This window comes from Lissotriton helveticus, chromosome 5_1, assembly GCF_964261635.1.
Source record: "Lissotriton helveticus chromosome 5_1, aLisHel1.1, whole genome shotgun sequence".
Lineage (NCBI taxonomy): Eukaryota > Metazoa > Chordata > Amphibia > Caudata > Salamandridae > Lissotriton > Lissotriton helveticus.
Genome location: NC_136065.1, coordinates 845904493 through 846048671, shown reverse-complemented (window position 1 = coordinate 846048671; position 144179 = coordinate 845904493). Strand labels below are relative to the sequence as shown.

The 144179-nt window shown below is 42.5% G+C and overlaps 1 long non-coding RNA gene across 1 annotated transcript; it reads left to right on the top strand.

Moving 5' to 3' along the window:
- Window positions 1-61887: 61887 nt before the first annotated feature.
- On the top strand, window positions 61888-118643 carry LOC144753412 (uncharacterized). Its single transcript, XR_013594347.1, has 2 exons — window positions 61888-62706; window positions 115311-118643. It is a non-coding gene; the product is annotated as an uncharacterized LOC144753412 (long non-coding RNA).
- The last annotated feature ends 25536 nt before the right edge of the window (window positions 118644-144179 follow it).

Below are 144179 nucleotides of genomic sequence, written 5' to 3'. Positions count from 1 at the left end.
TCCGGATTTATCCCGCACCGGAACACAGCCCTTAACCTGCGGCGCCTTCATGGAGTCCTAGCGAGAGCGGGGTCACTGACGGAACCGGCCATTTTGGCTTCATTGGACGCCTCGATGGCCTTCGACACGATAGAGTGGCCCTACCTTTGGGCTGCCCTCCTGAAGTTTGGTTTCGGCCCGGAGTTTATCGGATGGGTGAAACTGTTGTATACCAACCCCCTGGCGCAGGTCGTTGTTAACGGTCGAGTGTCTGTACCCTTCTCCCTTGGTAGGGGGACCAGGCAGGGATGTCCCTTGTCTCCGCTGCTTTTCGCTCTCGCATTGGAGCCGCTAGCTGCGTGGCTCCGATGGGAGCCGTCTATCAAAGGTATACGGTGGTCCCCCGACTTTGAGGATCGTGTTTCACTTTACGCCGATGACATTCTTCTCTATCTCACCTCCCCGCGTAAATCTCTAAATGTCCTCTTTGACGTCCTTACCTCGTTCGTCAAGAACTCTGGCTTGATTATAAACTGGGCTAAATCCTGTGTGTATGTTATTTCTGGCGGCTTGCCTCCGCTACCGCGTAGATTTCCCATCCAGGTTACTCAATCGGGCTTTACATATTTGGGGATTTTTATTACACTGGACTCGTCGCTCCGCTTCGAACGCAATCTCCTTCCCCCACTTCGTAGATTGAGGGTGGACGTGGCCCGGTGGCGTAAATTACCTTTGTCGCCGCTGGGCAGGGCCGCCCTCTTCAAGATGATGTCCCTACCGCGATTTCTTTATGCACTCCAGAATTCTTTTGATGACATCCCTACTAGTTATTTCTGGGAGGTGGAGGGTTTACAGCGACAGCTGATTTGGGACGGGCGTCCATGCATTGCCCTTGCGAAGCTCGCCATCCCTTGGTATGATGGGGGTATGGCACTTCCTGACATCAGAAGATATTATTGGGCCTCCCAGTTGTCCGCCATCAACCATTCGGTATACTCACCCGGCCCGAATCCGGCTTTTGAGATGGACAAATTTCAGTTGCCGGGTGGAGACTTCAATAGAGTGCTTTATTCCAGGGCGGCTGGGCTTCACCTTACGGGACCGACTAGGATTGCAGTTAGTCTGTGGTGAGCTGCGAATGTGAGCATGGGCTGGGTTGATCGAGTCACGCTGGCGACTCCACTTTATGCGTCTGAACGTTTGGGATGTCTCTGGACTACGAAGGGGTTTGAACGCTGGGACATGATTGGTATCTGTAGAGTGGGTGACCTTTGGGTGAACGGAGCAGTGAAGTTCTTCGAGGCCCTTCGGAATGAATATGAATTGAGTGACAGAGAGTTTTTTAGATACTTGCAGGTCCGTCATGCTCTGACTTCGGTTCTAGTTTCCGGTGCCGCCATCCCTGAATCCTCCCCCCTTGAAGATCGTATACTTGACGGTCATCTCCCTGATAGCACTATCTCTTTGATCTACAAGAAGTTGATCAACAATCGAGCGGATCTGCTCGCCCGGCTTAGAGAAGTGTGGACTGGAGACGGGCTGGAATTGGACGACGAAGATTGGCAATCGGCTCTGTCTTCCCCGAAAGAGGTCGCCATTCCCGCCCGTCTCCGTCTCGTCCAGCTTAAGATATTACACCGGGTGTACGTTACTGGTCCTCGTTTGGTTGCAATGGGTTTCTCCCCGGATGGGCTGTGCAAGCGTGGGTGCGGGATGAGTGCTACGTTTCTCCATATCCTTTGGGAGTGTTCGGAGGTGGCTGATTATTGGACTAAAGTGCTTGCGGTGATGGCTGATGTTACTGGGATTACCCTGTTGCCTGAGGCCCGGAGGTGTTTGCTGAACGTGTGGGAACCCAACGATTACACAGTGGCCCAGACGAGATGGGCGACCCTGGGGTACATGGTTGCAAAACGAGATATAGCGCAGCTTTGGGGCTCGCACAGACCCCCTACCGTGTCTGTGTGGGGAGAAAATATGGACTGGTCTATGTTCAGGGAAAAGACGGTATACACAGCTAGGGGCAGACCAAGGGCATGGACGAAGATCTGGTGTCAGTGGAACGCCTATCGTGGGAACATTTGTACTCCTCCCCTGGTGGATACCCCTGCTGTCCCCTTGTCCCCCTGAATTGGCATTCCCATAAGTTCGTTCATTATTCATATGGCTTGCTTGACCTCCCCTCTGTCCCCCCACCCTGACTCGTTCCATTGATTGCAATTTTGTATCTCCCATTAGTGAGCTTCCCCCCTCATGGGCTGACTCTGTCCGTTACGCTATTCGCCTTTGTTTTGTGTTTGTTTCCTTTTAGTTTTTTCTAAAATAAGAAAAGTTTTTCTATCCTGCTTTACACTCTGTGCGGCATTTTGTATCCTGTTCTCGCCTGACCGCTGGGGTTTCGACCACTGATTTTCTTATACTGCACCATGCCTTGCTGTTAGCGGCCGGCCCGTGTGGTTGTAGGCCCGTGTTTGTAAATATGATTTCTGCTGCTCAATAAAAGTTTTTAATCAAAAAAATTTAAAAAAAATCATAGCCCTCCCTGCTGCATTGCTGGAGTTACATCACACTTCCGACACAACTCCAGCAAATGCATCAGTTTTGCGCCGACAGATACGTCAGTAATACTGACGTATCTGTCATTCCTTACGACATGATGCATCATACAGTAAATATGACGCATCCATGGCATCGCAAAGAGGGCACACTGAGAAGTGTTGCATCGCTGCTTTGTCGCAGTGATGCGACACTTCTCATAAATGAGACCCTCAGTCATTATCAAGCCGTATTCTAGTCCACTGTTTTTAATCCACTATGACTCTTCTGACAGTGACCAGCCATGTGCAATTAAGCCTTTATCCTGCTCCAATAGAAACAGTTCAGCACAAACTGATAGATCAGGTCCCCTGTGAACACGAAACACAAGCGATTCCAGACCAGTTTCAGATCTGCTGTGCCCAATCAATGAGGTACAGCCTGAAACATGTGACAAAGCGAGCCCATTGGGCCTCATTACTGAGGTACAGCTTGCATCCTGTGGAACAGCATCCATGAAATCTGAAGTCTGGGCATGCCAGTAGAATTAGGAAACACTCAGTGGTGATGGGTGGAATTCTCTTATGAGCATCAGCAATTCTACTGTCTAACAGGGATGAAATCAGATTTGGACCTGCTCCACTGGAAGCAACCCAGTCCGAACTGCCAGGCCAGGTCACTTCTGAATGGGAAGACAAGCAACTCCAGAAGGATTTCAGTCTTATTGTGCCTCATCAGTATTGTCCAGTTAGGGTCCTGTGGCACAGCAAGAATTTTCGGCTTCATTACTGAGGTAGAGCATATTTCTTGTGGCACAGCAAAAATAGGAAAAATAGTTTGAGTATAATTGTCACAGCTTTTGCACCGTGCTGAGGAAAACAAGAAGGTGATGCGTAAAATGCTAGTAAAAGTTTTGTGTTTCACCCACTATTCTTCTTCAGAAAGTGACCAATCTGATGCAAATCAATCATGGTTGTGCTTCAATATGAACAGTTCATACCATTTGTCAGATCATAGACCTATTGAACGGAAATAGAAGCAACTGCACAAGTCTCCTCTACACTGAAATACAAGTAATGCCAGGTCAATTTCTGCTTTATTGGGCCTCATCAGTGAGATGCAACATGAGCCGAGCAACACATCAAGCACTTTGGGCTCCGGCGTCATCAGGGGGGTGAAGCTTGTGTTCTCTGGCACAATGTGCATGGGAATCATGCCTGGGTATCAGATTTGTTGCGCCAGATCAGTTAGGGTGCAGCTTGAGTCCTGTGGCACACCGACCACTGGACTCACACCTTGGCATGCCTGTGGCACATAGGATGTCGTCCTAAGGAAACCAGAGTGGTGATAGGTAGAAGGCTAAACAAATTCTCTGCCGGAGGCGATCACTCAGGGCTGCATTTCAATTTATTGTGTTTCATTCACCTAGTCACTTCAGAGAGGGTGGAATCATATTCAAATCAAAATTAGTCAGGATACAATGAGAGGAGTCAGCAGTTTGGATTAGGCTGTTCCTAATCAAGCAAGACCAAGACTGATTTATATATGGTTGGTATCAGTCTAAAATGGTGCAGGGGGCAAAGACTATGTATTAGAATGCAACATGAGTGATTGGTAATGGCTAAAACAATCAATCAGTAGATTTGTAGAGTGCTACTTGTCACCTGTGAGGGTATCCAGGTGCTGGCAGAGGCCAGTTGATTAGCCAAATAGCCAGGTCTTCAGGGACTTTCGGAACGCTGAAGGAAATGGGGAGGTCTGCAGATGAAAGGGTAGCTCATTCCATGTCTTCTTTGCTAGGTAGGAAAAGGAGTGACCTCTGCTTGTGCTATGTCAGATGCAGGGGTGAGAGAGAAAGGGTGCAGAGCAGAAGTGTCTGGTGGGCTGATGGACTTTCAGGCAGAGGTTTAATTAGGTGGCTCCGTAGTTGTGTAGGGCCTTGTATGCATGCATCAGGAGCTTGAAGTGGCATCTTTTCTGTACAGGGAGCCAGTGGAGTTCCCTGAGGTAGGGGTGATGTGGGTATGTCTAGGGAGATCCAGGAAAAATCTGGCCGTGGCTTTCTGTATGGTCTGTAGTCATCGAAGGAGGTGAGCTTCGATCCCTGTGTAGGGAGCTAACAATGGCCAAGACTTTTGTTAACTTGCCACCCATTACTTTTTTTTGTTCTCATGTCACAAGGGAGCCCAGGCATGGGTACTGTGCTCACTGTGCCAATTGGGTCCAAGCTACACCTCACTGATGTTGCACAACAGGACTGAAACATGTCTGAGGTTGCTTGTATTTCCATCAAGACACTGAGCAGTCGTAGGCTGGACCTTTCCATTGGAGTGGGACCAAGACTGATTAGCATGTGGTTGCTCCCTGCCTGGAGTGGCTCAGTGGGTAGAAAATGGTTCACTGTTTGCTCCAGAGAATCACTACATAAACTTGCTGCACCTCAACAGGGCATGAAAATAAGTGAGGGTAGGAGGATGCAGACTCTGGTCAGGGCTGGTTGCAGACTCTGCAGAGCTTTTGCAAAGAAGCAATACAGGCAGGTAGCAGTCCAGAGTTTCACTGCAGAAAATGTCTACTAGTTAGCCAGGGAGCTGGTGCAGTAGGCATGCTCGATGTCCAAGTGGGCCAAAGTGAATCTGAAGTACTCGTCACATGCAGTTCGCGAGAGCCGGGGGTGGGTGGGGTAAGGAATCCGCACATATTCAGACGCATTCATCAAGATGAAGCATATATCTTCTAAACCTCCCAGGAATGAGATAATGCATAATGATAAAAGAGGGAGCAGAGGGCACTAATGAAGCAAGGCACATATGACATGATTCCTCGAAAATTGGTGTGTACAAGAGAACGTAGATGCAACAAAGAGCTGGACACATGAAGCAGGTGATTTGATTGATTTAGTAGATGGTGGCCCAGCAAAATAAAAAGCAATTATGGGGCACTGCAGGGGTGACCTTTCTCAAAAGGCTCTCTTCGCAACAGAAGCAACTGTTCACAAATTTCCTGGCTTACAATGTGATTTTGGCTCTAAATATTAAAGGGGCCTCAATTAATTGCAGCCGTCTTGTTACAGTATAGAAGACATGACACTAAAAGCATGCACATTAGTAAGATAAACAAACAAAGCCTGTTGGTAAAACCAGTTTAGCACTTCCTTCTTCGCAGCCTGCATTAAGTCCACATTGCCTCAGTTAAGGATAAATCTGCTAGAAATATGCAATTCTGCAGCCGCAGCGTTTTTTGAAGAAATACCTATTTTCTGCATCTTCTACATAGTCCACGTGCTGCTTCCTCTTTCAGATTTCAACAGGAAAAAAGTTGGTAGTTGAAACTCACTGAAAGTTATGAGAAAAAAGCACCAAACGCGGTGCAATGCAGTTGTGGGCCCTTTGCACCGGTTGACTTGACACTGTTAAGTGGCTGATTGCTGCATCCAGTTGTTAAAAGTGGGAAAACATTTGCCCACACACAATTACTGTGTATTGAATTAAAAAAAAATAGTGTATTAGAACTGCCACAGAATTGACCACCTTATGTCACACAATTAATATTCTCTTGCTGCATAATTTAGTCAACCCTGTGGAATAATTAGGAGTCACGTGTACTATTTACTAGGTACAAAATGTTGGTTGCAATTTGTGACCAGGATTTTTGCTAACAGTAAAGACTTTAAAGAACCACCCTTAGTACTAATAAGCCTTATTTTAAAAATCTAAATCGTAGTGGGTCAGAATCCAGCCCATCTCATGAGTATTAATGAGGTAGGTCGCCAAGTGCGACCCACTATGATTTCTTGCCATCACAGAGATGATGGCCTGTTGGAGTCAGCAGGTCATCATGCCTGTGATTGTTTTTAAATAAAGCAATATTTGTTTCTCAATGTACCTTGTTTTCTTTAAAGGAAATGGGCTCTGTTTAAAAAAAAAAATTACAAGTTTTGAAGACATTTTTTAAAAGCAGTGGCCTATTGATAAAAAATGTTTTTTTGACCATTCAAAAAGCGGAAGGAATCCCTTGGGGACCCCTTCCTGTTAGAGAATGGGTTACCACTACCTTTCAGTAATCTGTAAAATATTAATATTTTGGGGCTGGATTTTGGTTGCAAAACATTAACACACACCATTAGAAATCGGTGTGTGGAAGGGACACCATAAACAGCCCCCCACCCCAAATACCGATTTGGTAAGGTTTCTAAAACTTATTTAGCAATTTGGTAATCTGTTACCAAATCACTAAACGGGTTTAGTACATTCCAAAAACACGTTTACTCATCACAAACCCTGCAATTTACTGATTCACAGGGTTTGCAACAAGTAAATGAATTTATACATCTTCCCCAGTGTTTTGCCACCATAATAAGGTGACAGAATATCGAACAGTTCAAGACTCCTGAGTTAGGGTGGTAACATATTTGCTAAAGGGAAAGGGTCCTCGGAGCCCTTCCGCTTTGTACATGTAACTTCCAACTCATAAACAAACTTTTAAATTATAATAACTTTTATTTTAAATTGTTTCCCTGTTTCTTTTAAGGAAAATGAGCTATATTAAAAAAAAGTATTCGGTAACAAAATGTGATCACAGGCATGGTGGTCGGTGACCTCAGCAGGTCAACATTTCTGTGATGGCCTCCAATCATAGTGAGTCACAATTAATCAATTATCTCATGAATATTGTTGAGGTAAATTGTAATGCGACCCTACTACTATTGGTATCATGTGAACTGACCGATTTGAGCATTGGTCGGTTTGTTCTGTGCACAATTTGTTTCCGCATTTTGGGGATAGGTATTTTATAGGTCTGGTTCTTCAATGCATCCTTTAACAAACAGCTATTTGGAAGGGACGCCCCAAACATGCTCCTCTCAAATAGCCATTCGTTATCGTTTTCCAAGCCATTCTGTGATTCAGTAACATGTTACCAGCTCTCAAGGCTAAACGGCAAATAGCTATTTTGAAGTCGCAAATCCGATGATTTTGAGAATCGTTGGCTTTGTGACCGCAAAATTACTTTGAACTTCATGCCCGAAGTTCCTCGTACTAGGGGAGATATTCTACGGAAGCAGGGAGTCGGACGACTCTGGGGTGTCAGGGGGATAAGCTTCTTCTTGTAGTGACTTGCTTTCACGTTTGCTTGTGTATTGCTTTGTTCACTCACGTTTTCTGTTTACGTCTCTTTTTTGTACACTCTTCAGTGAGGTCTTGGGGTTTATGAGCTCCTCCGTGACAGCCCTTCTCCCAGGGATGCGGGGTTACCTGCGGTTTCAGGGGTCACGTTCTGTTTTCTAATGATTGTGCGCGAAAAGGAGCCTGTCGCTTCTGACGAAGCAGCTTGGTGTGGAGCACCGGGTACACACCACGGCCGCTTCCTCCACAGTGGTCTTTACATCTTTTTTTATGTGCCCATACCGCTTGCTTCTTTACTTCTGCTTTTTTGTCACACCGTAGTTTATCCCGCGTTTCTTACACTCTTCCATTCACTGTTTTTCTCGGCCATTCCTTTCTTCACTCGTCCTTTTATCTTTTTCTCGCTCTGTCACCGATTTTCCATCATTTTCTATTCTCTCAGGAATGATTAGTTTTCATTTTTTAACCTGTGCTTACTTTAGCCCATCTCTGCATTGTTCTCATTCTATCCTATCTGTTTTCTTATTTTAATTCATTTTGCTTCTTTTTCTCTCCTTCTTCATCTGTCCCTTTATTTTTAGGGAGTGCTTTATGTCATCTTCTCGTTCACGTTCCTTTTTTGCGCTGCTTTGTTTTTAATTTTTCTTCTTTCCTTTCCCCGTTTCCTTTCCCACATACTTTCTTTCTCATTCCTTTATTAATTGTATTTCTATTTTCTTTACAACTCTAAATTTAATTATATGTCATTCGCTATCAAATTCCCTATTTGTAATTCTCTGCTATTTTCCATTCTTGTTTTCTTTCTCTCCAGTTTATCCCTTTGTTGGGTCGACTTTATTTTCCCTCTTTTTACTTTTCATTTATGTATACATTTTCTTTATTTTCTTCCTGTCGTCCTTACTTCCTTACTCAGTTTTCTTTCTTCTCTTTTTCGCATTATTTCACTGTCTTTATTTCAGACATCTTCTATCCTGCTTGCACTTGTATGTGTTTTACATTATTTTCTTCGCTTTCCTTCTTTCTGTATTTCTTTCCTCTCTCACCTCATTTCTTTTGATGTTTTCTTCCACATTATTAAAAAGAATTGCTATTCCATTCCACGCAAATATCTACTGTACTTTGAGCACGATGTTCTTTTATTTGGAAAGAACGTGTTTCCTTGTAGGTATACAATACTTGTTAGTGTCAGGGGTACAGGGTACTAGTTATCTATCAGACGTAATAAACGCCCCATTGAAATCATTTTACTGTTTCAGGTATTTAGGATTCTCTGTGCACCAGCGCCTACCAACCATTTAAAGACGTTCCGCACTCACATTTTATTTTATTTTGTAAATCGCGTGATTTGAAAAATCACGTATAGCGCCAAAGCGTCGTCTTTCAACCACTTTGCAGATAGACCACGACTCAGGGTGGCTGTAATATGCTCTCATATTACTTAGATGTTTTGCCTCCATCAACAACGTCCCATTTCATCAAAGAATGAAGTGCCTTCAATTGTGTAATTTCCTGATGTGTTTAATTAATTGTATTTACATTATTCTGTGGGCGGTCTGTATTGGACCACAGGAGCCATGGTTCCATATCAGTAAGAGAAAGACAGAGCTCGTCCGCGGTTTATATCTGTATAAAAAATAAGAGTAAAATAAAAATAAAAACTATCGCCAAGGACTTGTTGTTTCCATTTCTGCGTGACACTCAATTGTCCTTCACTTTTCATGGGTTCGGCATCTACACGTTTTTAGTGGCCACAGCAACAGTCTTCACTGCTTCTTCACGGCTTTACTCGGACTGAGCGCCCAGGAATAAATGAAATTCACGATGGGAACATAAAAAAAAAAAAAAAAAATCACTGATGCAAACAGAACTTGGACCGTATCGTCGTGACTTCATAAACTGGTTCCACCAAACCTTATGCAAAGCGCCCAGCGGCGATAGACAGGATGGGGCGCAGAGAAAAGCGATCGATATTTGAGTTAAAAAAAATCTGGTGTGAGTTGCAAATCTCTAGTTCGACCCCAGGCACGGCTAACGGGCACCACGTAAAGATCGAATATTAAATGTCGTTCAACTGTGTACCTGCATTTTGAAGCACCAGCTGTTTGCAGCGCGGAGAAATGGCAAAACTGCGAAAGGAAGCACTCTTTATAAGACAAATGAAATGTTTTATTTTTTGTTGTTGCAGTTTCTATGTAGCGCGAACTCGTCCCGAAGGTATTGGAGCGCTTTACGTGACACTAGTTACATTACACAAGGACACATTTAATTGCGGTAAGTACGGGAGATATACAGCCTTATTCATCAACTGGCCGTTTTGCGAGCCCCTAATAGCGATTCATAGCGAATCGCTATTAAGGACTCGCAAAACGGTATTCATGTAGGAATTGCTAAATAAATAGCGATTCCTACACATTCCTTATTTGCGAGTAGCAAATTGCTACTCGCAAATAAGGAATAACTCCCCATTCATTCCTATGGGCCAAAAGGCCCATAGGAATGAATGGGGAGTATTCCTTATTTGCGAGTAGCAAATTGCTACTCGCAAATAAGATAGCAATTTAAAGGGTGCCAGGGGTGTCCAAAGGACACCCTGTAGCACCCCTTAAATGCAAATTGAAACTGGTGTTGCGCACACACATGTCCAAAGGACATGTGTGTGTGCAACATGCAACTTAGAAAAATGCTTTTAAAAGCATTTTTCTAAGTTTTTGCTATTTACCGAGAGGTCTGACCTCTCGGTAAATAGCGGCCCGAAATTGCGAATTAGCAATTTAAAAATGGTTGATGAATTGCATTTAAGGAATCTCAAATAGAGATTCCTTAAATGTAATTCCTCGCAATTTAGCGAATTAGCAATTACCGATTTTTGCATTTGGGATGATGAATCCCAAATGCAAAAATTGCGCTCGCAATGGGCCAGATTCTCAGAATCTGGCCCTTTGCGAGCGCAATTCGGCTTGATGAATCAGACTGTAAGTGATTTGCCCAGAATCACAGGATATTGATCTGGTTTCTCCAAAGTCGGCCGCTCTGGCCGTTAGGTCATATCCTCTTTTAAAGTAACCTCTGCTGGGACTATGGAGGAAACATCCCTGTATTGTGCTTAAAGATGGTTCGCCCCAGTGTATCGCAAGAGTGATTACCAGGGGTGTTCCCTCCAGTTATTTGATTTATTTTCTTTTGTTGAAAGCAAGCTTTCTCTTTCGGCCGTGTGAGTCACAGGTCTCCTCATAAGCACAAGGAACCAAAGAATGCACTTTAAATATCAGCGATGTGCAGACATGTCATTCAGGGGGATATTCTCAAGGACCGGCGATACCTACCGCAAACGCCAGTTAGCAGCAGTTTTTTTATTACCGCCTAACCCTGAAAACTATCGCCATGTTAGTGATGTATTACCAAGCCGTCGCCATATGGCGATAATACCAGGGAACAGCGGTGAAATCTGCTGTTAACATCAGCGCGATAGGAAATCCGGCGTTAGCGGGTGAAAACTACCGATAGAGCCATTAGCAGCAAAATAACTCACGTTAGTCAACCCAACGTGAGTTTTTTTTGTCTCTAATGCAAAAAATAGCCTGTCAACCTCCATTATAAAATAGGCATAAAAAACAATAAAATGCTGAATGGAGCAGCCAGGGCCAAGTACAGCACACATCAATAACCCCTGCAAGCCAGCCGACATCCAGTATGACCAGGATGAGAGCCTGGATGCCTCGCTGGACCTGCGTCTGGAGCCTGGAGGCCGCGCTGGACCTGCGCCTGGAGCCTGGATGCGTCGCTGGACCTGCGTCTGGAGCCTGGATGCCTCGCTGGACCTGTGTTTGGAGCCTGGATGCTTCGCTGGACCTGCTTCTGGAGCCTGGATGCCTCGCTGGACATGCGTCTGGAGCCTGGATGCCTCACTGGACCTGTGTCTGGAGCCTGGAGTGGGATGCGGAGGAGCTGTGAGGTCAATGAGCTGTGGCGGGAGACATGGAGGCGCGACGATCGCCCGTACCTGGTGGCGAAGTCTGGCAGGTCGCATGGAGACACGTTGCTGACCTGTGTGAGAAGACCGCCTTGCGCACCTTGGAGCTGTTAATAGTAGAGGCGCTCCTGCGCCCCAACATAGGGAGGTCCGTATCACATACTATGATCCACCTCTACACCGGGGTGCATGGAGGGGATTACCAACGGTGGGTGCCGCCTCTCTGCATCACAGGCCAGATGATGTTGGGCTGGCAGGATGCTGTGGAGGGTGAGGCCCCTGAGCTGCGCCTAACTTGTGTGGCTGGAGCGCTGCAACTTCACGCTTAATGGGGTCCTGCTGCATCAACTGCATCAGGAGGTTCACCAGCGGACATGGCAGCAACTGCTGTACCCATGCTTGTGAAATCCCTCCTGGCTGAGGCTCCTGCTGGCAGAGCCACAGATTTGGAGAGAGTGCAGCGGATTGCGCCACAGTGTCAATGTCCAGGTAAGGAGAAGTAGGGGCGCGTAGCGCAGGACACCTGGGGGTCGAGTCCCCAGGCCTAGCACACTTAGATGACGCACCCCCAGTGGCGGCTCTTCCGCTATGGTGGAAGAGTGTCACCCCACTGCTTCCAAGAAGTGCAGAGGAGGAACAATCATCACATGATGATAACTTACTGATGTAACCGTGCTATGTTTCCCTTGCGGGTGGGAGGGTGGGTAGGACTGCTCCAAGCATGGGGCAAGGCATGGGCGGATTGGAATGCTAACTCAAGTGCGCAATGACTGTTTGGTCAGCCCACTCAGGCCACCCAAAGCAGTCATGCGCACTTCCCCGTTCGTAATGCAGGCTGCATTACAGCCTGCATGGAGAACATGCTCACCCTTCCAGCCCCTGGTTGCATGCCTTGTCCCGTTGTCCAATATCAATCCCACCGCTGCATCGCAGCATTGTGATTGGCTCAGGGGAGGGAGACTGGCTGCCTACTTCATGTTCCTGGAAGCAGACGCAGGAGAGCAGGAGCAACATAGACAAGGGACCCGGCTTCGAGGTAAGGCTTCCCTTATATAAATATTGCCAACAGAAGTGGCGATCATTTAAACTGACGTTTTTGTCTGAAAACTGTCGCCAATGGCTGTTAGCGACAGCTTGAGAATACGGTGATAAAATGATCGCGGCTATAGTGGCAGAAAAGTGCCGCTAACGCTGCGATATCGCCTTGAGAATATGACCCTCAGTGTTCTCTATTTTTTGTTTAAAGTGGCATGTGTCACTTTTATGTAGGAGAGGTGACACCTGAACCAACCTGGATTCCATGCCTGAAAGGTACACAGAGGTGACAGAAGATTGCCTTCAAGTCTGCAGAAATATGAAACTGCATCTTCTCTGGATTTACTTGCTTTTGACTCTATCTGCTTTTACAAACTTCCTCCCTGGCTTGATATCTTCCCTGATCGGATAGGACTAGGACACACATGCTGAAAGGCTGCTCGAAAGGAGCCCAGACTTTTAAACGGGGAATGAATGAAACAGAAGAATTTTGAGAAAAAGGATAAATCGAATTGAGCCCAGAAATTTAAATGGGGAATGAATGGAAAAGAAGAATTTTGAGAAGAAGGATAAATCAAATTGCCCTGATGAAGTCCCTATCAGAGAAGAAACGCATTGGCTGGGTCTATTGTGTGATGCAATTGGATACTTAATAAAAAAGAACTTAATGGAAAAAGACTACAAGGTCAGGAAATTAATTGAAAAACAAGACGGAAAGTAATTGAAAACAAAAGAGTGATTACAGATGCATGTAATTCGAATTGGAATGTTCAATGTAAACAAGTAGATTAGGCTTCCCTCCTAATATTGTGGAAGCATCTTCCCTCGCCTGTTCACAGCACTTTGCCATGACCTGTATAACGCCTTGAGATGGGTTATTTTGGACTGTGGGTTAGACATCGGCAAATCAAACAAAACCAAGGAGCTTATTTACAAACCCCTTGAGCTACCGGTGCGTCACTTTTAATACAGCAAATAGTGACTTACCGGCGGTGCAAGGGGTATGTAAATAAGCCCTCCAGAGTCACTCACCTGGTCACAATGAAAATCACGTTAGAGGTACAGCTCAGTGGAATATTGCATCTGTGACAGGGATATACGAGTAGGCCAAAAGGTTGCTTAGTAGAATCCTAGCGAGTCATCCCTGTCTGTTTTTTTCAAATAAACCAATACGATTGAGCTTGACAAATCTTCACAAAATGTTCAAAACTATTCTGCATCTTACTTCAGCTGCTGTCTACAATGTTAATGTTTAAAATACTTTATTAAAACATTCAAGTCAATTAAAGTGAAAGTAGAAGAATAGAAGCAGTGTACAAGGATAAGCAGTTTTAACATAAAATTTGCTCAAATAATTAACAATACGGTCAACAGAGCAAGCAATGCATATAAAGCGTAAGATAGAGTAAGCTTGTATCATAATATCATTAAGATTCAGCAAGCTTAAACCATAAAGTTTTAGCATTTAAATTGCGACAAACCCATTAACAGGCTATTTATACCCTTTAATTGCATGTATATATAAATGCATCAGCGATTTTATCCGACTCATGAATTTTGTATGTTCTAAAAAATGGTCTGAATTTATATATTTATCCAGGAAGCAGTTAACAAAAATTCAGAGCTTCTTGAGTAAAAACAAATGGCCCAACAGTGCCATTATGCATCTACATGGTTGAAAATATACCCGAAGGCGCAAGCTAAAGTGCTAAGTAAAGATTAAAAAGCCAAATGCAATAAATATTTGAACACCAATTGATCACTAAAAATACTGCGAAAATTACAGCTTAAACTGAATAACAACAATTGGGAGGATAGGTAGTGGTTCTTATGGGTCAAAATCATTGTCACATGTCAACCCAGATTAAAATAACTGTGATTCCCTAGCAGCCTACCTTTTATTCCTTTCCATTATTGAAGCTTTTACTATAAAGTGAATAAGGAACTGCTGTCTGGAAAGTTTCGGGGTGATTCGTCAAGTGGGGGCCGTGAAAAATGGGAAGTACCAAAACATGTTTTCTCCATGCAATTTCCCATTGGGGTTTTAGACACGACTGCAGCCTGTACCCCTGAACGGAATTACACCAAATTTGGTAGAAAGCTAGCTCAGAAGGAGTGCTTTTTGTAATTTATGGTAAATCTGTTCAGTAGTTTTGGAGGCATTATAGAAGAAATTATGTATATCTAGAGATACCGATCCACCGAGGTGGATCCCTGGATCCACGCACCACCAGCAATGGCTGCCACAACTTCAATCCAGGAAGTGGTGGCAGCCATCTTGTGATTCAGACTGAGCCTAGTCCCAAGAAAAAGTAAAAACAAAACACAAGAGGGCAGGGTAGGAATAAAAAAAGAATTAGCCCAATTTAGGTCTCCAGGACCCCATCCCCTAGGACCTGGTCATTTTTGCAATGGGAAGGAAAGCTGCGTTCCCACCCCCCTTCCTGGGTCTATTTTACCACCAGGGACCCCATCCCCCGGGGTTCGGTCACATCTACAAAGGGTAAGGGTGCCGCTCAACCCCCTTCCTGAACCATTAATGACCCTTGGTTCCCCATTCCAGGCAGGGAAACTTGTGTTTGTTCTCACTTGGCACAAGCAATTTCAAAACTCCTGCCAAGCAGGAGCAAACACCAAGTCTCCTCTTAGAAGGCGGGAGCATGAAAAATGCTCCCACCCACTGGGAGCGCACTTTTACTCTGTTTCCCTCCCCGCACGGAGGCGGGCAGGGAAACAGATGAAAAGATTTCTCCCATCCTGCCGGCAGCTGCATTTTTAGCAGCTCTCTGCGGGTGAGAGCAATGCTGGCTCCGTGGGTGCAGGGTAGGAACCAGTGTACCCACCCTCTGTTATAGTTAGGCTCAGATTTCACACACACAAAACCACAGAAATTTAGATGTCACTGACCATGTCATGAGTGATGTAATATCTGAGGTCATAAGCAGTGCACTGCCGGGGCATAATTTATAGCTAATTCAAGTAACTATAACTGCTGAATTTGTATGGTTTCGTGTGTGTGAAATCTGATCCTAACTATAACGCCCCTGTAACCTTTGTTTTTCTCAGTGAATGTATATGTATATGTATACACACACACCCACCCACATATATATATATATATACATATATATGTATATATATATATATATATTACCTACTGGCGGTCGCCAGTAGGTATATATAGTTAGGATCGATTTCCATAGGGAAATCGCAACATTCTATTTGGAATAACTGTGGCGCCGGTTGAGCAATCAGGCTGAATTTTTTAGCAACTTTGCCTCGCGGCTCTCCACTCCTTCCCTGAAAGTTTGGGGGGGATTCGTCAAGCAGGGGCTGAGATAAAAGGGGGGTCCCAAAACGTGTTTTCCCCATGTTAATTTCCATAGGGCGGTCTGTCGCAGTTTTAGCTCGAACGGCTGAATGGATTTGCACCAAACTTGGCAAAATTGTAGGGACTGGTAGCCCGATGTGCCTTTGCTATGTCTCAAGATATGTGCTCCAGTGGATTTTGAGTAATTTAGGTTTAAAAAAATGTATATATCTGTAAGCGCGCCCCGGTACGCGTACCGGGGAGCGCTCCGGGCGCGCCACGCGACTTGCGCACGGCAAGCTGATTGGTTCTCGGGTGTCTGTAAACATTCGAAACAGTCAGCAGCGGCCGCCATCTTGTGTCTCGGTAGGATTGAGATACAAGAGGTTGCAAAAATCAAAGGCGGAAATGAGCAAAAGGGGGCAGGGTACACCCCCCCTGACCCCCTAGGTTTGATGTGGGGGCCATAAAAGGGTCCCGTGGGACAAAAAAAAAATAATCAGATTTTCGCGGGGGGAGCGCCCGGAACGCGCACCGGGGAGCGTACCAGGGAGCCTACTTAGGTGAAAAATAGTGAAAATAATAGTGTAAAATAATCATTTTGAGTGATTACAGGTAGGGTAGCTCTGAAAAGAGCTTTTGGGTTCTGTGGCTGTTTTAGGTACCTACAAGTGTGTCCCACACACACCCACATGCACACAACCCCACACCCACACACTCCCCACACACACTTCACACATGCACACTTCCACCCACAGTCAAACACCCCACACCCCCACATCGACACCTTACACATCCACAGCCACATCCCACACACCCACACTCAAACACACACCTCACCCCCCTTCCACCACACACACACACACATGCACATACACACAAATATCTCTCAGACACACCCCACACATCCCACACACACATCTCCCCGCCCCACACACACAGAGACAACTCACAGGCACATCCACACATCTCATACATACATACACATCCTAAACACATACCACCCACACCCACACACACCCCACACACACCTCACACACCCACACTCCCACCTACACTCAAACACCCCACACACTCACAACCACACACATACCTTACATACCAATATCCCCACCCACATCCATATACCCCACACACCTATACACCTCATCCCTCCTAGACACAAACACACACACACACATACACATCTCACAGACACCCCCCGCACATCCCCCACACACACCTCCCCCACGTCTACACATGGGGAAAACTATGTGAAATACTAAAATAATAATTTCTCCCCACACACAGTTCACACACGCACACTTCCACCCACACTGAAACACCCTACACCCCCACATCGACACCTTACATATCCACACCCACACCCACATCCCACACACCCACACTCAAACACACACCTCACCCCCCTTCCACTACACACACACACACACACATGCACATACACACAAATATCTCACAGACACATCCCACACACACATCCCCCCCACACACACAAGGACAACTCACAGACACATCTACACATCTCACACATACATACACATCCTACACATATACCTCCCACACCCACACACACCCCACACACACCTCACACACCCACACTCCCACCTACACTCAAACACCCCACACATTCACACCCACACACACACCTTACATACCCATATCCCCACCCACATCCATATACCCCACACACCTATACACCTCATCCCCCCTAGACACACAGACACACACATACACACCTCACAGACACCCCCCGCACATCCCCCACACACACCTCCCCCATGTCTATACATGGGGAAAACTAAGTGAAACACTAAAATAATAATTTAAAGTGCTTAGAGGTAGGGTATCTCTGAATAGAGTTGTTGTGTTGTTTGGGTGTTTTAAGTACCAACATGTAGGTACCAATGCTGAGTCTTAAAGTCAATGTACACCGTCTCCTCTGTAGATAATTTGCATGTTGTTACAGAAGTTATTGTGGTATATGGAATCTATACCATAGTCTGTCAGGGAAGCAGAAACAACATGGAGGCAGGAGATGAAAAAGAGATGTCAAATACACATTGGAGATAATATAGTGGGAGAAAGGAAGTAACTATGAGCAAAATTATTATGTAACAGAAATACATTGCACAGTATACTATAAGTCTGAGTTTATATTATAATCAATTTGGTACTAGTTTATGAATTACATATAATAATGAATAATGTCCCGAACAGTTTTTGATTATTAAATATAAATTTATTTTTCTGATTCTTTTTCAAAATTTAATAGAACGTCTAACATTTGACTGTCCGAAATGTCTTCTTTTTGACTGAACATAACTTCCAACATTTGACTGTCAGAAACATCCACATATTGAATTAACAAATCCACAGATTCTACACATTGTAGTAGTTCATGGTCCCATGATTCATCCATGAATTCCAAGTCAATGGGTTCAATGATTTCCTCATTGTTCATCTCTAGGACAATTTCAAAGGAAACGTTCTGTTCTCCTTCCATTTTTGTGCTGAAATTTGCATTAAAAAAATCAGTAGAAATATGGCACTGTTGGGTTTAAGTTCAGACAGGTAGTTTTGATTTTTTAATAGTGAACCTAACTTTGGGCAATGTATGGTAACAGGCAGGAAGTAGAAATATTAAAAAGTGCATGTGAAGAAGCGTAAGTAAATTCATAATTATAGCAGAGAAGCCTAAGTCAATCTCTAAATATAACAGAGGAGCCTATCTCTATCTATACCTATAGCAGAGGGACAGTAAATAACTATCAGAAAATGTTTTTAAAAAATAACTTAGAGTGCCCCTTAGAAATTATCAACTTACTTTACAGAGAGGTGAAGAAGACAAAATGCGAAAATCCTTTCAAGATGTACCTCAGGTAGTTGTAGTCAAAATGGCAGTGTTTCCCTCTCATTTTTCATTTATATTCATGTACATAACCAATCAAATGTCAGGAAAAAAAAATAGAAAATGAAAGTAACATTTTAATTGGTTGTCAATTCTAACACTTCAGATGTGTTTTTGTTATGTAATTTACCTCAGGATATTTAGACAGGGCTATAGGCCAAATGGCTGAATGGAATTCCACCAAATTTGGGAAAATGGTAGGGACTGGTATGTAGTATTGCCTATTCTATATTTGGTGAACTTTTCTACAGAGGTTTTTATGTAAATTAACTTTTAAAAAATGTTGGGAGCGCTCACCGGTGCGCGCCCCGGTACGCGTACCGGCAGGGCTACGGGAGTCCTCCATTTTGTGTTTCGGTAGATTTCAGACAGAAAATGGAGGACAAACAACGTTGGGAATGGGTACAAGGGGGCATCGTAGGCACTGCTTGACCCTCTAGGTTTTCTGAGGGGGTCTTAGGAGGCCGAAATAGGCAAACAAGAAAAAAAAAGTTTTTATTTTTCGCGGGGGGAGCGCCCGGTATGCGCACCGGGAAGCGTACCGGGGAGCGTACTATAGTGAAAAATAGTGTAAAAAGTTAGAAAAAGATAATCATTTGGAGTGATCAGAGATAGGGTAGCCCTGAAAATGGCTTTTGGGTTCTGTGGCTGATTTAGGTACCTACAAGTAGGTACCAATGCACAGTCTTAAATTCAGGAGGAATATTCTATTCCCTTCATCTGAGAAGTGCACACCATCTTCTCTGCAAATATCTTGCATGTTGTAACGCAAGTTGTTGTTGTATATTGAACCCATTCCATAGTCTCTCCTGTAAGCAGAAACAGATTTATTCACATGTTTCCGTGCTTTTTCAAATTGTGGACAAAATTGGTTGGACCACTTCCATTTCTGCCTTTGACATATATTGGAATATACCAAGGCAGTTTGTGGAAAAAGTGCCATCAATTGCTCAAAGGTGTCCTTTAAAAGCATTTCCAGACCTACCCCAGTCAAAGTGCCCAAGTCATTTCCTCCACAGTGCACAATTAACAGGTCAGGGTGTGGCAAATGCAAAAAGGTTTTCACCAATGGAATCAATTGGTGACATTTTAATCCTCTGTGGCCAATCCATTTTATGTTCACGTTTGATAAATCAAGGTTGTGTAAATTTCTGGTACTAGCATACCTTTGAGCCCAGTGGATATAGCTATGTCCAATAATCCAGACAGAATACATGGTCAGAGGAGATTCTGGTGCAGTTAGATGAAGTGTGGAAAAGAAATGGCAGTTGGAATAATAGGAGTTTGCAAAAAAAACCTGTGGAGTTTCACTGCTCTTGAATCACAAGCAATGATTTGTAGAATGAGATAGGTGAAAACTGAAAGTTAGGGTGCATGGTTGTGTTCTGTGTAAGAAGTAATTTGAATGGTTAAAAAAAAGTTATTTAAAGAAACCTTACACCAGATAAGCTGGTGTATTTGCAGGTCAAACATCCTTGCAGAGGTGATTTGCAACATTGTAGAATAAACTTTTAACCCTGGGAGCTCAGTGAGGAGGGAGTTGCTATGGTAACAGGTAGAAAGGGCTGAGGGGGGGAAGGGTGTTGGTTTGAAAATAGAGAGGGAAGAGTTTTAATTGGTTAACAAAAAGGGATATCTGTGTAGAATTAGAGGTTTTCTGTGCCTTTATGGTTTGCAGTGCCTGGACAACATACCTTTTGCTCTGCTAAAAGAAATATTGGTGTGTGTATCTGACACTGTTGTGAATCTCCTAAAGCATTTGTAAAGGTGAGTTATGATTTATTTAATATACATAGAGACTTGTATACTCTATGGAGAAGATTTGGAAGAAAATTGTGGTCTTTACATGTTGCTTTGTGTCATGCTTTTTGATAATGCTTGGTAAAAAGTTTTTACTGCATAGAGTAATTGTATTTTGTAAAATTGTGAATTTTTAGCCGTGACATGGAATGCTTCTACGTAGGACTTGTGCTGTGTTTTGTAAATGTGATGTAAAAAACGATTTTTGGGGGGAAAAAATAGTTTTTACATTTTTTAAAAGGAATAAAGAATGTGTGCATGTTTAATAGAAATACATTTGACTCTTTACAATTATGTTACCTGTGTTAACTCAGTGTAGGAAACATATTGAGTTTGTTTGCATAGAGGAATTGTAATTTGTAAAATTGTGAAGCTTCATGTGAAAGCTTTTGCCTTAGTCTTATCCCTTCTGTGAGGCAGATGGTTGTACATAGGATCTGTGCTGTGTTTCCTAAATGTGATGTTAAAAACGATTTTGGGGAAACAAATGTTTTTTACATATTTGAGTATATTGTGGCACAGAGGTTTAAAAAGTGACGCATCTAATTACATGTGTCTCTTTTTAAATATGGTGCAAAAAGGTACATGTTTGGGCTTTCTTGGGGAGCGTAGGTGGTGAGGCTTGTGTCTAAGAGTGCAGTGGACTAGGCTTCATGAAGCCTATCCCTGACTGCACTGTTAGACACAGGTGTGAATTTGACTCTTTACAATGATGTTACATGTGTTAACTCAGTATAGGAAGCATATTGAGTTTGTTTGCATAGAGGAATTATATTTTGTAAAATTGTGAAGCTTCATGTGAAAGCTTTTGCCTTAGTCTTATCCCTGCTGTGAGGCAGATGGTTGTACATAGGATCTGTGCTGTGTTTCCTAAATGTGATTTCAAAATCGATTTTGAGGAAATGAATGTTTTTTACATATTTGAGTATATTGTGACGCAGAGGTTTAAAACGTGACACATCTAATTACATGTGTCTCTTTTTAAATATGGTGCAAAAAAGTACATGTTTGGGCTTTCCTGGGGAGAGTAGGTGGTGAGGCTTGTGTCTAAGAGTGCAGTGGACTAGACTTCATAAAGCCTATCCCTGACTGCACTGTTAGACACAGGTGTGAATTTGACTCTTTACAATGATGTTACACGTGTTAACTCAGTGTAGGAAGCGTTTTGAGTTTGTTTGCATAGAGGAATTGTAATTTGTAAAATTGTGAAGCTTCATGTGAAAGCTTTTGCCTTAGTCTTATCCCTGCTGTGAGGCAGATGGTTGTACATAGGATCTGTGCTGTGTTTCCTAAATGTGATGTCAAAAACGATTTTGGGGAAATGAATGTTTTTTACATATTTGAGTATATTGTGGCGCAGAGGTTTAAGACGTGACACATCTAATTACATGTCTCACTTTTTAAATATGGTGCAAAAAGGTACATGTTTGGGCTTTCCTGGGGAGCGTAGGTAGTGAGGCTTGTGTCTAAAAGTGCAGTGGACTAGGCTTCATGAAGCATAAAAATAGTTTTTACATTTTTTTAAAGGAATAAAGAATGTGTGCATGTTTAATAGAAATACATTTGACTCTTTACAATGATGTTAGCTGTGTTAACTCAGTGTAGGAAGCATATTGAGTTTGTTTGCATAGAGGAATTGTATTTTGTAAAATTGTGAAGCTTCATGTGCAAGATTTTGCCTCAGTCTTATCCCTGCTGTGAGGCAGATGGTTGTAAATATGATCTGTGCTGTGTTTCCTAAATGTGATGTCAAAAACGATTTTGGGGAAAATAAATGGATTTTACATTTTTGAGTATAATGTGGCGCAAAGGTTTAAAAAATGACGCATACATGCGTCACTTTTTAAATATGGGGAAAAAGGTACATGTTTGGGCTTTCCTGGGGAGCCTAGGTGGTGAGGATTGTATCTAAGTGTGCAGTGGACTAGGCTTCATGAAGCATATCCCTGTCTGCATTCTTAGACACAGGTGTCAATTTGACTCTTTACAATGATGTTAGCTGTGTTTTAAAACAGTGTAGGAAGCTTATTGAGTTTGTTTGCATAGAGGAATTGTATTTTGTAAAATTGTGAAGCTCCATGAGAAAGCGTTTGCCTCACTCTTATTCCTGTTGTGAGGCAGGTGCAAGATTTTGCCTCAGTCTTATCCCTGCTGTGAGGCAGATGATTGTAAATAGGGTCTGTGTTGTGTTTCCTAAATGTAATGTCAAAAACGATTTTGGGGAAAATAAATGTTTTTTAAATTTTTGAGTATAATGTGGCACAGAGGTTTAAAAAGTGACGCATCTACCTACATGCATCATTTTTTAAATATGGGGCAAAAAAAGGTACTTGTTTGGGCTTTCCTGGGGAGCATAGGTGTTGAGGCTTGTGTCTAAGAGTGCAGTGGATTAGGCTTTATGAAGCCTATCTCTGCAGCATTCTTAGACACAGGTGTTTTTAGGCAAAATCTTGCACTTGTCTCACAACAGGAATAAGACTGAGGCAAACGCTTTCTCATGGAGCTTCACAATTTTACAAAATACAATTCCTCTATGTAAACAAACTCAATATGCTTCCTACACTGATTTAAAACACAGGTAACATCATTGTAAAGAGTCAAATTGACACCTGTCTCTAAGAATGCAGACAGGGATATGCTTCATGAAGCCTAGTCCACTGCACACTTAGATACAATCCTCACCATCTAGGCTCCCCAGGAAAACCCAAACATGTACCTTTTTTCCCCATATTTAAAAAGTGACGCATGTATGCGTCATTTTTTAAACCTTTGTGCCACATTATACTCAAAAATGTAAAATACATTTATTTCCCCCAAAATCGTTTTTGATATCAAATTTAGGAAACACAGCACAGATCATATTTACAATCATCTGCCTCACAACAGGGATAAGACTGAGGCAAAATCTTGCACCTGCCTCACAACAGGAATAAGACTGAGGCAAACGCTTTCACATGGAGCTTCACAATTTTACAAAATACAATTCCTCTATGCAAACAAACTCAATATGATTCCTACACTGATTTAAAACACAGCTAACATCACTGTAAAGAGTCAAATTGACACCTGCGTCTAAGAATGCAGACAGGTATATACTTCATGAAGCCTAGTCCACTGCACTCTTAGACACAAGCTTCACCAACTACGCTCCCCAGGAAAACCCAAACAAGTACCTTTTTGCTCCATATTTAAAAATTGATGCATGTAGGTAGATGCGTCACGTTTTAAACCTCTGCGCCACATTATAATCAAAAATGTAAAAAACAATCATTTTCTCCAAAATCGTTTTTGACATCACATTTAGGAAACACAGCACAGATCCTATTTACAATCATCTGCCTCACAGCAGGGATAAGACTGAGGCAAAATCTTACACGTGCCTCACAACAGGAATAAGACTGAGGCAAACGCTTTCTCATGGAGCTTCACAATTTTATAAAATACAATTTTATATAACTATTGATGGAGCAGATTTCATCTGCAGTCATGCATTGTTTTATTTTTTGTGCTTTAGACAGGCTGCATTTAAATTGCCACGCACATTTTGGTGCAGGTTAAAAACATGGCACATGAAAAACATGAAAAGTGAGGCCTATTCACTTCAGACTGAAAATGCTTTTGCTGAATTAAATTAACATGTGTTTTTTTTGCAATGTAGAGAAAAAGTGGCCTTTTTACCTTTGAAGATTTTTAATAGAATGTGTTTCTCTCTTCCCAGCACATCCATGTAAACTAAATGTATTATTCCTGTCTTAATAGACTTTGACTTGTTGCACATTTTGATAAACATTTTCAGTTAATAACACCTCTTTTTATAATGTGTGTGAATTAATAATGCACTTGGGACACATAATGGACTGATTTACATGAAATTAATATTATCTTTGTGTTTGTTTTATTTTTGGGGCCTACACAAAACATGGCTGCCTGTGAATCCATCAAGACTATGGCTTGAAATTTAATGAGAAGGGAGCATGCGCAGACTGTGGCAGCTTTCCTCATGACAAAAAGTCAAGGACAACCTGAATTCTTGTCATTCTGCCAATGTACCAGTTAGTTAAAAGTGTCCATCTACTGCGCTGAGAAGGAAGGAAAAGATGAATTAGATTGAAACATTTTTCCTAGTAAATGTTGCAATGTTTATAAATGTAGTTATTCATGTATGCTTCTTTTGTTAAGACTAGTGAAGTCAGGTTTTTAGAATGAGTCAGGGAAGTGTGACCTCATGCCTTTATGACTGACCAATCACGTAAGGTTCTCCTGAAAAATGTTACATCTTTGTGTACTCTGCCAATAATTATGGTATAAATACTGTCCTCTCTGGATGGGAGCCGGCACTTCTTTTTCTCAGCTCAGCTGGCTTCTATGGGTTAGGTACGAGAAACGTCCCGGGAGATTGCTGAAGGGCGGGCTTGCGTCCGAGGAGTGTCAGGGGGAGGTTTCTTGCTTCCACGTCATATCTTGGCACTTCATTGCCACATTCCTTTGAGGCCTGTGAAGGGCGGGCTGCTTTCCTCTTTAGACACAGACAGACAGAGAGGGCAGTGGATCAGGATAGGATTAGATGCTAATATGTTTTGACTAATTAATTAGGTCTGAAAAGATTTATTTGATTTATGCATTTATTTCTCTTAATAGCATATTTTTGCAAACTATTTAAGTACTGATTAGCTTTGCAAGACTATTTTTCTTAGAAACTCTTTAAGACTTTTGCGCCACATTTTTCATAACTACATGTAATGCTTATATGCAGACTGTAATGTGTTCTGTATTATTGATATTTTTCCTGTTTTCCAAATTCTGTAACCTAATTGATATTTTACTAATGAATAAAGGGTCAGAGAAAAATTAACTTTTTGACTAGAAAATAAAACCCTTTAAAATAATCAACAACTCTCTTTATTGGCTTACAATAATAATTGCATTTTGACTGTTCATCTTTATTTAAATTTATCCTGATGGTAATACATGGTGTGAAGGGCCCAACACCTTTTGAGCGGTAAAATAGAGGTAGCATGAGGGTTTTGCATTGAGAAACTACCAGAAGAAATTACCGCTCTCCATCAGTTTTTGGTAAGCAGAGGATGGTCATTATTGATTAGTTTGGTGATTAGTAATTATTGATTTCACCATCAACTACTCAACTAATGGATCATTGACCTTAAGAGGGAAATAAAATAATTGCCCAAGTTAGATAAATGTCCAAATCCTGATTCCTGACTCCAATGCTCAGAACCTGAAGACTGGCAAAGCAGTACTGGCAGGTGATGCAAGAAGTGGTGTGAGTATCAATAGGGTTGTGAAATGGTGTTAATATGCTAGCATGTTTTTTGAAGTGTTGAAAATAGTAAGGATTTTTTACTGTTGGTGATATTTTGCTCATTTTGAATTGATGGTGTTATTGATTATATTGGTAATTTCATAGGACATCATTTTTTGGTTATTGATTACATGTTTTAACTCTTCATGTTAAGTTAGTGTCTTGTTCTATGTTGTCTGGAACACGCAGGTATGCACACCTGTGGAATCCCGGGAAGGAATAGCGGGTGGTAAATGGAAGCCACACTGCACTGAGGTTACTCGTCTGTTGGAATAACACTGAGAAGCTAAGGAGGGCTGGCAGTGTTAAATTAGGGACTATTTTCTGTGTTTGTGATTGATAGCAAAGAGTTCGCTGGTGAAACTTTGGTCTGATATCACCTAGAAAGGGTCACACTAAAGGAGTAGGAGGTTCTTCTGAGCTTGATTGATAGCAAAAGGGTTCGCTGGTGAAACTTTGGACTAAGATATATCCTGAAGGATAAGTCCAAAGGAGTAGCAGGTTCTTCTGAGCTTGATTGACAGCAAAAGGGTTCACTGGTGAAACTTTGGACTAAGATATATCCTGAAGGATAAGTCCAAAGGAGTAGCAGGTTCTTCTGAGCTTGAGTGAAAGGTAAGCGGAAGGGATTTACCTGTAGTGTTTGAAGAGTAAACGGAAGGTCTTACTTTGTGAAGGGTAAGCGTGTGTTACTCGCAGTGAATATAAATCTATCCTTTATTTAGCACAACAGACAGAGTAGCGAATGTATTTATGTTGTTACTAACAGAATTATTGATTAAGAGAAATATTGCAGTAAGATTTTGTGGAGGGTCAGTGGTAGGAGTAAAACTGACTAAAATTGAGACTGACAGCTTTGGAGAAAAGAAATTGCATTGAACTATTGCAAAAATGAAAATGTTTGAAGGTTTAAAGAAGCTGTTAGGAGGTAAAGTGAAAAATTCGTTTTTATTGGTGATGCTCCTGAAGGAACACCTGTGCATTTTATGTCTACCAATGTGGGACAAAATACATGTATGTGGGTTCACCAATGGTGCAAGATTACTGAAAAAGAGGGTGCTTTGAGGTTTCCAAAAGATGGTACTTTTGAATTGCAAATTATTGACAAATTAAGGGAAGTGTTATGTGAAATAAAGACACCATCCAAAGCTGCATAATTTGAGGCCTTAAGCCTGTGGGAAAAGACAGCAAGAGAGAAAGCAAGTGAGGATAAAAAGGTAAAGCACCATATACAGGAGAAGGGAATTAATGCTGACAAAGAGCTTCAAATAAATAATGATTCAGGGGATGAAATAATGGATGCATTGATAACTGAGTGTCCACCACTTTATGTGGTTCCCATGAAAAAGATTGAAAATAGTGCACCAGTAAATACTACAGGGGCTACTGTTTCTGTTGAACAGAGAGAAATAGAGACTGAGAGAACTGTGCAGACATTTTATATTGACCCATTACCTGTTGATTCAGTACTGACAGTGATACCTCCAGGTGTTACTGCTTCAAATGTGCCTGATTCAGTCAAAGAATTGCAAACTGCAGATGCACAGATAATGCCTAGAAAAATTATGACTGTCCCAATTAATATGGGCCCTACTGAAAAGGTGCAAAGGGCTGCAGAAGGAGTGATTTTGCCAGAGTTTATTTCAGAAACTCAGAATACACAGATTATTGAACAGAAATTACCCCAAGCACTGAAAGGTGAGGGAAAAATGGTATTTACAACATCTGCAGCCCAGGATAAAATGAATGTCATTGAAAATGGGATTTTTCAAACCTGCTTTGAGGAAGCAGCAGTGATTAAAAAGATAGAAAACATGGGAGAACATATTAACACAGGCCCTGGAAAAGAGAGACAGCCTAGTGTTTTAAATGGAACATGTGAACATGGAGACATTAACAGTCTCTGCTGTTTAAATAATGAAAATGTGAACCAGTGTCAAGAAAAAGAATTAATTTCCCTGAGTAAGGAAACAGCTACATGTTCATTAATTACTCATAATGGACTGACAGATTTGGCTCAAAAATATAAAACTGATGTTTCAGGAAGTTTTCCATTTCAGAAAAGTTTCAGGGTACACATGGATGATGAAGCAAATGAGAAAATGTATTCTTCAGAAATGCAATTGCACCTTGCAGAAATAAAATATATTTTCAAATGCAATGGGTTTGACAAATTAGGAGACAAATGGGCACGAAAACATGAGAAGAAAAAGAAACGACCAGACCTAGCAAGGAAACTGGATAAGGAAAAGAAGCCACCAGATTTAGTTGAGAAAAATAATAAACAGAATGAGGGAGAGGCTTTTGCTTACTCATTGAGAGAAAAGGTGGGAGAAATGTATGTGCATATGCCACAGAATAAAAGTGAACTTGCAGCATTTCTGAACACAATCCCACAATTGAGAGACAAATTTATGCTGTGGTACCCACAAGTTGATGGATTTGATGAATTTTTAAAAGAGTTGTGCATTCATTTGGAAATGTTCTTTTACATTGCCATGCAAACGGAATTGTGGTTTGAATCTAAAGTTGTGGAAAGGCCAAGTGAAGAGACAATGAAAAGGGTTTGCATGAATGCACCATCATTTTCTGTTGTTATGGAGGAAAATATAGCAGTGATTTATTTCCTAAAGGGCAGAGTGCTAGAAAAGGATGTTGATTGGGTACAGATTAAAAGAACACAGGATGGAAGTAAAGGTGTTTTGGTTTGTGCAAATTCAGGTATGGATGTTGTACTGCTGGAAAATGTGTCCTTTTGCCATCTTTATAACAGATTTGAGCATTGGAAGAAGAAAACTAAATTTAAACATGATGCACAAAAACATGGAGAAATGCAGGTGCAAAATATGCCAGTTAAGCAAATGCAAATGTCAGTTCAGAAACAGGTACCAATGGCAGAAATTTTTCAAGCACAGATGGTCCCACAAAATATGGAAAATGCTAAAATTAATTTAAATGAGTTGCCCAGAGTAAATGTGAATTGTTTCCAGAGACAAAAACAGAACCCAGTCCAACAGGTTGCTCTTTTTGCAAATGAGAGTTTTAACACTCACAATTCTGAATTTACCAATTCCATTGTGAGGGCAGTGGAAAGTCCAGATTTAGTTGCAGGAGTTTTAAAGAAAGAAATTACAAACCAAGTATTAGAAAATTGTGCACCAAAATTAGGCCCATTTGAGGAAGATTGCAAAACTGTTGTCTGTGACTCAGGCCTAGCAGGAAAACAATTATTTTGCAAATTAAGCAGCACAGATTACTGTACACCAGATAATGCTATTTTTCAGATTCCTGATGAGGATGTACATTTTAAAATGGCCCATCAAGAGACAGTTGTAGCATTGTTTTCAGAAAAGACAGTTGAAAAATTACCTTCTGCTTTGGAAAAAATATTAAACACAGAAATAAGAGAGTTCACAGAGAAGGATGCCAGGCTAATAAAATGTGCTGAACATGTCTTATTAAAATTTGAACCAGATGACATGTATTCAGGAACACAATCAGTTGCAGGAATTTTACCAATAAAAGGATTTTTGATGGAATTGATTGGAAGTTTATGTAACTTTCTGATCACAGGTTCACAGAAACCAAATAAAAAGAACAGAATAGTGCAGGAGATTAAAAGCATATTTTTTCCATGTTGTCCTGTGGTACCGAATCCAGCCAATATATTTTTTCACATTCCATGTGGTGAAGAATGGCTTATTTTTATTGATTTTTGCCAAGTTCATGTCACAGTGCCATTGCATGAGAATAGTCAGGAGTACTGTCAAAAAGAAGATGAATGTCTGGGACACAAAATTGGAAAGGGAGGTAGAAAGGTGTCACCAGAGAGGGTGGAAATAATTTCCAAGATGAATTCACCTCAAATTCAGAAAGAAGTCAGGAAATTTTTGGGAATGGTTAGCTGCTGTAGAGAGTGGTTACTAAACCTTTCCCTAGTGGCTAAGCCTTTACTGAGGCTGACACACTCAGGTGTGTCTGATCCGCTTCCATTGGACAACAACTGCACAAAAGCATTCCTAGAGTTGAAAGAGAAAAAATGGCGCGCCCCAGCACTAGGAATGAAAGTTTATTTGAAAGAAAATACACTAATTTGCAGTGAGAGGGAGGGCTGCGCTCTCTCATTGCTTATTCAAAAAGATGAATGTTTTCAAAGGTCTGTGATGTATTGCCCAATGGCCTTTGACCCTAACTTCACAGAAATGTCAGCAAATGGATTGGATTGTGATGAAACTGAAAATGAGTGTCTAAATATCATGAAAATATGCATAAAGCCAAATTCAGACTTGAAGGATGAACATCTGAGTCAGCCCAACAATGTCCATTTTGTAGATGGCCCATGTTTGAAAGGTGACACATTAAAAGCAGCACATGCTGTGCTCCTTATACATGATGTTGTCAAAGCTTCATGGCTTTCAGTAGTTACCCCAGCCCAAAATTCGAAATTGATTGCCCTTACCATAACATGCAGTATATCTGCTCAATTGGGAGTCACTGTTGTCATGGGAGAGAGAAATGCTAATTCAGTTGCACAAAATTGTGTTCTGTTAGCATGTACATTCTATGGAATCTTCACAGATGAATTAAAAGAGGCTCAAGAAAATGTTTTTGAAGCAGCACAACAGGGTTGTATCAGAACTGTTTTTGAGAAAAATGACAATTGCAAAGTGACAAATGTGTTATTGCAAAGACTGATGCCCAGGTATAAATTGCCAGTTTCTCTGAAATCAGATCATAATGTGGTCTCAAAGATAATGAGTGCAGAACAACAGATTGGACAAGAAATGGATTGTAGCTATCTGCCTGAAGTGTCACGCATAATAAAGCAAAACAATGGCAGCACAGAGTTACCTTTTGCAAAAGACTGTGTTTCAGCAACACTAAAGTGGCTTGAAAATGCATATGCAAATGCACTTGTGGAAAACACTGAGGAGAACACTAGCCATTGCTGTGTAGGTCTGGTTGATGTACAGTGTGCAGTTTCTCACCAGATTGCAGCTGCTACACAAGATCTGCATAATGGATGGTGCAACGGTTTTGATCTGAGAGATGTTGTGGTGAAACATCTGAATCTGATCAAAGTGAAAATAAGAGTGAAAGGCCTTGGTTGAAAAAGTGCAAAGGATTGATGGTGCTCTGTCAGAATTTCTCAGCACCTAAGTAGTCCAATTTGCATGGAAAGTATGAGCCATACTGATGACAAGCTGATGACAATGAGTAAAGAAATGCTGAAACTGTCCTGTTGAATTCCTTTTTTATTATTTTAGTTACTTATTTTAAAGAAGACTAACTGTTCCAAGAAGCTACTTACAGATCTCTGCACTAAAACATTTGAGCTTGGCTATATATGATCTGATTACAGACCAACTTGTGTTTGCCTTAGAAATAGAAGTAACATTCTTATATGCTCAGCTTTTGCAATTTAAAAAAAAAAAAAAAAAAAATTGTCACTTATGAAATGAAATATGTGTGATGAATTATAAATCATTTTATTATGATTTGAATTATCAAGAGGGTGGATTGATGGAGCAGATTTCATCTGCAGTCATGCATTGTTTTATTTTTTGTGCTTCAGACAGGCTGCATTTAAATTGCCACGCACATTTTGGTACAGGTTAAAAACATGGCACATGAAAAACATGAAAAGTGAGGCCTATTCACTTCAGACTGAAAATGCTTTTGCTGAATTAAATTAACATGTGTTTTTTTTGCAATGTAGAGAAAAAGTGGCCTTTTTACCTTTGAAGATTTTTAATAGAATGTGTTTCTCTCTTCCCAGCACATCCATGTAAACTAAATGTATTATTCCTGTCTTAATAGACTTTGACTTGTTGCACATTTTGATAAACATTTTCAGTTAATAACACCTCTTTTTATAATGTGTGTGAATTAATAATGCACTTGGGACACATAATGGACTGATTTACATGAAATTAATATTATCTTTGTGTTTGTTTTATTTTTGGGGCCTACACAAAACATGGCTGCCTGTGAATCCATCAAGACTATGGCTTGAAATTTAATGAGAAGGGAGCATGCGCAGACTGTGGCAGCTTTCCTCATGACAAAAAGTCAAGGACAACCTGAATTCTTGTCATTCTGCCAATGTACCAGTTAGTTAAAAGTGTCCATCTACTGCGCTGAGAAGGAAGGAAAAGATGAATTAGATTGAAACATTTTTCCTAGTAAATGTTGCAATGTTTATAAATGTAGTTATTCATGTATGCTTCTTTTGTTAAGACTAGTGAAGTCAGGTTTTTAGAATGAGTCAGGGAAGTGTGACCTCATGCCTTTATGACTGACCAATCACGTAAGGTTCTCCTGAAAAATGTTACATCTTTGTGTACTCTGCCAATAATTATGGTATAAATACTGTCCTCTCTGGATGGGAGCCGGCACTTCTTTTTCTCAGCTCAGCTGGCTTCTATGGGTTAGGTACGAGAAACGTCCCGGGAGATTGCTGAAGGGCGGGCTTGCGTCCGAGGAGTGTCAGGGGGAGGTTTCTTGCTTCCACGTCATATCTTGGCACTTCATTGCCACATTCCTTTGAGGCCTGTGAAGGGCGGGCTGCTTTCCTCTTTAGACACAGACAGACAGAGAGGGCAGTGGATCAGGATAGGATTAGATGCTAATATGTTTTGACTAATTAATTAGGTCTGAAAAGATTTATTTGATTTATGCATTTATTTCTCTTAATAGCATATTTTTGCAAACTATTTAAGTACTGATTAGCTTTGCAAGACTATTTTTCTTAGAAACTCTTTAAGACTTTTGCGCCACATTTTTCATAACTACATGTAATGCTTATATGCAGACTGTAATGTGTTCTGTATTATTGATATTTTTCCTGTTTTCCAAATTCTGTAACCTAATTGATATTTTACTAATGAATAAAGGGTCAGAGAAAAATTAACTTTTTGACTAGAAAATAAAACCCTTTAAAATAATCAACAACTCTCTTTATTGGCTTACAATAATAATTGCATTTTGACTGTTCATCTTTATTTAAATTTCTCCTGATGGTAATACATGGTGTGAAGGGCCCAACACCTTTTGAGCGGTAAAATAGAGGTAGCATGAGGGTTTTGCATTGAGAAACTACCAGAAGAAATTACCGCTCTCCATCACTATATAACTCAATATTTTCTTGGGAAGCATAGGTGGTGAAGCCTGTGTATAAGAGTGCAGTGGAGTTAGACATAGGTCTGATCTTCTTTGTAGTTGTGGACAGAGCTGTCTTCCACTATATTTTTCAATACAGTCCTCACCTTTTGTGCACCACTGGAGAATCCTCACCTGATCTGAAACCCTGTATTGATCGTTTGCTTTTTGTCATTGCTTTGTTGTTTGGTAATAGTGGTCTATAATGTGCTACTGTTTTTCTTTAACACAGATTGAAATCGTTATTTGAAGAAAAAGCAAAGATGCCCACAAAGGAAAGGACAAAGAAACAACGTAACCGGGAAAAATCAAAAACAGCAACGGAATTACAGCATTCTTCCACAACAGATACTTCAAAAAACAGGAACAAAACTCCTGGTAAGACAACTAAGTCTTTTTTACGCAACATATGTACATCCAGAAAAAATAATGGACACCATGTAGAAAAAGAAAATGAGAGAGTAAAATTGAAAAGGAAGGAGAGAACTTCAAAGAATCCTAAAACTGGAGCAGGAGAGAATAATATGTATAGGAATAGAAGACAGAATCAGTTTAGAGACATTCGTAGACGAATGTTTCGCAATAGGGTGGTTTTAAATTTGTTAAAAAACATTAGGAAAGGTAAACAGAGAGCTGCTTTTTATAAGAAAAAGAAAAGTGTAGAGAAGATTGTTGATCAGGCTTTTGAAGTTAAGAAAAAATTATTTATTTTAATAATCAATAGAATTAGGACACTTAACAAGACAATTGATGTTTTCAAATCAAACAGTAGATGGAAATGAGTAATTAATCGGACTTATTTTTGTAAAGTTTTTTCTGGAGAATGGATGCACAGTTCAAGTTGTGAGCCATTTTTTAATGGGGAGAGTTACTTCCAGGAGAATGATTTAGTGCATGTAGTTGACACCAGTGGTCGAGCGTATGAAGTGAAAGACGGTTGTCCGATTGAAAAAGAGAAACTTGTGCCTAGAGAACCAGAAGAGGTGTTATCTGATGGAGTTTTTGGGAGACGTACTAAGGGTCCAGTGTACACTTGGAAGTGTAGTAGTATTTGTAGTGTGCGACAGGAATCAATTGATTTGTTTTGTAATTTCTTACGTACATATAGTAAGAAAAGTCTAAAGCAGAAAATGAAGTTGTTGCAAGACTTAGATCCTTGCAGAGCGAGAGGAATCACAGGTTTGCAAGGCCATTCACTGGCTTGTCTTTCTAGAAAAGTCTGTCAGAGTGTTTTTCATCATTTTAGGATGTTAGCAGTGCATCATACCAAAATGAGGAAATTAGTGAGAATGTTGTATTATGCAAAAAGTCCAGCACTTAAGCTTAAACAATTAAACAGTGCTCTTTTGCATGGAACAGAATTAGATGTGAAGAAGATTTGTGAAGAAATTGAGATTTGTTATTTTCGTGAGCAAGAGGACAGTGTAGAAATTGAGACAGCAATTCAAGGTAATGTGGAAGACAATGTACAGATTTTAAATACAGAAAAGGTTGAGAAGGAAATTACCAGGTTTAAGGTAAAATCAAGTGAAAGGCCGAATTTTACTTGTGTGTGTTGTCGACGGACTCATTATAAGATTCAGACTAGGTTAGTTGATTTATATGCAAAAAGTGAAAAGATGGATAATTATGAGTGGAAAGATTTAGCAACTTATTTGTGGGTGGAGAATTCTTTTGATTTGAGTTCTGATCAGCGTATTTGTAAATATTGTTATGACAAATTAAATCAAAACAGAATGCCTGCTAGAGCTGTTTATAATAATCTGGAGTTGATAGACATTCCCCGTGAATTGATGGATTTAAATACATATGAGTCTATTTTGATTCAATGTGTCCATCCTTTTCAGGCAATTGTTTGCATGGAGCCTAAGATAGGGAAATTGCCTCCTACAGATTTGCAGAGAGGATTAAAGGGAAGAGTTGTTTATTTGCCCCTAGATTTGAAAAAAATATTGATACAATTGGTATAGAAAAAGTAGAAGAGGAACCTTTAGTTATTCTAGTTAATGGGGTTCCAACAAAGAGTAAAAAAATCTGGCAAGATTTAGTGGATGTTAGGAAAGTCAAAAAGGCAACGTTGTATTTAGTCAAAAACAATGAGTATTACAAAGATGTATGTGTTGCAGCAGAGGAAACAGCTACAGATGAAGACAGTGATTGTTCAGGCGGCCAAATTGAAAAAGTTAATGTGTCTAGAAGTGAAGAAATATATGAACATTATACTGTTCATCCTTTACATTCCAAAGAAGTAATGGGGAATGCAATTGACTTGTTTCAAATGAAAACAGCAAAAGGAAGTCCCATTAGTGTATGGGAAGAAAGTTTGAAAGCTTGTTGTTTTCCACAGCTATTTCCAACAGGTCGAGGTGGACGATATGACGATCGACCACTTCAAATTCCTGCATCTGAATATCGAACTGTAAGATTATATGCTGAAGATGCAAGGTTTCGTCAATGCATTCCCTATTTGTTTCATCTACTGTATGAAAGTGACTTGTCTGGGCTTTCTTATGCAGTAAACCATATTCTGAAAAGTGGAGCACATCTACAAAATGTTTCGGCGAGGGACTTTATGGAGAAAGTGAATCTGCAAGATAATATTTTAGAATCTCATCTAATCAATCTCATGGCATGTCAGCGTGGTACAAATGAGTATTGGTACCGTCGCCATGGGGAATTGAAATGTATGCTAAGAAACTTAGGAACTCCTACATGGTTCCTCACTCTTAGCTGTGCCGAGTATGCATGGGAGGACTTACTTCAATTTCTACGAGAGGCCAATGCTAATGTACAAAATATAGAATTCAAAACACCTGGAGAACTGTGCTCTTTGGATCCAGGGAATGTTTGCAGATATTTTAATCATAGATTTGAAGCTATGATGTCTTTTATTACAAACAAAAAAAATCCTCCCCTTGGAGAGGTTTTGTATTTCTTTTGGAGAAAGGAGTATCAAGCGAGAGGTGCTCCTCACATACATATGTTGTCGTGGATTAAAGATGCACCCAAATTTGGAACAGATTCGGATTAGACAGTGATGAGTTTCATTGAAGAGTATTCAACATGTGCTGTTCCGAAAACTACGGAAGAAAACAGTTTAAGGCAACAAGTTTTACGCTTTCAATCCCATCGTTGTGGAAAGTTCTGTCGTCGAAAATTCAGAAACAAGGACAAGTTCTACACAAAATGTCGTTTCAGCTTTCCACGACCAGTGATTTCTAAAGGAAGAGTAAATAATTTGATGTCTTCTCTGCGACATACTGTGACGAGGAAATCACCAAAAAATACATACAATTTAAAAAGAGACGAAGAGTCCAAGTACATCAACGACTACAACCCAGTGATTTTGTCCATGTGGAATGCTAACATGGATATTCAATTCGTTGCTGACAACTCTATTGCTGTGGCTCGATATGTGACGTCTTACATCACTAAAAAAGAAAAGACAGAACTAAAGGAAATGTGGGAGGACATTTCACATGAAAAGAGTCTAAGCAAGAAATTATACAGTTACAGTCTGAAGATGTTGTCGCATCGAGAAATTGGAGCGTATGAATGTTCTGATCGATTGTCGTCAGCAAGTCTCTATGCCAAATCTAGAACCATCATTTGGGTGAGTCTAGGTCTTGCTGCAACATGAAATCGAGTTTTAAAATCTGTACAAGAGATAGAGTATTTGGCGGAGAAAGAACCAGAAAGTACAGATATTTTGAAGACAAACATGTTGGATACATACTATCCAAATAGAAGTCATCACCTTGAGAACGCTTGTCTCTATGAAGTTCTGCAGAGATATATTTATAAGAGGAACATCAGAGAAGATATCAATAATGGAATATATGGAGTCATTGGATGTGAAGGATGTCTAGTGAAACAGAAAAAAGGTCATTTGATTAATCATCGCAAATTGAGTTGTGATAATCCAGATAAAAGAGAATTTTATTATTTGGCTCTTTTGCAACTGTTTAAACCATGGCGTGAAGAAGAGGAACTTCTTGGAGATTTTCTCTGTTATGAAGACTCCTTTAATGCAACGAAGGATACCATAGAATGTCCTGTTTTTCCAAATTATCTGCAAATGTTGAATGAAGAAATAGAGCAAGAAGCCACAATTGCTGCAGAGATTGCGAGAGACAGTTCTCAAGGCAGTCAGAGTTCTGCTGCATTGAGTCAGGATCCACTAGAAGGACCAATTATCCAAAATGAAGCTGCTACTGCCATGGATGAGGTGGAAAGAGCTATGGAACAAGGTCAAGATGATGAAGTTAACTTAGAAGATTTGGTGAGACAACTAAACCTTGAGCAGAAACAGATATATGACGAAGTCACAGAACAGATTGAACATGGATTCAGTCATGAGAAAAAAGAGTGCTCATGTACATCATTTAAGCCTGTCCAACTGTACGTGAGTGGAGAAGCGGGAACTGGAAAAAGTTTTCTGATTAAAGCCATTGCAACTTATCTGCAGAAAAGGACTGAATCACCGCTGTCTTGTGTTGTTACTGCTCCAACTGGGCTGGCAGCACATAACATTAAAGGGATTACTTTACATCGTTTACTGATGCTGCCAGTGGAGCATGATAACAAATTGGAGTATCACAAGCTATCAGGAGATGCGTGTTCCGAAGTTTCGAGAGTCCTGAAGAAAATGAAACTTCTTATCATTGATGAAGTAAGCATGGTGTCAAATATCATGCTTGCTTTTGTGCATTTGAGAATGCAAGAAATTCTTAGAACAGACTATGATGTCTTATTTGGTGGAAAACATATTATTGTTTTTGGAGATCTTCTGCAGTTGACTCCAGTGAAAGGACAACCTGTGTTCAAAATGCATCACATGAAGATACCAGGAAGTGCTTAGGGAGCATCGGAAACGTTAATATATGGTTAAACTTTAAATATGCAGAACTGCTTCAAAATATGCGGCAGGCAAATGATGAAGATTATAAAAATATTCTACAAGATGTAAGGATCGGAAAAGTAAGTCAGCAAGGGAAAGAAGCTTTACATGCACGATTAATTTCAAATTTGTACCCAAATGAAAACATTCTTCCAGAGAACATATTTAAGAAAATTAACGAGAAGAAATATGGCATATGTTTGTTGCCAACTCTGAAAGAATGTTCCATGTTCAACAACAAAATGTTACAGTTAGAAAATGAAGAGATAGTGAAACTGAAAGCTATTGATAAAATAGAGCATATGGGAGCAACAATTATTTTGTCTGAAAATTTGAAATCAAAATTGGATTCATTAGAGAAGACTATATCTAAAACTGCTGGTTTTGAAAAGACTCTGAATGTGTGTTTGAATTGTCGTGTCATTTTAAGAAGGAATTTAAATGTTGAAAGAGGTCTAGTAAATGGAGCAATGGGTTATGTTGTTGGTTTTCTGAATTACAAAAATAGAGATGGAATTGAAATTTAAAAAATTAAATTTGATGACATTGATGAAATAGAACAAATTTGTCGTTGTTCAGCTAGATTTTTGCTCGTGAAAGACTTATATGTTCTCCGAAAACAGTTTCCTATTTGTTTGGCATATGCGGTGACAATTCATAAGTCTCAAGGTTTAAGTGTAGATAGCGCTTTGGTGAACATTGGAAGTTCTGTGTTTAAAGAGGGTATGGCATATGTGGCATTATCACGAGTCAGAACTTTAGCAGGATTGTACTTGATTGAGTGTGATGAAACAAAGATTTGTGCAGATTTAGATTGTGTAAAAGAATACAATAGTTTAAGAAGAGAGTATGCTCCACATTTGCCTCAATATCCTCTGATTGAAAAACGTGTGGTAGGCCGAAAAAGAAGAAATGAGAGTAATTGCAGTGAAGTATCAGCAAAAAGGCATAAAGTAGATAAAAGTGTAATTGTAAAGAGAAACAAAAAGGATTCTGTTGAAGATGTTGTTGGATTTCAGTTTGAAAACAGTTCTGGTGTCAACTGCTATGCTAATGTAGTAGTTAATGTTTTTTTTTTCTTCAAAATTTACAAAGACAGATTGTTGAAAATCGGGAACAAACATTGTGCTGTTTATTGAATTCTGTGTTAGAGAAATGTAGTGGTGATAGAGCTAAAATAGAAAGTGTTTCAGAAATTAGAAATCTTCTAGATATATGTTCAGGTCAAAATCAATTTTCACAGAATATTCAGCAGGATTGTCAGGAATTTTTAATGTATATGTTTGATGTATTACAAGATGAAGGAGTAGATATAAAAAATCTATTTGGCCTTTCTTATCAATGGCAACATGACTGTGATAACTGTGCTTCATCAAGTACTACTAGAATAGACTCTGAAAGATTTATATATTTAACTTTACCAGACTGCAAATCAGTGTCTTTCAATAATCTAGTTAAAGCAGCGGATCACAATATGGTGTGTACCCAATGTAAGTCTGCAATGCTGTCCACATTATTTCTACAAAATGATGGTCACTATGTTATTTTAATGTTCCAACGATGTAGACCTGATGGAACTAAATTGACAACTTCTATTAAAAATTTCGTGGCTTCTCAGTTATCGATATCAGGAAGAACCTTTGCAACTGTAGCTATTATTTTTCATGACGGTCTTTCTACAACATCAGGGCATTACACATGCTATTTAAAAAGTTGTAAAGGTTGGACCCAATGTAACGACAATCATTTGACTTTCAAACAACGTTTGCCTTTTGGCTTTATAAATTCATATCTAGTGTTTTTACAGCCAAAATTTAGGTAAAGGTAATTGGCCTATGAAGTCGGGAGGAGTACTGATATATACTCATACATCTGACACTATTTGGCCAAATGGAAAGCTGCAGGAATGAGTAAAGAGTCATGACTGAAAAAAAGGAGTATATGAAAATATTGAAAATATTTCAGATGTTCTTGGAGTTTTTCTTCTAGAAAGTCGATGAAAGGGATTTTTTACTGAACAGCAAAGTACTTTGCAACGAGAAAAGGACCTCCATGATATAGTATTTGGGCTCAAGGAAAAGTAAGTCAATCAAAGATTAGCGTACATTTGTCGTTTGTCAGTATGTAAGTTTTTTTTTAAAACACAATCTTTTAGATTGTGTTTTTTTTCCCGCTGTCATATGATGAGTAATTTGAACTCACTGCTTTAAGTGAAATTCAATATATTCTGAGAACAGCAAAAATAAACTATGTAACATGTTGTAGAAATTATTCTATACTTTGGATTGTGTAAATTAAATTGTATTCCCATTCTCTGACATCCACTCTCCCTCGCTTATCTTTGTTTGCTTCTTACTTTTGACCTCTTCTCTCTATTTTTCGTTCACTACTTCTCTGTGCTCAGTGCCTCACTCTACTTGTGTTATTTTCACTTGTGTTTATCTACCTTCTATCACTTCTTTTACAACAACTTCACTGCTCCTCTCTCGTCGTTCTTCATCCCATTTCTTTTACTCTGGTTCCGTTACTATCCATCATTTCCTTTCTTTTAATGTTCTTCTCTTTACTTTCATCACCAAATTATTTTTTCTCAGTAGCACTGTTTTAGTCGTGTTCTCCTCTCTTTCCTTTTTTTGCTCATTTACTTTTTTCTTTTCTCACTCATTGTACTCCACCTCACTCTGTTTTTCTCTTAGTGTGTCTACCTTATAACTTCCTCAGTCCATTTCCTTCAATTGTTGTATATTATTCTGTCTCCCTTCATCCTTTCACTCTATGACTGTTCTTCACTTACTCTCAGTTATCTTCTATTCCTCATTCTTCTAAATGCATCATTAATTAGACTGTTTTCTGTCTCAGTCATTATCTTTTTACTTACTTGTGTTTCCTGATTTAGTTTTGCTAACTCACATTGTTTTAGTATCTTTCTTACCTTCAGTTCATTTCTCTGTACTTCTCTCACTTTTTCTTAGTGAATCTATATGCCTTACTCATTGTAATTTGCTCTCCTTCTATTTCTTTTTCCTTTTTTTGTCCTTCTACCTTAGTTTATTTCCCTTTCTGTGTTCTTCACTCTCACTTTATTTCTAAATAGAGTGTTATGATGTTTTTAGCTCTTCATTTGTATCTTTTAATTTAAAATACATATTTTACTAATTATAACTTATATTTTTTTTCTCTCTTTCACAGATACCAACTGTAGTAAAAAAAATTATAGTTACATTTATTATATGGTAAGTCTGACTAAAAAAATGTAGTTTGTTATCACCCTTTGCTTTAAGATCACAAACATTTTCTCAATCTACCTCACTCCTGTGTTTTTACTCTGCTTCTCTCACTTATTTTTATTCTCCATGTTTACTCCCCTTTCATTATTTACCCTCTCATATTCAACTTCTTTTGATCCCTATTCTTTACTTCACTTACCCTCTGTTCCCTTCCTTTGCTTATTTACTCATTCTCTTTTTCTTAATTATTTACCTTACTCCTACACATATACCTCATCCCCCTCCCAACACATACACACACCTGTAACATACACCCCACACACACATCACACCTACACATCATACACACAAAAAAACCTCCCACACACACTCCTCAAAAACACACACACATTCCATACACACACATACATCGAACACATATACACCCCACACTCATACACTTCTCACACATATTTCACACACCCTCATCTCTACCCACACCAAAACACTCCACACAACCACACCCACAGACACACCGTACACACCCACACTTTGACCTACACCCACTAACTCCCTGTAAGTCACACACACTGCATTACTTATCTTTTTTTGCTGTTGTACTCAAGCCCATTCAGGTACTGTTCCATTTACTCTCTTTGTCCTCTCTCTTTGTCACTCCATGTGTTATCCTAATTCAATATTTCTCCCTCTATCACCCCTCTTTACTTTTACTATGGGTAGCGCACCGGGGAGCGTAACAAGGGGAAAACAAAGAGAAACAGTAAAATAATATTTTAGAGTGCTTTGAGGTAGGGTAGCTGTTGTGTTGTGTGGGTGATTTACTTACTGCACTCCTTCCACTCCTTTTCTCAGTACCTCTGTTCTCACAGTTCTTCATTCCCGTTCACTCAGTCCGTCTATCTTACTGTAATTGTCCCTGTCTCTTCACTCTTTCACTACTTGTTCATTATGCTTTCTCCCTGAAGTTCAAGCACACTACGTTATTTACATTTCTTTGCTGCTTCAATTATTCCCTTTCTGTTACTTCTTCTTTTCTTCTTTTAGTTTTTTCTCTCTGTCAATCCACATGTTTTAACTTTATTCGATGTTATCCATCTTATTTCATCCCTCTTTAGTTATGCACACTACTTTTTTCTCTCTCTCCCTTACCAGTGTTATTTAAATCTGGTTCCGTTATTACCTTTTATTTGTACATCATTTTTTCTCTTTCCTTTTACTCTTTACAGCCACTCACATTCTTCATGTGCCTCTGCTTTAGTATTCTTCTTCTCTCTTTCTTTGTTTCACAGCCTTATATTTTTTTCATTTTCTCTCTTACACTTTGTTATATCTTTTACACTGTTTTACTATGTATTACACAGTACATCTGTGTTGCTCTCTCTTGCTGTCTGTCTCTTAACATTACTCTCTCTTTCTCTTTCTCTTATGCTCTCCTTCTCTTGTTTTTTTTTGTTTTTTTTTTTGTTGCGCTAACGGGGCGCTCACCGGTGCGCGTACCGGGAAGCGCACCCATGAGAAAAATGAAGTCAAGAGTGCTAAAAATTTTAGTAATTTTTTTTAAATGGGAGGTAGTTCTGAAAAGAACTTTTTTTATGTTTTTGTTGTTTTATATTTTTTTTAATTGTTCTGAAAAAATTTTTGGTTGTATTTTTTGAACAATTTTATGTTTTGGGGTTTTTTTTGGGGGGAACTACGAAAAACAGGCATTAGAAAGGGCTCAACAGGAGCAAAAAAAAAATTATTTCTTGGGGCGTTTTGAGCACTTGTGGTTTTCAAATGCTCTATTAATCAAATTGATACTCATATTCGCACATGAAAGTAGGTCACCACAATAAAGGCACACTATCTTCATGTGCACAAAATTCTGTTGGATATTTGGGACCGTCTCCCTCGTCTCTGGTCCCGATAGAGTTACCTGTGCCGATGTACTGGCCACAGGAGTTGGTGGGTTATCTTGGAGGTGACGCATCTCTGCAACGCTGTAATTGAGTGGATGCCACCTCTGCATATGGCGGTGCATAGTATAGTTACCATAACTATACTTTTTATCTGTACCTCTAGACAAAACATCTTTACAAATGAGGCATGTCACATGTCGGGCATTGACCTTTTTTTGGCCTTGAGGGTATGAATAAAATTGCCAAATAAAACTGTCTTTGTGGTGGGATTTCCGGGGCTCTTCAGGCAAGAACTGCCTCCGCTCTACTTCCTCTTCCTCTTCTTCTTCCTCTTCCTCTGGGTTTGGAAGGAACTGCGCAGGTGGTCCTTACTTCCTAGGTGGTTGTGGTGGGGGTGGGGGTCCACCAACTGCAGCTACTACAGATGCCATTATTTCAACAAGGAGAAACAGGTCTTCCTCTCACAAAGATGAAAGTCAGAGTGAGGAAAGGAGGGGTTTTCATCATTTGGGAAAAAAAAAGTTCTAAACCAATGAAAAGTGTTATTTACAGGTCACATGACCTGTTACGCTTACATTACGCGTCCCGCTCCGCGCCCGGAGCGCTTCCGGTGTGCTGCGCTTCGCGCCTCGTTCGCGCACCGGAGCACTTCCGAGTGCGCAAACGTGGCGCATCATAAGATGCATTACGCGGCAACGCGATACGTCGCGTTTACGCGACGCATCACGATGTTGTTCTCGAACGCGGCAGTTGTGCAAACGGTACGTTTCCCGGTACGCGGACCGGGTCGCGGCATAAAAATTAGCTAACGGGAAGCTACCCGGTGCGCGGACCGGTAGCGAAACTAAAAAATATATATATATATATATATACATAAAACAATTATATTAAATACATATAAAATATATTTTTCCTTTAAAAGAAGAATACATTTAACAGCTTTTAATATTTGCTATTAATAAACCATTGAAATTCACTGAAAAAACCATAGGTTATAGACCATATATAGTTAGGAATTAGCATTTACAAAACCTTGAAAATTCACTGAAAAAACCATAGGTTATACACCATATATAGTTAGGAATTAGCATTTATAAAACCTTATTTTACTCACACAAAACCATTGAAATTTGCATATATAGTTAGTTGCACTAACTATATATTTCGCGCACCCGCAATCCACTGCTGATGACGTCACATATTACATCATTCATGACATGGTCAGTGACATCACTGATGACATCACTGATGACATCACTGATGACATCACTGATGACATCTCATTTGACATGACTGATCACATCACTGATGACATAATTCATGTGATAATACGATGAACTTCTTCAGACTCTAATATAACCTTATATACACTCAGTGTAAACAGACACTCACAGACTGTCACTCATCCATGGAGTTACTCACACACCTAGTCAGTCATGCAAAGAATCAATCACACCTCCATTTCCTCAACTATACAGTTATACACACCTTACTTATTCAAACAGATACTAACACATATTTACTCTCTTATACAATCCCTGATACAATTTCATAATGATCCATACAGCCACTCACACATTTACTGGCTCTTATGCACAGTTATTTATATATGTCAACTCTCACATATACTGTGTTTTACATATGTCTTTACTTTGACATGTAGCACTGAGATATCCATTCACTCACCAATACACTCATGCACACAGTCAACTGCCCATACAGCTGTTTCCACATGCACTTTTGAACCCATACATCTAGTGAATCAACTGCTCACACATCTATGCACAGAGTCATACACCTCTCAACCACCCACACACACACTCAGTCTCCCATACAAATGCTTGGGCAACTAATCAATAACCCATATAGTTACTCATATAGCTACTGATCAACACATGCAGCAGTTTACAGAACAACAGACATAATGATGCACAAATTAAGACAGTTTAGTCACTAACCCATGCACTCAGTGAGACATATTTAATCACTCACTCATACAGTCAGTCATGCACCTACTAAATTCTTCATCCAGACACTTCTACATCCACTCATTCTTCAATATGTATGACATATTTAAACTTTACAGAAACATAAAATCACTGGATGTTGTTTTCAGTGATGTCATCAGTGATGTCATTTGAGATGTCATCAGTGATGTCATCAGTGATGTCACTGACCATGTCATGAATGATGTAATATGTGACGTCATCAGCAGTGGATTGCGGGTGCGCGAAATATATAGTTAGTGCAACTAACTATATATGCGAATTTCAATGGTTTTGTGTGAGTAAAATAAGGTTTTATAAATGCTAATTCCTAACTATAACCTATGGTTTTTTCAGTGAATTTTCAAGGTTTTGTAAATGCTAATTCCTAACTATATATGGTCTATAACCTATGGTTTTTTCAGTGAATATATATATATATATATATATATATATATATATATATATATATATATATATATATATGAGGTATGTAAAGTTCCAAACGGGTCCGTAGGCGCAGCAGTACATCCACACGAACAGACAGGAACCAGCAAGACCCAAAGTGGTGCAATATTATTTTATTAGGTTTTTAAGCCCAGCACCAGTCCGCCATGACGCGTTTCGGCTAGAGATAGCCTTGATCACATGTATATACATATATATATATATATATATATATATATATATATATATATATATATATATATATATATATATATATATATATTACCTACTGGCAATAGCCAGTAGGTATATTTAGTTAGGACCTAGCTACCATAGGAAATCCGCAACATTCTATTGGGAATAACTTTGGCGCCGGTTGAGGAATTTGCGTATAATTTTTCAAAGTTTAGGCCAGCTCCGCTCCGCTTCTTTCCTGGAAGTTTCGGGGGGATTTGTCATGCGGGGGCCGAGAAAAAAGGGGGGTCCCAAAACGTGTTTTCCCCATGTTAATTTCCATAGGACGAATAGACAAGGCTACAGCCCGAACCGCTGAATGGAATTACACCAAACTTTGCAAAATTGTAGGGACTGGTACGCAGAAGTGCCTTTTCTATATTTGGTGAAAATTGCTCCAGTGGTTTTTATGAAAATTAACTTCAAAAACACATATATATCTATATAAGCTTACTGTAAGCTTACTGTACTCTGTACCTTCCAGAGTACGAGCTGCATTCTGATTGGCTGCCAATGTCTGTCAACACTCCAAAACAGAAATTGTTGGCAGCCATCTTGTACCTCGGTAGACTGAGGCACAGGAAAGCTGAAAAACAAATGTGTAGAACTCAAAAAGGGGGCAGGGTAGAATCACCCTGACCCCCTAGGCCTGCTCAGGGGGTCCCACAACGACCCCCAAGGCAAAAAAAATAATTTGTTTTCAAAATTCAAATTCCTTTCTGTTCTACTGCAGCTTCCCAGAGTGTTCTAAAGAACAACTAGAGCGCTAACAGTCCTACTTATTACAAATGTATGGCACACCTGAAGCCATCTTGATTGGAATAAAGTGGTAACTCTTAAAACATTTAATTTAAAAAGGAACACAATGAGGGGGTATATTTTGCCATAGAAAGTATGATTAGTGCTTCAGAAAGAAAAATTAGGGCACATTTTGAGTGACTTCTCAAATCCTCTTCTATTTCATTAAAAAATTCTGACATGCAGTTTCCCAAGATGGTCACCAGAGACAAAAGAGCCCAAATGTAGCCCAAATATCACCCAGATGTACCCCAAGTATAGCCCAATGACAAAATGTCCCAGAGTGTTCTAAAGAACAACTAGAGCGCTAACAGTCTTACATATGACAAACGTATGGCACACCAGAAGCCATCTTGATTGGAATGAAGTGGTAACTCTTAAAACATTTAATTTAAAAAGGAATAAAATGAGGGGGTATATTTTGCCATAGAAAGTATGATTAGTGCTGCAGAAAGAAAAATGAGGGCACATTTTGAGTAACTTCTCAAATCCTCTTCTATTTCATTAACAAATTCTGACATGCAGTCTCCCAAGACGGCCACCAGAGACGAAGAGCCCAAATGTAGCCCAAATATCACCCAGATGTAGCCCAAGTATAGCCCAATGACAGAATGTCCCAGAGTGTTCTTAAGAACAACTAGAGCGCTAACAGTCTTACTTATGACAAAAGTATGGCACACCAGAAGCCATCTTGATTGGAATGAAGTGGTAAGTCTGAAAACATTTAATTCAAAAAGGAACAACATGAGGGGGTTCATTTTGCCATAGAAAGTCTGATTAGTGCTTCAGAAAGAAAAATTAGGCACATTTTGAGAGACTTCTCAAATCCTCTTCTATTTCATTAAACAATTCTGACATGCAGTCTCCCAAGATGGCCACCAGAGACAAAGAGCCCAAATGTAATCCAAATAGCACCCAGATGTAGCCCAAGTATAGCCCAATGACAGAATGTCCCAGAGTGTTCTAAAGAACAACTAGAGCGCTAACAGTCTTACTTATGACAAAAGTATGGCACACCAGAAGCCATCTTGATTGGAATGAAGTGGTAAGTCTGAAAACATTTAATTTAAAAAGGAACAAAATGAGGGTGTTCATTTTGCCATAGAAAGTATGATTAGTGCTTCAGAAAGAAAAATTAGTGCACATTTTGAGTGACTTTTCAAATCCTCTTCTATTTCATTAAAAAAATTCTGACATGCCGCCTGAAACATGCACTTTGAATACCAGCAGCAGAGTTCCCTGGTGAGCAGTAGCTTTACTACAGTGATATAATGAGCAACTAGAGTGCTAACATTCAGAATTTATGGCAAATGTGTGACACATCTGAATGCCTTCTTGATGGAACCAAAGTAAACAAGCATTGAAAATGCAATAGATCTAGCCCTTGTTTAAGTTAAAGCCATTCTGTTTGTAATGAGGTGGCTTTTTAGCTTTGCTTTTAATAGTGTTTTTCAAACTTTCATGTAAATAACATGCATATGTATGCATATATGTATATGTATACATGCATTTATATTTGTATTTATATAGATATGCAGATTATATATGTTTATATATGTATGTATATATATATATAGACATACATATATATAAATGCGTATATATACATATATATATGTGTGCGTGTAGATAGACCGAGGCACAAGAAAGCAGAAAAACAAACGTGAAGAAAAAAAAGGGGGGCAGGGTAGATACACCCTGACCCCATAGGCCTGCCCAGGTGGTCCCACAAGGACAAAAAAGGCCCACATTTTTTTTTTTTTTTTAAAACCTGGTCTGTTCTTTTTAAAATTAAATACCCCCCCGGGGGACCAAATCGCGGCGGCATAGTGATAAAGAAGTGTGGGGGGTCCACAATCCCGCCCACACTGCCCCGGGGACCGCCGCCCCTGGGGCAAAGCAACGCAGCCCCTTGGCGCATACTGGAGGCTCCTGGTGGGCTACTTGGCCCCCAGGGACCCCCAGTATACAAGGGGAATTAGTTCCTATTCTGCAAACACGCCAGGGGTTGCGCTGCAGAGAGGTGTAAAAAGGGTGTGGCCTCATTACACCTCTCTGCAATGCAGCCCCCTGGCGCATACTGCAGGTTCCAGGTGGGCTAGTTGGCCCCCAGGGGCCCACAGTATGCAAGGGGAATTAGTCCCCCCTCTGCAAACACGCCCTGGGGCTGCGTTGCAGAGAGGTGTAAAAAAGGGTGTGGCCTCATTACACCTCTCTGTAATCCAGCTCCCTGGCTTAAACTGGAGGCTCCTGGTGGGCTAGTTGCCCCCCAGGGACCCCCAGTATGCAAGGGGAATTAGTTCCTCCTCTGCAAACACGCCGGGGTTGTGCTGCAGAACGTTGTAAAAAGGGGGCGTGCCCTCTGAACACCTGCCTGCAAAAATGTAGTAAATCAGTATAAAAAAAAATAACAATTAATACATTTAAAAATTGACATTTAAAAAACCTTCGAAATTCAATGAAAAAACCATAGGTTTCAGGCCTCTTATTATTTGAGATGTCATCAGTGATGTCACTGACCATGTCATGAATGATCTAATATGTGACATCATCAGCAGTGGATTGCGGGTGCGCAAAATATAGTTAGTACAACTAACTATATAGGAGCAATTTCAATGGTTTTGTATGAGTGAAATGTCCAGCTAACTATAACACCCCTAAAACTTATAGTTTTTTGAGTGAATATATATATATATGTATATATATATTCATACACACACAATCCAAACCCAGTCACTCCAATAAATCCAACAAGGGCCAGGCCCAGACTCCAGCTCTGCTCCACAATTTATTTCACAACTACAAGTCCACCATAACGAGTTTCAGTCAAAGACTTACAGAGGTGGTCTTTTTCGTCTTGTTTGCAAAGTTTGTAAATAATGCACTTTATTAATATCATAATCAACAATAAAGTTGAGTATGAATTAAAATCAAACTAGATATACATGAAATGTAAATGAGGCATGCACAATGAAAATTGTATTTGGAGTCAAAAGCACAAAAGGGGCTTATGATTCGTAATGGGTAATCACCTCATACCATACTGTCGCAACGTATTATTGTAAGTTGACTATTCCCAAACCAATATGAAAACCCACAGCAATCCGGGTCCTATTACAGTTGGAATTCAACAGACCATATCTACTCACAAAGTAGCTCCTGGTTAACAAAACTGAGCCCAAGTGGGCAAACAATTCTTAGATTAATGTATTGCATTGTTAAAGCTCCCTTAAATGTATTCATATAGCATTAATATTCATTATAATCAAATTGAATACCAAATTTCACATACATTTTCAACATATGCGTTTACCACTATGTGATCAAGCCCAAATGTGCAACCCATATCACTGAATGTATTTATTATCGTGTCCCCCACAGTAATCAGCAAAACGCCAAGCAGGTCCTGCTTTCCCCAACAATTTATATATATATATCTATTATAATGATGTGTAGTATGCTGGTCACGTTTTTGGCAGCAACTAATGTTTACACTCATCTCCAAAGTACAATTCTATGTTATTTTGCAGGAGTTAGTACCTCCATGAGAATGATATTACAGAACCTTAAATAGAGAACCAAAGAACAATAAAGAAGCTGAGCACAGATCTTGTATTTTCCAGAGAGAAAGTGAATATCATTGCTGAACGTTTTGATATTTTATATCGTGTTAACATACAGCCTTGTGGCCATTTCTGGGCGCTTTAAAGTTCTGAAAACATGCAAAAGAGCCAAAGTAACGAGGAATTCAGCTTGTGCATGGAGGAACATTATCTGCGAGACAATCTGTGCTTAATTTGAGCAGGTGCTTTTAGGTGCTCAGCACCTGCACTTCTTTCACAGGGCTACAATTTCTGACCCTGCAGGTGGTGGTCTCAATATTATTTGTTCAAATTCAAAATAAAAAGAATAACATACATTGTATGGTGACTGGCTGGTAAATGTTCATAGACAGGCCAGCATACGCCTTGTCAGACAGGCATGATTGTGTATCACCATGTTAGTGATGATGTCATCTCACCGATCACAAATCCAAGAAGTCATCGCCAAACTATGTCTTGCCTTCTATACCCCGAGTCTGCTGCACCCTGCCACTGCCTGAGTCTAAGTCTCCCATTGTATAATTGTAGCTGGGGGCTGGCTCAAGACGGAGTTGAGGCAAGGAAGCTGCGAGAGAGCATTTGGAGCTTGGGAGTGAGGGCTCTTGAGGAAGAATAAATTAAAGTAAGTGTGGACTTTCCACTTGCTGTGTAGCCAGAGTAGCATATCCTGCAGCCCTGCATTGCTGCTATCCTCAACGTGCTCAATGCAGCTGCGGCCCAATACAACTTTTGGGCACCATGGCGTCTCCTGTGGAATCTGTGCGCTGCATCCCAGCATGGTAATTGTCAAGCGTGCGTTAGTCCAGTAGCCACAACAGCCATACTTACGGCATTGGCAGCATTACGGCTGGGGACAATGCCTGTGCAGTAGCAGGCAGGGTCACAGCAAGCTGAGCAGTGGATGCCAATGCCGTCGCCATTTCTGGGCCTACTAATTACAGGCAGCACTAGTAGTGACATCACCTGCTGTGCTCGAGCAGCTACCTGTTCTGCAAATAACCCAGTTATGCTGCACTGATTAATACATGCAAAAAAAGCATTTTCATTTGGTGTACATTTTGTTTTTGCACTCGGTGTAGGTAAGAAAGTAAACACATGTCATCTTCCTCTTCTTCAGGAAAGACAACAGGAAAACACAGAGTTCAAAATAGCAGGGACATGTACAGGCTGACGCCAGGGGTCACAGGCAGCAGCAATGTTAAAGATGAGAGAGAGGGCAGTAGTAAAGAGGAGAAAGAAACAAAAGAAGAGGAGAGAGATAAGACGGAACTAAGTAGAAGAAAAGGAGAGCAAATCAGATACAAAGAGAAAGCAGTCATGATATGGATAAGAGAGCATTAAGAAGAGAGGAGAAAGAATGTAAGGATGTAGAAGACAGGACAGAGGAAAAAAAGCAGACACATGATCAAACGGAAACACAGCTACTCACTGCTAGAAGAGTGATAGTAAAGAGCCAAGATCGAGGGGAGAGAGAGCAGAGCATGGATAAAAGTGAAGAGGAAAAAGGGAAGTGGTAGAATAAATAGAGGGCAAATCAGAAATGCAGGTAATAAGGTAACACACCAGGTGTGACAAAGATGATAGAAAACAATTAGAGAGGTGAGAGAATAGACTCTTAGATCAAAGACGTAGGGGACAGACAACAGATCAAGGTTAGAAGATAGAGACTGAGGCAGTGAGAGTGTTGAAAGTGGAGCTCACAGGAGGAAGAAGTGAGCTGTGGCCTCCTTGGCAACATTTTCAGCACCTGCACTTCTTTTTTTACAAATTAAGCACTGGAGACAATGGTCTCGCCCTATTTGCCCCTGAATCCCCCAAGTGGCCCCCAGAAATCCCTGAAGGGACTAGAAAGGTCAACGTCTTCTTCATCATATGTTGGCTGATGCCTGGGATTACTAGGGACACATTATAATGAGCGTGGTCTTCGGTTTGAGGATCCTATGAGCTCAAATGCCTGACCTGTGCACAGGGCCTTCAAGCAGTTGTTGATTGAAGTCGAGCCTGATTGGTGAACCTGGGTAGGGTTGACTAGGACAAAAAATAGGCTCTGGCTCTGAAATAAAAGTGGTCTCCATTAAAGAACCAGATAGCCTATAAAGTGGCCTGCATTTGCAAATCAGGCCAGTTTGAGCTTGTAAAGAAAGACATGCTGTATGGGTATTTTGCAAGGTATGGGAGACTGCTTGCATTTGTGTTTGCCACGGGCAATGCTCATGGTACTATCAGGGAAATAAGCAGTAAAAAACAGGCCCACCTTGCCATAAAACCGGACCACACACTACTAAAAACCAGGCCCACACACTGATCTGTCAGGCCAACCCATTGGGCACCGCCTGATCGCCTTATGCTCTAGTTCAACTCTGGAACGAGGCTTGTTTTAGACCTGAGCTCTGACATCATGGGAGGTTTTTTCCTACATAGACCACATCTTTCCCTCATATGCTGCAATTCCACCCGCTTTAAAAGAGGATGGTGCTTATTGTGCTATGGTGGGTGTAGATCATGGGCACTGGGGCTCATTTTTGGATCCAGGGAATTCATTTTCATCACAATTTGAGCGAGAGAAAGGAAGAGAACATAGGAAAACAGCAACAAATGGAGAAAGCAGGGATTTAAACCAAACAATTGCAAGAGTGAGATAAAAAGGAAGGAACTGTAAGGTGGCGAACAAAGAGGCAAAGGGTGGAATCAAGTCAAGGTACTCAGCGTCAGTACTGCAGAGAGCTCCTAAGAAAAATGTTAGGCATTTGCACTTAAAAAAAATACTCACTGAAATATAGTGGTGCGGGAGCCACTGAAAGCTTGAGCCAGGCGGAGAGAGATGCTTGGCTCTTGGTCAACTCGGGGTACTGTGGGAGCCTCGAGCCCAAAACAAGCTTTGTCTTCATGTTGCTTCTGCCTGCCACCCACTGTGTAACGCCCTGCACCAAGAAAGAAAAGCAAAGCATTAAACAGTGATTTAAACAGAAAAACGTTTCTAAGTTCATGTTTATGAACTATCGCTTTTAATAAACACTCCTCAATACAGTAATAATAATAATAATAAACTTTATTGCGTGATTTAAAAAAACCTTTGCAAATTACAAAATATAAAATATTTAAAAGTATACATATAAAAGAGAATGTGAGTTCCAGTCCAGTGTAGAAAAAAACGGCAGACGTACCTTACCAAGTTCTTATGCTAGTGGAGATTCACAGGTTTGGGTACCATCACAAAGTTTTTTTGCTGCTTGATCCAAGTACCCTACTAGGGCGCAGTTTAGTTTGGTGTACCGAGGATCAAAGCTTGCCAGAACTGCTGCTCTACACGATCTAACCTTGTTTATGTTCCATAGTTTCCTTAAGAGGGACCGTCTTTCATGCAGCAGGTTTGGGCAGAGGCATAAGATGTGTATGTCAATACAGTGTGATAGAAACTGATAAGAAACTGATGTACTAAGACATGCATGCCAACATTTCAGGACAGGCACGTGGGAGATTTAAAATAAAAAATCGGGAGAATGAAAATTCCCCATTGACTTCTATTGTAGAAAATGCAATTTCCGGCGGGAAACAGCTAAAATAAAGCCTTTTTTAGCTTGAAAAATCGGTAGTCTCCCGCCTGGTCTATTGGCATGTATGCTAAGAGGAAATGCTACCATGTGTTGCTTAAATTCAGTCAACATTTTGAAGCAACTTTATCATAGTTTTGTATAGCATTTGGTGCATTATTTACAAGGGAAACATTTTCAGGGCTCCACTGATGTACGGGCTCTTAGGATATTATAAGAGTTTTGGGGGCCCTGGGCCAAAGGCATTTTGTAGGGCCCCTGTTTGGAACAGCTTTGAATTTATGATCCAATTTCAGCTCTTTCATGCCCCCTTTGGCCAGGTTAGTGACACTTTTACAAATTCTAAATGTGTTTACGTCTAATATCCAGGATAATAATAGTGTTATTTTAATATTGTAACAAGGCAGCAGATCACTAATATTACTGCAAATAATCTCTGTGATACTCTCCCATCGCTCATACATGAAGTCCTGTTTTGATCTACAAGAACATTTTTATGGATGTTGCACGAAACATAAACACAAAATTTCTCTACAAAATGTCTGTAATAGACTCTCACACATCACCCACAATAAAATATATTAAAGGAAAACTGTATTTAAAACAATCTAAGAAGTATTCAATGTCACTAGGGCAAGACTCTCTGCAGAACAGAGCTGGCTCTTTCAAGGGGCCCCTGAAAGGTTGAAGTCCCCGGGCCAGATTCCACTTTGCCCATGCCTTAAAACGCCTCTGTTATTAGAGCCCAGCCGGTCCCTTGACTCAGCCCTCTCTGTCAATGTGTTGGCTCTCCCACTTTTACTGAAATAGAGCCACAATATGACCTCTAAAGTATGTAGTTGGTACTTCTGCTCACTGAGAGGCCTGGTCTTCTTGCCACACGAGTAGGCCCCATGAATGCTGATAATCAGGTAGGTTAGGGCCAAGCAAGGATGAGTGAGTGAGTGAAATTGTTCCGAACGTGCTTATATACGTGATGTTTGTACTTAAGCCCAAATAGCATACATTCATGTCATGAGCTGAGAATTTCTAGGGGGTATTTGGGGTGTTACACCCCGCCCTAAAAAGGTATTCTGTAGTAAATAATTGGGTACAACTGTTTCCAGTCGGGAATGTGAAGTGACTGTCAGATTTCACCTGGGATTTTCCATGCCCAGCTTGACAAAAAACACACTCTCTCTCTCATTTGTTTTGAAGCCTTTAAAAATATGGATACGTTTGAAAAATATTGCATCTTAATTACCTTTAACAATCCACAATCCTCTCTCTCTCTCTACTGCCCCTTAAGCCCCCCTCTCTACTGCCCCTTAAGCCCCCCCCACCCCCTCCTCATGTCCTGCTTCTCTATTATGTTTATGACAAGATGTCCCAGCGTGATTGTCGGGAAGATCTGAAGCTCGCACCCCCCAATCATACTGACCAAGCTAATTTTATATGTCATCGCACTATTTTGAGATTGGTGGTTGCGAAGGACAACTTTAAATATCAAATCATTTTTTAAATTAGTGTTTGCAGACAAGAGGCGCGTCGAGGTGAGTTGCCCCATATTGAAATGTAATTTTACAACAGGTCAGTGCAAAAGGAATGTCATTAGCCAGCGAGTTCAGCGGCCACAAGTGCCAGCTCGCGGCAAGAGGGCGGGGCTTGGGGGAGATACCAACCAGCAAGGGGTTCGCTTCAAAGGTGGCCCTCCAGAGCCACGGTCACCCGTAATCAAAGAAGAACATCTTTCTTGCATTACAGACAGATAATAATCCGAGAGAGGTGGGCGAGCCCCTCCCAGCACGATCCTCAACAAATATGCAGGGGCAAGGGGGAGGGGGGGGGGGGGAATGTATTTCTTAATTGAATTTCCTTGACTTTGCTGCGCGGTTGCAAGAAACTCGACGTCGGTCTGGTTTGCATTAAAAGGACAGCTTTGGAAAACGGATCCCGGACGTGCCCAAACTTCCGCCGGAGCTTTTATTGCTCAGAAGATTATTTACCTTTACAGTTTCAGCTCTAATTCGTTTAGTGGAAAGAATAAGAGTTGGATTCTAGAGCATATCTTAAGGTTCTGCAATTATATGTCTTTATTAAGGTTAATAGAGGGGGGCACCTGCAGAGCAGAGACAAAGGTCTTGGTTACAAGCAAAGGTGCTATGTATTGCACCTGCTAAACAACTATACCATGGGGTTCATTAATTATTGGGTGCACCTATTACAAGTTATTGGGGAATAACAAACTGGTTTTGGTGTTAAATACACCAAAATCCGCATGGAACGGTAAATACCGTACGCATTTCCCCTTTTAAATTTCGGCAGGCTTGACCTGTCGAAATTTAACGAATGTTGGTGTTGCAAAGTAGAGACGCACACTGCAGTATTTGAAGTCTTCTTTATAGCGTCTACACACCATCATAAGTTCCAGTCAGCTGGAGTCAGCTGTGGAATCTTCGTGCATGCCAGGCTGGCACATACCAAGGGGAAGGAGGACGGTAGGTGGGGGGGGGGAACAGGGTGTAACACGTAAGGATTAACAACACATCTCCTTACATAGGGAAGGAAAAGGAAAAGTAAGAAGGGGTACCAGGGAAAACAATCTTGCTTCCAGAAAACAACAGTAACACATGCAAGGGTTGAGTGGGTTTCCAATCACTTTGCATTGCGGTACTAACAATAAAGAACTACGTGAAACAATAATCTCTCGCCTACTTAGGCGCAGTCGTAGGTCTTACTGATCTCCTATGGGCTACGTTGGGATTGCCCCCAATAGGAGTGTTGACCTGTGGGGGACAATTCTATCCATGCTCCAAGTTTGCTCATTGGTCAGCATAACTACATTCCTTCCCACCTTGGTTACCTTCATGGGTTCTGAGAATCTAGTGGCCTCCCTCCTGCATTGTTTGGGAAGATCTACACAGACCCAAACCCCTTCCTTGACCGTGCTAGACTTTGCGTGTTTATTGGCATCATATCTATACTTGTACCTGGCTTGGTGACTGGCAACACGTTCCCTGATCTCGTCACAATTCACAGTACAGGTGCTCTCTCTTTTAAGGGGAGGGGAGAGTCTGTTTTTAGGAACTCTGCCATTCAGGGAACTGAAGGGGGACACCCCGGTGACCGAGTTAGGGGTTGTGCGATAGGCCCAAAGTGTGTCTTGCAAGGTGTCCTCAGCCGAGATGCCTAAAATCTGCACCCGCTGTAAACATTCTTTTATCATACGATTCATACGTTCTACTAATCCGTTGGCCCGGGGACAATATAAGGCCGTTTTGTGGTGGGTGATGCCCATTTCGGAGAGGAATTCGGACATGTTCTCTGAAGTAAACTGTACCCCATTATCTGTTACCAAAGTGTCTGGGATCCCCTCTTCAAAGAAAACGTTCCTCATGAATTTTTTCATTACACAAAATGCATGAATGCACTTGTAGACAACCCACTTAGTGTGGTAGTCTACCATAACTAAAAGTAAGCGTTCCTTCAATTACTTAAGGTTGTGGGGCCCCATGATATCTAATGCAAGTTTTGACCATGGTTTGTCTGGCACCGTGAACGTGGACAGGGGAAGTTTCCTAGTTTGTTGTATTTTGTCTGATCGGCTACATTCAAGACAGTCCCTTACAGTTCTCTCTGCCATGGTATCCATCCCCGGCCACCAGTAGTCCAATTTTATTTTGTTTTTGGTGAGGCTGTGCCCTAGGTGGCCAATATGGCCAAGGTCCACATTTTTCTGTCTAAGTGCTACGGGTGGAACATTTTTCTCTCCCCTACAAACCATCCCTTCTTGTATATTTAGTTCCACTCTTACATCCCAGAACCTGCTCACTGGAGAGGCAACCTTACATTTTTCATTGGGCCACCCTTTGACAATAAGGTCTTTAAGGATTTTCATTTCCTCATCCTTGCGTACCCACTCTTCCCATTCTTTTTTTAGGCAAAATTACCTCATCAGTTTCAACATGAGATAGATTGTCATCCACATCTATAGGTGCACGTGAGAGGAAATCCGCCACCACATTTTTTGAACCTGGCATATACTTAACATTGTAATTGTACCCTTCCAACCCCAAAATCCACCTTGCAATCCTGGTTGTGGTCTTTTCAGACCCTTTTTAGTAGTGAAAGCATACAGGAGGGGTTTGTGGTCGGTTTTCACAGTGAAGGGAATGCCCCACAAAAAGAAGCGGAAGTGTTTGATGGTCCATGCACATGCAAGCGCTTCTTTCTCGACTACGGAGTATTTCGCTTCTGCTCCTTTAAGGGCACGAGAAGCAAACACCACCACTTGTTCTTTGCCGTTGACGATTTGGGTGAGACTAGCAGAAGCGTGGCTCAGTGGTTAGAGGCGGCAGACCCGGAAGCTGAGATCGTCCGTGGACCAGGGTTCGATTCCCCGCCTCGGCGGGTCTCGCGCTCAAAATTCCACGGACTCGACAATTCTCGCTCCGGTGCCTACTCGACTCACGGGGTCACACTCTGCGACTCTGGGCAATAGCTTGCTTAATCTCCACTACGGCCCCTCGCGGCGGGATGCCTGGCTTTCACCTTGTGGATACCCTGCCGGGGTTATCTCACAGGGGAATACCAGGACGGGTTCCCTAAGCAAGCGCCTTGATACCTTCGGGTGATACGTGCGCTATATAAGTCGCAATACATACAAATACATACACCCAGCCCTTTGCTACTCGCATCAGTGTATAGGACCGTGGGCTTGGTGGGGTTGAATTTGCCCAACGATGGGGCGGTGGCAATGCTCTCCTTCTCTGTGAAGAACGCCGCTTGGCAATCTTTGCTCCATATGAAAGGGGTTCTTGCTTTAAGTAAAGCCTTTAATGGTTCAACAATGCAAGCATAATTTCTGACGAACTTAGCATAGTATTCTGCCAACTCCAAGAACGACTTTAAGTCTTCCACACACCCCTGAGCAGCAGTTCCTTTAATGGCTTCTACAAGGTCAATCTTTGGTTTGTTTCCATCTTGGTATATGGTGTGGCCTAGATACTCAACAAACCCTACCCCAATGCGACACTTGTCTCTTTTTAAGGTCAAACCGGCCTCTTTTAGTTTTGCATGTACTACCGTCAAAATGTTATTGTGTTCCTCCAGATCTCTTCCGTAAATGAGGATGTCATCCTGGAAGCACATGGTACAAGGAATGTCCTTTAGTACATGTTGCATGATCCTTTGGAAGGCGGCCGCTGCTGAGGCCAATCTGTAGGGCATGCGCTTGTGCTGGAACGCTCCCAGCGGGGTTATGAAAGAGATTAAGTGCCGTGAGTTGGGGTGTAGCTCTACCTGGTGGCAGGCAGAGGAGAGGTCTAGCACACTGAAACAGCTCGCGTCCTTGATTAGGGTGAGGACCTCGTGAATGTGTGGCAAGGGATGCCTATCCACCCATATGTTCCTGTTTAGGTCCCTCAGGTCCACCCATAACCTGATTTCTTTGCTGGACGCCTTAGTCGTAAGGACAATGGGGGCCAACCACTGCAAGCTTTCTATGGGCTCAATGACTCCTCGAGACAGAAGTTTGTCTAATTCTGCTTTGAGGGGTGTTTGCATCATGTGTGGTATGGGCCTAACCCCGTGGGCTACTGGTTTAGCCTTAGCTTTAAGTTTGATAGAGTGTTGATAGTTCCTCAGAAGAACCAGTTTGTCCGTGAAGACCTCAGGAAATTCATTGGAAACCTCTGTTCCCCCCATTGACGGGTCTACTAGAAGGACTTGGTCAGGGCTATTGGGATCTAGTTTGATGCCCAGTTCCCTCTCGTGTTGCCACCCTAACAAGTTGGACCCCTTCTGTGTAATGTAGACTTTGCCCACTGTACTCCTCCCTTTGAATCCTATGTTCATGGTTGTCATGCCTAGTAGTGGTATGGGGTCCCCGTTATAACCCCCCGTATGTATGTCTGGGGATTGCATACCCTGTTGACATGCAGGAAACAATTTAGTTAATGGCTCAGCTTCCACAAGTGTATAGGGTGAGCATGAATCCGCAAAGGCCGTCACCTTTCTTTTGTCCAAGGTGATAGTACAAGACGGAAAATCATTAGACTTTTCGTTGTCTTTAAGTTGGAAAACTATTTTTTTATCTTGTGGAGGTTCTTGTTCTATGGCCAATATGGATTTGGGTTGGTGATCTTTACACATCCTGGTCAAGTGACCTCTTCTTCCATACTTGTGGCAGGTAAAGGATCTTGCTTAACACCCTGTAAAGTTAGCTAGATGTGTGGGGCTACCACACCTGTAACATTTGAGTTTGGTGCTAGTAGGGAAAACACTGGGACCCTTGTTCTTGACTTCTTTATTTACTTCCCGTTTACTTATGGCAATAACATCTGCATTTTTATCTAGGTCCCCTTTCATCGCTGCCATGCAATCGGCAGTGTGCTCAATCCCTACCACTATGTCTATAGCTTGATTGAGGTCAGGATTAGTCACTAATAGCCTCTCTTGTATCTTGGTGTTGTTTGTGCACCTTACCAACTGATCTCTAATGAGGGAGTCTTGCAGGGTCTCAAATTTGCTTGTATTATTTAGACCTTTAAGGGCGGCAATATACGTTTTAACTTTTTCATTCTTTCCCTGTGCCCTAGAAAAGAATTTGTGCCTTCCTTTGTGTCTTTCCAACACTACATTTATAGTTTTACCAAAATGCTTTTCCAGTCTATGGGAGAGGTGTGGCGCCGCAGCCAGGGCGACTGACGCTGGAATCTGGGGATCATGGTTCGATCCCTGGCACCAGCGGCAGATTAGCCCAGCACAATGTGATTCTGGGCAATAGCTTGCTTAATCTTCCTGATGGCCCCCAGCGCCTATAGACCCTTACGGGTGATTGTTTGCGCTTTACAAATGTGGATTATATTATGTATATATGTATATATTATATATCTATTGACTGCCGCTTGGTACACATTTTCATCATCATCACTGTCCTCCTCTGCTTACTGTAGTACGTTTTACACCCTTCGATTCCCTGGTTATAAAGTAAAGTATGTAGCTTCCGCAATGCTGAAATTTTCTTCTCCTCCTATAGTTATAAGATAGGACTCAGTAGCCCAAACCATTGCATCCACGGTAGCTGTGGTTCCCCCACCTCGTTTAAGAAAGGGGTGGTTGTGACATGTTTGTACTTGCCATATCAAATGTGGAAAGCCTAGTGGACCCCTAGCGTTGAAAATACTAAGGGGTTGATCCCGATTCGGGAAAAAAATCGTCCGTACGACTCTTTTCCGGAGCCGTCTCCGTACGAATCGTGAACATGCCGTACGAACCGATGAGTACGATCCGGACCGGGGGATGAGGACGCGATTCGTACGGTCCACGTCAGGTAAGGGCGATTCGTACGGAAAAGCACACATTCACATACACACCGTACAGTGCATACACCCCATGATCGCAGGGGTACGATGCGTACCCCTGCGATCATGGGGTGTACGCACCGTACCCCGTGATTGCAGGGTGTACGCACCGTACACCCAGCGAACATGGGGTACGGGGCGTACACCCTGCGATTGCGGGGTACGGTGCGTACACCCCATGATCGCAGGGGTACGCACCATACCCCTGCGATCATGGGGTGTATGCACCGTACCCGGGGGGCCGTTCCGTACCTGTTTCGGAACGAACCCTGCTTTTACAGCTGTTTTCAGCTCCAGTAGAAAAAGGGTCGTACGGTGCGTACCCGATTCAAATCGTACTTGCTGGGTCGGAAAAACCAGCCGCGAACCGTACAGATGTCGCGTACAGATGTCGCGTACAGTGGGTTCCGAGGGAGAATCGTACGGGGATTTGATTCGTACGGCCTCTGTACGATTCATACGGAGTCCAGGTCCTGGTACAAATCGTACTTCGTCGTACGTACGGGGGACGTTGCGGGGTACGATTCGGAATCGACCCCTATATGTGGATAGACGCCCCTTCCCCCCGTGGAAAAGTGTGCCCACCAAGATAGTGAAAACTGTTAACTGACTATGTGTACTAACCACAGAGTCAGGAAGTCCAGCTGTGCCAGTCAGCGTGACAAGAGGCGACAGGCGTGATGAAATGCGGTGACTACTTAGTAATTGATAGCGAGCGGAGGAAGTAATACGGGCCAAAGGTTAATCCTCCCCACAGAATCACTCGCTGATGCACTTCCCCGAAAGCGGTACTCAGGAGCAGGGACAAGGGGTTGAGCTCCTCAAAGAAATCGCTCGTTGATATAATCCTAATGGCGGCCCTAAGGAGCAGGAAGCAAAGGGTTCATGTCCTTACAGAACGACGCTCGCGGTGTAACGTCCTAGCAGCAGTGCTCAGGAGCGGGAGGCAAATGGTTAATAACCTGACATACTCGCTGTTTAACTTTCTCACGGTGGTGCTCAAAAACAGGAGGCAAGGGGTTAATTCTCCTCACAGAGGCGCTTGCTGCTCCGCCTCACTCTGTGGCACGCAGACGCGGAAGCAGCAGACTGATCTGGGGCCTTCCCTATGATAACTGCCGCCAATCCTCTCCGGAACACACTCGCTACAGGGCCAGCCGAGGCCAAACTCCGGGGGACTCAGCCCACGTAGGTGTGCACACTGAGAGAGGCTCCCTGCAACGGCTCCAGCACCGTCTCCATCGCTACACACACAATCCTCCCTGCTCAAACTTATGAGGGAAATCGCTCACCTCTCGCTACTCTCACTGACCTGCTGGTTATCAGTGGGCCAAGCCTCGGCACCACATGCAATTTGAGGCTCTGGTTGACAGCGGGAGTCTCCGTTGGTCCTTGGCAAGCTTGGACCGCTGTGCAGTTCTGACGAGGTTAACAGCTTCCCCACACGTTGGCTGAGACTCGATTTTAATTTGCCAATGGACAAAGCGTCGCTTCTCAGGTGCAGTGGATATTCCTTAATAGGAGTCTTTCGCCTTTCTGCGACAGCTTCAATTGCAGCTCAGCAGTTCTTCAAGGCGGTGAGTAGAATTATCGCATGTTTTCGAATTAAATAATTACAGGCTGTTCTGGAGTACGTATTGGGTGTGATGGTGGACCGTCCCCACACGGTTGTCCGTAGCCAGTGTTGCAAAGTAGAGACGCACACTGTAGTATTTTAAGTCTTCTTTATTGCGTCTACACACCATCACAAGTTCTAGTCAGCTGGAGTCAGCTGTGGAATCTTCGTGCATGCCAGGCTGGCACGTACCAAGGGTAAGGAGACAGGGGGCGTACCAAGTAAGGATTACAACAGTTGGGTAATTGAATTAGGGTGACCAGAATTTTAAAGCCAAAAACCGGGACATTTCACAAAAATAGAAGAAGGACTACAATTTTACTTCAAGTGAGCACACAGAATGACAGCGCTCTTCAGCTGAGAATTTCAGAACAGGCAGTTAGAACATACATAACATGCAATGTTTTAAACCCAGTAGCTTGCCTGGTAATTAAATTGCTTTCTTGAAACAACTGAAAACGACCCCTGTTTTGTACAACATAAAAAAGCATCTCCCACTGTTTTCAGTCGACCCTCTCTAAGAACTGGGACATGAGCTAAATTTTCTAAAATCTGCCAGGACAGCTGCCGAAAAACCGTGACCGTCCGGGCAAATCCGGGACCCCTGGTCACCCTAAATTTAATGCTTCTGATAAAACCAACCTCATAAATCCGTTTTAGGCACCAGACGGAATTAACCGCCTAACTTGTAATTAGGACCAAAGTACATTAGCATTTCATATTAAGTGAGGCCTAGGGAAACAGTCTGAACTGAAAGGAGTTTTCAAGTAAAGTAAGCAAGCCTGAATTATGGGACTGCAATGTCCCATGTATGGCTCAGAGGAGCATGCACTCCGACCATGACTTCAGGGTGATGGAGTGGAAGATTCGTACCCTACGGGTGGTATTCTTTTAGAGTGCAGTGTAACCATTTGCAGAGTGCACTCACATATTATTTAATGTTATCAAACAATTAGATGTTAGAAGAAATGTCAACCCATTGACATGTTCCTATGAAAGTTAATGCAATCTAATGCAAGGCTCAGTAATTAATGCTCAGAACGTGTATTGACCACTGAATCAATGGGACTCGTCTTCTAGGCCTGATTGGTTAAGTAAATATGATTTAGTGATATATTATATTGTGATAAATGTTTCTTAGGCTAATGATGTAGATGCAAGATGTGAATTAATGTAGTTAAGAGAGTTGCTCCAATCGAATGTTCACGGTTGATGTAATTCCTAACCTACACAGTATGGTGAATTTATTAATTTAGCTTGAGTCATAGGCCTGAATTGTAATGTATTTGGAGTGTCTTCATTTCTGAAAGTAAAGTTCAATTTCTCATGTGAGTCTCGTAGAATGCTTTTTATCTCATGTTTGCATTGCAGGTGGACAACGTCTACTAGGGAAGAGTAGGGGTATTGTTCCTTTAAACAAGGTAACGGAATGAAGTAGTTACAGTTAACTTGGTTGTAGGAGATACGGTGTGGAAGGAGATGTTTTCACATGAGTGAGGACGAGCTGCTACAGATGGGCGTGTGTTTAGAAGATCGCGAGGGAAGTCGATGTCATAGAAAAGTTCGTGGCTGAGCCTATTGTAAAGTCTATGAGGAGAAAAGCATTAGGGGACATCTGCTGAATACTACTTTGAGTATATGATGCTTTGTAGAGATGGATAGACACCCCATTCCTGCATGTCCTCCTGACAGAGAGCACCTGCGTGCTAATGTGCTTTTTTTCCTTTGCTTCTGGCTTCATGCCCCAGACCCATCCTATTACAAAGTGACTACTTAGGAAGGCTTTACCAGCTGACACCTTTTCTCTTTATCATCCTTTGCTTATACCCTAACTTTGGGATCAGTGGCTGCTGGCATGGATCGGGGTGGTAGGATGGAGGGTGGGGCGACGAGGGGTAAGGGGGTAAAGTAAAGGAAAAAAAATTACCTTACCTCCTCACTGCTCCTTGTTGTCCCTCGTTGTTGTCCCTCCATCCTGCAGGAACCAAGAAGCACTCTCAGGCTCCCCTGATGAATCGCATGATTGATAAGCACCCAGGGCCCTCTGTGATTGGTCTGAGCGCCGTGGTTCAGGGCTCAGCCAGGAAATGGGGACCTGGGCATTTTCTTCATGCAGGCTGTAATGCAGCCTGCATGGAGAACATGCAAAGTGTGCATGACTGTTTTGCCGGCCCAAGAGGGCCGGCCAAACAATCAGTGCACACTTAGGAGTGTGTCACTACTCCTCCAGTGCTCCAGGAGCAGAACAGACCCACCCTGCCCACCAAGCCGCAGCAGGAACACATAAAATGATAACTGGTTGTTATTATCATTTTATTTTTCCTTTACTTCCACTGCCGAAAGCAGTGGGGCGACGCTCCTCAGCCTTAGAGGAGGAGCAGCCACTGTTAGGGATGCCATTTTAGAGTTAGAGTAGTGATAGGTCAGTGGTATATTACTAGGTATACTGGCACCACTCAGGAAACATCACACATATATTTACAATAAAACACTATCATGTTCTCCTACCAATTCAAGTCCGTTAAGGTCCCTAAGATCTGCTTAGTGTCACGGATAAAAGAAGGAAGATTGCTCACCATAGGTTTCAGGAAAATGTCCATGTACTCCAATATTCTCTCAGTCGGCCCATCATTGCCAGATTTGATTGGTCTACCGGGTGGAAAGGGGAGATTCTTGTGGATTTTAGGTAATGTATATATACCCTTGTTTTAGATACCTTAATGACAATGAATGTAATATTAAGTTCACTTTTGAATTTAGTACGAGTAGGATTACCTTCCTGGATGTGAAACTATATATCAGGGATAATAAGATCCACTGGGTATTCACACAATCGATATACACTCCAAGATGGTGCTCGTGGATGGAGGAGACATAGTTTACTGTCCTTTCTCCATGTTTACAAGCAGTGATACACGGGAGGTATTCAAATGCAGTGTTGGTTTGGATCGCGTCTCATATTCGAGGACACGGTTGGCACTATATAGGCAGACGACCCGATTGTAAACAGAAAGGATTTGAATGTGGAAGTATGTGATAGCACTGTTAACTATTGATTCACGAAAACGGTCTTGGTTACATTGGGAGTTTCTACTTTTAGGCATGTGGGGCTACTTCCAACGAGAGGAAGTCTACGGGGAAACTAACTTGTCTGTTTACTTTCGCTTTGGTAAGCGGGAGAAATGTGTTGCTGTTGTTTGAGGTCTGTGAGCCTACGCTTGTTACTAAGACCAATGACTGACATGTTAACAAAACAGTTGGAAGCTGCTTTACTTTGATTAGAGCATTTCAGAAAATCTTCCTGACGTTCTCCAAACAGACCAGAACACTGATAGTCCGAAGCACTATCCTCAGTAGACAGGACTACTGTAATGCTCTGTTACTGTAATCACCACAGTATCGGATCGAGAGATTACAGAGAATACAGACCATGGCGGCCAAGCTAACACTACTGAAACCACGCCTCTCCTCAGCCTCCTAGGCACTCTCAGAGTTGCACTGGCTTCCAGTCTCGCAGAGGATACAATTCACGGCACTGTGTATAGTGTTCAAGGCCTTGCACGGTCATGGACCAAAATCTTTGCAGGAGAAGCTCATATGGTATGTCCCTCCCCGAATGCTTCGCTCCTCATCGGCCAATCTGGTGAAGGTGCCCAGAGTCAGGAAAGTCAAATCAGGAGGCAGAGCCTTAAGTACGGTAGCCTCACAAGTCTGGAATAAACTTCCACCCGATATCAGACAAATAGACGACAACCTGCAGTTTAGAAAGAGGATAAAAACCTGGCTCTATCCTCAAGTATGCTCTTTGACATCTTGTTAATCTTCTTCTGGTAAGGGGCACAGTATCCACAATCAGCTAGAAATTTGTATCACAGCGCCAGGGTACCCGTAGGGTGTCAGCTGCGCTTTATAAGCAATGATAATAATAATAATAATACCACCCACTTGGGCGATGATATTTAGGAGTTATATATTATTGGATACAGGTTTATGCAAGTGTGTGCTTTTAAAACATATGAATAATACGGCAACATAAAGGTAGAATGTAGTATACAGCTTGGGGGACTGATTTACCCCATTAATTGGTTTGATGGTGAGATTTGGGATTCGATTCTTTAAATTAAGGCATTGAAAGTGTGTGCTCTTAACACACATGAATGTTATTGTAATATACTTTTAGAATGTACTATATGGTTTGGGGGACCAAGTTACACCATTACTTGGTGTAAGTAAGATATAATTGGAGGATGTGTGGATTGATTGTACTTTGGTCTATATTAAGAAGATTAGATACATTTGATATATTTATTTGGTTTCAGAATCCAGACGGTTCCCATCAAATTAGAATCCTTATCAATTTCGAATTTTGGGATACTCAACACGAACTGTAGATATCGTCCTATACACATGTGGGATGGAATTATCACCATATGAGAAGTAGATGTTACCGGGATTAGATATTGGGTGCTTATTTTAATGGATAACAGTAGACCTATGATGGTCGTGATTTTTCTGATTACTATTGCTCTCATTTCTTTTAACTTAGAATTCAACCAAAGACACTTGAGGTACTTAGCGATGTTTTATGTAGTATGGTCTTCTTGAAAATGATTGGTGTATATTGCACTTTTCTATCTTATTCTTGGCTGCTTTCACGCATATCACTGATATGCGGTGTGTTTTGCATCACATAGCCGCTATATTCACGCACATTGTTTTTCACCACATAAGAGCTGGGGATCTTTTGGGTCCCCTGGTAACATCCGGATTATAATACCTTCTCTTCCCACCGGTTTATATCTATTTTCATTATCAATTGGGTACGATGAGTCCACACTGTGCATGTATGATCACGTGTCTCTAATCTGTGATTTGAGGCATACTGAGTCATGGTGCGATTTTCTAAGTGGCATGATGTACATCCGTTTCTGTATAGTGTCACAAAGGCCTGTTTATTCTCTTATTTTGTTTACTTAGCCTTGAAAAAGTCGTGGGACAATTCCCAGTGTGGCGACAAAACACGCGTTGGCTGGCTAAGAACCTTATAAAATAACAAGCAAAAGATAAAAATAAAAGAAAGAAAGTATTGGGATTACTGCTTTATAATTTGTGTACAACATTCTCATTTATATTATGTTTACCCTGCAGGCGTGTGATGAGGATTGCATATATATATATATATATATATATATTAGAGTAGGGATAGTTAGAATGAAATGCTCTATACAGAAGAAGTGCTGAAGCAAGGAAACCTGAACGTTTGTTTTCTCATTTTATGCATAATCTTCATTGAACTTATTGTTCTTTTAAATTTTCATGCTCCATCGGGTTAAGCTTTTTAGGAGGTTTGGCTTCCTTCTATTTCCCTTGTACTTCTACAGTCTCATGTTAAGAATTGTGTATGTCCAACAATTTTTGAATTTGTAATAAAACTGACTAACCTTCAACCGGTTGTCGATTTGGATTCTCGTGCAGCCCTTTGTGTTACACTGTATTTTAAGTGCCTCATGACTTTTTCTTACCTCTACGGATTCATGCTGCTAAAAATAAATATTGGAGGACTGACATTCGACTGAACTGAGCAAGTGGGCCCAGGCTCCTTCAGCTGGTAGCAGAGTCAGATGGTTAGCACATGAAGTGAGGGGAGAAACTAGAACCCGACTCTAGAATAGTCTAGAACCCTGACCTAAAAGTCCCCAGGTAGAGCCCTAATGATGGCAAATCGGAGAGGACGGAGTTCAGCGACGCGTGGCGAGAGCGGTGGCGAACGATGAAGTGAATATTAACAGGGTATGTGTGGATTGTGTTAGACTGCAGTGATGGTTTGATTGTGCAATGTCTTGCTGAGTTGTCACAAGAATTGAGTAAATGTGGTTGTTGGGACCGACGTGATCCAGGGTGTTGATTTATGGTTATCGGGCCCGAAGTGGCCTAAGATCTCGCAATATTTAAAGGTATAGAAGACACTGAGATAGTGATATTCTGACTGAGGAGTTGAGGGGTTGTCGTGAGACGTCGTCGGCAGCTTCACCTAAGACAGAGAACTTTGTGTGAATGGGACGGTTGTGAATCATGTAGTGGACCTTTTATGGGCAGCGCGTAAACTGTACAGATTCTGGTGAATCCCCGTTGATCGAGGTTTCGCAGCAAGTGTGTACCTCTGTGTGAGGGTGTTCATTTTTTTCCTTTTAGAAAGGCAGAAAATTACAGATATAAGATGATTGTGTGAGTGAATGAGTATGTAGAAGTTGTGAAGCAGGGTGAGCTGCTGCGAGGGACGAAGGTGTCAGATTGTGCCGCACTGGGATAGGGTGGTTGGTGTAGCACAGATCTGGGGTTGGTTGGTGATTGTTTATTATATCTGGGGTGTTTGAGGTTGTATTGTCACATTATCTGATTTAAATTGAACTGGGATTGTTGAGTATTAAACAGGAAAACCATGCTGCAATGTTTTAGGGCTCTGAGAGATTTGTGGGGATGAGGGTGTTGTCACAAGGGTGGATGAAGAAGCTCCACCGAAAGACACAACAGTTCGTTATATGGCTACAAATGTAGGACTCAATACTATTATTGCGCTTCAAAATTGGCACAAGATCACTGAGAAAGAGGAAGCATTGGCATTTTCACGCTATAGCATTTTCAAACTTAAGTTACCAAACCAGTTGAGAGGATTGAAGTTTGAAATGAAACCTAGGCCTACACAGTTTGAGACACTATCCATCAGTAATACTGTTCCAAATTCAATGTGAAGCTGTGTGGTTTACAGTTATCGATCTCTGCCCGGGCTTTTTCTCAATCCCACCACATTAGGAGAGACAATTTTTTATATTTGCTTTCTGGCTGGGAAACCATGTTTTAACATGATGTCGTATCCAACAAGGGTATACTGAAAGTCTATCCACCTTTAACAGGATCTTGAAGAAGAAACTAGAGTCCCTAATCGTGCCTCACAACTCAGTCGTGGTCCAATATATTGTTTTTCTCTTGATCGCATCGAATACAAGAGAGGCTTGCAAAGATGATACCATTGCATTGCTGAACCACCTGCCCAAAAATGGGCATAAAGTGTCCAGAGTAAGCTTCCGTACTGTCTGAATGAGGTACAGTACTTGGGACATTGAATCAAGAGAGTCAAGAGGAAGATGTCACCTGAACAAGTGTTGGCAATCATGCAAATGAATCCACCACACACTTAAAAGGAGGTCAGGATGTTTCTGGGAATGGTGGCTACTTTCAACAATGGATCCCACACTTTTCTCTGTTAGCCAAACCCTTGCAGACACTGACACACAAGGATGCATCGGATCCTGTGCCATGGGAAAACAATTGCTTGCTCACTTCCTGGAGCTGATAGAGAGCCTGTGCCGCGCTCCGGCCTGGGGAATGCCTGATAACAACAAAGCTTTTATGCTATTCTGTCATGAAAGGGAAGTCCCCTGTAGACGTCCTCTCATTGGAAGTAACCCCACGTGCCTAAAAGTAGAAACTCCCAATGTAACCAAGACCGTTTTCGTGAATCACATACTTCCACATTCAAATGCTTACTGCTTACTGTTTACAATCGGGTTGTCTGCCTATATAGTGCCAACCGTGTCCTCGAGTACGAGACACGATCCAAACCAAACCCGCATTTGAATACCTCCCATGTATCACTACTTGTAAACATGGAGACAGTAAGCTATGTCTCCTCCATCCACAAGCACCATCTTGGCGTGTATATCGGTCGTGTGAATACCCAGTGAATCTTATTATCCCTGATATATAGTTCCACATCCAGGAAGGTAATCCTACTCATGCTAAATATAAAAGTGAACTTAATGTTACATTCATTGTCGTTAAGGTCTGTTCTCACATAGTTGCATGGAAGTGCCTGAAGACCCGTTGCCTATTTCTCTGCTACCTTGGATCCTGTAGTGTTCAGCATTGCCCGGATGTCTCAAATCCATTGCTGCAACAGATGTTGGTACTGAACGGTGCAAGAGCATCGTGATAGGTCATCCCCTAACCGTATATGTTACCCATTTAGAGAGAACATTTTGTTAACCAGAACAAAGACGCCGCATGTGACAATCGGTTGACCAAATATTAGCAGATAATTCTGACGGCTAATACCGTCACATTGAAATGCTGTTCTGTGTTAAACCCTGCTACCTTGTTACCTATTCTAAATTAAGCGGGGAAGGAAAGTGAATTCCATAACTGTCATGATGTCACTGAGCTACATACCAAACCTCGTCCTGACATTGTCGATGAGCCACTGCCCATTTCTGATTATGACCTGTTTGTTGATGGCTCATCTTAAGGAACAACGAAGAAAATCTGAGAGCAGCTTTTGCTGTCTGTGCTGTTTCTGTAGTGGTGGAAGCTGCTTAGTTACAAGTAGTATACTCCGCGCTGAGCTTGTTTCCCTAACCTGTGCATGTTGTGTTTTCGTGAACCTCTGAGTGAATGTTTTGCGCCAAGTTACCAGAGGGTTAAGCATGGTTTTATTTAGTCACTTTTGAGCTTCACACTGCAAGGATTGTGTTTATTATTTGAGGTGGGTTTTCACTCCCCTCACTAAAATCTCAGTTTCTTACATTGTGTTTCAATAGTGGGATACAGTACTTTTGTTTTTACAATGCTTCTTAGTGATTGTGTAATACCAAAAATTCCTAAATAATCTGACATCAGAATTGAGTTTTTAAAATTCTCCGCTATTTTTATTTGGTCTCATTTTCTGAGATTTTGTTCTCAAATTCCATTCCTCTCACACTTTTGCACCTGTGACATTTTACTTACATGGAGCTGGAACTCAGCAATATTGAAAGCCTCAAAATGGCGAAATTGAGGAAGCTCTGCAAAAAAAGAGGGCCAACCTTGAGCAAGCGGATCAAAAAGTGGGCTTTCAAACAGCCCATAGAGCCTTTGAGGAGGTCTGGAGGATGCAATTTGCAACAAAACAGAAGAAGGGTAATGACCCTGGAAATCAAGAGATGAATGAGGAGGATGAGGAAGATGAAGAAGATTGGTTGGCTAAGGGCCCTGGGCTGTGGCAAGTGGAGGAGGAAAGCCTGCGCACAGGAGCCAAGTCCCCTGCATTATCTGTGGACGTGGGCCACCCCAGCCTGACCCCACTGGATTTGGAGGACGGGTAGGCTGAGAGGAAATGGAAGCTGCAGCTGGCCAAACTAAAATTGGCTGTGGAAGAGAAAAGAGCTGAGGCTGAGGAAGCCTTGGAGGAGAAAAGGCTGGCTGCTGAGGAAAAGAAGGCAGTAGCAGATTTGGTCTTGGGGGAGAAATAAGCTTGGTGGCTCATCAAGTGAGTCAAAAAGAACTGGACTTGAAAGCAAGACAGGCCACATACACCAGTGATAAGGATGGCAGTGACAATGAAGTGCCTATGGCAGTAAATGGGTCCACATACTCAAAGACCTGGGGCCAGATGTAAGAACCTATTTGCATGCGCAAACAGGTTTGCGACCCGTTTGCGCATACAAAATGTCACAGGGCCATGTACAATTTCTAAATACAAGTCGCAATTTATTTGCAACTCGCTATTTAGGAATTGCGAGTCGGTCTTAGGAAGGGGTGCTCCCTTCCTAATAGCGAACCCAAAGCCATGTATGAATGTTTTGCGACCACAATTGCGGTTGCAAAACACTCGCAAGTTACCACCCTCTTCAAGAGGGTGGTATTGCACTTGCAAAAGGAAAGGGGTCACCAGGGGACCCCTTCCCCTTTGCAAATGTAGGGGAAAATATTTTTTAGGGGCTGGCAGTGGTCCCAGGGACCACTGCCCGCCCTTAAAAAGTTAAACAAAAACATTTCATTCTTTTTTTAAAAATGCATCCCGTTTTCCTTTATGGAAAACGTGTTGTATTAAAAAAAAAAAAAACTGCTTTATTGAAAAGCGGTCCCTGACATGGTGGTCGGCTGAGCCCATCAGGACACCTTCTCTGGGAGGACCAGCCATTCCCAATTGGGTCGCAAATTGCGAGTGGCTTATTAATATTCACGAGCCTCGCATTTTGCGACCCCATTGGGAACTACAATCAGTGTCTCTGACACTGTAGTACATTGTAAATTGCGACTCGCAATTTGCGACTCTCAAACGAGCACAAATTGCGAGGTGCAATTTACAAGGGCTGTACATCTGGCCCCTGGTGCCTAGCAGCTAGGTGGTGGGTGTTAATATCTCTAAATGGTTTGAAGCATATGAGGTGGCCTTAGACAAGCACAACGCACTGAGGAGGATTGGGGGGGGGCTAGTTTGTGGAAACATATGCCCAATTCAGTAGGATACCCTACTTGCCCTGGGAAAGGGGAACTGGATGTAATATAACCTAAATCCAATAAAAAGGTTTATAAAATAAAAGAAGTCCTGGTCGGGTAGTATGGTAGTACCCCAGAAAAGTACATGTTAAAGTTTAGAGAAATTAGAAACTGTCTAACCATACCTGTGTGGACTTTGTAGCATATTCTAGTAAGTCGCTGGATAGTGAAGGACAGAAAATTGAGAAATTATGATGAGCTGTACAATTGTTTCTTGAAGAGCAGATGTTCAGTAATTGTTTTCCAGAGCTGCACCAACACCTGGTTGATTCCAAGCTTACTGTACCCAGAGAGCTTAAAAAAGAAATGGACATCTGGCTCAGCACAAGGGTGTACAAGAAGCTTACCTGGCAGTGAGCCCCAAAAAAGGGTGGTTCAGGCTTCCCTCAGGAGAGTGAATGGGAGGTCCAGGGCGAAACAGACAAACTCCAAAATGGACCACAAAATAGTGTAATTAGAAAGTATCTCCTTTCCGAGACTAAATGGGAGGTTCTGATAGGTGGAGGGCCGGCTCTCCTTTTTTCAAGCCCAAGTGCTTTGACTGTTTCCTGTTAGGGCACAGGCAAGGAGATGCTGCCTGTACCAAGAAACCATCTACTGGTGGGAACCACATAGGAGTAGCCAATGTGGGCTTGTGCAGGAGGTAATCTCAAGGAACAGGGAGTAGAGTATGCTGTTGTGTCCCTTGGTTGAAAGGTGAACCCAGAGGGTAAGCTGGTGATTCCAGAGGGTGGGAGTGATCACTTTCACCAGACCACTGTACCTGGGGCCAGTGTCACTGCTCTGAGGGATATATGTGCCAGCCAGATCTTGGTGGTGGAAGGTCTGGTTTCCCCAGAGCAGCATCTGCCAGGATAGTTATGCAGAGTGATCAAGGCACATGGGCAGGACTTTGTCCACACTATGGATCTGGTGTCCCTGGAGTGGGATAGGGAAGTGGCTCTGAGGAGGTTAATAGTCAGTCCCCTGACACTCATTGACTGCATTCAGTTAAATGAACTACCCGCCTCCCAGCTGCCCCTCCCTCCCTGCACTTCGCCATAAATGGCGACCGTGCGCACGCGCAGCGGTAACGCGCAGCGGGCGCGCCGATTGTGCGCCGAAGGCGCGCCAAAGGTAAGCCCGTCTGCGCCCGTCCGCGCCTGGACCGCGCCCAGTGCCAGAACCCCTGGCCCCCGAAGATGCAAGCCCCCTCGCCGGATGTACGACGCCGCCACCCTCAACGCACTCAACACCGGCCGAATCCCGGGATGCCACCAAGCCACCCCGAGACGAACCCACGGACCCTTCAGCTGCCACGCCTGCAAGTTCTCCTGCAACCGGACCTGCCCTGCACCAGCGCCCGCCAAGCTGAACACCAGCAGCAACCACCTCAAGTGCATCCTACTCAACACCCGCTCCGTCCACAGACACACCATCGAACTCTGGAACCTCCTCGACACCACGGCTCCTGACGTCGCCTTCCTCACGGAAACCTGGATGAACGACTCCTCAGCACCCGACATCGCCATCGCCATCCCAGAGGGCTACAAGATCACCCGAAGAGACCGCGGCAACCAGACTGGAGGAGGCATCGTCATCATCCACAGGGACACCATCCGCATCACGACCAACACCGACGACACCCTGAAAACCGCCAAACACCTGCACTTCCAGATCCACACGGACCCCAAAACCACCCTCAGAGGCACCCTCATCTACCGACCCCCGGGACCACGTACACAATTCTGCGAAGACATCGCCGACTTCATCTGCCCGCACGCCCTCCCCTCCGCTGACTACATCCTCCTGGGGGACATCAACTTCCACCTGGAGAACAACAACGACCGCAACACCACCACCCTGCTTGACAACCTCGCCAACCTCGGACTCAAGCAACTGGTGACCACCCCCACCCACCTCGCCGGACACACACTCAACGCTGTCTTCTCATCCAGCAAGGACATCGTCTTCAGCCACGCCACCGGACTCCACTGGACGGACCACAGCTGCGTCCACTTCACCTTCAGAAGATCCACGACCCACCACCACCAGCAACAGGTTGCTCGAAGAAACTGGAACAAGATCACAGCAGACTGGCTCGCCGCTTCCCTGAGCCAGCACCCTCCCGCCAGCTCAGCGAACCCCAACCAGGCCGCCGACAACCTCACGAAGTGGATCAGCAACTGCGCAGACGACCTCGCCCCACTGAGGACCCCGCCGAGCAGAACCGGCAGCAAGAAGGCCCCATGGTTCACCGACGAACTCAAGAGCTCCAAGAGAAACTGCCGAGCCCTCGAGAAAGCCTGGAGAAGGGAGCCTACACCGGACAACATGACCACCCTCAAGCTCGCCACCCGGAAGCACCATCAACTGATACACGCCACCAAGAAAACAGCATTCAAGGACCGGCTGGACAACAACGCACACAACTGCAAGGAACTCTTCAACATCGTGAAAGAGCTCTCCAACCCCAACGCCGGAAGCAACGACATCACCCCGTCGCAAGACCTCTGCAACTCCCTCGCCTCCTTCTTCCACAACAAGATCGTTGACATACACAACAGCTTCAGCCCACAAACAACGCTCCCTACGAGCGCTCCAACGCCCCCCACCACCACCCTCAGCGCCTGGACCCAGATCAACACAGAAGACACCATCTGCACGATGAACTCGATCCACTCCGGATCTCCGACCGACCCCTGCCCCCACCACGTCTTCAACAAGGCCGACGCTGTCATCGCACCCCACCTGCGGGACATCATCAACACCTCCTTCGACACCGCCACCTTCCCGGAGAGCTGGAAGCACGCCGAACTCAGCGCTCTACTAAAGAAACCAACAGCGGACCCCAACGAACTCAAGAATTACCGCCCCATCTCGCTCCTCCCGTTCCCAGCCAAAGTCATCGAGAAGACCGTCAACAAGCAGCTGGCCGCCTTCCTCGAGACAAATGGATCCCTCGACCCCTCACAGTCTGGCTTCCGAGCCAACCACAGCACCGAGACCGCCCTCATCGCTGCCACCGACGACATCCGAGCCCTGCTGGACAACGGTGAAACAGCGGCCCTCATCCTCCTAGACCTCTCCGCGGCGTTCGACACTGTCTGCCACCGCACTCTAGTACAGCGCCTCAACAACATCGGAATCCAGGAGAAGGCACTGGAGTGGATCATCTCCTTCCTCGCGGGAAGGACACAGAGAGTCCGCCTACCACCGTTCAGATCTGCAGCCACGGAAGTCATCTGCGGCGTTCCTCAGGGCTCCTCGCTCAGCCCCACCCTCTTCAACGTCTACATGAGCCCCCTTGCGGCCATCGCACGCCAGCACAACCTCAACATCGTCTCCTACGCCGACGACACCCAGCTGATCCTCTCCCTGACCAACGACCCCGCCGCCGCCAGAACCAACCTCCACGAAGGGATGAAAGACGTAGCCGAGTGGATGACGACCAGCCGCCTGAAACTGAACTCAGACAAGACGGAAGTCCTCATCCTGGGCTCCTCGCCCTCCGCCTGGGACGACTCCTGGTGGCCCCCCGCCCTGGGCACCGCACCCAAACCGACAGACCACGCACGCAACCTGGGCTTCATCCTGGACTCCTCCCTCTGCATGACCAGACAAGTCAACGCCGTCTCCGCGACATGTCCATATGCAAATCAGTCTGACCCTGTGCCTCATGGGCCTGGTCTGTTCCCATGAGGAACGGTGATGGATTAAAACCAGATCTGTTGACTGGGTGTGAGTGTTTGATTGGTTCAGATGCTCCGTCCATCACCACCCCCTTTTGTACCATTGTTCGGCCTGGACTGTTCCCATGAGGCACAGGGTCAGACTGATTTGCATATGGCCATGTCTGAACTGGGGTGGCAGAGTGGGCTAAAGAACGGTGATGGATAAAACCCAGATCTGTTGACTGGGTGTGAGTGTTTGATTGGTTCAGATGCTCCGTCCATCCATTGGAAAAAGGATCAAGAAACATATACTATGCAATTATGAGAATATTTCAGCATAACCTATAGGAGGGTAAGAAAGTGGAACATACTAGTATATCAAATAACGTTTGATTATTCATAGGGAAAGGTAGGAAAAAAGGACATACAATCAAAGCTTTTATCGATTTAGGGAGGGTAAAGAATAAGACGCGAAGTGTAATGACAACTTCCCACACCGATTTATATTTACCTAGAATGGTGTGAAGCCTAACCCTGGCCACGGGTCAGTTTGGGGACGGAAGAAACCCCAAGAATGCAGTCGCCAGTAGGCTAGCAGGTGCAGATCAGAATCAGGACAGGATAAACCAGATTTAGATCAGGACAGGACTACCAAAGGTTAAGACCAGCACCTGCAGTTCAGTTGCAACGCCTGCGCTACTCCCTCTCTGCAAGGAATCAGCCAGAACCCCGATTGTGTTACAGCATTCACTGACAAAGTGCTCCGCCAGCACTTCAGCTTCCCGCACCCCGATTGGGTCAGTAAAGACTTTTTGACAGCGTGCTCCGCAGCCCTCTGCTCTTAGTCACCTATTGAGTGCGTTGGGTCAGTGACAGTTCAGCTATTCGGACAAGTCGGACAATTTCTCTAGCTAAACCTACGCTAGTTAAACTATTTTCCAGGTCAGTGTACCAACCCCCAATGTTGCAAGTATAAGGATCCCCAATTTCGATTAGCCAAAGGAGGAGGAGAGGTTGTCACACCAGACCAAATTTTAGAATTTTGCCATCTCTTATTCAAATTAACATTCCCGCCCATCAAATTCAGGTTCTCATGACATCTGTATTTCACCTAACAATGGATGTTCTATTGACAAATACATTGTATGCAATTTAGCTTCTTCTAGCCGGGTCAGAAGTCATCTCCCAGGCGCATCTTGGCTGTGACTGTCTTTGGCTGGATTTCAATAACACCGAGTTCAATTCCTCTCTGCAGCTGGTCATGCGCAGAAGGACTTTCAAAATGGAGTAATAGCACCTCCCAGGCCCAAAGATTGCGAAATATGAAAAGTAAAAGGAAACAATTTTAGAACACAGAAATAAATGCTTACCCCGTATACCATGAATTTCTACTCTATCCCCATTAACTTAACTTTAACTATGGCATTAGGATTATGCAGAACGAACAGCTTAGCACTAGCAGCAGTGCAAGCTTCTTGCATGTGAGAACATAGAGCAGCCATATTAACACTACTGCGCAGAAGCAACAGATTCCCTCCAAAGCTGTGAGTACGTCAGGTCACGTGAGTATGACAGATGCATGCGCAGTAGAAATTCCAGCGTAGCAGCAGCCATTTTAAATGCAAGCGTATTAGGATTAGTAAACACATAAGCAAGCTTCACTCGAATGCCCGATATCAATGTAAAGGTGCAAAATTAATAAGACAGACATGTTGGTTAATTCGTTAACGTTATTCGAGGTTCATGAATACAAGCAAGTCGCTTCATATGCCAATCCCCTCTTTGATGATATTTGATATCATCACCAATTAATGAAACAGATGCCAACTTATCACATTTTACTCATTTCAATCTCTTCAAACTTTCTATTCTGCTTTTTCTCATTATTATGAGAATTTTTCATCTTCTTATAGATCTGGCTATTCAATTCTTCCAATTCAAGCTCTTCAATATTTCTTTTCACTCCTCGCTTATTCATGGAATATTTCTTTTTATGTTTTCGACATTTGCAACAAAGTATTATTCCTAATACTAATAAACCTATTCCCGCCATTGGCATCAGTATTTTACTCACAAGACTTTTACCTAGATTAGAAAACCAACTACCTACTGAGGAGAGACCATCAGTAAGCCTCTTCCATGCACTATCAAACACCAGTGGTTTAAGCTCTTTTTCCAAATTAGTAATATTTCTCACATACCTCTTAATTTCAACACTTTTGTCTGGTATGTAAGTGCAAGAATGTTGCGCCTTCAACATTCTACAGACTCCGCCCTCTTTTGCCAATAATGTATCAAGAGCAAGTCGATTTTGTAAAACCATAGATCTGATCGCAACCAATTCGGTATTGACCATCAAGAAACCTCCAACAGTGTCAGTTGATAACCGATCCACTACTGTTGACAATTTGCAGATTCTGTGTGTATTCAAAGCCACTCCCACTGTAGGTATCAATGCACTAAATATATCACCTCCTATTTCACCAACACTAGCTCTTTTGCTACGTACTAATTCATTTGTTTTTTCATTGCTTCCAGTGATTTTTCCCACATGGTATATCTTTGGGAAGACTACCAAAATAACAACTCCCATACCAATGGTCTGGTAATTTGAAATAAGCCTTGTTCCCACATATATAATAAATTCCGGGAAACACAGGTTCTGACCCATCTTTAAAACCCCAACCCCCAATTACCTTGTAATTGTGTTCGCATTCACTGGAACCAATGTATATATTGTTATAATAACTGGTTCTTTCTCTGTGAAGACAAAGTTTCACCATCTTTTCGAAATCCAGCAACATAGCAGCATTAGCCCCACCATTTGAGGTGCTCCCTAAGCTTTCAGCCCATTTAGGAATTTTCTGATTCTTGTCATTTGCTTTTCTTTGGAAACTCTCTCTTCTTTTCTCTACCATATTCAAAAACATTTTCTCTTTTTCTTGTAATAAACACGTTAAGTTATTTTTGTGTGCAACATCTATATCTATTTTACCTATAGTTAGAAAATATTCACTCATATAGCGGGCTACATCTCTAGTAGTATGTACAGGGTTCAGGTTTCTACATACAGGAAGTTCAGAAAATATTACATCTAAATTGTAATAATAATACTGTACAGGTCCTTTCATGTAAAATAAGCTAGCTAAAACACTACAGGAAATTCCATAGGTTAGTGGCAAATGTTGGTAGGTTACACCTTCAGCCACTGAAGTAGGCAGCTTCATACAAACATAGCAATCTTCTATCTCCTTAGCTCCTACATAGCGTACTAATAGGTTTGCAAATACATTTAAATGAGTTCTGTTGTTGATTCTGTTATAATGCAGTCCTTCCTCATCTGATGCTTCTCAGTCTACTTTTATTTGTCTAAGACTAAGTGCTTTCTCTTGTGTATCTACTCTTTGTGGTGTATCTCTTGTTTGTAGCTCTTCTGTGTCTTTTGGCAATGGCTCATTAGTGTACGCTTTTGTGTCTTCACTCATCATATAAGGAATAGCTATTGTTAGTCCTATCCAAAGTATAAGTACTATTTCTATACTACATAAACATACTCTACAACATGTTTTTAAACAATTTCTTTTCGGTCTTCCATTACCAGTATGATCAGCCATTTCTGACTAAAGGAGACTCAACCCCTTTTGGTAACATTTACACAACCTTTACCCGGTTTGAATTTCAGGTTGTTCTCACTTCTTCGTCAGTTTGATCAGTAATCAATTCTTCATCACTTTCGTCACTTATTTCCAGATTTTCAGAATTTTCCAAAACAATGTAGGTCCTCTCTGGGCCCTTGTATTTATTATTCAGTCTTTTTATTCGTGGACTTCTCCTTCTTGGTTGCATCACAGGTTGATCAGCTTGACTGGTTATTTCTTTTACTTGTTCAGGTTCTTCATCTATTGTCTTTAAACGCAGTCTCAGTCTTTTGACAATTCTAGGCCACTTGTCTCCTTTTCTGAGTCTTTTAGCTGGCACTGTGCTTTGGCCCTCTTCAACTGTTCTTTTGTTTTTGTTCAGTTGTGGCACATAAATTTCAATGTTGTTTTCTGTTTCCCTCTCTATCTAACTAGGTCTAGGTCTTATTTCTGTTTCTTCTGCCTGGTCACTAATCTGGCCTTGTTCAGGTATTTGCTGATTTTGATTTTTGCTTGTTTCACCTTCTGTCTCATCCTCACTATCACTCTGTCTATCTAGATAGGTTTGACTTCTTGTCCGCACATATTCTGCAGGTATGTCGATTACTGGAACCCAATCATCTTGACTGGTGCTCGGCTGTTCCTCTTCAGCTACTTCAGGATCGATCTCTTGAGACCCCTCAGCTGCACAAACTTCAGCCTCAGTTTCATCAGATTCTGTCACCTTCTTGGAATGACTGGCATGGATCCAGTGTGGAACTCCTGCACACTTTACAGCTGTAGTGGTAACCAAAATCACTTGACGTGGTTTACCACACCTGGGTGCAAGACAAGATTTCCGAATGTGTTTCTTTATCACTACCCAATCACTTGGGTTCAGGTCATGTGCTTGAGTTGCTGGTCTGGCGACAGCGTCTTCCCCAACCTGGCGAGAGATAGAATGCACCTGGTCAGCCAGGTCTTTGCAGTATTCCAGTACTAAATCATCAGATATGCTTAGCAGTTTGTGTCCTGGCACCCATGCTTGCCGCATTGCTCTTCCCATCAGTATTTCATGGGGACTCAAGCCTGTGCTCCGGTCTGGAATACTTCTAAGTCCCATCAGAACAAGTGGCAAAGCATCTGGCCACTCCAATCGAGTTGACTCATACATCTTTCCCAATCTTGACTTGATAGTGCCATTCAATTGTTCTACCACTCCAGAAGCCTCTGGGCGATATGCACAGTGCAGTTTTTGCTTAATTTTGAATGCTTCACAAATTAGACCCATTATTTCACTGTTAAAATGTTTTCCTCTCTCTGATTCAATTGTTACTGAAAAACCGAAACGCGGGATAAGCTCTCTAAGTAAAAGCTTAGCCACAGTGATGCTATCGTTCCTGCGTGCGGGGTAAGCTTCCACCCATTTTGAAAACAGGCAGACAATGACAAGTACATATTTTAGTCCTCGACAAGGAGGTAACTGAATGAAGTCAATCTGCAATCAGATAAAAGGACCTTCTGCCTTCCCAATCTTTCCTGAACGGGTAGCACCAGTGTCCAACAGAAAGGTGAAATCATTCCCTTCAACCTTTCCTTCAATGTATGGACCTGACTGGTCTACCGGCAAGGAGGCGCCAAGCACGCACTCCTCGTCCTCCCCCCCTCAGGCACCGTCAGTAAGGTTCATCACAAAAGAATGAATCATTTAGAAGAAATTGTGAAGTTGCTGTATCTCTTCTTTCCCTTCCTTCCCAATCTGTGTTATCTACACTCTGTTGTGCTTTGCTCCTGTATTTTGGCATAGGTGGAGGGGGTAACTGATTCTGTATTACCTGCTGCTGGGTCTTCCGTGGCACCTCATTCTGCGTCTGTGGATGTAAATCATTATTTGGCACATTACCATTCTGCACAGCCTTACACTCGTCCTTCCAGTACCCCAACTTGCCGCATCCGTGACAGGGGAATTTCTTTTTGGCATCCTCCCTATTGAATTTTCCCCTTGGCCTTCCTCCACTTCCATCACCTTTATTCTGGTTGCTAGTCATCTGGTTTAACTGTTGTTCTTGTTGCTCTGCTAATTTTACTTGTGCCCACATGACTTTTTCTTTTAACTCTTTCCGCTTATTTTCTAGCTCATCTTCACAATACTTTGCATATTTAAGGACCTCATCTATGGGCTTAGCCTGCCAACAAATGTTATTGTCTTTAATCCATTGTGAGATTTCTGGTCTTGATCCTAACACAAATTGATAAATAAAATGTGTCATATCATTCATATCAGTATTGTCTAGTCCACTGTACTGTTTGAATATCTGTAATAAACGTTCATAATATCAATGCACTGATTCATCCTTATTCTGAGTGGTTCTATCTATTTTCATCCAGTCTGTCTCTTTTGCAGGCATCTTTCCTTTAAGGTAAAGTATTACCTGATTATATTTTTTCATGACGTCTTAGGAAGGTGCCCCAGTCTTTGGGTCTCCAGGGTACTCATCACTAGGCCAATCAACAGCAATTTTGCATTCTGTCCACAGATCTACGGGAACTACGATGTCAAATAATCTGTCTAAGTCTTTCAAAAGACACTTTGAAACCTTTACAAATTTCTTGACTTGTCTGTACCACTCTACAGGTTTTTCATGAAGTTTTGGGAAATCATTCGTGAATGACAACATATCCTGTCGGGACCATGGAACATGCACATAGCCTCCACCTGTTTTCTTCCCTGGGTTCATTTGTTGGCAAATTAAACACCTCTGGCAGAGTGCCTCTGCTATGTTCCTGAACTTCGCATTAAACCATGTTCGTCTGAACAGACGTATCATAGCATCTCTTCCCAGATGTGAATCTCGATGAAGCAAACTAGCAATAGGAGCAAGCAGACAGTTGGGTAACACTACCGTTTCATAAAGATAAACAATGACACCATCTTCAGACCTTCTCTGACACCCTAATTTCCTCCATTGTTCTTTTTCTTTTGGTTCTGCTGCATTCTGCAAATCTCTCACTTCCTCCCACGTATTCACACCTTCCAGCATCATAAGTTGGCAGCTGTTTCCGCCCACCTCAACCTTTTTATTAATAGCCATTTTATATTTTGCACAATGTTGGGCTAACTGGTCAGCATATCGGTTACCAGCTGTCACTTTGTCGTTGCCAGATTTGTGAGCAGCACACTTGACCACAGCCAATTCTTTTGGCAACTGGATTGCTTCCAGTAAATCTTTCACATATTGACCATTTCTGATTGGAGTACCTGAAGAAGTCATGAACTCTCTTTGCATCCATGGTTGGCCATAGTGAAGCACAACGCCATAACCATATTGGCTGTCAGTGTATATGGTTACTTGCCAATTTTTCCCAAATTTACAGGCCTTTGCCAGGGCAACCAATTCAGCTACTTGTGCAGACTTGACTCCATGCAAATAGGATGCTTCAACTGGACCTCCCAATGTACACACTGCGTAAGCAGCGCTTAGACCTCCTTCCTCATGTCTCATGTGTGAGCCATCCACAAATAGCTCATAATCTGAATCAATTAATGGCTCTTCTCTTATGTCTGGTCGTGGTTTTGTGCTGTATTCAGTCAGGTCAATGCAGTCATGTTCAACCTCTCCCTTCATTTCTGCAGTATGTGAGTTAGGTAACAGGGTTGCTGGGTTCAATATTACACCTAGCAAGGGTTATATTTCCTGCACCTACAAGAATTCTCTCGTACTTAGTCAACCGACTAGGTGTGACATACTGAGTCTTAGTTCTTGTCAGCAAAATTACAACTGCATGTGGAACATACACAGTTACAGGATGTCCCATAACAATGGATTCACTCTGCTCAAGGCTCATACAAGTTGCAGCGGCTGCTTTCAGACATCCATGCAATGCTGCTGCTACTGGGTCCAATGTGGAAGAAAAATATGCCACAGGACGTCTCACTAGACCATGAATTTGAGTCAAAACCGAAAGTGCACAATTATCTCGGGTGTCACAAAAAAGTGCAAAATCCTTTGAATAGTCAGGCATTCCCAATGCTGAAGCGATACACAGACAGTCTCGTAATTTTACAAAAGCAGTCATGCTTTCGTCATCCCACTCTACTGGGTCCTTGGCTCTCTTCTTTGTCATCTGTATCAGGGGCTTGGCAAGAACTGCTAATCCCACAATCCATTGCCTGCAATATCCTACAACGCCAAGAAACATTCTGATCTCTTTTTGTGTTTGTGGCAAATTCATGTTTTTAATTATCCTTCTTTCTGAGGTAACTTTCTTGACACCTCTATCTAGTGCCCCAGATATTTCACTGATGTAGCACAAAATTGTAATTTCTCTGGTGACACTTTATGTCCTCCTTCACCTAAGTGATTCAATAAAGCAATGGTATCAACAACACAGTCTTTTCGTGTTTTAGATGCCACCAAGAGGTTGTCTATATACTAAACCAAGACTGACTGTCCAGGCAGTACCAAAGACTCAAGCCACTTTTTCAGAATCTGATTAAAGATCGAGGGGCTTTCTGTGTACCCCTGAGGGACACGATTCCAAACATAGACATGACTGTCGAATTCAAATGAGAAAAGAAATTTGCTGTCTGGGTGCAATGGAATCGAGAAAAATGCGTGACATAGGTCAATGACAGAAGACCATCCAGCCTCCCACGGTATCTGATACAGAATCACTGCAGGATTCGGCACGACTGGACAGCAAGGAACAACAATCTTATTAACCTTTCGAAGGTCTTGTACAACCCTGTACTTACCACTCGGTTTCTTTATACCAATTATGGGAGAGTTACATGGACTGCTCAGTACTTCTTGCAAAATGCCTGCTTCAACCAAACGCTTTATTTCTACTGCAACACCTGCCTTTATTTCTGCACTCATTTTATACTGTCGAGTATTTGCGTAAACTGCATCTTCTCTTATGGTCACTTTTATTGGGTCAACATTTGCCATTAATCCTACATCCTTTCCAGTAAAGTCCCATACCTCTGGTTTTACCGTCTGTTGCAGTTCTTCTGGGAAGTCTCCTACTGTCAGTCTTTTAACTTCTGTCTCTGGTCTTGCTAACATTAATTTGTAAATTCCATCTTCGTCTGGGGTTTGAATTTCAACACCATTTGGAGTGCAAAGGATGGTGCAATTCATTTTGCATAACAAATCTTGTCCTAACAGGTTTACAGGACTTGAATCACAGACAACGAATCTATGCATTTCTTTCAAATTACCTATTCTAACTTCCATTGGTTCTGTAACTGGGGTACTAATTTGTTAATTAGAAACGACCACTACTTGGATTGCTTCTCCCGAGAGGGGTAGGTTTGGAACGTCTGCTGTTCTCACAGTAGAACGGGTAGCACCAGTGTCCAACAGAAAGGTGAAATCATTCCCTTCAACCTTTCCTTCAATGTATGGACCTGACTGGTCTACCGGCAAGGAGGCGCCAAGCACGCACTCCTCGTCCTCCCCCCCTCAGGCACCGTCAGTAAGGTTCATCACAAAAGAATGAATCATTTAGAAGAAATTGTGAAGTTGCTGTATCTCTTCTTTCCCTTCCTTCCCAATCTGTGTTATCTACACTCTGTTGTGCTTTGCTCCTGTATTTTGGCATAGGTGGAGGGGGTAACTGATTCTGTATTACCTGCTGCTGGGTCTTCCGTGGTACCTCATTCTGCGTCTGTGGATGTAAATCATTATTTGGCACATTACCATTCTGCACAGCCTTACACTCGTCCTTCCAGTACCCCAACTTGCCGCATCCGTGACAGGGGAATTTCTTTTTGGCATCCTCCCTATTGAATTTTCCCCTTGGCCTTCCTCCACTTCCATCACCTTTATTCTGGTTGCTAGTCATCTGGTTTAACTGTTGTTCTTGTTGCTCTGCTAATTTTACTTGTGCCCACATGACTTTTTCTTTTAACTCTTTCCGCTTATTTTCTAGCTCATCTTCACAATACTTTGCATATTTAAGGACCTCATCTATGGGCTTAGCCTGCCACAAATTTTATTGTCTTTAATCCATTGTGAGATTTCTGGTCTTGATCCTAACACAAATTGATAAATAAAATGTGTCATATCCTTCATATCAATATTGTCTAGTCCACTGTACTGTTTGAATATCTGTAATAAACGTTCATAATATCAATGCACTGATTCATCCTTATTCTGAGTGGTTCTATCTATTTTCATCCAGTCTGTCTCTTTTGCAGGCACCTTTCCTTTAAGGTAAAGTATTACCTGATTATATTTTTTCATGACGTCTTAGGAAGGTGCCCCAGTCTTTGGGTCTCCAGGGTACTCATCACTAGGCCAATCAACAGCAATTTTGCATTCTGTCCACAGATCTACGGGAACTACGATGTCAAATAATCTGTCTAAGTCTTTCAAAAGACACTTTGAAACCTTTACAAATTTCTTGACTTGTCTGTACCACTCTACAGGTTTTTCATGAAGTTTTGGGAAATCATTCGTAAATGACAACATATCCTGTTGGGACCATGGAACATGCACATAGCCTCCACCTGGTACCTCTCACATGGAACATCATTTTTCTACCTTCTCTGCTTCTTTTAAAACATATTCTGAAGTCATTTGTTTTGATCGAACCTCTTCCTTTTTCTTTGCCCATCTGGCTCTCCATTTGTCTAATTCTCCCCACTTCTGTAATAAGTTATTTGTACAGCTACACTTTGGACAGTGGACCACTCAAGGAAAAAAGGCACCAATCCCAAAATCACCAAACAAATTAATTTTCTAATCCTAGCGTGCTCTTTCCAAATGCTCCCTGTCCCAAGAGCATCACCCAAAGCCTGGGATTAATAGTCAATTTTTTGTCCAATATGGAAAAGCACCGCTTTGCAAAAACCTGCTTGAAGAAACTGTACCACTTTTTTGGTATCCTTATACACAAATGCTGAGTCTTGATGTCAGTTTGCAATGTTCATTTAATAATCCTTTTTTAGGAAATACCAGCCAACGCGTTTCGTTCTGAAACCAGAACTTCTTCAGGGCGAAATCGTTGTTCCAAGGAATATATTGGATTCCAATTTTAAGACGGTGACGAGATGCACATGCTCTGTGGAACACAGCTTATTTATATCCCACACCGATATTGTTCCTTATGTTATCGTATAGATAGGCCCAAGGTCCGTTAATTTCCAAAGATCTTTAGATATATTATTGTATATATTTTTAGCAGACAGTATCTTGACGCAGAAGTCAATCCTATGCCTTATAGAATATGTTTCTATAAATTCCAGGTATATTGGTAAGTAGTCATACGGTAGTCACCTGATAAAGTTGATCACGATGCATCAACTCTGCGGCTTGACGATTAATCGTCAAGCCGCAGAGTTGATGCATCGTGATCAACTTTATCAGGTGACTACCGTACGACTACTTACCAATAGGATTGACTTCTGCGTCAAGATACTGTCTGCTAAAAATATATACAATATATTCCTTGGAACAACGATTTCGCCCTGAAGAAGTTCTGGTTTCAGAACGAAACGCGTTGGCTGGTGTTTCCTAAAAAAGGATTATTAAATGAACATTGCAAACTGACATCAAGACTCAGCATTTGTGTATAAGGATACCAAAAAAGTGGTTCAGTTTCTTCAAGCAGGTTTTTGCAAAGCGGTGCTTTTCCATATTGGACAAAAAACTTCTGTAATAAGGCTAGTAGTTCTCTAATTTGCACTTTCCTTCCTGACATATTCATGTTTTCTAAATCTTTGTCAGAAAATTCTGCTCGATAAGGTTTTTGTAATACTTTAGACTTACCAATGTCAATCCCCATGCTAGCTGCGGTGCCCATTAATTTTTCATGGTACACCCTTGTATTACGAGTAATGCTTTTACAAATGAATAGTAGTTCGTCTTCACTAAGGGTATTTAGCCTGTCCAATCCCACATTTCCAGCCATCAATTCCTCTAATTCAATTCTTAATTTATGTATATCTAATGGGTCTGGCTGTGTTTTTGGTTTCTCTATTTCTCGTGTCCATCTGTCTATCTCTTCAGGAGTTACTACAGTGGCACTTCTCGTACCTGAGGATGTCTCTATCTGTACCTCCCTTGAATTTGAAGGAGTGGTCTTTCTCATTGAACTACCTTCTGGTTCTCTTATTGGTAAATCCATTAATGAGATTACTGACTCACACTCACTTGCCTGATCATCTATTATCAATGATTCTTTTCTTGGCTGTACTACTGATGTAGTTATAACCGGAGCTTTTGGACTAGCTTGCTTATCTACATACAAAGGAACAACTGGGCCAATAGTTACTGGGATTGTCAGAGCTTCAGGACTTGTAGTTAATTGAGCGATTTTCTGAATTAATTCACTTCTCTGTTTATTTAAAACCTCTCTTTCTCTTTCTTGTAGTACCTTTTCAATGGAGGTCTCGTGTACCACTTGTGGAATAAAAGGTGGTTTTAAAAACGGGGCATTTGGATTTACTGTACTTGGTCCCATATTATAAGGTGGTGGATTTTTCAGTAATAAATCCTCCATATAATCATCATCTGAATCACCACTATTCATTAAATATTTATTTTTCTCAGTCCTTTTACCTCCCCTGGGCTCTTCTAAGGTTAGTACAGGATGTAGCCCTTCCACTAACATGTTTTGTCTCCATTGTTTCATTTGTTTATCTTTGGAATCTCGTGGAACCTTTGGGTAAAATTTACTCAGTCCTTTGTCAATTCTAGGTCTGTCTCGCTCAAAAGCCTCAATTTCCCATTCTTCTAGTGCCTCATATTGCGTTAATCTAGGTCTGGGATGTAAATCATACATTCGAGTTCTTAAATTGAACAAAATTCTTCCATTAAATGTGCCTTCTAAGGGAAATGCTAAAATTCCGTCATCTTTTGTGTATTCCACTCAGTTCTTCAACCATACACAAGAGTAGCCTCTATCAAACATCATGAATGATGCAGGAGTATTCGGTGGTGGAATAATGACCTGTTCTCTAGTTTTAATGGGTTTGTCTTTTTAAAAATATTTCTTAACTCTGTCTACAAGTCACAATTTTCCCTTACTTTCGTATATATTGCGAGGTCTGCCTCTTATCATCTGATCCCTAGCAAACCCTTGGTATCTTGGATCAGGTCGAGTCTCTGGATGACTTGGATACCACATATACTTTACGTACTTTAAAATGTGCAAAAACACTTATTTCTGTTTACTAAATACTTCCAATAGTAGCGCGTCTTTTATTCTTCTTCAACCAATCAACTATGTGGTTTCAAATAATTTTAACTAATGGTTGCACGGCTTTTCCCGTGAGATGAGTTCCCACGCTCTTGCGCTCACCCCTCCTTTACAATTCTATCTCAGCTACACACCCGCTGTCTCGACCAATACCAGCGCGGCTCTGAGTGACGTCAGCGCAGCTCCGCAACGGACTCCCTCCTTCATAAGGTAATACGAACTCAATTCTTTCACTTTTAAAGTGCAATTCTCTTTTAATTAACAACGTAAAAACATTCGCCACTGTACCGGAGTGACTAAATAGAAAAGAAATATTTCACTGCAAGTAAATCCCTTCCGTTTACTTTTCATATACTACGAGTAGATCCCTTCCGCCTACCCTTCACACAAGCATTAGAGAACCTGCTACTCCTTCAGACTCATCCACTCCGGGATAAATACTGAGGCCAAAGTTTCACCAGCGAACCCCTTTGCTGTCAATCGAGCTCAGATGAACCTGCTACTCCTTCCGTGTGACCCTTACTAGGTGATATCACAACAAAAGTTTTGCCAGCGAACTCTTTGCTATCATTTATTCATACATTCATACAGAAAACCCTAAATAGTGCTGCCGGTTCTGCCCAACCATGCACTAACTTCCTGCGGGTAAGCGACCTCACCGCGATGTTGCTTCTATTTACCACCCGCTATTCTGCCCCCGGGGATTCCAGACAAACATATAACAGGTACGAACGATTTTGGTTAATACATAAAATCAATATAGCAGCAATGACATCAATAAAATTTCAAAACATTTAAAATTTTATTACATTTGATCGATCAAAAAATATAACTATAACCAACTAACTTAACTACCTATCTTAACTAATCCCTAACTATACTACTGCTACCAAAGAAATATACTGATAGAGCGCGCAGGTCACCCAACTACAATTTTACCAATGCTCACCTGGGCCCATAATTCAATTTTGCACAGTTACTCAATCAGGTAACCCACACTCTACTACCAGTCTATTTTATTCCACTACTTCCTATACCATTGACTTAACAATCCTTATCACTGGTACCTATGACCACAATGGATCAGGGAGTTAGTTGTAAAGAAGGCAGTCGATAACAAAATAACATTTGTACTCATATAATAACCACAGACTCGGGAAAGGTTTAAACTCTTTATCTAAATTTTATCATAAGTCATGATCCATAGATTAAAAGCGATGAGGCTATCAATAACCAAGATAAGAACAATGTATAACTTTGCAAAAGATATATTATGCCAACCATTTAGCAAATTGAAATAAAGGGAAGGTGGAACAGGGAACATGCTATTATCAGTAAACGGACTTTCGCAACTTGACTAAAGGAGGGTAAAGAAAGGAACATACTAAATAATCATAACTTTAAGCAATTACCAAAGAGTGGGGGTAGAAAATGAAACATAACATGCAATTATGAAAACAATTAGACTATATACCTATTGGGAAGGTAAAATTGGAACACGCCATTAGATCTAGTAACCAAATTTAAGTATTCTCAAAAGGGAGGGTTGGAAAAAGGATCAAGAAACATATACTATGCAATTATGAGAACATTTCAGCATAACCTATAGGAGGGTAAGAAAGTGGAACATACTAGTATATCAAATAACGTTTGATCATTCAAAGGGAAAGGTAAGAAAAAACGACATATACAATCAAAGCTTTTATCGATTTAGGGAGGGTAAAGAATAAGACACGAAGTATAATGACAATTTCCCACACCGATTTATATTTACCTAGAATGGTGTGAAGACTAATCCTGGCCACGGGTCAGTTTGAGGAGAGAAGAAACCCCAAGAATTCAGTCGCCAGTAGGCCAGCAGGTGCAGATCAGAATCAGGACAGGATAAACCAGATTTGGATCAGGACAGGACTACCAAGGGTTAAGACCAGCACCTGCAGTTCAGTTGCAACACCTATGCTACTCCCTCTCTGCAAGGAATCAGCCAGAACCCTGATTGGGTTACAGCATTTACTGACAAAGTGCTCCGCCAGCACTTCAGCTTCCCAAACCCGGATTGGGTCAGTAAAGACTTTTGACAGAGTGCTCCACAGCCCTCTGCTCTTAGTCACCTGTTGAGTGCGTTGGGTCAGTGACAGGTCAGCTATTTGGACCATTTCTCTAGCTAAACCTACGCTAGTTATACTATTTTCAAGGTCAGTGTACCACCCCCCAATGTTGCAAGTATAAGGATCCCCAATTTAGATTGCCCAAAGGAGGAGGAGAGGTCATCACACCATGCCAAATTTTAGAATTTTGCCATCTCTCATTCAAATTAACATTCCCGCCCATCGAATTCAGGTTTTCATGTCATCTGTATTTCACCTAACAATGGATGTTCTAATGACAAATACATTGTATGCAATTTAGCTTCTTCTAGCCGGGTCAGAAGTCATCTTCCCAGGAGCGTCTTGGCTGTGACTGTCTTTGGCTGGATTTCAATAACACCGAGTTCAATTCCTCTCTGCAGCTGGTCATGCACAGAAGGACTTTCAAAATGGAGTAATAGCACCTCCCAGGCCCAAAGATTGCGAAATATGAAAAGTAAAAGGAAACAATTTTAGAACACAGAAATAAATGCTTACACTGTATACCATGAATTTCTACTCTATCCCCATTAACTTAACTTTAACTATGGCATTAGGATTATGCAGAACGAACAGCTTAGCACTAGCAGCAGTGCAAGCATCTTGCATGTGAGAACATAGTGCAGCCATATTAACACTACTGCGCAGAAGCAACAGATTCCCTCCAAAACTGCGAGTATGTCAGGTCACGTGAGTATGACAGACGCATGCGCAGTAGAAATTCCCGCGTAGCAGCAGCCATTTTAAATGCAAGCGTATTAGGATTAGTAAACACATAGGCAAGCTTCACTCGGATCCCTGATAACAATGTAAAGGTGCAAAATTAATAAGACAAACATGTTGGTTAATTCGTTAACGTTATTCGAGGTTCATGAAGACAAGCAAGTCGCTTCATATGCGAATCCTTGCTCCATCAGCTTAGGGGGAAAATTACTATTCCAACTCCAGAGAGTGCAACAGTAGGGAAAGCATTGGATAGCGGGAGGGTAAAAATTACTATTCCCACTCCAATGAGTGCAACAGTAGGGAAAGTGTTGGATAGCGTTGGGGTAAAAATTACTATAACCACTCCAGTGAGTGCAACAGTAGGGAAAGTGTTGGATAGCGTAGGGGTATAAATTACTATTCCAACTCCAGAGAGTGCAATAGTAGGGAAAGTGTTGGTTGGCGTAGAAGTTAAAAATAACATACTTATAAATAAAATAATTTAAAAAAATAATTAATGAATTAACTATCAAATAACTCTAAACTATTTACAAGTACCAATAAATAATTATTAAAAGCAAAATTACCGATGAATAATTAATTAACAATAAATGAATAATACATTCCAATAAATAATAAGTAATACATACAAATTTCCAAGTAATAAATATTGAAAAATAAAATATTTGAATAACAAAAACATATTAATTATTAAAACTTAATTTCCAATTAACAAATATTGAACAATTAAATGATTTTTATACCAAAAATAATAATTATCAAACATTAATTACCAAATAATCATTACTAATTAATATATTAATTACATTTATCAATAAATAATATTTAATACTATTTAATTACCAGTTAATGATAAAACAACAATAACTTAATTTTCATAACCAAAACATTATAATGTAATATAATTACCAATTAATAATTAATGTCCAATAAATTAATTATCAATACCCAAAAATACATTTAATAATTACTTAATTCGATTTCAATTACTTCCAACACTATTCCCCTATAAGCGTACAACACACTCCAATAATAAAATAATACACTTAACATAGTTATCAATTAATCAATCATTCAAAATTAATTACCAATTAATACAAATTAATTACCAATTAGTAATTAATTAACAATGATATAATTATCAATATCAATTTATTTAGATAAATTATTACTTAATTACAATTATATTACTTCCCACCCTATTCCCCTATAAATCCACAACCCGCTACAGAACTTAAACGCAAAAAATAATTAAAATTCATTTATAATTCCTAAAAATAATAAATAATTTAGTATATTTAAATTACTGTCCACCCTATTCCCCTATAAACCCACAACCCGCTACGGTACTAACAAACAAAAATAATGTAAAAAAGATTATTAACATATAAAAATTGTATACATATATTTTAAAACAAGTAGAACACTTAACAAAACACATATAACACATACATATTAAATACATAATAAAATACATAACAATAATATAAATATTGATATTAGTAACATCGATATTAGTAACATCGATATAAAAAAAATCGATATTACTTACCTTAGGGTCGATATTCTGTCCATTGATATTCTGAACATCGATATTCTATCCCTTCGATATTGTCACCTCGATATTAGTGTAGGTCGATATTTTATTTTCGAAATTTTGACTGCACACCTAGCTTTGGAAGGGTATAGACCAGACAAGTGCCACTGCAAAAGAGGCACATTGTCTGTGTTCTATCACGTTAGTAGAGAAGCCCATCAAGGTACAGATTAATCTACCTTGGGTTTTGGCTGGTTGGTGGGGGAGCCATGTTGAAAATGTGCCTTCTCTTCAGACCCATCCAAGATTATTGCTTTCTGTAGTTGAACCGGTTTTTATTGGCATTAGGACTCTGTGCACTTTACTCCTATTAACCAGTTGTAACGTGCTTGTGCTTTCCATTCCAAACATGGTAAAACTGTTATAACCCTGACTGTTACATTTAATTTACTCATAAGTTCTTAAGACATTGTACTACATGTAATGAGGGCCTGTTAAGTAAATGCTACCAGTGGACGACAGCATTCATTGTGCCACCCTCTAAAAGTAGCACTATAACAAATGTCTCAGTCCTTCTATTGCGGCAAATAGGTTTGAATTTTTAAAACTGCCATTTCGACCTGACAATATAAACCATGGCCAAGCCTAAACCATCATTTTTAATACTTAGAGCTTAATCCCAAGGTAGGACCTAAATGTTCATTTGGCAGGCTGCATGGTATTTAAAAAAGTAGGACATGTATCTTTTTAAAAAAAAAAACGTTATTTAATTTGTTGGCATTAGAAATTCATACATTCACAATCACTGGGTACATAGCACTGGAATTATACACCTGACACTGTAGACGTACATAACATCATATATCGTGAGTTCAAAGACACATTGCATTTTGTAGAGCACGCAATTAGGGGTTGGTAGGTGACGTAGAAGCTGAGTCTTGTTGGCACATATAGCTATGGAATGGATCACAAATGTCTCATGGCTGAGACCTCGGGGGCATCAACTCCCAATATTTTGATAACTGTTCATGACAATAGACAATATCTCGTATCCAGTCTTTCAGTTTAGGCGCCAGGGTACCGCCTCAGCAGATCGCAATCCTTTGTTTGGCGTGAAGTAGTAGCAACGCAGCAAGTCTGTGCGAGGTTTTTGGTATCTCTGCCACGTGTCCAAGCAGGCCAACTAGCGGGGAAGGCAACAACTGTATCTGTGTGATTTTCCCTAGTGTCCAGTAGACCTCCACCCAATATGACGCAACCGCCGGACAGTGCCAGGCAAGATGAAGAAAATCTGCTGTGTCAGTGTGACATTGTGTGCAGTGTGAGTCCGGATAAAGGCCCATCTTGTACAACAGCACTGGGGTGCGATAGGTACGATGTAGAAAGTTACAGTGAATGAGACGCAACCAGTAGTTCGGGGAGAGTAGTTTGAGTTGGCTGCATCAGAACGAACACTGCGCGTCTGTGAGAGGAGAGGCAAAATATTCTTCCCAAAGTCAAAAAGGTTTATTTGTATTGGTTCTCGACAGAGGACCACAAAATTTTTACAATTTTTACATGTTTAAAAAGAATTCAATTATGTCAATATAAAGATAAAAAAGATTTTAAAAATTTATACAGATTGTAACAAACAAATTCATTCGAAGGTTGATTACAAAGAGCTAAGAAATCTCTCCCCATTGTAATTCTACAAGAGCGAAGTATAGGGACAAGGTATCTTGTACGAGCTAGGGTTACTTTATGATTTGGACATACGAATAGTACATGCTCTAAAGTCTGATCACCCCCTGCGCACAATGTACATATTGGAGATCCTCCCGGAAACCATCTTGAGGTGTATGCTAATACAGGTAAGATGCCCAATCGAATCAAGGTGATCGCCCTCCTTGCGCCATGTGTCAAGGTGAACCCAATGTAAGACTGGCTTTGCTTGTATTCTAGCAGGTCTACGAAGGGTTTATAGGTGGCTAATTTGTTACAGTGTAGGGAGTCCAATTCGTAACTCAGTTTTGGGGTAAAACATTTTAAGAACAATTTTAGTTGTGCCGGTGACCAAGTTAGCAGCAATTCTGTATTAATATTTGCCATACGAAATGCTACAGTCATGTTCTCTAAAAAGATTTGTTTTTTAGCGTCAGTCCCAAAAGTCTCTTTTTGCAGCAATGACCTTAAAGTGTTCTCTTTCGCATGTAACAAATTATAGGCCCACCTAATTACATTGGCAATAGCTATAGCGTAAGAGCTTGTAATTGATAGTTCTAATCTCAATGCTTGAACAGGTACAGCATCCAAGACTTTCATAATCCGTCTTAAGATTTTTCCTTCTTTGCGATCCATAAAGACCCATTGCTTTGTGGGGATGTACTCCGTCGCATAAGATAATACAGGTGTTATTTTTACTCTGTAAGTATTTAACAATGAGGAAAAATGTCTGTTCCCTGTTGCGCTATAAAGTCTCTGGAGGGCTGAAGCATGTATATCAGTTTTCCTTAATAAATTTGATACCTGTATTGTGTTTGTTAAGTTTTTCGAAAGGATCCTGCCAAGATAGGGATAATTATCAACCTCTTCTATCTTGTCTTCTCCTATCTTCCAGATATATTTGGCGCTTTGTTTTCTCCCCGAAAAGGCTATCACTTTTGTTTTCTTTATGTTCGGTACTAAGTAATTATCTTTAGAGTAGTTATGCAAAATATCCAATGATGCTTGTAATCCGAAAGGAGTGAGGTCTAACAACACTATGTCATCAGCATAGAGCAATGAATGTATGCTTTGCGTAGCTATTTTTGGAGGTAAACTGGAGCCTAGTTGCAGGTGGTGAGGCAGGTCGCTTAAGTAGAGGGAGAATAGGATCGGAGCTAAGAGGCATCCTTGTTTTAATCCGTTCTCCGTTTTAATTCTTTTTGTAAGTCCTTTTTCTCCCCCCATTTGGACTTGACACCAAGTATTGGTATGTAAGCTTACTATAACTTGTAGCAGTTGTTCGTGAATTCCAAGCCTCCTTAATTTTCTCCATAATGTTGGTCGATCTACCCGATCGAACGCCGTAGGATAGTCTATGAATGCAGCGTAAACGACCTGGGTTTTTCGGGTAATATATTTATCAAAGATAACCTGGATAACTGCAATATTGTCTGTTACCGAATGTTTGGGTCTGAAGCCTGCTTGAAACATGGGTATCAGACCCTGCGAGAAGGCCCATTCTTTCAGGCGGTCTAGTACCTCTGCTGCAAATACTTTTCCCACAGAGTCCATAAGTGCAATTTGACGATAGTTCCCTGCTTGAGTTCTGCTTCCCTTCTTGTGGATAGGGATAATAATGCTCCCCTGCCATGATTTTGGTACCTGACCAGTCTCAAAAATGTAATTGAAGAGGGGATATAACAACTTACTCCATTCCTTCGGGGCAACTTGTAACACCTTAATCGGAATCTGGTCCGGGCCAGAGGCACCTGTAGTTCTTGCTTTACGAATATTGAGTTCAACCGAAATGGCTGTGGTTTTAGATAATGAACTCTTATCTTTTTCTTCGGTCATGTCCTCGCTACTTTCATATAGTATTACTAAATTAGCTTTGTAGAGATCTGACAGATAAGATTCCCAGTCGTTCGGAGGGACCGGTATTGATTGTAATTTCTTTTTTGATCCAGTTATTTTTGCGATTAAAAACCAATATTTGCGCTGGTTATATTTACTTGCAGCTGTCTGAATGTCGACCCAATTGCGATCTTGTAAAGCTTTTTTTTGTCTTTGATTCTCACGTCTCAGTTGGTTTTTCAGTTTATTTATTTCCTTCTTCGTAGTTGGCGAAGAATTCGTGTATTGGGCGCGTATAAGTTTATTTAACTTTTTCTTTACTTCAGAGTTCTTAGAGGTGCGTTTATTTTTTTCTTCTTTCCTCTTATTATTACCTCTTGCACCCGTTGTTATCATTTTTAAAATGAGATTTTTGAAATCCTTTATTATAAATTCGAAGTTTTCTATAGGATTTTCGGAGAATCTTTTTGCTAAAAGCTGGGAATGATCAATCATTGTTGTGATTTTATCTAGAGTCGAAGAATTCCAGAAGATGCGTCTCTGTTCGCTTTTTATCATTGTAGTACTTTGATGATAGATAATATGACTGGATTGAGAGGATTTAGGTATCCAATCTGTAGTTAAATGCATTAATGCATAATCGCTCTCTTGGCTAAACTGGTTGAGCAAATACAAAACTGTATCTATCAGATCCATACTGCTTATAATGTAATCTATAATGGATAAAGTCCCATTACCCCGTCTGGTGTATTTGCTGGAATGTCCCCCTCAGTATTGCCGTTCAGTATTAATCCATTTAGGTTAGTTAACGCTGATATTAACAATTTGCCTCTTTTGTCTGTTAGTATACCCTCAGGAAATTGTGGAATTATAGATTCCATACCTTCTTCTATGAACAATTTTGCCCACCTATTAATTTCGGAGTTGGAAATTTTGCTATTAAAATCGCCCACGATTAAAAAGGATGAGTGAGGGTGATTTTCTATTATCTGCCTAATCTTTTCCATGGTATCAGAAAATGTAATATCATGTTTTTTGCCTGGAGGGGCATATACGTTAAAGAGGAGGATTGCCTGTAGTGGAGAAGTACTATGTATTTTTGCAGAGATTTGTATGCACTGTAAGTTTTCTGATTTCGTATCTACTATTACTTGTGCCCACAAATGTTCTTCCCTCAGTAAAATGGCCAAACCACCTTTAGCATGTCCTCGTTTGGTAGGTATTGCAGGGATTTCATATACATAATAACCTTTAAGGGTGAGAGACACAGTTTCCCATGTTTCTTGTAGGAACAAAATATCTGGCAAGTTACTCGTGACCATGGACAGTTTATTCTTAGTTCTGCCTGCGATGTTCCAAGATATGATTTTTAAACCAGTGCTAAACAGATTGTTGTTGAGTATTAGTATTTTTGTTGCTATTCAGAGTCTCAGAGACCCAAGCCCAAGACTTAATGCTATTACTATTTTCGGGTTCCTTAGCAACTTTGTACCAAACTGCCCTTTGACCTTTATCCACCAGGATTTTTAGATTTTCATGCCCTGTAGAGTTTGTTCCTGAGTACGTGATTTCTTGGTCTTCTGTCATGTCATTATTTCGATGGTATTTTTTGACATGTGAGTTGGAAATAGCTCGTATTTGGGAGTTGTACCAGATTGGAGTTTTATTAACCATTGATTCCACTTTTTCCACTACGTCATATCCATGTTTATGTAGTGTCTCTTTCTCATTAAGTATTATACCTGGAAGAACTGTTGACCAGAATGTTACCGTTACTAGTTTAATATTGTCTTTTTTAGGGAAGATCACTAGATCGATTTCATTACTGGTCATTGTGTGTAAAAACCTTATATGGCGTAATAAATTTATAATCCTTCCTCTGTTAAGTGGAGCTGTATCGGTATGGAAAAGTTCCTCAAATTGTAGAGTTTTAGAAGAGGGCTCTTCCCCCTTTTGCTTGTACCTATTCTTATCTTCCCTTAAATTTTTAATGCTTTGATCTGGTTGTGTAGAGAGTCTATTTGGAACATACTCTTTTACTGTTGGATCCAAAGGTGGCATCATTTCTTCAAGGTTTTTACTGATTACAAGCTTTTCAGCATTTTGGGACTCTGTTATGTCATCGCGTTGTTCCTCCTCAGATTTATATATAGTAACTGGTTTTTGAAATTTTAGTTTACGGTTTTTCTTTTTTTGGATCCTTCTTTCTGGTTTTTTCCTCCTTCTTTTCCCTACTTTTGTATTTTTTTCCTGTTTCTTGGTGATTGTCGTTTCTCCATTTCCTTGGCTTGGTATATTATTAGTATTTATTCTTGTTTCCTGTGTATCTAATGCGTATTCATTTGTAACTTTATTTATTGCGTTGGTTTTTGTAAATATTGGGAAGTGTTTTGCTTTTTGTTGGTGTTTTTCTTTAAATAGCTTTTTTAGAGAGTATATCACTGAATTATTTAGGTTATCAGACTTCTGTTTTTGTTGTATTTGGGTATCTGTTGTTTGAGTACCAAAGTCACGTATTCTTTTCTCCTGAGCTTTGTTATGTTCTTTTAGAATGTCATTTTGCATAAGTTTGGTTTTGGATAGCGTATTAATTTTCTCTGCTACAGAGAAGTCTTTTTTCTTTTTTTCTTCTACTAAATGTTTTAATATCCCTATTTGAACGTCCAAAGTTTGGTCAGAGTTTTCTAAAATGTTTCCCAGAAATGAAAGAACTGATTCCAATATCTCCTGTAACGAAAATAGGGCTTTAGATACAGGTGGGGCTGTGTCAGCAGTATTATTGTTATTTTTGAGATTAAAGGGGTCCATCGAAAGATCAAGTAAAGCGATAGGAGAAGATGTTTTTTGCTGAATACTATTGTTTGTTCCGGATTCTGCCTTTTGTGTCGCAGAATTTTGTTTGTTAGTGTTTGAATCATCAAGTAGCATTGAGCTCCCTCTAGTTTTTACAGGTGTTGAAGTTTTTAAATTGGTCATTTCGTGATCCGAGAATTGAAGATCTTTTGGAATACTGAATAATTTGTTACTTGAGTCCGGTTCCAAGTGTCCCACTTTGGATTGTGAACTAGGTATCGTTGAGGTGCTTTCAGTTTCCCTAACGGTAACTGATGAATTGAGAGTTATTTCTGTACCTGATATGTGTAATTCTTGATTCTCTTTAGGTGTAAGTGCAGAGAAGTAGGTACTGATTGCTGGCGTATAAGTTATGCGACCTTGTTTTATAGCTTTATCGGAGGATTGCCGTACTGCATTTTCAGTGCCCATTCTTTTCATGTGTATAGTACGAGATCGCAGTTTTTTAAAACCCATTTGTTTTCCGATAGGCGTTAATATTTGGTGTATATTTCTGTAGATTTGCCACAATTTTTTTTTAATGAAGGTAATACGGTTTTGGGGGGTTCTTGGTCTTCCCCAATATACTTGCGTGAGAAAATTTAATCTCCTGCAGCTACAGAGATTTCAAAGATGATGCACTTGGGCAGAAAAGGGGGGGGGGCCCGTCCCGTCCTCGTTCGTCCACGGACGGCCACAGACGGCCCGCCCTTTGCCCGGGCTTCGCCCGGCGTCCCGCTCGCGTCCCGCTTCGCGGGAGAGATGGTATCTATATATACTAGTGGTTAGTGGGCGTGTCCGTGGGCGGAGCGCCGGGGGAAGAGGAACCAGCTGAGCAGCCTGAAGGTTGCTGGTCCTCGCAGTCCCCCGGAGCGCTGAAAGATGGTAACCCGAGCCTCAACCCACAAGACTCTAGCTGGGAGCGTGTCACCAGCCCTGCCGAATGCAGGGCTTGCTCACACCAGCGAGTCCTCGTCAAGGGGAGGCCAGGGAAGTCAGGCAGAGCACAGTGCGACGAACTCCAGCGAGGAAACAAGTATGCAGCTCTCTGATACAACGGTGAGTTGAATATTCTTCCCAGGCTATCCGGGCGGGCAGTTGTGTTGCAGGTGGGATGTTTTGCATGTTTCAGTAGAGTGCCATGATAAGTTTCCACTGTGAAGTGGCAGTGTAGGTGTACTCTAATGCAGTGAGGGTCGCAGGTGGCGCTGGAAGTGTTGGGAAAAGCCCACGGCAGGTTGCTTGCATTTGATAATATAGAAATGTTCTAGGTGCCATCTTCGGGACGCGAAAGTGGTCACCTGAGAAGAGATCAGCAAAGGTGTGCATGTCAAGCATGACCACCTGGTCGCAGTCACCGCCGTCCTGCAGAGGAGGCAGCAGGGGATGTTTCGCCAAAGGGACCAAGGGGGCATATAGGAGAGGAATGCCTGTGCGTTGCGTCAGCCCAATCCATGTCCACTGCAGACACTGTGGAGTGTCAATTTCAGCAACAAGCCTTTTGTAAGGGGCGAAAAGGGCTGTGGACAGAGGACACTGTGATACTGCGTCAATTTCCACCATGATATGTGGCTGAAATGGTGTGGGATGTGTCCAGTAGTGTCGAAAGTGTGATTATGCGCAGAGCGCATAGCGCTGTAGATCGGGTGCACCCAGCCACCCCTGGAGCTGTGGTCTGGTCAGTATTTCGTATTTAACCCGGGCCTGCCGCCTGGCCCACACCAGTGCGCTAAGGTTTGATTGAACTCCGTGGAAAAAAGCTTGTGTAGGTGGAGTGGGAATGCTAATGAATACATAGAGAAACTTGGGCAGAATGACCATCTTCGCAGTGGCGAGTCGGCCCGCCAGAAACAGAGGGAGTTTTGACCACATGGGGATACGCTCTTCCAGCCAATTCATCGCTCTACCAAAATTGGCCTGCCATAACTCGGATAGATCCCTACTAATGTATATCCCCAAGTATTTGATTGGCCCCTGTGCCCTCTGTGGGAAATGGAACTGTCGCTTCCGTCAGTGGGAAAAGTATTGATTTGTTCCAGTTAATCCGGACATGAGAGAGTCCTCCAAAGCGGATGAGCTCACGAATTAATGGAGAAGGGTTCTGCTCAAGCTGAATCACATAAAGTGTGATGTCATCTGCATAGAGGGACACAGTTAGGCTGCGTGTAGTGAACCCTATCCCTCGATTGGCGTGGTGCTGTCGGGTAAGGGCAGCAAGAGGTTCCATCACAATCGCGAAGAGTAATGGCAAGAGAGGCCACTCTTGCCGCGTACCCCTGATGACCGGGAAGGGGTCTGATATTTGTCCATTTAACCGTATTTGGGATGTGGGCATCATGTATAGGAGGCGTATTTGTGTGAGGAAAATGGGACCAAGACCCATTTGCGTCAAAAGGGGAAACAGGAATCCCCACTCCAGAGTATCGAAAGCTTTGGTTGCGTCTAGCAGAGGCGCCAGTGCTGTTGTATGTGGATGTAAATAGTGCATTACTGTGAACATGGTCAGGAGGTTGTGCGCCGTAGAGTGGCCCGGCACAAATCCGGACTGATCAGGCCTGATCATTACTGGTAGCAGTAGTTGTAGTCGTTTTGCAAGCACTTTCGCGAAAACCTTATTATCGCTATTAAAAAGTGAGAGGGGCCTGTAGGAATCGCAGTGCTCAGCAGACTTATCAGGTTTGAGGAGTGTGAAGATTACAGACTCTCGTATTTAAGGGGGCAGCGCGCCCACCTCCAATACGTCTTGATATACCACCAACAGCTGGGGATCAAAAGGTCCGAATAGTCTTTATAAAAGGAGGCGGCCAGTCCATCTAGGCTAGGGGCCTTGTCAGGAGAGAGGCCAGCAATGGCCTGCTGCACCTCATCAGCAGTGATGAGAGAATTCAGAAAGTCTTGATGTGAGTTGGAAAGCCATACTAGTTCAATGGCGTCAAGGTACGCCTGCAATTCGGAAGCGGGAACTACTCGGGAAGTAGAATACAACTGGGTGAAGAATTATACCATGATGCGCGTGAGATCGGAAGTGTAGAAGCAATGCTGGCCCTCTGAGTCTATCAAGCCTGCAATTTAAGAGGATGCCTGAGGTATCTGGAGCAGTCTGGCTATTGTCTTAACCGGGCAGTCCCCCATGCCGTATCTACGTGCTTCTATTTCCCTGCCCAGCAATGTGACCTCCCTAGCTGCCTCCTCTTGGTATTCGGTTAGTTTACTACGGATGTATGCCAGGACCGAGAGTCATTGGATTGTTGGAATTGAGTCTCAAGTACGGAAATTTCAGATTCGAGTTTTGAAAGCGCACCTCGGATGGCTTTGAGCCCCCCCATGTTGCTTGGCTATGCACTCCCCCTAATGACCACCTTGAAGGCATCTCATAGTATGGCGGGCGATTGAACCGACCCAGCTTTAAATGCAAAGTAATCTTCGATAGCAGTGTGTAACTCTTTGCGGGAATACTTGGTCTCTAAGTGCGTTCTGGTGAAGATACCAGGAGATTGCGCATGTTGGTGCGTGCGGGGGATGGAGTGTCAACAAGACCGGCATGTGATCTGAAAGGGTATGCGGAAGATGAGATACCTTGAGGACCCATGGAAGCATGGTTTTGGACATCAGCCAATAATCAATTCTCTACCATGTTTTATGCTTCAGAGAGAAGCAGGTGCCCTCAGGTGTGGCGGGTGTGTATCTTGCCATGTATCTACGAGGAGATTGTCTGTAATGATTGTTGCCAGTGTGGATGTCGCTTGTGGATGAGGACATCTGGTGCACCCCACCTGATCCATGTCTCCTGTCAATGGGACATTGAAGTCGCCACACCAGAGCACTGTTTGTGGGGTGGTGTTTGCGATTCCCTGCCAAACAGTAGTAAAAAAAGATGGGTCATCAATAATAGGTGAAAGGGTACCTCATTTACAAGGAGGCGTTAAGCCATTAAGTGGCTTAATATCGCCTTGTAAATAAGGTGAACCTCATCTCCACAGGAATGTCATAAAAAGTGATGTTCCTTTGGCAATAGGGGCTTGTAAACATGCCCCTTAATTCCTTATCATATACAGGACTTCACCATACCCCTGGCCTCCCTCAACAGCATGACCCTGTCGCAAGAACTTTGCAGCGACCTATCAAACGTCTTCCACAACAAAATTGCAAGCATCTACAGCAAGTTCCGACAACAACCAAGCTCTAGCAATCTAATTAGCGACCTGCTCATCATCAACCAAGATGAACATATAACCGAATGGAAAAGTCTCACCAAAGAAGACACAGCGCCATTCATGAAACCCATCCAATTATGAGCACCTACAGATCCCTGCCCCAGCACATCTACAATCTTGGAGCAACAACAACCAACACCACCCTCACCCCCCTCATCAACACTTCCATCGCATCAACCACATTTCCTGGAACCTGGAAGCTTACAACGGTCAACGCCCTCCTCAAGAAGCCGTCTGCCAGACTGAACCAAATGAGTAACTTCCGTCTTATCTACCTACGCCCCTAAAAAGCCAAAGTGAAAGAAATGGCCATCAACGAGCAACTCACCACCCACCTCCAACTACACCACCTACTGGACAACACTTAATCATGAATGAGGAACTAGTACAGCATTGATTCGGCCATCATTGCAGCTACTGATGACATCTGGACCATCCCTGGCCGAGGAGAGACAAAGGCTCTTAAATGCTCAATCTCTTCGCAGCATTCAAATGCAGTCTCCCACAACATACCCATTAGAAGACTTCACAAGATCGACATCCAAGGACCCACACTCAAATGATTTACTCCTTCCTCACGGGAAGAACCCAAACAGCCAGAATGCCAATCTTCACTTCGGAGTCCAAGAACCTGATCAGCGGAGTCTGCCATGGATTGTCCCTCAGCCTCACCTTGTGCAACATCTACATGACACCACTCGCCAACACCATCTAATCTCAGGGTTTCAACATCATCTCCTACACCAATGTCAACCAGCTCATCCTCTATCTGATCACCACCAGAACCAACTTCACCCACTGCATTACCGTGCTAGCAGAATGGATGAGAACCAACTGCTTGAAGCTTAACTCAGACAAGACAGAAGTGCTTGTACTCAGAAACAAGACCCCCCGTGGGACACCAGCTGGTGGCCGACCGAGCTAGGACCAACCCCTACACCCACCGACCACACCAGAAACCTGGGCATCACCCTGGTCAACAAGCTCAATATGACAGCACAAGACAACGCAATGAGTTCTACCTGTTCTACATCCTACACATGCTTTGAAAGATCTTCAAATGGTTGCCACAGAACACCAGGTGAACCGTCATGTAGGCACTTATCACTAGCAGACTTAACTACAGCAATGCAAGTGACGCTGGAATCTCCAAGCAGTTCACACACACAGACTACAGACCATCGAGAATACAGCTCCAAGCCTTTCCTGAAACTCTCACGCCGCACCCTCATCTCAACTCAACACAGAAAGCTCCACTGGCTCCCCACTCACAATTGCAGCCAATTTAACCTCCTCTTGCACACATATCAAGCCTTGCACAAGATGGGACCATCATACCGTAACATCAAATACTCTTCCAACAACCATCCAGACTCCTGCCCTTTGACAGTACATCAATGCCTCCTCCTCACTTCTTGAGTTCAGCAAGCAGCTGAAGATCTGGCTATTCGAGCTACCATGCGAGGACTACATGCCTACATTCTTGCTCAAGCACCTGGATACCCTCACAGGGATTAGTGTGCTCTACAAATTGAAGTTAACATAACAGACAACCTCTACATAATGCATTTGCTGATGTCCTACTAGTCTGTTTTGAATATTACAATGACCACTGTAATCTATATATCTTAATAGATCTAAACACCTGGTTCGATGAACAGGACCTCCGCCAGACGGGGGACCTTCTTAATAACCTATGTGTCCTCAGTTATCACCAGCTAGTGATTGGGGCTACACATAATGCAAGCCACACCCTTAATGTCAAGTTTGCATCTAAGGGTCTTATCTCAGTCAGAGAAACCTAGCCCCTATTGGAGTGATTACCTCATGTTTTAATTTCACCCCTTGCCTGCAAGGGCTTTCCTTTCTGGTGCTAAGTTCTTTTGTAGAAGTTAGGGGTAAATTACATTTAAATCTTCATACCTTTTTTCCCTACAAGGAAACCACGCCAAATTTGCATCCTTTTTCCCACCAACATATGGATTCTAATGGTAGCCAAGGTATGTAGATTCCCCCGAAAGGAACTTGGAACATCATCAAAATATAGCAAAATGTTGTTTTGGGTCAAATAATGGTAAGAACGTGATTTGCAAGAAAGTGTATGTTTTTTTTTGTAAATAGCATTAATGAAAGGTTTGCTGTGCTACAATCACTATCTTCCCAGATTTCAGAACAAGGCAGAGTTGTATAAAAAAACTATTATTTTACAGCCTTTTTTGCATTTTTCCAAGAAAAAGTACATTTTTCCTCATTTTTTGTGGTTTTAGTCTACTTGCAGTTTGTGGTGAAAACAGGTGTAAAACCAAATTGTGATACCCAAAAACTATAAATTTCTGAAAATTAGACATCATTCTGAATTCAGCAAGGATTCAATTGTTTCATTTCCTCAAAGGTTTACGAAATTATCTAGCTATTGAAATAAAGCAAAACATGAAAATGAGTTGGGAAAACAGTCACATGTAACAGTTTTAATCTGTAACTGTTTCTCACTATGGCTGATTTACAAAAACAATATACTAATACATCCAACAGACCCTTTTGGTCATGGAGTTAATAGGGCACGTAAGTTCTCCAAAAATATCCGATACCCAGGGCCAACAACTGATACACGCCTTACACTGATTTTTTATTGTATATCAACTATATAGCAATTCATATGGTATAATATAAGTAATTAAAAACAGGAATGTAGGAAACTTGTGTATTTCTGAAAAGTACACAAGATTCTGAGTTTCAGAACAGCAGTTATTTGTACACCTCTGAATTTGTGGGTACCCATTTTATAATGTGATTCAGAGATCATTTTGCAAAATGTTTTATTTCTTGCACACTGGCTTACATTTGAAAGCCACAAATGCGGAGAAATCCAATGGATACAAATTCTATTAGTCTGTGTTTTCACACATCTCCCGATAAAAACGGTAGACCTCTTTTGTGGCTTGAACTAGCGCCAGAGGCAGGAAAAGGCATAAAGTGTAACATGGAGCGATCACATTTTTCCTCTCATATTGCACTTTGGATAACTTTGGATTTTAGGCCATAGCGCCCGCACCCATGAAAATCTACCAAACCCAGACATTTCTGAAAACTGGAGACGCAGTAGAGTACAGGGCAGTGTGAGTTGCATGAATCTCATGAAGCTTTCTGCCTCAGAAGCCCTTGCAAACCTCAAACAGGCTAAAACCACACATTTACGTCAACATTTTATGCAGGAAAGTTCTGGAAACCAATGAAATCGAGCATGGACAAATCCAATTTTTCCACTCAAAAGCTACCATTTTTTTGTAATGTTTGTTGCTTTTGATTTCTAGAAATTTTGTGGATCATTGCGAATTCTGGAAGTTTAACTTAGAGAAATGCAGACTACATCTGATGTTAGGCAAAGTTTGACATTTGCAAGGCATTTTGGGTTGGAAAACTTTGTTGAATCCATGTGAGGCATACCACCCTGGATTCCCCTGTATAGCTAGTTCTCAGGAATGTCTGAGATTGGTAAGCTTTAACAGGAGGCAGCCAACCCAAGCCCGCAAAGTACAGTCATTCAGCGTGGAAAGTTGTTCGATATTGGGATTTAGCCCCACTATGCTGGCCTATATGTCAAAACAACACCCAAAAGAGTTAAAACTTCCTCTTGCTTGCATTGAGATGAGGATACTTTAGTCACCAGGAGAGAAGAAAGTCAGTTGAGGCTTTAGGGGTGATGGTGGGGCCTAAAGTCATGCTGGGCCAGACCTGCCCTATTATTTTACAAAACACATTCACCGCGTCCACTGGGTTTTGTCCCGCCTGTGGGGGAAATTAGGGCAAATCCCCTCTCTATTGCCTCAGGGGCAGAAGGACTGGTTTACCCCTTTTTGGGGTTGGGCGTATGGCCCAATGTTGGGATGGCACACCTCCAGCCCTTTCCTTTGCCCAAATGTAAAATTCCTATTGTTTAGTGGGCTCTCTATCTTCCCTCGGTGAGCATATTTGGGGCAACCTACGCAGTTGGAACAATCCTCCTATCTGCCCCCAATGGGGAAGAAAGACTGTTCTGCCTCTTCTGGGAAGGGGGTATGGCTCAATCCCAAAGTAGTCCACTCTAGTCATTTTGTTTCTTTTGTCACCATATCCAAATCCTTAGGGTTATGTGGGCTTTCTACCACCCGGAGATAAATTGGGGATAAACACCCTCTCTGGTCCCACACCCTGGTGCAGAAAGACTAGTTTGTCCCTTTTGTGGCACAGGTATGGCCTAATGCAGGAAGGGAAGCCCCCTACACATTTTTCCAATTGAAAAATCCCTGGAATCTAGCGGGCTTTCTGACACTCTGGTGTGGCAAACTGGGAACAATAACATCCATCTACCCCCCCAGGGGCACTGAAAGACTGTATTGCTATCTTTTGGGGTAGGGCAGTGCCTTAATCCTGGGTAGGTCAGGCCAACCTTTAAAAAAAATCCCCTGTTGTCTAGGGGGCTTTAAGCCACCCCAGATGGAGATTGGGGCTAAATCGTCCCCCGGGGTGGACACTGTTAGACCTGTCAGCCCTTTGGGTGGTCCCTCCTAATTTTTATTCCCTTTTTGCCTTCTAGTTTTTTTTTTGTGTGTCCACTGCATTTTTGGTGTTGACCCTAGATCTCTGGGTGCTCCATTGCTACTAATTAGCAATGAAGTGCAGGTGCTCCTCTAAAATGGAGGAAGAGCAGTAGGTCATCTACAAAATGGTGGCCTACCAACTGCCAAGTTTTACCTCATAGCCTAGAGCCATTGGGTGGCATGAGAGGTTCCAGAACTTTCTGGACCCCTCTGGACACTCTGGGCATAGGCTATATAAGCTGGAATGTGGGGCGGCCATTTTGTGTGTGTGCAGAGGGAGAGGAGAACTTGGTCAGGAGTTGAGGCAAGTACGTGGGGAGGTTGATGCACTGAGTAGGGTTGATTGTCCCTTGGGCCTGCTACCCTCCTCCGCTGACGCGACCTTTTGCCTACTGACCAAACCCTGAGGCCATCGTTCTCTTGCGGCTCCTTTGTACCCCCCCCTCTTCAAGCGCTCATCAGAGAGGAACCCTGAAGTATCGCAGATGAGCTGAGGATTTCTGGACTAGGAGTCGGGAAGCGCGTGATACCATCTCCCGAAATAGGGGGGGAGGCCGAGACTACTGTTACTCCCAACTAAATTCCTGTCTCCTTCCAGAGCTCTTGCCCAACCGGAGCTTAGGGGCACTTATGCAACTACACTGAGCCCATTCCGATGTTGAGCAATGTGAACTAGCGGCCGCGGGCCCAGGGAACACCGGTGCTCCTAGCGCGAGCTCTGGCTTACCGTGATTGTCCTGGTGTGCCCCGCCGGGAGAAGTGGGTGGTGGTCTCCTGCTGTTGGTATTCCTTCTTCCCACAAGAAAGCCCAACACTAGCTTCCCGGCTGCGGGGATTGAGGGAGCCGGCGTGTGGTGAAACGAAAGCTGTCTCCGAGGGTTGCCAGGGGCGGAGAGTAGAGGAAGCTCCACCCTGCGCGCAGTCCGTGAGGCGCCGGAAACGGAGTGAAGGAGGCCGGGCTCAGGCGAAGTTCTTCCTGAGTAAACAAGACAGCGAGGGAAAGGAACACGTTAGAGCCAAGCAGTGTTCGCCTTAGCCCTGAAAAAGGTCATCAGGCAGAATCCAACCTTGGGGAGGGACCTACCGACTCTGAAGTAGAGATCGGCTGGAAGTCGGGGGCCCCGCCGAGTGAAACCGATTCCAGGTTGGAACGCCTGACTGGACTGCAGATTAAAAAGTAAGCTGGGAACTTGGGTTGGAGGGTGGAAGGACCGTCGGGGACTAACTTTTGACGGTATCCCTGGCCCAGACTGAGGGAGTGGATAGCGGGTCCTGGTATCCGGAATCAGCGGAACCGCCTCACGGACAGAAGTCCCAGATTAAAAGTCTTGCAGGTTAAGAAACAGGTACTATATGAATCAAGCCAACGCTGGGAACAGTAATTTCTCTCAGACCACAGTTGAAAAGAGGGACTGTCTGACAGAGGTAGCAGTCATAATGTTTGTCCAGGAATAAGACTGGTTTTATTGAGGTGTATATTATAGGTAGACTGCTCAAAGCTTGTAGGATTCCTGTAATAATCTGCCCGCCAAACGTGGTAGAAGAATGAACTCAATGCTTATATGATGTGCTGAATTGGCCTACCTATTTTTTTTCATCTAGACATTCTGCTGCTAGAATTTGTATGACATTACTGTGCATCTATCTGCTGAATCTATGTCACCTCATGTTATAATGAATATGGGTCATCAATGGTAATGTATCACTAAAGTCATTTCATTTATTAATGTGAGGACCAAGTAGAGTGTTAATATATCAAGGATTTACCATGTCATATGTTTAAAGGAAAGAAGAGAATTTTATGGTGAAGTATATACTGTAAGTGGTGAAACTGTAATGCAATTGGAAATTAGAGTAAAAGAAAAGAAAAGATAAAGCTTTTCTACTTTTTCTGAAGAAGGTGTGGTGTCATTGTTTTAGTGGAGGTACGCTGTGCTACTGCATTGAGTGTGACGCAAGTGCGACAATTTGCCTTGGAGTTAGGCCTTACCACTTTGTGCCAGGCTACCCTAGGTGGACCGGCAACCCTGGGTCCAACAGACAGAAACACAGAAGTGTTCTTTTCTGACGGGAGGGCATAACCCGGTGCGTGGTGGCCCACCCTATTAATTTATATTTGTTTATTATCCCTGGTGTGTAGTTGGCTTTTTGCCCCCCAGTAGCATTTGGAAGTAATCACATCTATAATCTCCAGGAGTTATATTAAACAGTCCAACTTTTCCACCCACACCAACAACACCTAACGTACTCTTTTTTTAAATACCATGGGAGAGAATAAACAACAAACCATTCCAGACAGTATTTCCTGGCAACACAACCCTTTATTCCATCAACGCGTGTGAGCTAATTTCGTCACTAGTTCACAGAAGTTCTTAACAAAGTTGCTCCACTTAAATCCCCAAGATCTAGGCAACCATGGCAGAAGGTGGACTAGTTCAATTTAAATATGTATCTACAAAAAAGGCAAATCTGAGTTCTATATCGCAGTGAAGGAAAACACATGACTAGAAAGACAAAAACTTGGTGCTAAGACAATACAGTGATTGTTTCTTACTTGGTAAGAGAATAGTTGACTCAATGAATACAGTGGGCAAAACTGTTTGTGTAAGGTGACCTAATGGTATTCCTCCTCATGCCATTAAGGTGACAGTGCATATGCCTCGCGTCCCTTGCTACTCACACCATTCTTAAATCCTAGGACAAGAAGCGAGAGGCAGTACAACAGGACACACAAGACAATGCACTCCATCATCGAGAGAAACTTTGGGATACGGAGGTCCAGGTTTCGCTGCCTTCACAAGACTGGTGGAGCACGTGCTGTAAGATCATCACCACATGTGCCATACTACAAAACATAGCGATAAGGAAAGGTCTGCACAACATCACCATTGAGGAAGAATCTGATTCAGATGATGACTTACCATCACTACAGGTGCAGCAGGAAGGGACATGTGCAGCATCAGATCATGTACGATGCACAGAAATCACAAACAAATATTTTTGATGTATGAGTGATTGCAACATCTAAGCACTGGACATCATACAGGATGGTAATGCATGGTGTATAACTGAAAGTTCACCTTTTATTCAGGTTGTTACAATAATGAATCCTTCCTAAAGCAACTGTATCCAATGCCGATGCAACATTGTGTCATCTAGGCAACAAAGTATGCCATCACATAAAAACAAACACTAGACTCATGACCCTGAGTGTTCAGTGAAGTCACTTTTTCTGGCTTCTGGGACTGGGTGCCTTGTTAGCAACACTGGCCGTGGTAGTGAAGACACGTCAGACCCAGAAGTGTTCAAGCATGTACGCCTGGTGCAGCTTATCTCCTGCATAGTTATGTCACTGATGCTAGAGCCGTCTTCACTCTCAGGTGGTGGCAGTATGTTTGGGACAGAGAGTTTGTGGACCTGTATGTTCTCAAGGGCTGTGGTCTCTTGAACTAGCTCTTGTGCAACACCTTGACAGCAGTGCCCCATGACAGTCTGTATGTTGACAGTTCCCCTTGCAAGAGTTGCTGTGGCTACTGCCAATCGATTGATGGAATGGGTTAAGACATCAAAGCGTGCCAGGTACAGTGCTTAATTTGTAAAATATTAAGTCCAGGTGCTAACATTTTTATTGTAGGCCACACCCACTTCCCCCGGCCCCACCCACTTCTACCACTGGCTCAACGCACATCCTCAACTGGTGTAGAAAGAGATTGAGGGACCCACCAACCCTGGAAGATACTTTCAGAAGCAATATTACAACATAATAATGTATAGTAATATAGTACCACTTTAGATCCTCTGTGTGTGCACCTCATGCACTTTACAATATTTCCCACTGTTGAAATGTGCCTCTTCTGTTTCTTTCCCGTTCTGCACATAGACATACAGATGTAGATTGTGTTGCTCTTCTCATTTAGTACAGAATCCTTCACAAAAGCCAGCTTGAATAAACTGAAGAACTCCATTTTCAACAATATGTTTCTGAGCCTTGCCCAAGAACCACGAGTAGTACAATTAACACATATCATGAGGATTTTTGGGCCTATATGCATCCAAGTCACCTATCTTCTTTTTTACATGATACAGACTAATCTAGTGTCAATATGTGACTCTGTAATCCATCATCTGATAGAAAAAGTAATATACACCCCTAAAGTGGTCTAGTTGTGCTATATGTCACCATGCTGGGTAAACAAAAGTTGGGGTGATGGCTTATTGTGAATCAAGCACCTATAACACTAAAGACAGATACTCCCAATTTTTCATCCTTAAGCTTTAAAAAACACGAAGGAAACTCTAAGCACCACAAAACCATGTGATACTCAAAGTGGCTTAGAGAGCAGCAAACTCACATCACTGTGGCAAAGTCAGACCATAATTTAAACTCAATACTTAATGCTACTGTCAAATGAAAGGTTCTTCTCAAGGCTGTCATGTACTCCCTAAATGACCTTATAGCCAACATTTCTCACTATACACAGAAATTGACAAACATCAGTACTTCACTGACAAAATAACCAACACAAGTCTCAACGTCAGTAGCACATAAAACTCACGCAGACAAATAATAACACAATCTTACCTCACAGTATTACCTCAAAATTTCAAAATGATAACTTCTGGAAAGAAAATCTAAAATATTTCTTCATACAATAACTAATATCAATAGCTCCTATAGTATGATTTGTGAGTATATCAGATTTGTTGCAGTTCTATAAAGAGCGAACTCAACCCAAATGTATTGAAGCGCTTTACATGAGCACCAGTTACATTAAACAAGGACACATTAATTTTTGATAGGCACAGGGAGATTAAGTGATTAGTCCAGAATCACAGGATGGTGAGCCGACGCCCGGAGTCAAACCTGGTTCCTCAGTTCCAAAATATTCAGCACTGGCTGTAATGCCACAACCTCTATCCTAATCTGAGGTACAAGCCTGGAGAGTGAACATTCAATGGCAAGAGTGCCTTACAAATTATGTGAAGACCCACAAACTTGCAAATTTGCAGGCATTTACAAAGGTACATTTAAACCTTGATTTTTTCTTGTCGAGGAAAAAGTAAATTGTTTTTTTGAAGGATGCACTGTAGAAGGACTAATACGAAAATGTGTGAGGTGTAGGAGAAGGGGATCGTCTACTGGAAAATCAGAATCCCCCTGAAAGAAAGAAAACATTATGTGTGAATCCCCATTTTATAAGCATTAAAATAAATGTGTAACTGTGCCCCGTGCATTGACAAATGTGTATGTATTTCTGGAAAATTACTGTAGTCATAATTGGTGCTTTAAATGGGCTAGCACTTTCTGGGACCACGTACCTGCACTTCGTTCATTTTCAAGTGAGAGTATCTGCACTTCTCAGCAGCAAGAAGGTACTCTGGAATAGTAAATACCCACATTTTACCATTTCAGGCGTTATACTGTCACTGGAGTGCTCTCGGATGCTTTGTTGAATTACAAATTATGTGTCATCTACCCTGAACTAAGGGTAAGCCTAAAGGAGCAGATGTATGTTGAGTAGATCACAATTTGTGTATTAAACAGAAATAATGTTGTTGTTGGTCAAAATTTATTTTTAAATAGTGCAAGATTCAATAGTAACATTGTTTTTAGGGAAATACGCAGAAGCCTTCTTTGAAAAAAAAATCTTTAAATGTATTTTCTCCTCGCAAGTCTTCCAGGACTGTGAATTTGTTCTTTGCTCTGGTGATGAAACTTTTGTGTGCAAGTCGTTTTTTAACTGTTTGAAGACTGATATGGTTATTTTAGTTTTCATTTCTTTTTCTACGTCAGACTGAAACTTGCATGTTGCTATTTACATTAGCTCTCCATGAAGTTGCACTCAGCAGGGCTCCTGTCATGAACTGTGCCGGGCAGTATATGGATGTCTCTTTCACGGCGCCATTTTAAAACCTATTTATTTTCTATGCAAGACAAGTAAAGGTTCTCTTTCTAGTTGTTCTAATGCACTAAGAAATAGAGACACATCATTTATCACTTGTGACTCGGGTCAGGTAGCCCGGCAATCAGGGTTGTACGGCAGCAGGTCGTCATCTACAATGGAATTTGTAAACGAGCCCTGGCCTATGACCAAACCACACCACGGTGGTTGCACTTTTCCGGGCACCTCAACCATTTAAGTACAAGACAGTAGTGCATGTTACGAAAAAAACATTAAATAATTACTAATTACTTACTGCTTTTTGTTTCTTTTAATTATAGGCCTTCTGCTGCAAGATATGCTGCTTGCTTTGTCGAATGTCTAAGGCTGCAGCTGCGCAGTATGCTGGAGCGGGCGAAAAGGCTGACTCAGGGAGGACCTGGCTTGGAAGTTCCGGCTGGACTGTTCCCACATGGAACAGAGTGAATACTGATTTGCATATGGCTGGGTCCAAACTGGGGTGGTGTGGTGAGCAAAAGAATGATGGATTTAACCCAGATCCTTGTGACTGGGGGCGAATGTTTGCATTGTCCAGCATTCCGTCCATCAATTGTTTCTTTTGCATATGTCTTCCTAAGTGGGAAGGGTACGCCAAGACGTGGGTCCCGTGCTCACCACACCACTGGATTCAGGCTAGCCTGGCTGATGTGGGGTGATGCCCTGAAACAGGTCCCACCCCTCATCATCCAGGCTAGCTTGAATCCAGTGGTGTAGTGATCACGGGACGGTGAAGCCCGATGCACGGGATGGTGCACGGGACGGTGATGCCCTGAAACTGGTTCTAGGATGCTTGTTTCCGGTCCAGGGAGGACATGGCTTGGCAGTTCGGGCTGGACTGTTCCCACAAGGAACAGGGTCAATAATGATTTGCATATGGCTGGGTCCAAACTGGGGCGGTGTGGTGAGCAAAAGAATGGTGTATTTAACCCAGATCCTTGTCACTGGGAGTGAATGTTTGCATTGTCCAGCCATTGCGAGGTTATATTGGGTCAAGCAAATGTTAAATACTGCTCAATGGTGTACGCAGGTTTATTTTGACCATTGTGTAAATGTGACTTCCAAAATGGACGCCATTCCTATCTGCACATGTGCCGCCTGTCTGAGGTGGGTTGGCGGTCTAGGGTTTGAAGTGACAAGTTGCTCTACACCTCCCCCACACTGACAGTTGAGACTGGAACTGCCAGGGACCTTCTAGAAGCCTCTGGCTCTTTCTGGTAGGTGGGGTGAGGGGTGTATATGTAGGGGGGCTGTGCCTCATGTGCTCAGACTGAACGTGAGCTTGATTGAGAGGGGACACTCTGCCAGGAGGTACCGCTGCAATGGCCTGTGTGCTGGCCCCTGAGCCCATCTGTACCCCTCTGCTGTCTACAGAGCCAGTGAGAGCCTTTGCTGGAGTGAAGACTGCTATGTCAGAAGGAGTGCCACTTTCTGGGAGATGACTGCTTCTAGGAGCTGCTGTCCTGGTGAGTGCCACTGTCTGCTGATCTTGCCCAGCCTGGCCTGCCTGCTCTGATGCCCTAGCGCCTCGTGAGCGCTATACATTGACTGCCTGTTTTTCAAGGAGGTGAGGAGTGTGGGCACTACTTCCTTGTGTCGGACTCTGGATCCTCGCCCGCTCCCTAGCGCATGGGAGGCACTATTTTCCTGATTGCCAGGGGAGGAGCTGACGCCTGCAGCGCGGTGCTGTGATAGCGCTATATCTCCATCCCCAAAGAGAGGAGGAGCGTGGATCCTGCAGCTGACGTCTGGTGAGGGAGTCCCCTTGCATGTTCCCCTAGCACCTCATGGGCGCTATATTTGGAGTGACTGGGTTCTCCCTGCTGCCTAGCACCTTATGAGGGCTGCAGCGCTATCCAAGCCCCTAAGATCTTTCCTGCCGCCTATCGACTCATGAGCACTATCTTCTGGTTGCCTGCACTCCTTGGAGGTGAGGAGCGTGGGCGCTACTCCCTCGGGTGGGACCCTGGGACTGTGAGTCATCTAGCGCCTTGTGAGCGCTACCTCCAGCCCCTGCCCAGGAGAAGAAGGTGCGTGGGTCCTGCAGTGCTGTGCTGCCAGAGTGCTATATTCGCATTGGCTGTGCTATGCTTGCTGTCTAGTGCCTCGTGAAGTGCTACAACTGTTTTCCAGCCCCCCGGACTCTCAGTCCTGCATCCCACGGACAGCGCTGCATTTATTTTCCACAACTGCCCCGATGGACAGTTGGCAGCTGCCACGGTTGGGCATTCCTCTGCATGAGAGTCTCCAGAATGGGGGCTCCAGTTGGTGCATTGTTGTGGTCACGTGGTGTGGCCTGCTGATTTCATGTGGATTGCTTCATGCTAATGATTTTATGCCCAGGTGTATTTACAGAAGGTACCCTGTCAACATTCTGGGAAGGGCCTTTGTACAGGTATAATCTAGTTTAGGCTGATGAGGTTGTCATGCCTACAGTAATGCCAGCAGTATTGCTTATGCAATGGAACTTGTGCTAATAAAATGACTACCAGCTCAAGTGATTAGGCTCTATGCTGATGGTATGAAGTAATACCAATGCAATGTGATTAGCCCTAAGGTGTTGCTCATGCTTTATCCCAATGTTTTCATGCTAATATGATTTATGCTCACATGTTTTATGCTCCGGGCTCAGGATGTGTGCCTAATGTCATGTAGGAGCTGTTTTATACTTCATGCCTACTGCATTCATGATAATGATATTGCATCTACCCCTCAGATTCATGCCTGCTGAGGCGTAATACTATTGTGCTGATACCTGATAATGTGGCTTATGCCGAGCTACTGTGAGTAGGCCTCATGTGATGAAGAAGAGATTCATATGTTACGCCTATTGGATTCAGGCCAACCAGATGCCACAGACTAATGTGTTGATATGCATAAAGGAATTGTTGAGGCCCTAATATGCCTAATATGCTAGGCCCCATGCATATGTTTAGGCCTACTCTGATTGATACTAATGTGATTCATGCCTACTGGTTCTGTGCCTAATATTTCTCATTCCAGGCCTACTGCTAATGCGATTTATGGTTATTGCATTTCTGCCTTGTGATTCCTAAGGCATATGAGTATACCTAACGACAGGATTATTAAGTCCTAGGGTTATGCTGATATACCCATGATATTGCAGTTATGCCTCAGGTTTCGGCCTAGCGTTTTTAGGCATACTCTGCTTTATGCAAATGTTATTGATGCCACTGAGGTGCGGACAGAATACCTACTATGTTTTACACTTCATCATCATGTGCTGATTGCAATGCCTCAGGTGTTATGTTCATGCTGATAATGCTTTTCTTTCCCTAAGGCCTGCACTGCTGGTTTTATGCATACTGGGTCTAGGACTCATGCATCATGCATTTATGCTCATGATGATGTCTACAGTGATGCTTTATGTTTATTCTTAAGGCTAGTTGCAGTCTGGCTAAGTGCCTGATCTTGCCAGGAGGTACTGGCTGCTTTACATTTATAACTGAGAATTACATTTATTCTAAACGTGCTATGGCCCTTCCTTGTAAACAGTCCCCCTGTGAACTGCTCCCCGGTGCCAGTTGGCACAGTTTATCTGTACCTGAGATTACATTCTACAACGTGTTGTCTTAATACAAAAAGTTATTATCACATCACCTGGTTTGGAGTCTTTTTTGTAGTGTGTCCAGTGTGTCGCCTGTGGGTGTGCTGCGCAGATGCTTTACACAATGTCCTGGAGTTTAGCCTACCCTCTCCGCACCACGCTACCCTGTTTCTAACAATAACATTAAAAAAACTCAGCAATTGTACATTTATAAGTTATGGTTATCTACATTGCTGCAATAATTTTGCATCCATGATTAACCACAAACAGGAAGAAGCATGGAGTAGAAATGCATTGGGTGGACAGCTAATTCATTTCATGTTTCACTGTTTTTTTGCCTTTACGTTTCAACCGTGATGTCACAGACTTTTTTTTACAGTTTTGAGATAATTTTTTATAAATAACTTTTAAATAGTTGCAAACCAGATCTAGGGTTTCTCCAACTGCACCTGATTGCCACCAATAAAATAAGGATGTTGGTTCATAAACTGGGAATTGTGGTTCATGCCTGGGCGCACACGCTCATGCATACAAGTACACATTACAGAGCAGACAATGGCATCTTATTGGTTCAGGCTCCTTATTGATGTGCTTTTGCTTGCTTATAACTTTGGTGCTGTTTAAGGAATATGCACAAAATGTGACACTCATTTTGCATGTCAAGCTGTTGCGGCCTGTGTCCTTGGAAAGTGGTGGGTCAGGGAGAGGGAGGTACTGGGGACAAGGGACAACCAAACAAAAAAAATATATATAAAATAACTACCTGCCCCTTCGACCCTCTCTCTGGCTCCGTGCACTGCAGGCACAGGCTCACAGAATCACTTGCTGCCTATAGTGATGCTGCTCTCATGCCGAGAGCGGCCTTAGGTTTGGCTGAGCGCTCTGAATTTGCACTCCCAGGTAGACTGGGAGCCGGTGCCTGTTGTCTCCAACCCGATTCAGAAAAGGGGGTGGTGATGAACAGAGTGTCTGAATTAAGCAGACCACTCTTACCCAGTCCAAAGATCAGGGCTTGATCCATCACCGTTATTTATCTCCAACCCGGCAACGAAGCTCGGGTTGGAGACATCTTCAGTTTGTATAATGGTTTGGGTGTCCTGAGACGGCTGGCCAAACAGTCATGCGCACTGACAACAGTGCACCTACCACTACCCCTCTACCTGTCATCCCAATGACTCCGCCCCCTAGACACAACGCTACAGAGACAAATAAAGGTTTATTATTGTTTTGCTTTTCAGTTTTTTGGCAGCTGGCAGAGGGGGCGACGCTCCTCCGCCAGAGTGAAGGAGCCGCCGCTGATGCCAAGTTTCATGCAGAAACACTCACGGGTAAACAGATAAAGAAAAAGTCTATAAAGATGTGCTTTACATTTTAACTTACCACTGAATTTCAGCCCCCTGTTATAGCATACACTATTGAACAGTAGAACACCCATCTCTGCATTAAACTAAAACATCACTCAGAACATGTGTGGTTTGCAGTAAACCTATTCAGGAGTGATGACATATTTACATTACAATGATATGTTAAATGTTATTTAAGGGGGTACATTTTAGAGATATCTTGAACTTTGCGTTCACTCACAAAATATGATTAGCTGACAGCAACTAAAAAATGTTGTTACAGTAGATATTACATGGTGCCAGAAACTGATGCCTGCATCCTGAAAGGAAATGCCATGGTAGCATAAAGGACAATGGGAGCACCCTCTGACACCACAGAGAATATCAGAGGGGGGTGTCCCAAAGAGGTGTGCCAAAAGGCATGAAAATAAAATAGCCCCTCTTTTTGCCACTTGGTTTGACAATCCAAGTCTGGGACTCTTTTTCACATGTTTCTTCATATGAAACCTGAAAACAAAATTGAAAATAATATGTCCACACTGCAATTAGACAGAGTCAAAGACTATATGTAGGGAGTACTGTAGACATGGAGATTAGTGAAGGACATGGGCAGGCCTTGCATCTAGAGCCCGTTGTGCACAGCGTTTGGCCATATGGAGTAGGCTAGGTGGCATGGGGACTGGCACAGAGTATATGCAGGCGAGGCATTGCGCTAAGATCCCACTGCACATGGCCAAAAGCTGTGCATAGCGTCTTTGATTGCAGGGGTGATAGTGCAGGCCATGTACCCAGAGTCTGCTGTGCTTGGTCAAAATCCATGTTCAGTTGCTTCGAAAGCAGCAGGGCTGAATGGGGTCATTCATAGCAAAAGACCATGCGTGATGGGGTCCGAGTAAGGAGAGTTGATCCAGGCTAGGGCCGCAGGCCATGGCCTGCTCCCAGCGCTCATAGGGTACAGCTAGAGGCCGTGAAGAGGTGTTTGGCACATGAGGGCTTGTGCTGAGTCTGTGTCCATAGCCTGCTGAGCACTGATATTGACCATGCGAGAGGCACAGGGGCTGGCACCTGTAACGTCAGTCAACTGTTCATGTCTGAAGGCTGTGAAGCAGGCTCAGAAGCTGGTGCAGTGGATAAAAGGCAAGACTGGTTTGACTCATCACTGACCTTTGATTACCCAATCTCTACACATGCCGGCACCTGCTTAGGCATCTTGAAGATGCTTCGAAAGATTTTAGAGCTTCTGCCAGATCCAGCAAAGAAAAAGCTCACCCAGGCGCTAGTAGTATCACACTTGGATTACTGCAATGTTCTTTATCTTGGTAGTTCCAAAGGCAGAATAAGAATGTTGCAGAGGGTTCAAAACACCGTGGCAAGAATGCTTCTGAATATCCCTAGACGTTCCTCTTTGGGTCCTGCCCTTGCCAAACTCCACTATTCAGGCCAGAGTAGCTTTTACAGCTTTATGCTTCTGCCACAGAATTTGAAATCTAAGTGGTCTTCGATATCTGTTCCCCTTGATCAAACCCCACCTGCCAAATCGCTGCCTCAGATCCTCTGAAATGGCCAGGCTTATGATACCTAAAACACACAGAGTTCATATGGGTGGTAACTCTTTCAGTTTCCTGGCGGCAAAGATGTGGAATATTCTTCCTGTAGACCTTATAATGCAACCTTCAGAAAATCTTTTTCGTAGGAAATTAAAGACCTGGTTTTTCAGGCAATCAATGATAACCTAAACGCCATGGTTGGCTCACTGATTGATTTTAGGAGAAAACCTAGCACAGGGACAGCCTGTTTTGGAGTAATCAGGCACTTTACAAGCTTCTAACATAACATAACATAACTGTGCCTAATATACAGCTGCCAACCTCCACAGGCCAGAAACATGAAAAAAGATTGAGCCCCAGGCCCCAACGGCCTTCCAGCTGGCACATTCAAATGCGCCCTGGAGGACTGGGCTAATGTATTAACCTCCTGAGTATTACCAAAGAGAATCAGAGATTCTGAATGGGATGTGTTTCTGAGGAGCGTAGGTTATCCACCATATCGGTCTCGGCAAAACTAATATGTTTACTAGCTGAGAGAAGTCTTCCCTCTGCCCCACGATGTTGTAAAGACACACATTAGGAGTCTTTTTTCTTTTTCCTTGCCTAGTTAGGCTTGAGTACATGCCGATTGCAGATTTTGGCAATCTGGTACCAGGGATCTAGGATTGGGTACACGTTAGAGTGTGTAGACAGTCAATTTTCCTGCCCCTTGGTCCTGATGAAAACCTGGGATTTGCCACGTAAAGGTTGAAACATGTAGACCACTCACATAGATACTCACGGTCATAATCACCTACAAGTATCTCAACACCAAATTTTAATATTGTCCAGTAGCTTACGAATAAAGTTTTTTCCACTAAGTTATACCAGGACAATTTAAAAAAAAATGTCTTTGCACCTATCACTCACAATAAGCAGCTCCACTGTAGTTCAGGTGTCGCAGCACACCCTGATGGCATTCGGTCATTAGGGTGGACCCCAATGATGAAGCATGTCACCACTAGGCTGGTGAGTGAGGGGTTTTTATTAAAAAGGAAAATGTTCCTTTTCTCAGAAACACATCCCATTCAGAATCTCTGATTCTCTTTGGTGATACTCCTATTTTTGTTACATAGATACCTAGCCCAGGGGACTTGAAGTGTAATCCTTTCACATAATGTGATCAAATCCTTTACTCTCTCCCTTGTTAACACTAATGTATTAACCCCCTCTTCAACCAAGCCTATGCCGCAGCCCAGATTCCCGAATTGTGGAGAGGCTCGACCTTACGCCCAATCTTTAAAAAAGGGGAACCGGCCATCCCTTCCAACTACCAACTTATTACCTTCCTAGACCTGGAGGCCAAGGTCTATGCCAGGTGTGTCCTCAGATTGCTGGAGGAATGAGTCACAGAAAAAAACATCTTACCCTTTTTCCAAACTGGGTTCTGCACAGCCGCGTCCACAATCAATAACATTACTGCTCTGCCACCCTGAGCCATCGAGCTGCTCAGAAAAGTCAACTTCCTCTCTACTGTTGTTACATCGACTACAGTGCTGCCTTTGACAAAGTGGCCCGTAATACTCTCTGGCAAAAGTTAGATTCCAGGGAGATACCCCGGGACCTGCTTGGTTCTCTAATATCCCTTGCACACAAACACTTGGGTTCTGGTGAGAACAGGCCCCTCCACCATTTCTACAACAATCACCACCACAGACGGCTTGAAACAAGGATGTGTTCTTGCACCACTCCTCTTTAATCTCCATACAGTTGACCTTGGAAGATTTCTGAGTACAGCTGCCTGCTTCCTCCACACCTGGGCCACTCAAAACCACATATTCTACAATATGCCGATGATATTGTCATAATGGACCACACCAAAATTGGAATTCAACGTGCCCTGAACAGGCTCAACAAATACAACAAGACCAACTCTCTCAAAATCAATCCTTTCCCCCTTGAATGATTCTTATCTACCAGTGAAACCTCAACCATAACTCTTAGACAGCCTAAACGGATCGCAAGAAGGGACATCATGTTTATGTGCCTGCTAGGACTGCAAACAGTCGACTTAAACCAATGGGTCACACGCGGAGAGGGAGGGTCCTGTAGACAATGTAACTACAGGACCGAATCATGGCTCCACCTTCTGTGCTGCTCTCCTTCCCTGGATGCCCCTAGGAGTTCTCTCTTCAAGCCACTTTTACTTAAAAAGAGGGATTCATTCATGCCTGGAGGCATCAGCATTATGTTTCTCCCACACAGACCCTCAAACCCTAGCGAGGTGTGGCAAATACGTCAGGAAGTTGGAAGATCTACTATTCTCTCGCCCAGCTCCCTACCAACCCGCCAACTTTGTTCAAAAACGAATAAGAGACTATTTTGAGGCTCCAACTAAGCTTCCCCTTCCAGTCAAATCCATTTACACAGGATCAATATTTCACACATCCTACACTTTTACCAGTATTTACGATTGTTCACAGGAGATCGGGCTGCTATTACCCTTTACGCTTTTTAACCACATTTGGAACTGAGCTAATTGTACCTAAATCATGTTTGCAAGACTTGGACTGACAATAAGAGCAACCAGCAGTTAGTTGGAAGTGCACAATAATGTCATACCAGGTTAGTCCGGTCAAAACAGAAGTAATGACTAAGCATCTTGTACTTTTGGTCGATGATCCGTTGCATCTCTTGCACACAGCTTAGGAACTCTGGCTCACATCAAACAGAAACAGCCTCCGACCAGGTCCCCCTCGAGTCTCAGTCTCGGCCTGTAATTTGGACTTCTTGCTATGAATTTTTGCACCTGCCCTTCCTGCCTGATAGCTCCTGCACTTTTGCACCTGCACTTTGTCAATCAAAAGGACATTTTATAGCTGCAGGCGCAAATCAGGTTTTATCACTGATATTTATGGTTTGATTTTTAATTTAGCATTGCTCCTGCACAGGATTTCTCTCTCTTGAGAAATGATTTTATTCGAATACAGGAATGACACAGTATTTCTAAAGTATTTGGGGCCATGTGTACGACCATTGATGTGTGCGACTCGCAAATTGCATTAAATTGCGAGTCGCAATTTGCGAGCCGCAAACATCAATGTACAACAGTGTCAGAGACACTGTTTGCAATTCCCAATGGGGTCGCAAATTGCATGCCTCATGCATATTAATGAGGCTGTCTCAATTTGCGTCCCCATTGGAAATGCCTGGCATGCTCAGGGATGGTGGCCTGCTGGGGTCAGCAGACCTCCATATCTGGGACTGCTTCTCAATAAAGCATTTTTCTTTTCTTTTAAATGCAGCCCGTTTTCCTTAAAGGAAAGCGGGATGCATTTAAAAAATAAAAATGTAACTTTCCATTTTCATTTTTTAAGGGCAGGCAGTGGTCCCTGGGACCACTGCCTATCCTTAAAAAATGTTTAGCTTGCATTCCCAAAGGGAAAAGGGTCCCCTGGGGCTCTCTTCCCATTTGCAAGTGCTTTACCACCCTTCAGAGAAGGTTGCAAAACATTCTTACATACCTTTTGGGGTCGCTATTAGGAAGGGAACGCCCCTGCCTAATAGCGAGTGGCTAATCCTAGGATTAGTACATGGGCCACAGGTTTTTTGCGGGCTCAAACGGTTCTAATACCCATTTGAGCCTTAGTACATCTGCCCCTTAATGTTTTATTGTCGGTGGGATAACTGCAATGGTTTTAAGAAACTGTGCAAATAATCAAATAAATAAATATAACACAAGTCAAAAACAGCAGGCTAGTGACACAGACAGTGTGCAGAGCTTGACTGCAATTCAGGCCATTCAGGGCGAGCTCAACACAAACAGCTGCTTTTTACATGGATAGCTGCTTTTGTGGCATTGACACCAGTTCTGGTCCCGACCATAGGCCTGGCCATGTAGCCAGATCACGCTACACGCAATCACAAGCGGTGGGAAGGAGGCTGGGAGGTACAGGGGCTGGTGCCCGTCCTGGCCACAGGTCAGGTCTTGAGCCCAGTGGCGTCTGTTAGATTGAAAAAGTACAGCACTGGAAAGTCAAGATCCTAACTGGAATGTGCCTGTACTGAAAGACGTTGGTGCTGGAGGTTTTCCCTTAAGGGAAATGTGTTTAAAATATCTGCAAACGGTGCATTTTACAGCTTAAATCTCAAGATAACAAACTGGGAAAAAGTCAAAGGATACCTTAGGCATAATACATAATTCCTGTTTACAAAATGGCCACCACTCTCAGGCCAAGCACACAATCCAAACACATACAAGGGGCTTCCTACCGTCCTTCCCCCATTATCCCAGCATGAAGAATAAACACAGGTCCCTTCTCTCCCCAATGTAGGTGTTAATCACAAAATGTGCTAGTTCTTTTTCTTACAAACAAGTTCCTCACCATTTCTGATCAGTATTTCACCCTTGCAAAAGAATAGGTCTTCTGAGAAAATAAAAAACACGGTTGAAAAAATATACTGCAGCAGTTAACCAACCGGTCTTTGGTATTGAGCTGCACTAGTAGAATATATCTCCCTTCCCTACTTGACTGCTGGCAGGGAAAATAAACAATCAGCCTCTTGCCTGCTTGAATAGCTCATCAAAACACATTTCCCATTCCTCAAACTAGCTATTCAATTGAAGGTTTTGTGTCTCTCTGTGCACCATTTTTTCTCTTCATCATCATAATGTGTTATACATGCTCTAACAAACAGTAAAGTTGTTTTCTCTATCCCCTGCTTGTTCTGATTTCTAGTGGCGGCTCCTCCACTAAGGCGGAGGAGTCTCCCCACTGCTTAGCAGCAGTGAACGATAGGAAAAATAAAATGATAATGACTTGATGTTATTATCATTTTATTTGTTCACGCTGCCACGTCTTGGCGAGGTGGGGAGGGGCCGGCCTGCTCTGCTCACAGAGCAAGGCAGGGGAGGAGTGGTGAGCACACTTTAAATGCGCATGATGCTTTGGGGGGCCCAAGACGGGCGGCCAAAGCATCATGCGCACTTTGCATGTTCTCCACACAGGCTGCATTACAGCCTGGGTGAAAAACATGCCCGGGCTCCCATTTCCTGGTAAGTGCCGCACCATGGTGTTCAGTCTATTCATAATGCTGTATTGCAGCGTTGTGAGTAGCTCAGGCGATCCCGGGTGTGCTTCCTGGTTCCTGCTCATTCTGGACACGGAGGAGAGACGACGTCGGAGAGACGCAGCGATAAGGTAATTTTTTTTCTTTCTCTTTTGTTACACGCCCCTTACTCCTCCCTGCCCTGCCACCCCGATCAAGGCCGGCCACCACTGCTGATTTCCTTTTTATCTCACTGTGCTGTTTCTCTGAACCCAGTTCCCCCCTATCCTGTTTTCCTGTGTTCTTACGTATCTGGTTTAACTTCTCTTTCACTCCGACAAATTCTGTTTCCCTTCACTTGCTCCTTCCATCCCACTCTACCCTCTCTACATAGTTGTTGCTTTTGGTGCTTTAAGGGCTTGTATTGACACAGTGCAAGCTCCTAATTCCAGAATGGAATGCGGGAGCTAGAGCAGTGGCAGTTGTGGGGTAGAGACATACGAAGAAGGCGCTAATCTTGTATGGTGCTTAGAGGCACAGTTTGATCGTGCCGTGATCAAACTGCCTGTCCCCCCCCTCAACACACCCTCGGTAGTCCTCATTTAAGAACGGCAAAGAGGGGGGACTGCGGTGAACACCAAATATAAAGCCTTGCGAAGGCAGGGGCATCCAGCCACCCCATAAAGCCTCCGGGGGTGAAAGAACTTTCCCCCAGACTCACCGCAAGACGCAAACGGCCCTTCAGGCCCGAAGAAGCAACGATGAAACGATGCACCACTCCGGCCGAGCCAAAACATGTCCGCGGCCCGACCCTAGCTGGCCTGGCCGTGACTATAAAATTGTGTGTCCCCACTGGCGAGGCCACCACAACGCGTCCGGTGTGGCAAAGAGGCAGGGAAAATGGCGAGGGGGACTTAAGTACCCCTTGCCCTGCCTGCCGTACCGGACGTGACTTCACAGCCACCTCCCATGCTCCCTTCGGGACTCCTCCTGCCCGGGGGAGGAGTGGTAGCCAGAGGGGGGCGGGGGAAGTCCTCTGTGACTAGAGGGCCGCCCTCTTGAGTGGCCACCGGGTGGCCTCGGGCAGCCGTATAGAAATTGGAATAAAGGGCCTGATTATGATGGCGGTCAGAATGGACTCCGCAGTCCCGTCAGAGCCAGAACAGCATGATTTGGTTACACAGGAAGTGGTCCTCCTGACTGCCATATTACAATGGGCACAGGTAGTCATTTTCCCGTCCGACGTGGTCTTTCCGAATACGGCACGAAATTCCACTGGTGTCGGAAGGGGCCAATGGAGACAGACATTCGGGCGGAAGTGTGCTCCGACCGCCTACCCATTTACGATGCGCCTATCAGGCCATCCTACCGAGGCGGTTAAACCAGCTCATCAGAATTGGCGAAAACAGAGGCACAGAGGGAAGAAATTAATCTCCATGCACCTCTCCATGTACTTGGACGTCATGGATCCTTCCTTAGAAGTCATGTCGCTGCTCTACCTGATCCACTACTACCAAATCCAACTCTGTTGCGGACCCCACCTGAGGTAAGTCAAATACCTACCAATTAGGGTGACCAGATATTAAGAAGCAAAAACGGGACATATTAGACATAAAAGTAGGACTAATGTATTTCATGTCACTTTTATGCCAGGCCTGTCCCGGTGTTTGCATACCCATGTAAATGTAAAAGCGTGTGTGTATAGATATTTAGATATATTTACATGCATTTAGAAGGCTACATCATAGAAAAGCTGTGTCAGTACCTCCCCCTTGAGCCCCCTCCTCCCAACTCCGTCTTTCCTTTGCTGTGAACAGGCAGCCGACCTCTTCCTGTGTTGCCTGAAAGAGGCAGATAATTAATTAAATCACTTTAGAAGCTTCTCCTGCTTTGCAAAAGGATTATATCTTCTTCCTAAAAACCAGGACATTTCTTAATTAGGAAAAGAGTTGGTACACTGGGACACTCATCTCAAAACCAGGACTGTCCAGGGAAATCCAGGACGTCTGGTCACCCTACCTACCACTGTATGTATATCCCACGATACCCGGGTCTGCCTGACCCAAACATGACCCAGTCACCGCTCGGGGACAACTTACCTGTGAACCTCGGAGATCTTGCTGAGCACAGGAATCTATTGGAATATTCCACTCGCCTGCTGGGTATGAAGGTCCATTGTCACCTCTGCAGCGTGGGATCCATTTTTCGTACTGGCTGCTGCCATGTGGTCAGGCCATGATAGTCATGATGGTCACCTCGTAGCAACAGCGCAGAGGCGCAGCAGTGGAGAGATGCCTAGTTAGAGGCAGATGGCCCGCTAAGACTTTGCTGGTCACAAAGGGGTCAAGGTGTCAGTCACCCTCCCACGCATTAGCTGCCATAATCCTGACAGCAGACTGTTCACAGATAGGGGGCCTGAGCATAATTGGACACACTTACAAGCAAATGCTCAAGACTCACCATTGCCCGATTTGCCTAGCACAAAAGAAACAAAACTTACATATGCAATACTCATCTCAGTGCACTCATTAACACACACTCCGTGCACACACACCCCCTCTCCTGTCATTACAATAGAACACACACATGCAAAGGTCGGTGGAAATGGCCAATACACAAGCAGCACGCACTTCATCCTCCTTCAATTCATTACCTATTTACATCCCATAACATCCCTCAGCAAACATAGCTGGACATGAGGGAGCCTTACACCTATCACATGCCATGGTTCTGCCACTGACAGCCTTGCATGTGCTCAAAGTAATGTGTTGACACCACTACAAGCAGGGACACCCATATCTGACATCACCTTCAGGAACGACAACATCACAAATCATGCCAGCACACGTACCACTCTCCATTATCCAGGAGTCACCACAAAAGGCCCCTCATTGGACTCTCACACTCTCATCATCAAACAATATTATCACAAGCAACAACAACATACCACATGACAATTGACCATATGCAACTCACAACCCACAGCAAACACAATTGACCCTGCTTGGCACAGCTCCTGGCACGCACAGGACTGCATTCATGCAACATCAGAATATGCACCCATGCACAGTAAACATGTCAGCACATTGGGACACCAGCACAATATGGCATACCATTGCCAAGGAAAGCCCCTCCACCTAAGTAGCTACCCAGCAAAAGGCTTGGCTGGCCTCACAGTAAATCAGAAAGAGTGAGCATTCTGAGCCTTGTCATAGACACAGCATTCCATAGGGGAATGTCTATTTTCCGTACCAGCTCATCACTAAAGTCATACCCATGTGTCACTCATAGGCACATAACACATGTGTTCACAAATTCATTGTGTACAACATTCGCTATCAGCCAGCAGTACACACTCCTCTGGCGCAGGTGGAACTGTCCACACACTCAGAAGACTCCATACCCACACTTACCATCTTACCATCTCAGAACAAAAGAAGACACAAAACAAATCATGTCCAATACCTCAGCTCGGCTGCTACCAATTTAATGGGACAGCTCACAGCCTTTGCCAACAACAACTCATCTTTCTATATCTGAAGGAAGTTTGTCCATCAGACATCAAGATGCATTGCCATGACACAACGAGAAAGAGATGTCACAGGCAGGGACAAGTGCATCATCACATGATTACAGATGACACATATGAAACACAGTAACTCACATACATCAGACACACTTTAATGAGAGCACAGAACTCCACCCTCTACATACATTCCACTTAAAATCCACCGATACAGCACACCTGCTGCTAAGAGGAAAATGTACTGCAATACACTGCACACGTATAGCACAGTGCACAAAACAGAGATTATCTGTGTCATAGCCAGAGACAGCATTCATTAAACATCTCAGAAGGTGGGCACAAAACACATAACAACACCCCCTTATAGCATCAAGACAGTGAGAAAGGACATGACTCTCTCTACCCCAAAGATATATTCTGTTATCCTGTATGCAACATCTCAAGCACTATACCACCACTTACATCTGAGTTAGTCACCCTATGTCTAGACCAATTACCATGGACCGTCCAGCACTAACCAATCAAATATATGTGGCCAACTCACAAGCCCTTGGCATCCAGTCTGCATTTAACAGTCCTCCCTTACTGCACATCCTCACAAATGACAGAGCCTGCATCTCATGGCACAACCTCAAAAGTATCTTCACATACGTCATATACTCATCTCCACAAAAACATCAGGATGGATGGGAGTGGCTAATCAAACACCTCTACACTGCTGATTTAATCTACTGATCTTCAACTCTAGCAACTACATGTACAAGGGATAAGTGTAGAAGGCAGTGTTGCCAAGAGAAGTGTTGTAGACTGGATTGTACTACACTGGAATGCAGTACAGTAGAATGGCATACGGTGGAGTGATAAACACTGGTGAGGTGTGCAATGGAATAATGCAGAATGGAGTGGGCCACAGCAGAGTGGCCCACACTGGAATGGTGTATAGGGGAGTGCCATATAGTGTAGTGACATACAGTGTAATGGTGATGAGTTGTATAGCATGTAGCAGAGTAGCGTATAGTGGCATACACTGGCGTGGCATACACTGAAGAGGCATTGATTTGTCTTGCATACAGTGTAATAGCGTAGAGTGGAGTATCGTAGAGAGGAGTGTTGTATTGTGGAGGTACGTAGAGTGCAATAGGATATAGTGGAGTAGTGTATATTGGAGTGGCGTATAAAGCAGTTGTGTAGACTGTAGTGTCATGCAGTGGTGTCAGATAGAGTGTAATAGCATACAGTGGAGTGCCATACAGGAGTGGCATCTAGTGGCACAACATAGAGTGGATTGGATACAGTGGCATGGGATATGAATGTATGAGACATTCAGCTATGAAGAATATATTGTGCAGAGTGAGGCAGCACAGTGAATCCACATGTACAAAGGAAAGGCTGAAAAATTCGATAGCCACAAACCACTGTCTCACAAATTTTTGCTATTATGAAAATGTGATGTGCTTCTAATGAACCATTAGCTGCATCCCCATAGGCACTCTTTCTCTGGTTCCTCTAAAAAAAGACTAAGGACTCCCAAACAGTTGAATTCAGTTGTTCAAACTTTTTCCTTAATTCTTTATCCAATTGTTTCATACTTGGTTAATGAAATTGATTCATCATTTCATTTCCATTTTCCATAATTGTTCTACTATGACATTGTTGCTTATTCAACTCCTATGCATTTCGGGCTGAAAAGTCCTTCCTCAGGGAACATCACTAATAATTCAAAGAATAACAACATAAACATTTATCCATCATCTGTGAAAAATCATCAATGCAGTAACACACTTTGTCAAACTTTATAAGCCATGGCAAACATGTTGTGGTTTTAATGCCTCATGGTGAAAGAAATGTTAAAACGTACCCGTGCGATGTGTATAGTGCCCGTGTGAACCGACAACCGATATGAACTGTACAAATATCACTATATCCAAACTTACATTTCCTTAAATCGTTCGTGCTCGTACGTCTGAAAATACAAAGAAAGCAACATCCTTGTCACATCTTAACACACTGCCATGTTGAACACTGCCATTCTTAACCCCACAACGTGCGGGTGAACTTACTTTCAATGAAAATACTTTGGTCACATAAAGGCCTTCTCCCGACCTTTGTGGAACGTTCCCAACGCTTCCGTGTTAAAAAAGTGAAGTGTGCGCGATTGGACGCCACGCGTATGGTCACGTGTTCCCTACCCTGTAATGGATACAAACAACAGACTCCACCACGACTGCATAAAGAAAACAGCCACCGTCCCTATCTTCAAATGTTTACAATGCTCAAAGAGTAAAACCTTATAAACCTCACTCCTTAAAAACGATGTGTGCGCACCCCGGAGTGTATGAAAAAATGGAATGTGTGGAATGTAGAAAAACAAGAAGCGTGTGACAACAAAAAAGAAAAATAGAGCAAATTAACGTGTGTACTGGTAATATGATATGAAAAACAATATATTTACAGCTCAAAGTAGCAAAATGAATATCATTCACACGATGAATGCAATAAAGTACAGCAAACACCAAACTGGTTTCCAAGATTGCAGGCAGCTCAAATAACAGCAAACAGCTATGAAGTGTAATCAAAGATAACATGAAAGTTCTATCCGGTCATTGAGACCATTTGGTTTGCTGGAACTCATTTTCTGTATCCAAGCATTTTCACGTTGCAATAAATATTTATTATTGTCTCTCCCTTCTTTCCTTTCTAAGGTTTCCAAGACCAAAAATTTTAGTTGCGATATATAGTGATGCTCTTCCAGAAAGTGGGTAGCTACTGTGGACTTTATATTGCGTGTTCGAATGTTGGATTTATGTTCAGTAACGCGTATTTTTATTTTTATTTCCGTCTTACCCACATACACTTTCCCACACGGGCATTTCAATAGATAAATAATATTGGATGTGTCACAGGTAGCAGAAACTCTGAGTTTAATGTTGTACCCCTTCATGGCATGCGTTTTGGTGTGACCTCTTATTAGATTGTTGCAATTGCCACAATTTAAACATGGTCTTGTACCTTTAGGTAATGTCATTGTAATTGCCTTTTGTTTGAAAATCTCTCCCATATTTCTGCCTCTAGTATGAGCAAATAGTGGAGGTGATGCAAAGATTGAATTGAAATCCGGTTCTAAATCAAGGATAGACCAATGTTTTCCTATTATCCTTTTGAAATTCGTGCTGAGGGTTGAAAATTTCGATACAATTACCACCCTGATATTATCCAATTTTCTACGTTCCTGTAGTAGGTCAATTCTCCTCATATCCTGTGTCCGTTGTTTAGCTGCACTAATCACATTTTGCGGATAACCTCTGTTGTGGAATCTTATGCCCATTTCTTCTATTCTCCGTAATGATGTCATGGGATCCGATGTGATTCATTTGACCCTTATCATCTAAGAGAACGGTAGGTGTTGCTTCAATGACATCTGATGAAAACTTATATAATGAAGCGTATTATTCCTGTCTGTGGGCTTGCGAAATATGTCAGTTTCCATTCCCTTCTCTGTGAGAGTGATTTCTACATCCAAGAATGGTACCTTCTCCTTCAAACAATCCCAGGTCAGTTGAATGCGTTCATCAAGTGAGTTTAGTTCTGTTAAAGCTTCCTCCAGCCTTCCTACTGAGTTCTTCCAAATGATAAAAATGTCATAAATGTACCCTACTATCAGCTTTGTGTTGTCACGCCATTCTGGTTTAGTGAGAATGTTCATTTCCTCATATTGTTTCATAAATAAATCCGCATACACCGGTGCAGCGCAATTGCCCATAGATGTAGCCACAAGTTGCTGATACCAATCTTCCTTGTATTTGAAATAGCTCTGATAGAGAGTAAATAACATCAATTCCATCAAGAATGTTTGAAACGGTAACTCCAAATCAGTGTTCTACGTTCCTTTAGTAGGTCAATTCTCCTCATATCCTGTGTCCGTTGTTTAGCTGCACTAATCACATTTTGCGGATAACCTCTGTTGCTGAATCTTATCCCCATTTCTTCTATTCTCTGTAATGATTTAATGGGATCCGGTGTGATTCTTTTGAACCTTATCATCTGAGAGAACGGTAGGTGTTGCTTCAATGACATCTGATGAAAACTTATATAATGAAGCGTATTATTCCTGTCTGTGGGCTTGGGAAATATGTTTGTATCCATTACGGGGTAGGAAACACGTGACCATACGTTTGGCATCCAATAGCGCACACTTCACTTTTTGAACACGGAAGTACTGGGAGCGTTCCACAAATGTCGGGAGAAGGCGTTTATGCGACTGAAGAATTTTTATTGAAAATAAGTTCACCCGCACGTTGTGGGGTTAAGAATGGCAGTGTTCAACATGGCAGTGTGTTAAGATGTGACGATGATGTTGCTTTCTTTGTATTTTCAGACGTACGAGCACAAACGATTTAAGGACATGTAAGTTTGGTAATAGTAATATTTGTACTGTTCATATCGGTTGTCGGTTCACACGGGCACTATACACATCGCACGTGCACTTTTTAAATTTTTTTTCAACATGAGGCATTATAATCACGACATGTTTGCCATAGCTTATAAAGTTTAACAAAGTGTGTTATTGCATTGATGATTTTTCACAGATGATGGATACATGTTTATGTTGTTATTCTTTGAATTAATAGTGATGCTGCCTGAGGAAGGGCTTTTCAGCCCGCAATGCATAGGAGTTGAATAAGCAACAATGTCATAGTAGAAAAATTATGGAAAATGGAAATGAAATGATGAATAAATTTCCTTAACCAAGTATGAAACAATTGGATAAAGAATAAAGGAAAAAGTTTGAACAACTGAATTCAACTGTTTGGGAATCCTCAGTCTTTTTTGGAAGGAACCAGAGAAAGAGTGCCTATGGGGATGCAGCTAATGGTTAATCAGAAGCACATTTTCATAGTTTCAAATAAGACGTCTAGGAAGGAAGACACCACCCATGGAGCACCTGAGAAATTATAAATAAATGTTTTAAATTCACATTGAAGTATCAGAAAAAAAAGGCTGTGCACCTGCACCAAACAAGTTTGCATCTTTCACAATCATCTGCCCACCTAGACAGGTTTCACGCCACCTAAAAATTAAACAGGAAATTCACAACAACTAATACTAACATGGCATATGAAGAGATTGCAAAGAGTACTGATTCAAGAGCAGACACTTTTGCATTTGGAGAGGAGGAAGCATCTAGGATATACGCTCTAATTCATGAGGATATAACACAGTCATCCACCAATCGGACCAAGGAGCAGAATATAAGGCAGCTGTTGTATTTATCAAAAAGAGAGATAAACCAAAATTTACATGCAAGCACATTGATTAAGTATCACTGTGCGCAACGCATTCCCCGGGGTTTACGAATAGCTCTAAAATCATCATTGTGTAAGAACTCTAAACGCTTCCAGGAGAGATGGTACGCTATTTTGAGTAAGTGTTCCCTGGATTTGATTTTATTAATTATTGAAGAACTGTCAAGCATCTTAGAGGACTTAACAAAGGAAATAGTGGAAGTGTCGAATGAGCTCATGAACATGATGTCAGAAGAAGACTGGACAAAAACCCTTGAGGAAATAAACAATCAAATCTCAAAACACTCACGGGAAATAAATGAGAGGAAAATCAGGAAGTTCAAGAGGGACACCCTCGATAATAAACTAGGGGAGGTCTACACATGGACGGAAGTCTATGCCCAAAGGAGAAAGAACCGTCCGTATACACAGCAAACTGATACCTCTTCATCAGGTAGTGACATCTCCAACAGAACACAAACAGGGAGAGCACAATTGACACCAAGAGTCCAGGAATCAACACTATGGGCCACAAGTAGGTTGCCAAATACCGGTCGGTAACGGCCGAATTCGGCCGTTACCGACCGGTATTTGGCTTTTGAGATGTAGGTGGGTCTGAATTTACAGAATCGGTATATTTACCGATTCGGTAAATTTACCACTTCGGTATTTTACCGAATCGGTAAATATACCGATTCTGTAAATCCATATGTAGGTGACACTCCTAAGAGTGCCACAGGCCCTTCAGATTCGGTATTTTACCACCCAATCCTATTAGGTGGTAAAATACCGAATTCAGGTGTGCATGCACATCTGTGCATGTACACCTGTGCAATGTGACACACAGACATGCCCTTAGGGCATGTATGTGTGCAACATGGCACACATGCCTGTACTTGGGGTGCTAGAGGGTGTCAAAGTGACACCCCCTGCACCCTTGCAGGAATTGGTATTTACCGAACCTGTAAATACCGATTCGGTATTTCACATTGATTCCTATGGGCTTCAAGGCCCATAGGAATCAATGTGAAATACTGAATCGGTATTTACAGATTCAGTAAATACCGACTCTTACAGAATCGGTAATTTTTTACCTACATCTGCCTCCTTCCTATTTACCGACTCTTAAATACCGATTCGGTATGAGTCGGTATTTAAGAGTTGGTAAATAGGAATTACCTACATCTGGCCCCTAGTGAGGAGTTACCGACCACCACAGTAGCTACAACAAGTGCTTTTTTAGACCAAAGCCATTCTTAATAAGGAGACCCAGGAGGAGAAAAAGAAAAGGAGCACCCCAACACAAGGAGTACCACGATGCCAAAGAAAGACAAAGAGAAAAAGAAGACGATGATGAAAGACAACTAGTATTTAACATTTCGCATTATACTTTGTCTACTAACGAGATTAAATTACTCCAGAAGGGAACATCTTTTGTTCCTACAACCTTAACAGATTCCCTTGAGCTTGAAGTAAGCTTATTCAAGCTAATGAGAAAATTAAGGTTAAGACATTTCTTCGACAATGTCTTACCTAATCAAGAAGCACGTGAACCTCACCAATTAATGGGATGGAGACCAAGCAGTACATTCCAAGCTCCAGTGAGCCACAAAACATTAGATCTATTCGAGAATTTGGTTAAACAAGATTTATTGAAATTAAATTTCAAACGTAAGATCACAAAAAACATCACACAAAAGGATCTAGACACATTGAGAAAATTAGCGAACAAAGAAAAAATCACCTGTGTAAAGGCTGACTAGGGAGAAGCAATATTGATTATGAATACCACTATGTATGAGACTAAAGTCATGGATCAAATACTAGATTCCAACACTTAAATGAAGCTGAATGAAAACCCTACCGCAAAATATATGAAAGCTCTGAAGATGATCATTGATAAAGCTTTTGACAAAGGGGTAATCAATGAGAGAACTAAGAATTTTTTATTAAAACAGAATTCTAAAAGTCCGGCATTCTATATGATCCCGAAGATCCACAAAAATCTGAAAGATCCCCTTGGAGACCTATAGTTTCAACACGAGGAAGTTTGCACGAACCGATTGGGCAATTTTCAGATAAATATCTGCAACCAACGGAAAGGAACATGCAGACTTATGTAAAGGATACGACTGACCTATTGCTGAAGCTACAGACAGTGGAAATTGAACAAAGGGAGAGCCTGATATTGTGTACAGCAGACGTAAAGTCACTCTACACTTCAATCCCACATTCTCCAGGTATAAAGGCGGTTGAACAGGCCATAGTTAACACTGATTTGGAGTTACCGTTTCAAACATTCTTGATGGAATTGATGTTATTTACTCTCTATCAGAGCTATTTCAAATACAAGGAAGATTGGTATCAGCAACTTGTGGCTACATCTATGGGCAATTGCGCTGCACCGGTGTATGCAAATTTATTTATGAAACAATATGAGGAAGTGAACATTCTCACTAAAACAGAATGGTGTGACAACACAAAGCTGATAGTAAGGTATATTGATGGCATTTTTATAATTTGGAAGAACTCAGTAGGAAGGCTGGAAGAAGTTTTCACAGAACTAAACTCACTTGATGAACGCATTCAACTGACCTGGGATATTTCGAAGGAGAAAGTAACATTCTTGGATGTAGAAATCACTCTCACAGAGAAGGGAATGGAAACTGACATATTTCGCAAGCCCACAGACAGGAATAATACGCTTCATTAAACAAGTTTTCATCAGATGTCATTGAAGCAACACCCACCGTTCTCTCAGATGATAAGGGTCAAAAGAGTCACATTGGAACCCATGAAATCATTACAGAGAATAGAAGAAATGGGAATAAGATTCCACAACAGAGGTTATCAGCAAAATGTGATTAGTGCAGCTAAACAACGGACACAGGCTATGAGGAGAATGGACCTACTACAGGAACGTAGAAAATTGGATAATACCAGGGTGGTAATTCTATCAAAGTTTTCAACCCTCAGCACGAATTTCCAAAGGGATAATAAGAAAACATTGGTCTATTCTTGATTTAGAACCGGATATCAATTCAATCTTTGCATCACCTCCACTATTTGCTCATACTAGAGGCAGAAATATGGGAGAGATTTTCAAACAAAAGGCAATTACAATGACATCACCTAAAGGTACAATACCATGTTTAAATTGTGGCAATTGCAACAATATAATAAGAGGTCACACCATAACGCATCCCATGAAGGGGTACAACCTTAAACTCAGAGTCTCTGCTACCTGTGACACATCCAATGTTATTTATCTATTGAAATGCCCATGTGGGAAAGAGTATGTGGGTAAGACGGAAAGAAAAAGAATTGGAAATGCAATAGGTCTCGCAATAGAAAAGTTTGAGTATTTGGTGTGGTAAATTTAAATATTATTTATATTTTTTTATGTTGTGCAAATTATAAAAGTTTTTTTTTGTTATTATAAATGCCAATAGTTATAAAATTATCAAATGTGACATCTATAGCATTAGTAAAGGTACATTTTTAGTTTTCCCCTGTCTTACATGTATTGATCTGACAAATCACAATGTTTAAAAAATTAATAGCTTTGTTATTTACAATGCCAATAGTTTTATCTTTCGCAAATGTGACACCTATTGTAACACAATATGCGTTGTAGCACTGAGTGGTATTTGGAGTGTATGTTGCATTGAGCGTAGTGTAATTATGTGGCGTGTAATTATGTGGCACTGAGTGGTATTTGGAGTGTATGTTGCATTGAGTGCAGTGTAATTATGTGGCGTGTAATTATGTGGCACTCAGTGGGATTTGGAGTGTATGTTGCATTGAGTGCAGTGTAATTATGTGGCGTGCAATTATATGGCACTGAGTGGTATTTGGAGTGTATGTTGCATTGAGTGCAGTGTAATTATGTGGATTGTAATTATGTGGCACTGAGTGGGATTTGGAGTGTATGTTGCATTGAGTGCTGTGTAATTATGTGAGGTGTAATTATGTGGCACTGAGTGGTATTTGGAGTGCATGTTGCATTGAGTAGAGTGTAATTATGTTGCGTGTAATTATGTGGCACTGAGTGGTATTATGAGAAGTGTATGTTGTATTCAGTAGAGTTTAATTGTGTGGCTTGTAATTATGTGGCACTGAGTGGTATTTGGAGTGTATGTTTCATTGAGTGCAGTGTAATTATGTTGCGTGTAATTATGTGGCACTGAGTGGTATTTTGTGGAGTGTGTTGCATTCAGTCAAGTGTAATTATGTGGTGTGTAATTATGTGGCACTGAGTGGTATTTGGAGTGTATGTTTCATTGAGTGCAGTGTAATTATGTGGTGTGTAATTATGTGGCATTGAGTGGTATTTTGAGCGTATGTTGCATTGAGTGCAGTGTAATAATGTGGCGTGTAAGTATGTGGAACTGAGTGGTATTTGGAGTGTATGTTGCATTGAGTAGAGTGTAATTATGTTGCGTGTAATTATGTGGCACTGAGTTGTATTATGAGGAGTGTATGTTGTATTCAGTAGAGTTTAATTGTGTGGCGTGTAATTATGTGGCACTGAGTGGTATTGTTTGGAGTGTATGTTGCATTGTAATTATGTAGCATATAAATATGTGGCATTGAGTGGTATTGTTTGGAGTGTATGTTGCATTGTAATTATGTGGTACAAAAGGGGGTGGTGATGGACGGAGTATCTGTACCAATCAAACACTCACACCCAGTCAAAAGATCTGGGTTTAATCCATCACCGTTCTTTAGCCCACTCTGCCACCCCAGTTCAGACGTGGCTATATGCAAATCAGTCTGACCCTGTGCCTCATGGGAGCAGTCCAGCCCGAACTGCCAAGCCATGCCTTCCCTGGACCGGAAACAAGCTTCCGAGGACCGGTTTCTGGCATTCCAGCCGTCTTCAGCCCGGCTTGCTTGAATCCAGTGGCAAAGTGAGCAAGGGACTCACGTCTGAGCATACCCTGCCACACTTATGGCGGCCAAAGCGGTACAAAAGGGGGTGGTGATGGACGGAGTATCTGTACCAATCAAATGCTCACACCCAGTCAAAAGATCTGGGTTTAATCCATCACCGTTCTTTAGCCCACTCTGCCACCCCAGTTCAGACATGGCTATATGCAAATCAGTCGGACCCTGTGCCTCATGGGAACAGTCCAGCCCGAACTGCCAAGCCATGCCTTCCCTGGATCGGAAACAAGCTTCCGAGGACCGGTTTCTGGCATTCCAGCCGTCTTCAGCCCGGCTTGCTTGAATCCAGTGGTAAAGTGAGCAAGGGACTCACGTCTGAGCATACCCTGCCACACTTATGGCGGCCAAAGCGGTACAAAAGGGAGTGGTGATGGACGGAGTATCTGTACCAATCAAACACTCACACCCAGTCAAAAGATCTGGGTTTAATCCATCACCATAAGGCACAGGGTCAGACTGATTTGCATATAGCCATGTCTGAACTGGGGTGGCTGAGTGAACTAAAGAATGGTGATGGATTAAACCCAGATCAGTTGACTGGGGGTGAGTGCTTGATTTGTTCAAACGCTCCGTCCATCATCCCCTTTTGTATCGCTTTGTTCGCCCTAAGTGTGGCAGGGTATGCTCAGACGTGAGTCCCTTGTTCACTTGGCCACTGGATTCAAGATAGCCTGGCTGATGAGGATTATGAATCCGAAACCGGTCCCAGGATGCTTGTTTCCGGTCCAAGGAAGACATGGCTTGGCAGTTCGGGCTGGACTGTTCCCATAAGGCACAGGGTCAGACTGATTTGCATATAGCCATGTCTGAACTGGGGTGGCTGAGTGAACTAAAGAATGGTGATGGATTAAACCCAGATCAGTTGACTGGGGGTGAGTGTTTGATTTGTTCAACCGCTCCGTCCATCATCCCCTTTTGTATCGCTTTGTTCGCCCTAAGTGTGGCAGGGTATGCTCAGACGTGAGTCCCTTGTTCACTTGGCCACTGGAATCAAGATAGCCTGGCTGATGAGGATTATGAATCCGAAACCGGTCCCAGGATGCTTGTTTCCGGTCCAAGTAAGACATGGCTTGGCAGTTCGGGCTGGACTGTTCCCATAAGGCACAGGGTCAGACTGATTTGCATATAGCCATGTCTGAACTGGGGTGGCTGAGTGAACTAAAGAATGGTGATGGATTAAACCCAGATCAGTTGACTGGGGGTGAGTGTTTGATTTGTTCAAACGCCACGTCCATCATCCCCTTTTGTATCGCTTTGTTCGCCCTAAGTGTGGCAGGGTATGCTCAGACGTGAGTCCCTTGTTCACTTGGCCACTGGATTCAAGATAGCCTGGCTGATGAGGATTATGAATCCGAAACCGGTCCTAGGATGCTTGTTTCCGGTCCAAGGAAGACATGGCTTGGCAGTTTGGGCTGGACTGTTCCCATAAGGCACAGGGTCAGACTGATTTGCATATAGCCATGTCTGAACTGGGGTGGCTGAGTGAACTAAAGAATGGTGATGGATTAATTCCAGATCAGTTGACTGGGGGTGAGTGTTTGATTTGTTCAAACGCTCTGTCCATCATCCCATTTTGTATCGCTTTGTTCGCCCTAAGTGTGGCAGGGTATGCTCAGACGTGAGTCCCTTGTTCACTTGGCCACTGGATTCAAGATAGCCTGGCTGATGAGGATTATGAATCCGAAACCGGTCCCAGGATGCTTGTTTCCGGTCCAAGGAAGACATGGCTAGGCAGTTCGGGCTGGACTGTTCCCATAAGGCACAGGGTCCGACTGATTTGCATATAGCCATGTCTGAACTGGGGTGGCTGAGTGAACTAAAGAATGGTGATGGATTAAACCCAGATCAGTTGACTGGGGTTGAGTGTTTGATTTGTTCAAACGCTCCGTCCATCATCCCCTTTTGTATCGCTAAGTTCGCCCTAAGTGTGGCAGGGTGTGCTCAGACGTGAGTCCCTTGTTCACTTGGCCACTGGATTCAAGATAGCCTGGCTGATGAGGATTATGAATCCGAAACCGGTCCCAGGATGCTTGTTTCCGGTCCAAGGAAGACATGGCTTGGCAGTTCGGGCTGGACTGTTCCCATAAGGCACAGGGTCAGACTGATTTGCATATAGCCATGTCTGAACTGGGGTGGCTGAGTGAACTAAAGAATGGTGATGGATTAAACCCAGATCAGTTGACTGGGGGTGAGTGTTTGATTTGTTCAAACGCCATGTCCATCATCCCCTTTTGTATCGCTTTGTTCGCCCTAAGTGTGGCAGGGTATGCTCAGACGTGAGTCCCTTGTTCACTTGGCCACTGGATTCAAGATAGCCTGGCTGATGAGGATTATGAATCCGAAACCGGTCCCAGGATGCTTGTTTCCGGTCCAAGGAAGACATGGCTTGGCAGTTCGGGCTGGACTGTTCCCATAAGGCACAGGGTCAGACTGATTTGCATATAGCCATGTCTGAACTGGGGTGGCTGAGTGAACTAAAGAATGGTGATAGATTAAACCCAGATCAGTTGACTGGGGGTGAGTGTTTGATTTGTTCAAATGCTCCGTCCATCATCCCCTTTTGTATCGCTATGTTCGCCCTAAGTGTGGCAGGGTGTGCTCAGACGTGAGTCCCTTGTTCACTTGGCCACTGGATTCAAGATAGCCTGGCTGATGAGGATTATGAACCCGAAACCGGTCCCAGGATGCTTGTTTCCGGTCCAAGGAAGACATGGCTTGGCAGTTCGGGCTGGACTGTTCCCATAAGGCACAGGGTCAGACTGATTTGCATATAGCCATGTCTGAACTGGGGTGGCTGAGTGAACTAAAGAATGGTGATGGATTAAACCCAGATCAGTTGACTGGGGGTGAGTGTTTGATTTGTTCAAACACCACGTCCATCATCCCCTTTTGTATCGCTTTGTTCGCCCTAAGTGTGGCAGGGTATGCTCAGACGTGAGTCCCTTGTTCACTTGGCCACTGGATTCAACATAGCCTGGCTGATGAGGATTATGAATCCGAAACCGGTCCCAGGAGGCTTGTTTCCGGTCCAAGGAAGACATGGCTTGGCAGTTCGGGCTGGACTGTTCCCATAAGGCACAGGGTCAGACTGATTTGCATATAGCCATGTCTGAACTGGGGTGGCTGAGTGAACTAAAGAATGGTGATGGATTAAACCCAGATCAGTTGACTGGGGGTGAGTGTTTGATTTGTTCAAACGCTCCGTCCATCATCCCCTTTTGTATCGCTATGTTCGCCCTAAGTGTGGCAGGGTATGCTCAGACGTGAGTCCCTTGTTCACTTGGCCACTGGATTCAAGATAGCCTGGCTGATGAGGATTATGAATCCGAAACCGGTCCCAGGATGTTTGTTTCCGGTCCAAGGAAGACATGGCTTGGCAGTTCGGGCTGGACTGTTCCCATAAGGCACAGGGTCAGACTGATTTGCATATAGCCATGTCTGAACTGGGGTGGCTGAGTGAACTAAAGAATGGTGATGGATTAAACCCAGATCAGTTGACTGGGGGTGAGTGTTTGATTTGTTCAAACGCCACGTCCATCATCCCCTTTTGTATCGCTTTGTTCGCCCTAAGTGTGGCAGGGTATGCTCAGACGTGAGTCCCTTGTTCACTTGGCCACTGGATTCAAGATAGCCTGGCTGATGAGGATTATGAATCCGAAACCGGTCCCAGGATGCTTGTTTCCGGTCCAAGGAAGACATGGCTTGGCAGTTCAGGCTGGACTGTTCCCATAAGGCACAGGGTCAGACTGATTTGCATATAGCCATGTCTGAACTGGGGTGGCTGAGTGAACTAAAGAATGGTGATGGATTAAACCCAGATCAGTTGAATGGGGGTGAGTGTTTGATTTGTTCAAACGCTCCGTCCATCATCCCTTTTTAAATCGCTATGTTCGCCCTAAGTGTGGCAGG